This window comes from Muntiacus reevesi, chromosome 10 (assembly GCF_963930625.1).
Source record: "Muntiacus reevesi chromosome 10, mMunRee1.1, whole genome shotgun sequence".
Taxonomy (NCBI): domain Eukaryota; kingdom Metazoa; phylum Chordata; class Mammalia; order Artiodactyla; family Cervidae; genus Muntiacus; species Muntiacus reevesi.
This window is the reverse complement of record NC_089258.1, coordinates 50,167,692-50,311,870: the sequence shown is the minus strand read 5'-3', so window position 1 is coordinate 50,311,870 and position 144,179 is coordinate 50,167,692. Positions and strand designations below refer to the sequence as shown.

Sequence of the window (144,179 nt, the reverse complement as noted above, 5' to 3'; positions counted from 1 at the left end):
TGGAGGAATAAGTAGATTTTTTTTCTTGTGGGATTTATTTGGTAAGAAATAATAGAACTATAAATGAGTTCTTAAAGCCATATTTTTTCTTATATTTCACAATGTATAAATGTATTACTGATTCCAAAGCTCATCTTATTTTTTTGGTCTCTTAAATTTCACACACATTGTACTATCACTAGAAGAATATCAATACCTAGCCTTAAAACTTAAATCCTGCTTCATAAAAGCACATTTCTGGTTAACTCAGCCTCCAGTGTATGTCCTCTATAATATTATGTTCTGCCCATTTACTTTGATTTCAAGGCAGGTACCAAAACCATAACTTGAAATTTAATTTGTCATTTAAATTTTTATACTATTGTTACTACTGTTGTTCACTTCTTCATTATATTGCAAATTTCTGAATTCAGGGACTTTATGGTAGAGTTTTTCACTTCCCAAACCAAAACTGCATTTAGTTCATAGTAGATATTCAATCAATGACATGAGAGAAAAGGATCTACCTTTACTGAGGACCAACCTTGCATGTGGCACTGCCAGGCACCTGAGCACATACCATTTGATTTAAAAAGTCCCTGGCCTCACACAGGTTGGTAGGTGCCAAATATGCTACCAGAGACCAGTGGAGAAATAACTCCAGAAAGAATGAAGGGATGGAGCCAAAGCAACGACAATACCCAGTTGTGGATGTGACTGGTGATGGAAGTAAAGTCTGATGCCGTAAAGATTAATATTGCATAGGAACCTGGAATGTGAAGTCCATGAATCAAGGCGAATTGGAAGTGGACAAACAAGAGATGGCAAAAGAGAACATCGACATTTTAGGGATCAGCGAACTCAAATGGACTGGAATGGGTGATTTAAATCAGATGGCCATTATATTCATTATTGTGGGCAAGAATCCCTTAGAAGAAATGGGAGTAGCCATCATAGTCAACAAATGAGTCTGAAATGCAGTACTTGGATGCAATCTCGAAAATGACAGAATGATCTCTGTTCATTTCCAAGGCAAACCATTCAATATCACAGTAATCAAGTTTTTGCCAGACCAGTAATGCTGAAGAAGCTGAAATTGAATGGTTCTATGAAGACCTACAAGACCTTCTAGAACTAACATCAAAAAAGAATGTCAAAATGACATTCTCTTTTGATGTTAGTTCTAGAAGGTCTTTGTGAAGTAATTAGCCTCCAACTAATAAAAAAAAATAAAAAAAAGAAAAGCAAAAAAAAAAAAAAGAATGTCATTTTCATTATAGTGGACTGGAATGCAGAAGTAGGAAGTCAAGAAACACCCGGAGTAACAGGCAAATTTGGCCTTGAGTACAGAATGAAGCAGGGCAAAGGCTAATAGAGTTCTGCCAGGAGAACGCACTGGTCATAGTAAACACCCTTTTCCAACAATACAAGAGAAGACTCTACACAGGGACATCATCAGATGGTCAATAGCGAAATCAGATTGATTATATTCTTGGCAGCCAAAGATGGAGAAGCTCTATACAGTCAGCAAAAACAAGACCAGGGCAGACTGTGGCTCAGATCATGAACTCCTTCTTGCCAAATTCAGACTTAAATTGAAGAGTGTGGGGAAAGCCACTAGACCATTCAGGTATGACCTAAATCAAATCCCTTACAATTATAAAATGGAAGTGAGAAATAGATTCAAGGGATTAGATCTGAGAGAGTGCCTGAAGAACTATGCATGGAGGCTCATGATATTGTACAGGATGCTGGGATCAAGACCATCCCCAAGAAAAACAAATGCAAAAAGGCAAAATGGTTGTCTGAGAATGCCTTAAAAATAACTCAGAAAAAAAGAGAAGTGAAAGGCAAAGGAGAAAAGGAAAGATATGCCCTTTTAAATGCAGAGTTCCAAAGAATAGCAAGGAGAGATAAGAAAGCCTTCCTCAGGGATCAGTGCAAAGAGAGGAAAACAATAGAATGGGAAAGACGAGATCTCTTCAAGAAAATGAGAGATACCAAGGGAACATTTCATGGAAAGATGGGCTCAATAAAGGACAGAAATGGTATGACCTAACAGAAGCAGAAAATATTGAGAAGAGGTGGCAAGAAAACACGGAAGAACTGTACAAAAAAGATTTTCATGACCCGGATTGCCACCATGGTGTGATCACTCACCTAGAGCCAGACATCCTGGAGGCTCAAGTCAAGTGGGCCTTAGGAAGCATGACTAGGAACAAAGCTAGTGGAGGTGATAGAATTCCAAATGAGCTATTTCAAATCCTAAAATATGATGCTGTGAAAGTGCTGCACTCAATATGCCAGCAAATTTGGAAAACTCAGTGGTGGCCATAGGACTGGTCAGTTTTAATTCGAATCCCAAAGAAAGGCAATGCCAAAGAATGTTCAAACTACTGTACAATTGCACTCATCTCACAGGCTAGCAAAGTAATGCTCAAAATTCTCCAAGCCAGGCTTCAACAGTACATGAACCACGAACTTCCAGATGTTCAAACTGGATTTAGAAAAGGCAGAGGAACCAGAGATCAAGTTGCCAACATCAAGATCATGGAAAAAGCAAGAGAGTTCCAGAAAAACATCTACTCCTGCTTCATTGACTATGCCAAAGTCTTTGACTGTATGGATCACAACAAACTGGAAAATTCTTAAAGAGATTGGAATACCAGACCACCTGACCTGCCTCCTGAGAAATCTATATGCAGGTTAAGAAGCAACAGTTAGAACCAAACATGGAACAACAGACTGGTTCCAAATCAGGAAAGGAGTACGTCAAGGCTGTATATTGTCACCCTGCTTGTTTAACTTATATGCAGAGTACATCATGAGAAACGCTGGGCTGGATGAAGCACAAGCTGGAATCAAGATTGCTGGGAAAAACATCAATAACCTCAGATATGCAGATGATACCACCCTTATGGCAGAAAGCGAAGAAGAACTAAAGAGCCTCTTAATGAAAATGAAAGAAGAGAGTGAAAAAGTTGGCTTAAAACTCAGCATTCAGAAAACTAAGATCATGGCATCTGGTCCCATCACTTCATGGCAAATAGATGGGGAAGCAATAGAAACAGTGAGAGACTTTATTTTGGGGGGCTCCAAAATCACTGCAGATGCTGACTGCAGCCATGAATATAAAAGATGCTTAGTCTTTGGAAGAAAATTTATGATTAACCTAGATAGCATATTAAAAAGCAGAGACATTACCTTGTCAACAAAGGTCCATCTAGTCAAAGCTATGGTTTTTCCAGTAGTCATGTATGCATGTGAGAATTGGACTATAAAGAAAGCTGAGCGCTGAAGAATTGATGCTTTTGAACTGTGGTGTTGGAGAAGACTCTTGAGAGTCGCTTCAACTGCAAGGAGATCCAGCCAGTCCATCCTAAAGGAAATCGGTCCTGAATATTCATTGGAAGGACTGATGCTGAAGCTGAAACTCCAATATTTGGCTACCTGATGTGAAGAATTGACTCATTTGAAAAGACCCTAATGCTGGGAAAGATTGAAGGCGGGAGGACAAGGGGACAACAGAGGATGAGATAGTTGAATGACATCACCAACTCAATGGACATGAGTTTGAGTAAACTCTAGAAGTTGGTGATGGACAGGGAGGCCTGGTGTGCTGCAGTCCATGGGGTCGCAGAGTCAGACACAATTGAGTGACTGAACTGAACTGAACTGAGCCCTCACACAGGCTTTCCCGGTGGCTCAGCAGTAGAGAAGTCACCTGCAAGGCAGGAGATGTGGATTCGATACCTGGGTTGGGAAGATCCCCTGGAGGAGGGCATGGCAACCCACTCCAGTATTCTTGCCTGGAGAATCCCATGGACAGAGGAGCCTGGTGGCCACAGTCCATAGGCTCACAAAAGGCTGGACATGACTGAGTGACTGAGTATGCAGGTTCTCACAGAGCTTACATCTTGCATCTCACACAGCTTACATCTTGCCTACATCTTACACCTTGCCACAGCCTACATAGTGGCAAGGGACAGTTAGTGATCTTTGTGTTAACCCTATAGTTGAAACTGAATTTCTACTAGACAGTGCGGGTGGTGTTGCCATGGAGATCCAGGTTGTTTTAGCTGTCGCTGTGGCCCTAGAAGGGCACCAGAAGGACTTGAGAAGTAGAAGACAGAAAGCAGCAGACACACAGGAAGCCTACAATGGGAGCTCCTCAAACAGGCAAGGCGGCATGGGCCTCGTTTAGCTGCCAAGTGGCGGAAAGAGGTCAGAAATCCAGGGCCTGATCCCTGAGAGGGAGAGGGATGGACAAGGAGTCTAGATGGTACTGAGTCAGATCAGAGGGCTCTGGGGATCTGGAAAGGCTTTTAACTATTTTCTAAGTGTGACGGGGTATTTTAAACAAGCCAATACCAATCTCATTTTCCTTATAAATGCACCTTGGGTGCAATGTGTCAAAAATCTTGCATGTGGTTTTCTTAGACCTGTTGCGCTACTATCACAAAATGCCACTTCCTGAATGAGTGGCTTATAAATAAGTTCTACAGACTGGAAAGTCCAGGGTGCACAGTATCTGGTGAAGGACATCTTCCTATTTCACAGGGGGCTTCTCCTCTCTGTGCCCTCATATGGAGGAAGAAGCCAGATCTCTGTGGGGTCTCTTTTCTAAGAACACTCATCCCGCTCACAAGGGCTTCACCCTCATGACCTAATCACCTCCCCAACATCACCCTGAAGAACACAACCCCAGCACACAATCTTTGAGGGCAGACATTCAGTCCACACCAGTGCTCATTTAAACTGGCCTCAAAGTGTAGTATTTTCCTTCTGTTTTCTCAAGAAAAGAAACAAATAACACTCTTAAGTTCACAGAACCAGTGATAGGCAGAGCTCTGATTCAAGTTCAGGGATGTATAATCCAAAGCATCTGATCTTTGATGAAAGAGGTCTCAATACTCTCTTAAACTGATCACTTACATCCATGTTATCAGTCAACTTTAAGGGAAGATGGAGTTTATTTTAAAAATGCTCTTAATCCACACTGTGTAGACAGACACAGGGCTCAGAGGAGAAAACGTAGCTTGGTAAAGTGTGAGCTCCAGGCTGGGCTAAGTGACCATTCAGAAGCCTCCTGGCAGGTACCTGGCAGCTCAGAAACAAAAGCCCCCAATCTATGACCCCCAGTCAGCAATGAGGTGCTTACCCCTAGATCATATACTTAACTACAAGCAAAAGTGAGCCAAACCTAAATTTCAATGGAGCATCTCTAATGCTCCTAAAAGAAAAGACTACATTTCCTATTTTATTCTTGGTATATCTTATCGTATTTCCATTTAACATGGCTGTTTTGTGATAGTTCCTATAGATAAAATATCAGTGAGTTTGTCACTAAAATTATGTGCCTTAGGCCACTTGGGGGAAAGGCATTCAGTGCATGCTGTGTAGTGTTGAACTTATCTCAACTTCTGAACACAATTACTGTGACACTGATGTATTCGAGGCTACTGTGTCTGTATCACTGAAGAGTCATTTTAAAATACAGTTTTCTCTTTAAGAGACTCTCAGACAAAATGGGAAGTAAAGATACTCAGGAAAATGAGAGCTAAGTGTCTAGAAAATAAGATTAGCCTTCCTCACGTAATCTCCAGTGAAGAGAACTGAGCTGTTATGGTGCTGACAGGTTTAGGGAATTCCTTTTTCTTTGCCTTTACAAACTCGAGGATCATAGTCCACCAGGATTTCTGCTCCTTCCTTGTCTTATGGTTCCACTGTATTTCTACTTCTGTGAGAAGTGACCTAATGTGACTGTAACTGGTAAACGCAGCATCACTAATCTTGATCCAGGTTCAGGGGGAAAGGTCCTATATTCTTTGTGTAGCCATTAGATAAAATTCATCCTTATGATTAACCTCAGGTAACATTTTATCCAATTCTTCAGTGTACATAAGCATGAAAAGTAAAATATAATAGTCATTTAGAAGGCAAGTACATCACATTGACATATTTTGTTGTTTGAATTATCCTATGGCATGGGTACTAATGGCTGGTGCAATGTGTCCAAACAGTTACAGGAAGATTTAAGGGCCAACAGTAAAACTATTACTGCTTTAGCAGTCCTATGGTTACTTTGAAAGGCAAGGTATAGTCAATGCTTTTGTTAGGATTCATTTTCTGTAAGATAAGACCTCATTTCTTATTTTAGAATATTTATTTAAAAATAAAATATGAAAAATATGAAAATATGAAAAATATGAAAAACCAGAAGTGAAAGTATTATTCTCTCAGTCATGTCAGACTCTTTGCGAACCCATGGACTATAGTCCACCAGGCTCCTCTGTCCATGGAATTCTCTAGGCCAAAATACTGGAATGGGTAGCCATTCCCATCACCAGGGGCTCTTCCTGACCCAGTGATTGAACATGGGTCTCCTGCATTGCAGCCTGATTGTTTACCTTCTGAGACACCAGAGAAGCCCAAGAAAAACCAAATGTTTTTCTTTTTTTTAACTTTTTTTTAACAGAAAAGCACTGCCCACCTACAGACTAAAAAGTATATACTATATAGTACATAGTCTCCAAGCATGGTGTGTCAATAAATTATTTTAATCAATTGCAGTTAAAAGAACATTGTTAGATAAATAATTTTCTGAATTTCCTATATCATTCCCTAATCATTAATAAAATTTATCCTTAAACATGATATAGACAATTATTAATCATATTTGTCAACTCAAGTTTGTATTTGTCTATGTAAATGAAAAAAGTACATCTGGTCTTTTTAGCACGTCCAACTGGGTCAAGCATGTTCGCTCTTCTTGGATAAATTCATAACACACACCATGGTCTCACACAGGGATAAAGCCCATATTATAAGAACACATGCATAAACCTTTATGTTCAGCTTCATCACATGGAAGGCCAAAAAGATCATAATTCTTTCACTAATGAAAATAATGTGATTGCACTTTCCAGGATAATCCCACTAACTTGGGCATATTCATCATATAATTCAGACAACGTTGCTCCTGAATTCCAAGCGTTAGAATTCAGGAACACCACGTTGATGCTGGAGGACATTATGGAACTATCAGATGCTTGTTGGTTACCTTGGATCAGACACTGCCAAACTAGACACCCGAAGATGATTGTTGCCAAGTCCAGCTTTAGGTACCACTTACTCATAGAGCAAGGAAGCCGTAGGGAGCTCCCGATATTGCCATAGAAACCTGATGCACAAGGCAGTACTGGTTACACAGTCCTCAGGAGAAAGATCTGGAGAAAGAGTCACTGTTGCATGTACCAAGTATTGCATGTGGATACCCGGCAATGCTGTGCAGTTACGGTCATCTCCCTGCTGGTCTAGAAAGACCTCTGAAAGGTAACCCTGGGAGAAGAGAGAGGTAAGTGGATCTCCTTGCTCTGCCCCCTTAGTGATGATCATGCTATACCTTTATATTTAATAAAAATAACAACTTGTTCATGGCTGTTAAACACAAAGCAAACCCTTAACCTCAGGCAGGTAGATTAAGACTGGAACCAGAGAGATTTCTGGCTTCAGGACTACTGATTCCACAATCTGCCCTTCCCCACGACAATCTAGGTCTTGACTCTGTGCCAGCTTGCCAAGTTCAATCCCCTCTCTATCAGGCTGGAATCGCCAACAAGAAAACTCAAAGCTCTCTTTCCTGTCTACTAGTCTCTGTGGCTATTTCCTTAAAAGCAAGAAGAAATAGGATCTTGATTGCTGTTTCCAAAGGTAGTTCCTTGCCCTTTTGCAAAGTTTCCCAGTTCTTTCCAGGTAAATCTTGAGTTGCTGTATTCCAAGGAATGGGACAGTCAGTAACCTCTGCCAACACCCGAAACTTGCTTCTTTGGGTTGACTGATTATAGCTATTGCAACAACAATAAAATAACTTTTAAATAAAGTGACATTATTTTAATTTTTTTCAATTAAATACCAGGAGAAAAGCAAGTATTTCTTTCAGAAAATCTACTCCTATTCTTTTATCACCTGTGTTTTGCCAAGAATTTTTCACAAGAAACTCTTCCCTAAATAATTCTACATTCATACTCTTTGGTTTTCTTTAAATAAACACACTGTCCATAACTGAAACTGTCAGGGAGAATCAATGAACTCAATTTAAAAATTAGCATGAGTTTCCAAAATAAATGCCAACATTTCAAATATGAAAATGTCTATAACTTGGCCCCACATTTGTAATCTTATACAGAAAAACAGTTTCTTTAAATTCTATTTTAGAGTATGTCTAATATTGTCTACCTTCACCATCACTGAGGACATTTTGATAGTTCAGTCAATGAAAACAAAATCAAACCATTCAGGCAAAAAAAATTGAAAAATGGTACTAACAGATAAAATCATATTAAAATTTTAAGACTATGACTTTTCTTCTCCATGTAAGTTTAGAATAGATGTTTCTCAAAATCTTTTCAAAGAATAAACAAACCTGAAATACTCTTAGACTGAGGAGATAAAATAATTTCAATATTTACTAAAAACATGTATGAATTATTTTTTTAAAAGCTTATCATTACACATATTTCACCAATCCTTTCCTAGGATAGGAGGATGGCCTCCTGAGGGTGGGGTCATAATTCCTTCAGGATCTGCTTCTTATAGGGTAAGCTTTCATAGCCCTCTGAGCTCCCGGCAGTTCATTTAGGAGAGTCACATTTTCCTTTAAAAGCAAAAAATTACAGAAGATCTAAAATTACATGTTATTTCCAGGAAAAGTAGGCTCAATTGTCCTGCATTCATCCCTCTGAGTGAAATTTCCTTCATTGATTCTAGGGTCCCTGTATTTCCCTCTTTCCAAAGCATCAGTGGAAGTTTTCAGGGAATCACAGTCATTTTCAGGAACAATCCTTCTGAAAAGAAATGGGGCAAGGCTAGATTCTCATACATTCAGTCTCTCATGAGGCTCCTTGATAAATTTATTTTCCTTTGTATATTGAGAATAAGTGCTAATTTTATGTCTAAAAATGTTTCTAAAAGTTGTTCTACTTTAAAATAATGCCTGTGAAAATTTTATATAGGCAATGGAGAGCTAATAAACTGCTTCCAGCATGAAGATAACAGAATCAGTTTTATAATTTTCAAAGCGGTGTGATCACAGCCACCTGGCAAATGGTCTGCCACCTGGACCCATAACAACCAGTACTGATGTCATTTGTAATAGTCTACATGTCAGGACCTGAACCAAGACACTGACTATGAATGGAGAGAACAGAGGAGAAATTCAAGAGAGATTTCTGATGTAGAAGTATCAGAACTTGGTGACTGATAGGTCACTTTATTTAAGAGTTATCTTATTGTTGTCATAGCTGTAATCTGCCCACAGGAGCAAACTGCGGGTGTTGACAGAGGTTGCTGGCTGCCCACTCTTTGGTATCCTGAACAAGTTGACATTTTCTGGGAAAGAACTGGGACACTCTACAAAAGAGCGAGGAGCTGTCTGTGAAAGAAACAATCAAGATTCTATTTCCTCTTCCTTTAGAGGAAATCCCCAGAGATTAGTAGGCAGGACCAATCACTAAGATTTCCTCTTGGGAGATCCCAGACTGAAAGTCAAAGAGTTGAAACTAGCAAGGAGGTATAAGATCAAGGGTGAAGGGACACAGTTGTGAAAGGATAACTCCCAGTTTTCTATTTGGGGAGCCTGATAGGAAAGACATTAAGCCAGAGGGAAAATGCAAGACAAGGAACAGAGAGAAGGCAATAATAACTGGAAAAATCAAGGAGGACACAAAAGTATGTGGGCTAAAGAGATAACACAGGATTGGAAACAATGACACTGAGGCTAGCAGAAAGTGTGATATTTAAAGCCTTGGGGCTGATGAAATTACCTGGAAAGGGTTATGGAGGCATGTGGCAGCTTGAAAGGAAGCTGAGCTAATCCAAGCATGTGGAGCTATCTGAGCACCTTTGAAGTAAAACAGTGTGGACAGGTCTATTAAAGGTCTGTCAGTAAAGAGGAAACGAGAACACAGGCAAAGCTCACATTCTGAGGGAATGCCACACTAGGAGAGGCAAGTCAGTCCTGCGAGATGTCTGTTCCTTAGACCATCCTCAGACCTGGCTCTTTGAACTTGGACCACCCAGGCTCAGTAAATAAATGTGATGAGGCAGAAGAGAGGGACTAAAAGGAGGAACTGGAGGGTTTGAGGGGCTGTATTCTTCACGTGGTCAAAGAGCAAAGACAAGGCACCGGCCAAGTGGAAAAGATGGGCCCGAGAAGAGCACAGCCAAGCGTGGCCTCAGAGGAGTGAAGTCTCAGTGGATGCAGTCCACCGTGCGGCCCTCAGGGACAACGGTAAAAGCTGAGGAGAGATGAAATGAGTGCATTTGAAGAAACCAAGGAACTGAAAGTTGGAATGTGAGTTGCTCAAGAACAGAAACACTGAAATCTTCTAGCTACTTCAGAGTTAAAGTGAGGGATGAAAAACGTGAATTGGGTTATGGGAGCCACGTGGCTACTGAATACTTGAAATGTAGCCAGTCCAAATTGAGATGTGTTGTAACTGTAAAATACACACCAGATGCTGAGGATTTAGTATTATACAAAGGCTCTAAAATAAGCATCCGATTAATAATTTTCTACAGATTTCAGGTCGAAATGAGAATATTTTAGATGTGTTGAGTGAAGTAAAATATACTATTAAGATTAATTTCATATACTTTTTCTTTTTTAATAAGATGGCTATGAGAAAAATCTAAAATTATCCTTGTGGCTTACATTATATTTCCAAGGACAAGCGTTGATATAGAATTTTAACGACTTCAGGTAATCATTTTATTCTTTATTCTCACTGACTGCTGATATGTGAAAAAGTCAGGGTTAGTTTATTTACATAGTTTTGATATATAGCCTTATAATTTATTAAGAAAATAAGAAGTTATTAAAAGTAGATGAGGGTTGGCTAGGACAGCATGTTGGGGATAAATTTTAGGCCCACTCTGTCCCAGATTCGGGGTTTGGATTGGGGTAGTACTATAAAATCAGAGAGTGAAACTACAATTAACATTACTGTACCAATTCCTGTTCCTGTTTCTCCATCCCCAAATAAGTTCCTACTTCGATTATTTCTTACCTAGGAAGAGGATGTCAACCTGGGTCATACAACACGTTACAAATAATTTTAATATTGAGATATCCATTTTAAAAAACTAAACTGTTAAGTACTATATACTCCTAAGTATACAGCCCCTAATTAATCTGATGCAATAGAATTCCCATGTATCTGATTTGTGATATGAGCTGATTTTTTAAGTTTGCTATCTCTAATACAACCAGTGTTTTAAAACAACTCCTACAATTACTGTGCTGTGCTTAGTCACTCAGTTGTGTCTGAATCTTTGCAACCCCATGGACTGCAGCCCGCCAGGCTCCTCTGTCCATGAGGATTCTCCAGGCAAGAATACTGGAGTGGGTTGCCATGCCCTCCTCCAAGGGATCTTCCCAACCCAGGGGCTGAACCCTGGGATCAAATCCACATTGCAGATGGATTCTTTACTGTCTGAGCCACCCAAGTAACAAAGGATAGAAATTGTTCCTTTTTTTAACCGCACAAACTTTTTTTGTTGCGTGTCTTTTTCCATTTTAGAAACAAAAGTATAGTTTGTAAAAACAATACTTTCACAGAATATTTTCTTAGAAGCAGTCACCTTTTTTTAAAAAAAACCTTTAGACATAATTACTCTTTAGAGACAAATAGTGATAAAAATAAGACAGGGTAAAAATCTAAAGTAACATATAGCATGACTTTGAGAGCAGGTCAAGAAGGACCAGTGGCCACAGAGCAAACAACAATAATGAAATAATATGCAGTTAAGGAAAAGCTGGGTCAATACTACTTAATTTACTTCATCACTGCGGGAGGTAGGCCAAACTTTTAGAATGAGCTTTATGGCAGACAGAGAAAAGGGAGAAAGATAATCCGATGAACTATTCATAGTGACCAAAAGATAAGAATGAGCCAGTTACTTTGGCAAACTGTGTGTTAATAAGAGTGAGCCTGAAGAAAACTTCTGGCTGTGGTTCTCTAAATGGAACGTACTATGTGACATTGAGTCCAAGAGGAAATTTAGTTTTAAAAATATCTGTAATGGAATCTCTGTATTTATGTGTACACACAGACACACACACGTCTCCCTTAACCTTTTCCTTATCCTTACCTGGCCCCATAGATAATTCTCTGATGGTTCAGGTTTCTCTACCACATATCAGAGTTGGGCCAGTCTTATCATGATTTTTCCTATTGAAAACTAACTTTCTAAACTAATTTTTCAGCAACCTGATCTCTCTGAGAGGTGAATCTGAAAAACTGAATATTTCCTGGAAGCAATAAGGGATAATAGGTCAATATGCTACCTCTCCTGAGAACTATATGTAATTTAACAGCTTTTGGTTACTTGCCACACTGCTGCTGCTGCTGCTAAGTCACTTCAGTCGTGTCCAACTCTGTGCGACCCCATAGACGGCAGCCCACCAGGCTCCCCCATCCCTGAGATTCTCCAGGCAAGAACACTGGAGTGGGTTGCCATTTCCTTCTCCAATGCATGAAAGTGAAAAGTGAAAGGGAAGCCACTCAGTATTGTCTGACTCTTAGAGACCCCATGGACTGCAGCCTACCAGGCTCCTTCATCCATGGGAGTCCTGGAGTGGGGTGCCATTGCCTTCCCCGACTTGCCACACTAGAGATTTTTAACTTTTATCCTTTATTTAGCAGAAACTGGTATTTTCCCCCCAAAAAAAGCATAAGTGGAACTCTAATATATCAGATGGGCACAGGAGGAGCTACTCAGGGTTAAGCAGGGAGCCACCTGCCTTGGCTGTGTCTGTGACCCTCAGTAGGACACCAGCACCTACAGAGCACGGTTTCAACACCACTGCTTAAATCAAAGGGATGCCAAACTCCTATAATGGTAGTGGGGACATATGGGGCATATTAACCCATCAATCCCCTCCACTTGGAGAGCTGCTACTCTGCCTCTGACTAGAAGCACCCCTAATTCCCATGCTGTATAAAGTGTCTCAGACATATGAAGTCAATGACATTACTGGGAGGTATCATGTTGGTGAGGATACATAAAAATGATGAAGAGGAGAGAGGGGAGCCTCTTCACAGGGGAGCCAGGCAACTCATCAAGAACTCTCATGATTCTCTAGGGGGCTGTTAAGAAACAGTTAACATGGTATGAATCTCCTGAGGAATCTGGTTAAAGTGCAGATTTAGACTGAGTGAGTCTGCGATTGAGCACTGGACCCCAAAATTCTAATAAGTTTCTCAGTGATGCTCAGGTTATTGGTTGGAAGACCACCCTTTGACTAGCAAGGCACCTACTGATAACGCCTTATCTAGTGGTAAGAACTTCACTGAAACATACTCTTATAAAATAATCTATAATCACACTTCTTGATATTTACCCAAAGGAGCTGAAAAATTATGGGTACACAATATTTGCACACAGATCATCACAGTACCTTTATTCATAATTTCCAAACCTGGGAGGCAACTAAGATGCCCTTCAGTTCAGTTCAATTTAGTCGCTCAGTCGTATCCAAACCTTTGCGACCCCATGAACCGCAGCACACAGGCTTCCCTGTCCATCACCAACTCCCAGAGTCCACCCAAACCCATGTCCATTGAGTCGGTGATGCCATCTAACCATCTCATCTTCTGTCACCCCATTCTCCTCCTGCCCTCAATCTTTCCGAGCATTAGGGTCTTTTCAAATGAGTCACCTTCTGATGTGGTGGCCAAAGTATTGGTGTTTCAGCTTCAGCATCAGTCCTTCCAATGAACACCCAGGGCTGATCTCCTTTAGGATGGACTGGTTGGATCTCTTTGCAGTCCAAGGGACTCTCGAGTCTTCTCCAACACCACAGTTCAAAAGCATCAATTCTTCAGAGTTCAGCTTTCTTCACAATCCAACTCTCACATTCACCATAGCCTTGACTAGACGGACCTTTGTTAACAAAGAAATGTCTCTGCTTTTTAATATGCTGTCTAGGTTGGTCATAACTTTCCTTCCAAGGAGTACGTGTCTTTTAATTTCATGGCTGCAATCACGATCTGAAGTAATTTTGGAGCCCAGAAAAATAAAGACAGCTACTGTTTCCACTGTTTCCCCATCTATTTACCATGAAGTGATGGGACGGGATGCCATGATCTTAGTTTCCTGAATGTTAACCTTTAACCCAACTTTTTCACTCTCCTCTTTCACTTTCATCAAGAACTTCTTTAGTTCCTCTTCACTTTCTGCCATAAGGGTGTTGTCATCTGCATATCTGAGGTTATTGATATTTCTCCCAGCAATCTTGATTCCAGCTTCTGCTTCCTCCAGCCCAGTGTTTCTCATGATGTACTCTGCATATAAGTTAAATAAGCAGGGTGACAATATACGGCCTTGACCTACTCCTTCTATTTGGAACCATTCTGTTGTTCCATGTCAAGTTCTAACTGTTGCTTCCTGACCTGTATACAGGTTTCTCAAGAGGCAGGTCTGGTATTCCCATCTCTTTCAAAATTTTCCACAGTTTATTGTGATCCACAGTCAAAGGCTTTGGCATAGTCAACAAAGCAGAAATAGATGCTTTTCTGGAACTCTGTTTGTTCGATGATCCAGTGGATGTTGGCAATTTGCTCTCTGGTTCCTCTGCCTTTTCTAAACCCAGGTTGACACCTGGAAGTTCATGGTTCACGTATTGCTGAAGCCTGGCTTGGAGGATTTTAAGCATTATTTTACTAGCGAGTGAGATGACTGCAATTGTGTGATAGTTTCAGCATTCTTTGGCATTGCCTTTCTTTGGGATTGGAATGAAAACTGACCTTTTCCAGTCCTGTGGCCACCACTGAGTTTTCCAAATTTGCTGGCATATTGAGTGCAGCACTTTCACAGCATCATCTTTTAGGATTTGAAATAGCTCAGCTGGAATTCCATTACCTCCACTAGCTTTGTTCATAGTCATGATTCCTAAGGCCCACTTGACTTCCCATTCCAGGATGTCTGGCTCTAGGTGAGTGATCACATCATGATTATCTGGGTCGTGAAGATCGTTTTTGTACAGTTCTTCTGTGTATTTTGCCACCTCTTCTTAATGTCTTCTGCTTCTGTTAGGTCCATACCATTTCCGTCCTTTATTGAGCCCATCTTTGCATGAAATGTTCCCTTGGTACCTCTAATTTTCTTCAAGAGATCTCTAGTCTTTCCCATTCTATTGTTTTCCTCTATTTCTTTGCATTGATTGCTGAGGAAGGCTTTCTTACCTCTCCTAGCTATTCTTTGGAACTCTGCATTCAAATGGGAATATCTTTCCTTTTCTCCTTTGCTTTTTGCTTCCCTTATTTTCACAGCTATTTGTAAGGCCTCCTCAGACAGTCATTTTGCTTTTTTGCATTTATTTTTCTTGGGGATGGTCTTGATTCCTGTCTCCTGTACAATGTCAAGAAACTCCATCCATAGTTCATCAGGCTCTCTGTCTATTAGATACCACGTCCAAGCTAAGTGAAACCCAAGTAAAACGGTAGGCACTGAGAGAGGGGATCAGAGGGCAGACAGACTGAAACTACAATCACAGACAACTAGCCAATCTGATCACATGGACCATAGCTTGTCTAACTCAATGAAACTAAGCCATGCCATATGGTTCCACCCAAGACGGATGGGTCATGGTGGAGAGGTCTGACAGGATGTGGTCCACTGGAGAAGGGAATGGCAAACCACTTCAGTATTCTTGCCTTGAGAACCCCATGAACAGTATGAAAAGGCAAAAAGATAGGACACTGAAAGATGAACTCCCCAGGTCGGTTGGTGCCCAATACGCTACTGGAGATCAGTGGAGAAATAGCTCCAGAAAGAATGAAGGGAGGGAGCCAAAGCAAAAACAACACCCAGTTGTGAATGGGACTGGTGATAAAGCAAGGTCCATTGATGTAAAGAGCAATATTGCATAGGAACCTGGAATGTTAGGTCCATGAATCAAGGCAAATTGGAAGTGGTCAAACAGGAGATGGCAAGAGTAAACATCGACATTCTAGGAATCAGTGAACTAAGATGGACTGGAATGTGTGAATTTAACTCAGATGACCATTATATCTCTACTATGGACAGGAATCCCTTAGAAGAAATGGAGTAGCCATCATAGTCAACAAAAGAGTCTGAAATGCTGTACTTGGATGCAATCTCAAAAACGACAGAAAGATCTCTGTTCATTTCCAAGGCAAACCATTCAATATCACGATAATCCAAGTCCATGCCCTGACCAGTAATGCTGAAGAAACTGAACAGTTCTATGAAGATCTACAAGACCTTCTAGAACTAACACCCCCCAAAAGATGTCCTTTTCATTATAGGAGACTGTAATGCAAAAGGAGGAAGTCAAGAAACACCTGGAGTAAATGGCAAATCTGGCCTTGGAGTACAGAATGAAGCAGGGCAAAGGCTAATAGAGTTCTGCCAAGAGAATGCACTGGTCATAGCAAACACCCTCTTCCAACAACACAAGAGAAGACTCTATACATGGACATCACCAGATGGTCAACACTGAAATCAGATTGATTATATTCTTTGCAGCCAAAGATGGAAAAGCTCTACACAGTCAGCAAAAACAATACTGGGAGCTGACTGTGGCTCATATCATGAACTCCTTATTGCCAAATTCAGACTTAAATTTAAGAAATTGGAGATAACCACTAGACCATTCAGGTATGACCTAAATCAAATCCCTTATGACTATACAGTGGAAGTGAGAAATAGATTTAAGGGACTAGATCTGATAGAATAAGTGCCCTTCAGTAGGCGAATGAATAAATAAACTGTAGTCCATCCAGTGGAATATTATTCAGTGTGAAAAACAATTGGGCTATCAAGCTAAGAAGTTGTGGAGGCATTTTAAACACATGACATTAAATGAAAGAAGCCAATCTGAGAAGGCAACATATTGTATGATTCCAGCTATATGACACTCTGGGAAAATGCAAAGCTAAAGAGACAGTAAAAAATTCAGTGGTTGTCAGAAGGGAGAGGATACGGATAAACAGGCAGAGCACAAAGGGTTTTTAAGTCAGTGAAAATACTCTGTATGGTATCACAATGATGGACATATGCTATTATAAATTTTGCCTAAACCCATAAAGTGTACAACACCAAAAGTGAACCCTAAAGTAAACTATGGACTTTGGGTGACTATGATGTGTCAATTGGGCTCATTCATCCTTAGTAAAAAAAAAAAAAAAAAAAAATACCACTCTGATGAATGAGGTTAACAATGAGAGATACTCTACATGCGTGGGGGCAGGATGTATATGGGGAATATATCTATCTACTTCCTCTCAATTTTACTACATGCCCCAAAATGCTCTTTTAAAAAATAAAGTACTTTTTCAAAAAGAAAAAGTTTATTAAAGGCTATTGCAACTCACAAAGGCAGAACCAAAAAGGGCTCAGATTTGCGGGAATAAAAGTTTAGGTTATAAAGATTGAAAGCAGGAGGAAAAGGGGATGTCAGAGCATGAAATGGTTAAATGGCATCACCAACTCAATGGACATGAGTTTGAGTAAACTCCAGGAGTTGGTGATGGACAGGGAGGCCTGGTGCGCTGCAGTCCATGGGGTCACAAAGAGTCAGACATGATTGAGAGACTGAACTGAACTGATCAAATTCTGACTAGTTGGCATGCTACCTGAGGGCAAAAGAAATACAAAGTGCAGAGAAAGGGGGAAAGTGACAAATAATGATCATGACTCATCGTGTCATGAAATGAGGACCCATTGGTCTTTCCTGGTACTATTTCATGCCAATTTATTTTTTTATTCCATCCTGTGCCTAAGGTGGGTCATTGACAGATAACTTTACAATTCAGTCCCTGAGTTATAAGGAATCAAATAGTGATTGTGGCTAAAACACTGGAAATCAAAAACCATAAAACATACTCTCAAATTTTGCAAACAGAAATTATAGATTCAATTTTACATGATCTTTAATAGAATTATATACTGGGCAGCAATCATTATAAATTGTGAGGAACAACAAAGTCAGTGTAATCTAATTCACTTTTATAATAGAATGAAGCCCCCAGAGGGGCTTGACTGATGGATATAAATTTAGTAATTCTTACATAACCATTCACAATGGTTACGTTTCTGTATCATATACTAGTCTCCACAAAAATGGGGAAAAATGTAATAAAAAGTTTACTCCAGAATATTCCCAAGGGTCAGATTAACTTTATAAAATTTTGAGTGAAGCAAAGATGGATCTATATATAATATGTATGTGGTCTATTCTGGACTATATCAACATAGTAATTATGGATAACTAATCCTTAGGTTATTAATTTTATTTTTTATTGTTACCACTGAGAATTTTACTTCAAATCCCTAGCAACAAACAGCTTCCTGAAACAAAACAGAAAAATATTCACAGAAGAAATTTAGAGGAAAAGGACCATTAATGTTTCCTCATGTTGATTTTGAGAATACCTTCCTCATGATCTAATTACTGAATGGTGTTCAAAATGTCTGAGATGATCACTACTTACGTTTTCTCTTACTTTTAATTACAGAAAATATCATATGCATACAAAAAAAATGCAGTGAATTTCCATCTTCCATTACTCAGCTTCAATAATTATAGAACTGTCTTTCTTACATCTATACCTTGATTGATTTCCTACTTTCCACTCATAGTATCAACAATAATAATGATAATGACAATCACTTTATGGATATGAATAAGGACTATTCCTATTCATATTATTATTATAGGTCTAATTTGGGTATAAGATACACAAAAAGGCACTGTAATCTTAGCAGTAAGACTTGACAAATGAATACAGCTATGCAACTCAGACCCAACATGATTCCCAACAGAACATTCCATTTGCCAAAAAAATGTTATTTCCTTGCCCTCACCATCAAGGACATTTTTCTAAAATTTTTCTGCTTAAAATAGTTTTACTTATTCTAGAATTTAATATAAATGAAACATAATTTTTTTCAAAATTATCTCACACTAGCTTCTTTCATTCAAAGAGTGCTCAAGATAATGACGCATTCAGTTCAGTTGCTCAGTGGTGTCTGACTCTTTGCGACCCCATGAATCACAGCACGCCAGGCCTCCCAGTCCATCACCAACTCCCAGAGTCCACCCAAACCCATGTCCATTGAGTCGGTGGTGCCATCCAACCATCTCATCCTCTGTCATCCCCTTCTCTTCCTGCCCTCAATCTTTCCCAGTATCAGGGTCTTTTCAAATGAGTCAGCTCTTCTCATCAGGTGGCCAAAGTATTGGAGTTTCAGCTTTAGAATCAGTCCTTCCAATGAACACCCAGGACTGATCTCCTTTAGGATGGAGTGGTTGGATCTCCTTGCAGTACAAGGGACTCTCAAGAGTCTTCTCATTGGAGAAGTGCTGTTGACCACAGTTCAAAAGCATCAATCCTTCAGTGCTCAGCTTTCTTCACAGTCCAACTCTCACATCCACACATGACCACTGGAAAAACCATAGCCTTGACTAGACAGACCTTTGTTGACAAAGAAATGTCTCTGCTTTTTAATATGCTGTCTAGGTTGGTTATAACTTTCCTTCCAAGGAGTAAGCACCTTTTAATTTCATGGCTGCAGTCACCATCTGCAGTGATTTTGGAGCCCAGAAAAATAAAGTCAGCCACTGTTTCCACTGCTTCCCCATCTATTTCCCATGAAGTGATGTGACCAGATGCCATGATCTTACTTTTCTGAATGTTGAGCTTTAAGCCAACTTTTTCACTCTCCTCTTTCACTTTCATCAAGGCAGGTGGTCCAGTATTCCCATCTCTTTCAGATTTTCCACAGTAATGACTCACACTGTTCCATTTATCAGTTATTCATTTTTAATAAGTAGAATCTTACAGAAACATACTAAAAAATTTTATCCATTCTCCTAACAACAAATAATTTTCTAATTACTCCTTCAATTTCCTCTTTGACTCATGAGTTATTCTGAAATGTATTCCTTTTAAAATAACCAAATAGTTTGGCTTTTTTTAGTTTAAGATATCAGACTGTTAATGATTTCTAATCTAATTATACCACAGCCAAAGAATTTACCCTGGAAGGTTTCAATTTCTGAAAATTAACTGAAATGTATTAAGGCAATTTTTAGGGCTCAGCATTTATATATATATATACACATACACACACACACATATATGATTAATAAACATGATTAGGAGCATCAATTAGGCCAATATGAGTAATGGTGTCATTCACATCCTATATATCATTATGGAATTTTTTTGTCTTCTTGCTCTACTGAAAATGTGGTTTTGGAGTTCCCAACAATAGCTGTGGATTTATCTATTTGTATTTCATCTTGCTAGTTTTTCCTTCATGTATTTTGAATCTCTGTTAATAGTATCACACATATGTATAACTTATATGTTTTCCTGATACATCAATAATTTTATCAATATCACTCTTTACCTTTGGCAAAACTTATTGTTTAGAAGTGTACTTTCTCCCACATTTAATACAATCACTCTGGATTTCTTATTACTAGATTCTGCACAGCATTTTTTCTTTTAAATTCTAATTTTAACCTATTTGTGTTTTTATAATTAAAGTATGTCTCATAGACAACGTATAGTTGGGTCTTGCTTCTTTAATCAGTCTGAAAATTATTGCCTTTTAACTGGAATATTTGATCATTTACTATAATTTTGATCATTTAATTATATATATATTATATATATTATATAAATATAAATTATAATATATAAATATATATAAATTATAGTTATATTTTATAATTTAATATAATTACATATAAAAATATAATTATATATAATTATATAATATAATTATAATTTAATTATAATCAAATGAATATTTGATCACTTAATATAATTATTACTGTGATTTGATTTAGATCTGCCATTTTACTATTTGTTTTCTTTTGATCTTTGATTTGTGCTCCTTAGTTCCTCATTTTCTGGCTTCTTTTGTGATAATTAAATTATTTTTTAGTATTTCATTTGATTTCTACATTGGCATTTCAGTGCACCTTTGCATTTTTAAAAGTAGCTGCTCTAGAGTTTATATTACGCATCTTTAAATGGACACAATCTACCTAGTGTTAATATTGTACTACTTCATATAAAATAAAGGAAGCTTGCTATAATACAGTTGTATTTACATTTGCTCTTTGTGTTCTCCTTCTTAAATACACTACAACTATCCACATTACAAATGGCTCAAATTGTTACAATTATTGCTTTGTCTAAGAATATAAAATATGGGTGAGCATTTACAGATTTTTAATTTTTAAAAAATACTTAATTACATATTTATAGTTCTGGTGATTGCCATTCATTCCTAGAGCCAAGTTCTATCTGTTGTTTAATTTCCTTCTAGCCTAACAAGCTTCTATTAGCATTTCTTATAGTGTAGGTTTGTTTCATTTTGTCTTTGGAAAGTAGATACTCCTCCAGTTTCCGCTTGATTTTGGCAGCATGCTCAGTGACTTCAAATAGTTGGAGGTTTTGAGGGAGTAAGGGAATGAGACAGATTGTATAATTGTTATCTGCAGCTGGCTTAGCCCATAGTTACCAGAAGCTAAAACCCCCAATGTTTATATTGTATCACACTAAATGGTGGCCTTATTCATTCATTAAAGAAATACCTATTAGAAATAAAAAATGTGCTATACATTATCAAAGGCAAAGCTCATTCAAAGAATTCCAAGTGATTTAATATCGTTAGAAGATCGGCCATCCTGGAGAGCAATCTACGGAAAAACAGCTACACAGATACACATGCATTTTTATCTCCGATGAAGAGCTGCTGGCGGGATTTAAGCAAAACAGAAACATAAGCCGATATGATTTTTTAAAGACTAATAGTATGGATAAAGGAATTTATACAGTAAAACCTTCGGATAAAAAGATAAGCAGGAATAGAATTCATATGGGTTTGGAAAGGAGAAGAGGAAATTAGAGAAGTAGGAGGTAGAATCTGGGGACTGATTTGGGTATCAAAAGCAAAAGTGATCTGATGACAGGTACTAATCCCAAAGTGATCATTAAAATTAACAGGTTCTGAGTATTTGTTCCTTCTAAGCTTTACTGTTTCAACTGTCTGAACATGCTAGTACATTTCCTTGACTATGTAACAAGAGCTCCTGTCATCTGCTGGGTACAGAGGATATTGGGCAAATAGGAACACAGATATGATCAAAAAGCACAGTATCTCAGACTTAGGGAATTACCTCCCAGAGTAGTGGTTCTTAATCAAAGTTGTACATAAAGGACAAGGGAGTATTTTAAGGAACACTGATATTCAATCCCCACCCCTAGAGTTTCTGATGTAACTGGTCTGGGGTTCATCTTGAATGTTGGGATTTTTAAATCAGTGGTTCTCAAACTTCACTGTCCATCAGATTCACCTCTGAGATTTGTTCACGACTGCTGGGCCACACTCCAGGAGTTTCTGATTTAGCATACTTCTGGAGCTGGGCTGAGAGCATCTACTTCTAAGAAGAAATCTTTTCTAAGAAGATTTCAGGTGATGCTGTTGCTGCTGGTCTGGGGACTCTACTTTGAAATCCACTGTCCTAGAGAGACTTAAAAGTCTCAACAGAGTTAAAATTAAATAATGTTGTAGTTACTGTCCTATCAGAAATAAAAATTGTTTTGGTCAATATGAACATAGTAGGATCAATTTTGAATTATTTGTAAAAGTTTAAGTGATACAAGCCACAAATACAAAAAATAAAAAATAAAGATCCAATAAAGATATAGAAGGATCAACTTAAATAATACATTCAAGAGAGTATAGTTGACAAGAAGCTGAATATAAGCTATCCTGGCAATTAAAAGTAAGTTGAGTAAACTTTCTTTAAAGGAGTGTCTATGGGTGAGGATTCAAGGTGAAATTTACTTTGAGATGTTTATGAACTATTTTAGACAAATGTAAGAAACAATTCTTCTCAAAGATGGTGATGAAAAAAAGCTTATCAAGGTTGTTTCTGAGGCAAAGTATTTATTTATCTTAATTTCAAAATGATTTGAATATAGGCTTTCCCAGACTCTGTGCCTGTGACATCTGTAGTTTCCACCTGTACTTCTGTCCACAACGTGTTCTTCTGTTCTATCTAGGTGAATTTAGGAGCTCAGATTATACATGCAGAAGAAGTGAAAAGGCACAAGCTTAAAAGATTAATTCAAAATTAAGAAACTCATGCCATATTTTCTGCCAATCAACCTCAAAGGGATTTTCATTTGCCAGCATGACTTTTGCTTAAACTAGTTTATAGATATTCAGAATTCAGCATTGTTAATGTCTTCTTAGATACGATCATTTTTAAACATGACAATGTTATGTGAATTTCTCTCAAAATAAATGCTATTTTACTAAACAATAGATTACTGTAGGAAAAATAAAGTACACTGTAATTGTTCATGTCAACTCTAAAGGACCTATTCAACGCAAATGGCAAGTGATGTTATCTGTAGTATTTTATAGTGTTCATTCAGAAAAGAGGCATTTCCTGTTATTTCTTGTGCAGCTTATCTGTATCCTAAAATATAACAACTATGGATGAAATCATTCTAATTCTAAAACAACTATATATTTGTGTGCATGCCATTTTGTTATATTGAAATTCCTAAAATATCTTGTTTTCTTTAAAACAAAACCTCAAAACTAACCTGTGAAAAAAATGAATGGTTAAATATATTCTGTCATGAATTTAAGGTTGTATTTAAACATAAACAGCCACTTGACTATTTGACTGACTACAAATAATGATCACTGACAAAGTAACTCAGCTATATGTGACACTTATTCACATATTTTTATTCTTTACTCTTTAGTAAAGAATATATTATATCTTCCTAAGCTTATTATCCTGTTAATTGACCTCAACTTATATACTGTTGCAATACTACAAACTGACATAAATTCTGTAGCAAAAAAGTGAGAAGTTTAAATTTTTTTTATATTGGAGTAGAGTTGATCAACAATGTTGTTTTAGTTTCAGGTTTACAGCAAGTGATTCACTTATACATATAAATGTTTCCTTCCTTTTTAAAATTTCTTTCCCATACAGGTTATTACAGAATACAGAGCAGAGTTCCCTGTATTATATAGTAGGTCCTTGTTGATTATCTATTTTCAATACTGTATATTACTATGCACATATCAATTCCAAACTCCCAATCTATCCCCTACCCTTTCCCCTGGGAGAAAAACAGATAACAGATGGATAGATGAATGTGTATCTAAATGTGTGGCATACAGAGACAGATAAGAGACAAGTAATAGAAGAAAGAAGATAAGAAGGCGGGAGGGAGAGAAAAGGAAAGATGAAAAGAAAGAAGGAATTTTCATTAATAATTTTGGGTAATATAATCTTGGGACTGGATTCACGAAATGCTGTTTAAAAATTACAGTCAACCCTGAGTATGTGAAGGAGATTGGTTTCAGGAAGCCGAAGGTTACCAAAATCTGTGGATACTTCAGACCCTTATATATTAAATAAAGGAACTTGTTGAAGTTAAGGAACACACAGCCTACACACACCTTCCCATATACTCTAAGTCATCTCCACATTACTCACACAGGCCTCACCCTTGAACGATGTGGCAGTTGGGATGCCTGCCCTCAGAGCAGCCCTATAACTTTACGGTCGGCCCTTCCTGTCTGAAGTTCCTCCACATGTGAGGTCCTGCCTCTTTAGACTCAACAAACTTTTGATCATGTGGTAATTGACTGTATATATGAGAGTTTTCTTATTTTATATTTTATCCTGAAAATTTGTCCATGAAAATTCCAGATTCATTGACAACATGATTCTAACACATACACAATATTTAATTAAAGATTAATACAGCAAAAATTGACCTTAGTTCCCACTCTGGTTACCTCTGAATTCTCTCTTATCCTTCCTCTGCACAATTTTCAAACATTTCCTACACTCATTGTATCTATCTCCTTGTTTCCTTTTGTCTTCTCAACCTATTGGAACAAGCCCTGTACTTCCAACTGGAAAACCAAAATGTAAACCAAAACCAACTTCCAACCAGAACGTTCCCATCAGTCAGCAGAGCGTTCCAGTGCACGCTGCTCAGAGCCCACCCCACTTACTCTCCTGCCAGCCTTTGACTGCCAGTGGATACCTGTACCTTAACATACTCTCTTCTCTTGACCTCTGTGGCAACCCCATCTCCTAGCTCTCTGTCTAACTCAAAGGCCATTCTCTGTGCTCCTGTGTAGGCTCATCCTCCTCTTCTTGACTTTGTACGATAGCGTCCACCTGCACTTGGTCGTAGACTTTTCCATTCACACATAATACTTTCTCTGGAGGTGGTCACTTTCATCTCCTAGTGTTCTAATGATCACACACTGATGACTCACAAATGTCTATTTTCAGTCCAGGCTTCTCTTCTGGGATCTCATCTAGTATTCTCACCAATATTCAGCATTTCCACATGGATGAATCACTGTAACCAAAATCCCATGGATCCAACATGGAACTTGTAATCTTACTTCATATACCAGGCCCTATTCAGCTTTCATATTTTGCTGTATGTACCATCATCAATCCAAGGGCAAAAGCCCAAACCTGAGATTTAACTCTAAAACTTCCTTGTTGCTCATTCTTATGTCCAAGAAAACACAAAGTTCTATAAACTTTTACTTTTTGAATGAATCCAGCTATTTCCATTTCTGTTTCTACCATCACGGTTTGACTTACGTCCTATCTTGACTGAACTCTCATTATCGTATCCTGACTCTTATTTGCTCATGAACACTTCCATTCCATTTTCAGCACTGTAGTAGGGCACTGATTTCAAAGCAGAAATCTAATGCTGTTATTGCATCACTGTGAATTCCTACAGGACATTACGGGATCTGGCTGAGAATTAAGTTAAAGCTGTCAGCTGGAAAGGTAATGAATTCATGTAGTTCAGGCAAACTTCAGGTGTAACACCTGCTTCGGTACAAGGGATTTGCTCTGCACATCGGCCAAGCTCAGAGAATACTGCAGGTAGGCTATCAGGGTAGTGAAAGTCAAGAGCTGATTTTCTTCCTTCGCTCCCCATACTCCTCTTCTCTTTTCTTTTTCCTTTCCCTATCTTGACTTCAAAGTATCAAAAACTGCAGCTAGCAAGACAGGGGCTGAGGAGCAGAAACATAGAGCAACTCCATCCACCCCTTTCCTGCCACTGGTAGCGAGACTGTAGGAGGACCAGTAGTGGAGAAAGGCTGCAATTTTAACAAAGACAGGAACTCTTTTTCAGATATGATTATGAAACTGAATTAGAGTAATAAATTACAAAATTCAGACTGTGTCTATGTCTAGAAGAAACTAGAAGACTATTGTCTAACAGGATCAGAAAACTCATTGAGACTGGCTTAATTTTCATGCAACTGCCAGCAATAAGTTTAAGCAGGTACTAGTGAAAAAAATAATAGGGATCCCTAATTATATGCTGTGAATCTTTCTTGTTCAGTGCACTAGTTTGGGTAAAGAAAATATGCAGAACTTTGTAATTTAATGACCAGTGAGAATGAGAAATCTAGGGCTTTGAGCATGAAATTCAAGCTCTTATCTTAAGAGCAATAGGACAACCTTGAGATAGGAGGCTTGAGACAGACAGCAAAGCAGAGAGACAGAGTGGCTCTGACCTTGGAGGAAGAGCAGCCACCACACTGAGGCCAGTACTTCTCACCTACAGACTCATATTACACCAGAAAAAAACAGATCCCTGCCACTTTTTAAGTAGACTGAATAAATGTACCAGTATTCCCAGGACAATTGAGATTTATGTCTACTGTTACAGTGTAATTATTATCAGAGCCCCTTTTCACTCTCAAAAAGATCTTTTTTTGAATGAAATATAACATAAACAAGAGAGATTTAAAATATATGAAAAAAATTGATGCAACTGCAAAGGAGAAATGGACAAACCCATCTGGAAGTACTAGAGCTCCTCTCTCAATAACTGATAGAACATGTAGACCAAAAATCAGAAGTGATATAGAACAACTGAACAACACTATCAATCAACTTAACTGAATTGACATTTATAGAAAATTCCACCCTACCACAAAAAATTATATATGTATTCTTTTCAAGGGTATATGGAACATTTACCTAAGTATATCACATTCTGAGCCAGAGAAACAAGGCTTAATAAATTAAAAAAGATTCAAGTCATAGTATGTTCTCTGTTCATAATGTAAACTAGATATAATAGAAGGAACTCTAAAACATTGGAAAATATTTGGAACTTATAAAACACAATTATAAATAACATGTGTCAAAGAAGAAATCAAAAGACAAATTAGAAAGTAACTTTTACTGTATGAAAATTAAAGCACTACCTACTAAAATTTGTGGTAGATGGTTAACATAGTATTTAGAAAATTATAGTACTAAAATTTTATATTATGAAAGACAAAATATCTCAAATCAAGGACATCTTTTACCTTAGGAAATTTTTTTTTAAATGCATTAAACCCAACCTATATGGAAGAAAATAATGAAGAGTAGTTATCTATAGAATAGAATACAAAAAAATTGAGAGAAATCAATGAAATAATAGGTTGGTTCTTGGAAATAATCAATGAAATTGATTAGCCTCTAGCCAGCCTGATCATGAAAAAGAAAAGCATAAGCTATTAATATCAGGAATGAGTCCATCATAATAGACCATACATATTTAAAAAGGAAAAATATGACATGAAAAATGTTATGTCAGTGAATGTGTGACAACTTAAGTAAAATGAAAGAAATCCTTGAATGGTAAAAACTACCAAAACTCATTCAGAAAGAAATCAATAATCTGAACAGACCTACATCTACTAAAGAAATTGAATTTATAGTTAAAAATCTTACCACAAAGAACACTCAAAGTCCAGATGCTTCAACTTTGAATTCTACCAAATATTAAAGAAAGAAAAAAAAATAGCAATTCTATACAAACTCTTGGAATTATTCCAGCAGCAAAAATGAGTTTAACACCTAAAAACTAATGAGTGTTACTCACCATATTAAGCAGCTAAAAAAGAAAAACCATATTGATCATCTCATGAGAGCTTTGTCCTCTTGTCATACTAAGATCCAAATATGAATGTTTGTAAAAACTTAGCTTTTAACAGCCAAAAACTGGAACACAAATGTTCATCAGCAGGTGAAGGGACAAAGGAGTGCTGTCTCTGTCTACACCACAGAATACTAATCAGCAATGGAAGGAGTGAACTTTACATGTATTCAACAACATGGATGAATCTCAAAATAACCATGCTGAGGAGATCAGACCCCAAAGAGTACATACTGCATGGTTTCCATTACGTGCATAGTTTAGATGTGCCATTTATAGTATGTTACTTATATTTCAAAAAATCTGTCAAAATAATTAATGAATCAATCAATCGATAGATGAATAGATAAATAAGTTTTTGTTTCAAATTACTTGCTCACTTTTAATTACATTCAACACACTACTGCACTAATGCTACAAGGAAGAAAATGATGAGTGAGATTCAGTTCCTACATTCAAACTGGTTACAGTTAAACACAAGGACTAAGTAAGACAGGGGAAAATATAATTTTTATCAGGTTATGATTTGGAGAAGAAAGTGGAGAATAATGATGGGAAGGAGGAGGAGGAGCAAAGAAGAAAGACAATGAGAAGAAACAACTGTGCTTTTGTTAATCAGAGAAATAAAAGACATACTCATTGTTCAAGCATTTATGAAATGTTTATAATAGCCCAGGCCATATGCTAATCAGTGAGAAAATACCCCTACAAAGTAAGCACACAAAGAGATAAACATGCATGTAGGTGATGAGATACAAAAGCTAAGATTTATATTTGAGTGCTCAGATACAAAAGGAGAAAAGAATTTATTGACAGATTAAAAAGGAACATTTGACCATGACCTTAGCAAAAGTATTTCAATGAACATCAAGATTGGAAAGAATTGTTCCTACCATAGAAATAGCATTAAAAAAATTCCCAGATATGAGATAGTTTATCTATTGTGATTGACGAATAAAAATTCTTAAAGCAGTGTTGGAAAATAGGACACATAAAAGGAAATTAACTGGAAATAAACTTTGAAAGGTGGGGCAGTGACAATATTGTGAAAGAAACTGCCTCCCACAGGAAGCAGTTTAAAACCAATTATATAAGAACATGGATATTTTAAAACAGTAGCAGACCAACAATTGTTCTAATCAGTTATGAGATAGGTCCCAATAATTTGCTAATTATAATGATTACATAACTCATGCTTATAAACTATATGTTTTTAAAAAGTTGATCAAAATGTTCTCTATCATAACATCATACTCAATAACTGATTTTCCAATATTCACTTGTGAGTGTGAAAGTAGGATATATACAATCACAATTGACGAGAGATGGAATTTCAAAAATCCTTTAATAAGCATAGAAAACTGTCAAAAAAGTGAATTATAAAACATGTATATTATGGCAGAAAAATTATATATGTATATATACATAGAAACAGAAGAATCATTGATATAAACAATAGGAGGTGTTTCAAATCATATGAAAAGTTCTAGAATGCATGAAGACAGGATGAATAGATGGAATGAATACAAGAAAAGTTAACACATATGAAAATAAAGGTAAAATGTCAATATCTATAGGCAATAAGTTCTAGAAAAATATAAGGAGACAATATATCAGTTTGCATAAGGTATTTGAAGACATGTGACCCATAATTTCATAGATATATCACACACAATACTTTGGCCATCTGATACAAAGAGCCAACTCATTGAAAAAGACCCTGATGCTGCTTAAGACTGAAGGCAGGAGGAGAAGGGGACAACAGAGGATGAGATGGTTGGATGGCATCACCGACTCAAAAGACGTGAATTGGGGCAAGCTCCAGGAGATGGTGAAGGACAAGGAAACCTGGCGTGTTGCAGTCCATGGGGTCGAAAAGAGTTGGACACGATTAAGTGACTGAATAACAACAACAATCACACACAAACACACATAAGCAAACATGAACTCAGACTGAAAGATCCCAAAGTGTGCAAAGAAGTGATAAATAAATCACAATGGACATATTATTACAAAATTCCAGTCACGTCAACCCCATGAACAGTATGAAAAGGCAAAAAGATATGACACTAAAAGATGAACTCCCCAGGTCGGTAGGTGCCCACTCTGCTACTGAAGAGTGGAGAAATAGCTCCAGAAAGAATGAAGGGATGGACACAAAGCTAAAACAATGCCTATTGTGGATGTGACCGGTAATGGAAATAAAGTTCAATACTGTGAAGAACAATACTGCATAGGAACCTGGAATGTTAGGTCCATTAATCAACGTAAACTGGAAATAGTCAAACAGGAGATGGCAAGAGTGAACATCCACATTTTAGGAATCAGTGAACAAAAATGAACCAGAATGGGTGAATTTAATTCAGATGACCATTGTATCTACTACTGTGGGCAAGACTCCCTTAGAAGAAATGGAGTAGGCCTCATAGTCAACAAGAGAGTCTGAAATGCAGTACTTGGGTGCAATCTCAAAAATGACAGAATGATCTCTGTTCATTTCCAAGGCAAACCATTCAATATCACGGTAATTCAAGTCTACGCCCAATGTCTACACATGGACATCACTAGATGGTCACTACTGAAATCAGATTGATTATATTCTTTGCAGCCAAAGATGGAGAAGCTCCATATAGACAGCAAAAAGAAAACTGGGGGCTGACTATGGCTCAGATCATGAACTCCTTCTTGCCAAATTCAGACTTATAGAAACTTGTTTTATTTGGGTAACATTTCCCAAAACAGGTCAGTTAGTAAAATAGATTCTAGAGAATATGGCCCTATGCATAGCCCTCCCCCCAAAAAAATAACCCTGAGGGTGAGCCTTCCCCTTCCCCCTTGGGATCCTCTGGTATATAAAAAAATTTTGGCAGCTCAGTGTTTATCATCTAGGCTTGGGGCACCATGTGCATGTTCAGTACTCCTAGGGTGCAGCACAGTAGTGGGGGATGGTAACTCTGCCAACATGCCCCCAACCCCAGCTCAGCAAACATTTCTACCACAGCTCACTATCTGGGACCAAAAGAAGGAGCAAGCAGACCCCTTCCACTGATGTGCTGGCCAGGGCTCAGCACCTTCACTTGTGCTTTGAGAAAGAGGGACGGGATTTATTTGGCACTTTAAAAATAGAGTAGTGAGCAGGACTGGAGAAGCCAGAGGAGGTACCAAAACTGGCAGGAAGAGGCCATTTGGCACTAGTTCCCTGGGAGAAGGGAAGAGGAAGATAGATATCAAAGTAGGAGCTAAGAAAAGTAGGAGGAGACCACTCCAAGTGAAAGACGGCTGAAATGGGCTAGAACCAATAGGACTGCCAACTCAGCCTATACCTTCTCTATGCCTCTATTCCCACAGCAGTTGGGTGCTCACCGCCAGCCTCACAAGTATCCCCTTGTCCCTATGTGTAGTGTCTGACCCCTGATACTGGCACTCACTGCCTTCCCCAATACTAATGTCCCTTGATCATATCTCTAGTGACTTGACCATCTTTTGTCCCTTGGGCCTGGGGGTCAGGCTCTTGTCTGCCCAATTTCCTCTCATTGGACAAAGAGTCTCAAAGGCCCCAAGCCTATCTCCCAGAGAACTTTTTGGCCCTCAATACCTCCCTTCCCCACTCCTTCCTTTTCCCCACACACTGGGAGAGGGGGAGGAAGGTCAAGGGCACGTGATACCCAACCTTCCCTGCCTGTCTTGGAGCTTTCTAGATTTGGATAAAGAGCAAGCCAGTGAGCAGGGCAAAGCCTGCTAGAAGCAGAATGACCTTGAGGATTCTCTGCTCAGAAGTGGCCAACTCCTGGGGCAGGATTTCCAGGAAGGTGATATAGAGAAAGGTGCCAGCCGCCATGCCCTCCAGCACAGACTGGGCGAGTTGGTGCAGTGGCCCAGCTGACTCTGCCAGAGCTGTACCCAGTCCAATGCCCAGGGGTGTCATGCATGAGAAGAGGATCCCACAGCCAGCCACCACCTGTGCTTGCAGGTGGCTCTGCAGCAGCCGCAGGGACAAGCTGACTGCTAGGATACCCTTATGGAGCAGCAAAGCCAGGCATAACTCCATGGCCCGAGTCTGGTCTCGCTGCAGCCCCACTGCCAGCCCTTCAAACACTGAATGCAGGGCCAACGAGAAGACCAACACACAGGCACGCAGGGCTGAGGGAGCTGATGAGGCTCCGCCTGGCTGTGGGACCCCCAGTCCATCATGCCAGTGCTGTGGCCCACCATTCACTGTTCCCAGCAGAGCCCTCGTCTCCTCTCGAGGTGGTGGTCCCGACTGTTCCTTGTAAGCCAGCGTGATCTGCTCCATCACCAGGACCAGGAAGAAGCCCATGGCCAGGATGAACTCTTGGAGAGGGAACTGGAGCGTCACGTGCAGGGCCGCCAGGGCCTCATCTATAGCACCCAGGTAGTCAGGCAGCAGGTCCAAGAGACATGTGGCCAGAAAGACACTGCCCGCAAAGCAGCTTACAAGGCTCAGGGCTTTTTGGCGGGAGGCTGAGGCTTCAGGGTTAGCTCCTGGCCGCCGCAGCACACAGACGGGCACTAGACTGCAGATGAGAGTGAGGACCAGCAACAGCACCAGGGCCCCCAACTTCACCTCCAGTCCCATGGGCACTGGGGCCTCTGAGGCCGCTGCCTCAGGGCGCCACACCAGGAGCTCTGGCTCTCCCCAGGGCCCCATGGTGGCTGTGGTAGCTCCAATGACTCTCAGACCTCTGGAGGGTCTCACTACAAGGCATCCGCTCGGTTCCGGCCTCGAGTCGGGAATTCCAAATTCAGACTTAAATTGAAGAAAACCACTAGACCATTCAGGTATGACCAAATCAAATCCCTTATGATTATACAGTGGAAGTGAGAAATAGATTCAAGGGAATAGATCTGATAGACAGAGTACCTGAAGAACTATGGACAGAGGTTTGTGACACTGTACAGGAGGCAGTGATCAAGACCATCCCCAAGAAAAAGAAATGTAAAAAGGCAAAATGGTTGTCTGAGGAGGCTTTAGAAATAGCTGATAAGAGAAGAGAAGGTAAAGGCAAAGAAGAAAAGGAAAGATATATCCATCTGAATGCAGAGTTCCAAAGAATAGCAAGAGGAGATAAGAAAGCCTTCCTCAGTGATCAACGCAAAGAAATAGAGGAAAACAACAGAATGGGAAAGACTAGAGATCTCTTCAAGGAAATTAGAGATGCCAAGGGAACATTTCATGCAAAGATGGGCTTAATAAAGGACAGAAATGGTATGGACCTAACAGAAGCAGAAGATATTAAGAAGAGGTGGCAAGAATACATGGAAGAACTGTACAAAAAAGATCCTCATGACCCAGATAACCACCATGGTGTGATCACTCACCTAGAGCCAGACATCCTGAAATGGGAAGTCAAGTGGGCCTTAGGAAGCATGACGAAGAACAAAGCTAGTGGAGGTGATGGAATTCCAGCTGAGCTATTTCAAATGCTAAAAGATGATGCTGTGAAAGTGCTGCACTCAATATGCCAGCAAATTTGGAAAACTCAGCAGTGGCCACAGGACTGGAAAAGGTCAGTTTTCATTTCAATCCCAAAGAAACACAATGCCAAAGAATACGCAAACTACTGCACAACTGCACTCATCTCACATGCTAGCAAAGTAATGCTCAAAATTTTCCAAGCCAGGCTTCAACAGTATGTGAACTGAGAACTTCCAGATGTTCAAGTTGGATTTAGAGAAGGCAGAGGAACCAGAGATCATATTGCCAGCAACTATTGGAAAAATAGAAAAAGCAAGAGAGCTCCAGAAAAAACATCTACTTCTGCTTTATTGACTATGCTAAAGCCTTTGATTATGTGGATCACAACAAACTGTGGAAAATTCTGAAAGAGATGCCAGACCACCTGACCTGCCTCCTGAGAAATTTGTATGCAGGTCAAGAAGCAACAGTTAGAACCAAACATGGGAGAACAGAATGGTTTCAAATTGGGAAAGGAGTATGTCAAGGCTATATACTGTCACCCTGCTTATTTAACTTATATGCAGAGTACATTATATGAAATGCTGGGCTGGATGAAGCATAAGCTGGAATCAAGATTGCTGGGAGAAATATCAATAACCTTAGATATGCAGATGACACGACCCTTATGGCAGAAAGTGAAGAAGAACTAAAGAACCTCTTGTTGAATGTTAAAGAGGAGAGTGAAAAAGCTGGCTTAAAACTCAACATTCAAAAAGCAAAGATCATGGCATCCAGTCCCATCACTTCATGGCAAACAGATGAGGAAACAATGGAAACAATGACAGACTTTATTTTCTTGGGCTCCAAAATCACTGCAGATTGTGGCTGCAGCCATGAAATTAAAAGATGCTTGCCCCTTGGAAGAAAAGCTATGACCAATCTAGAGAGCACATTAAAAAGCAGAGACATTACTTTGCTGACAAGGGTCTATTTAGTCAAAGGTATGGTTTTTCCAGTAGTCATGTATGGATGTGAGAGTTGGACTATATGTAAAGAAAGCTGAGCACCGAAGAAATGATGTTTTTGAACTGTGGTGTTAGAGAAGACTCTTGAGAGTCTCCCTTGGACTGCAAGGTGATCAAACCAGTCCATCCTAAAGGAAATCAGTCCTGAATATTCATTGGAAGGACTGATACTGAAGCTGAAGCTTCAATACTTTGGCCACCTGACTCGAAGAATTTAGACTCATTGGATAAGACCCTGATGATGGGAAAGATTGAAGATAGGAAGAGAAAGGGATGACAGAGGATGAGATAGTTGGATGGCATCACCAACTCGATCGACATGAGTTTGAGTAAGTTCCAGGAACTGACGACGGACAGGGAAGCCTGGTGTGCTCAGCCCATGGACTTGCAGAGTCAGACTCAACTGAGCAACGAACTGAACTGAACTAAGTCACATCAAAGACAAAGGAAGCATTTTAAAAGTTCACAACAATAAATGGCAGATCATGTTACCAGTCAAAACATCATAACAACATTATTTAGGAGGCAGTAGGATGTAGTGCTGGATATCCTAGATGCTAGAGCCACAGGTCTTTGAATCCAGGGTCTGGCCAACATTAGCTCTAGCTCTAAAAGTAGACAAGATATATAACTTCTCCAGTTTCCTCATTTATATAAATATCATAATAATAATTTCTATGTAATAAGATTATTAGAAGTGCTAAATATACTAAAATATGTGAAACACATAAAAATACAGTCAGGCATGTTAGTAGGCATTTTATAGCTATTAAAAAATTATTATTCTAAGACTTCTTGGTAGCAATATTTGATGGAGGAATACCACAGAAGAACATTTTCAAATTGCTTAAGAAACAATGGTCCTTGTTAGAATTTTATATCTATTTTAACAATCATTTAAATGTAAAAAGAAATCAAGATAAATATATCAGACATGACACTAATAATTTATACATTAATTTGTAACTGTTATTCATGCTCCATCCAAAATTTAGTGAGGGATTATTAAATGCCAACTATTATTAACTTCTTTATGCATACATGCATGCTAAGTTGCTTCAGTCGTGTCCGACTCATCTCATGTCTACTGCATTGCTCGGTGGGGTCCTTACCATTAGTGCCACCTGGGAAGCCCCTCTTTATCTAAGTATTAACTAATATACTCTTCATATTAGCCCCACGTGGAAAAGAGATTCACCAAGGGTCACTCAGGGTAGACTGACAGGCAGTCAAGGGTCACCTCCACAGTAAGCCTTCTGTGTAAGATCTGTAAACGTGAGGCAGGTCTTAAATATAAACCATCTGTTCCTGGTTCCCTTTCTGAGTCTGTCTTCCATGAGAGTTTGTTTATAGACGTTATCTCTGAGAAACGGTCCCTGGGTGTGCTTTCAATGTAGGCAGAAACCTCTCTTTCTAAGGAGTTTTTAAATTTGGTTACCTTGTGCTATAGTGTTCTCTTTCACACAAAAAGCCAATTTGTGGTTGAGTACAATTATGGATAAAACCAAATACTTCCTAACAAAAGACTGTCACTAGCTGGCTAGCCTTCACAGGGAAATGTGTGCAAAGCACAGGGCTTTAATAACTAATAAGGACCTAATGTATAGCACCAGGAACTCTACTCAATACTCTGTAATGGCCTAAATGCGAAAAGAAAGTTCAAAAGAGTAAATATATGTATAACTGATTCCCTTGCCATGCAGCAGAAACTAACACAACATTGTAAATCAACTATGTTGTTGCTTAGTCGCTTAGTCATGTCCAACTCTTTGCAACCCCATGGACTGTAGCCTGCCAGGCTTCTCTGTTCATGGGATTTCCTAGGAAAGAATACTGGAACGGGTTGCCATTTCCTTCTCCAGGGAATCTTCCTGACCTAGGGATCAAACTCAGGTCTCCTGCATTACAAGTAAATTCTTTACTGTTGAGCCACCAGAAAAAAAATTTTAAAAGCATAGAATTTTATTGTTTTATTTGGGACAAAACCTGCACACACATTCTCCAGTATGTGAGTCATAGCAAGGAAGGACTAAAGAGAGAGGAAATAATATTAAAGTTAGAGACTCTGATATTCCACTGATCATCCACATTGCAGGCAGATTCTTTATCATCTGAGCCACCAGGGAAACCCTAAGAAATAACAATGGCTGGTTAACTATGCAGAACCTTAAGGCTACAATCATGTAAGAAAATAGCTAAAGAAAAACAGGTTAAGAAAGAAAGCAAGCAGAGCCACAGTTATCTAAGATTTCTAATTCTGTAGGTCTTGGGTGGAAGCTGGTTGTGTCTTGCAAACTTCACCTTGACACAAAGCTCGATGGTGAAAGTTCTTTCCATCCAAAGACCATCTGTCTCTAAAAAATTCTTAAGAATTTCTCATTTTAAACGCCCTAAAGGTATGTCAATTCTGTTGTCAGTGGGTTAAACCCCGTGTCTTTTTTAGCTGGGACACACGAATCTAGGTTTTCACTTTCTCAAGTTTATCTACTATTCTAGCAGTCAAAATTACCTGAGAGTTCCCTTCCATTGTGGGTCCTAGGCCTTTTTTTTTTTTCTCCCCATGGTGTCTTTTCCAGATGACAAAGTCTCTGTTTCTTAGGGCATGCAGAAGCTACTTCAAGAATACAAAGGAAATGCAACTCATACCTAATGGTGATAAAACTCGTTTTACTGCAGGAACTCCTTACAGAGTTTTGTCACATCTGCAAGGTAGAGCCCCAAAACTGGGAGAGAAATACACAATCGTAAAGAAAAATCTGTGATGTGCTTTTATGATGAGAGTCAATGAGTCCTCATTTGAGCTTAAAAACACAACTGACTTTCTCTGCTTTTCATGAGGGTTGGAACTGACAAAGACGATGTGACTTCTGAGTAAACATCAAGGATGCACAGAGTCCTCCAGGAACTATCCCAAGACAATGAGCGCCTCTGTTCATGGAGAGGGCGGTTGAAATTCTCCAGGATGGAAACACAAAGACATGCAACTTTTTCCTACCATCAGAACCAGACTGTCCTGCTGCTCACTCCTAACTACACCAACTGTCTGGCTGTATTTCACTGTGCACATTGTTCGCTGAACCCAGGACAGACAAGCAAGCAAATTGGAATGAGATGCAGAGAGCAGTAAGAAAACAAACATTCTTTATTTGCAACAGCAAAGCAGACATGCTTTACTGTCTAATGGCTGACACAGCAGCAATGATGACTATGCAACTCAACCCATCTCGACTGGGCTGGACTCAACCCCCTCCGCCCCACTCCGCCCCCCTCCGCCCCCCTCCGCCCCCCTCTAAGAACTTTTCAGGTGATGCTTATATAGGGGATTGTGTGTGTGCAGTGCTATAAATGATCTCAGGTGTTACATAACCATTATTTACAAAATGTGAGGCAAGAGTGAGAGGCCGTGGGGTGAGAGAGCCTGACCATCGCCACCTTGGCTAATTTGCTCTTTGCCTCAATCTACCTTTGCAGCAAACAAAAATTTTGTTCCACCTTGAAAATGAGCATGTATTGAGTAGGACACTCAAACCCCATAACTAATTGTACTTGCAGAACCTATATGTAGATGTTTGAATGTATTCTGAGACTTAAGTTCCTGTCCCCGGCCACATCTTTACAGTTTTCCCACAGTTAATCTGGTGTGGGTGAGACAAGCAAAGCAGTACCAGTCTCAGCAACCTCAGGGCAGTTTTCTCAACAATGCTGATAAAGCATAGTGTTCCATCTGTCCTCCTTGGGGTGGAGCACAGGGTCTGAACATGCACTTCCTGCTATCAACCAACAACGGGAAGTAATGAAGAGTAGTGACAAAAGCAATGCTGCTAGTAACAGGCAGCTTTCCCCCAGGGATACACTGTTTTCAAATTTGATCAAAGAATCAAAGCATTCCTGAAAAGGGATCTTAAGGGATACAATACACTTAGCATCTGGAAGCCTAATGAAGAGAAATTGGAACTGAGATTCACTGTGAGACTTACCCCATCACCAAAGGCCTCGATTGTTTTCCCTGTTTCTGAATTAAAGGTCCTGGGCTTCAGCAGCAAGGGAAGTATCAATAGGATCTTGGTAGGACATCCAGGTTGTTGAACTTCTCAAAATAACATCAGCAAACCTTTAAACAAACAAAAGTTACATTTCATTTAGTAGAACTTACAGCAGTAGGAGAGAATACTGACAGAGCCTAAAAGGGTGTCTCAAGAGAGTTAAGTCAGAAACAGAATAATTGTAGGATTGGGGGACTCAAGTAGGATAAAGTAGGTCTGCAAAAGCGGAGAACTAAGTAGGGCTGGGCAAAGTCCACGAGGCAGGAGTTTAGGGTTGGCTGACATAGGGGAGTGAGGGTCTTGATAAGCAAACTGTTGTTGATAAGCAGGCTGTTTGGCAGCGTGAGATTACTGTCTTCAATATATAGATCTGTGGGCATTTCCTGAAGCAAGAGTGGACTTAATTATTAGTTTACAATCTTATCTTTTCCAGGCTAAAGCTTTAAAGCTTTCTAGAAGGAACAATTAAATTATACTAAGTCCATCATTTTATCTGAGTCATAATCACAGATGGTCTCAATTCTCAAAGACTAAGATCTTAATATTAGAGCAGAATTCCAAATAAAATCATTATAAGTTACAAAACTAGACATTATACACTAGTTAAAGGAAAATTAGATAAATAAATATGTCATCATGAACATCTCAGACTAGCAATACAGCATCAAATTATATAAAGAAATAACTGAAAGAATTACAGTTAGAAACAGAAAATAAAGTCAATAATTGTAACAAGATTTTAACAACTCACTTCCAGCCAAGATTTGAATACTAAAATTAATAAGCTCAAACTTGATACTCAAGAAAAGAGTGCACATGAAGAATTATCTCCAGTAATCAACCATGTACAAAGTCACAAAGAAAGCTTAAGTGAGTTTCTAAAATCAATATCATTTATAGTACAATTAAATAAAATTAAAATTAATAACAAAAATTCCATAAGCCTAGAAATTACAAAAATGAAATAATTTTTCAGGTAAAGAAAAAGGGTCATAGGGAAATTAAGATACATTTACAATGGCTCAACAAAGAAAGCCCAACAAAAGTGGCAAAATTTAGATGGAAATGTTTTTTAAATAAGTTCATCAGAAAATAGACAAAAGACAAACTTTAAGCATTCAGCTAAAGACGTTTGAAATAGATCAACAAAGTAAAATTTAAGAAGCAAAAATGAAGAAAAACTGTCATCAGAAATAAACTAAAGATGGTCAGAATGGATATTGGAGAACACAGAATGAAGATCCTATAACCATTATATGCCTTCAAACAAAACAGAAACCCAACACTTAAATCAGACAAGCGGTGTCACTCCAGCTGGGGTCGGGGGAGAGGGCAACAGGAACACTGCTCCCTAACTCCCCTTCTCAATTTCTTCCCCCTGGGGGGCACTTTTTGAAAAATCATTGTTTAGAAGCCTTGTTATTAAACAGGTGCTGTCTGAAGCTAATAAAGGACTCATAAACCAGGAAAAATGCACTTCTTACACTTCAAAGTGGACTGGTGGAAGAAAGTACTTTCCATAGGGTAAGCAAGCAAAACCAAAAACATACAAACAGGGAAACAGATAAGCCCTGAAACAACTAAAGCAGGATTGTTTTCTGAGATCATCAATTTTTTTTTCCCACTCAAGTATACATTTTGCCAGCATTTCCTGTACTTAATAACCATAGCAGGAGGGGGGTAAAAAAACCCGGTGATTATTGCTTTATTTCAAATAAAACAAATAATATACTTACTATGATATATTTCAATTCTGTTGATTTCACAGTAGTCAGGAGTAAGCCAGGCTCCAGTTGGAGATGCCAGAGATTCTCAACTTGGTCTAACAGGATCCTGAGGCCCACATCTTAAGAGTAGAGTCTCATGATGGTGCACACAGGTGCAAACACACTCAGGTGTGGTTTTGAAATGTTTCGGTATTCCAGGTGCAGTCAAAGCTGAGAATCACTAGAATGGTTAAAAGGAAGCTCTGGTATCTACTTAAATCCCACCCAGGTCTGTCCTTAGCTCTTCCCTTTAAGATATTTTATCTGAAGACAAATATAGCAAATTAATCAAAAAGGCAAAGAGCAGAAAGATAACCAAAGAACTACTATCCCGGCCGCCTCAGCTTTCCCAAACATTCAACAAGCTACAATGATGGACTAACTCTGAGAGGGCAGCGTCTAATAAGACAAACAACACAGCTCAAATCTTGGGCACCGTCTACCGACTTCACAAATGTAGAGAACCCTGATCATGACTAAACAGCAGTACATGGGTAAAAAAAATTTGAGAAATTTAGTTAATTTTCAGTGTAACGTGAGTCAACATTGATTTGACTGCCAGAAAATAAACTGGCAATCCGAGGCGGCATCAACACATGTATGATATCTGGGTAAGGAAGGCCATTTTCTCAAGCTTGCTGGAACACTTTTAAGTTCTGAGTCACGTTCTGGGGAATATACTAGCTGAAGAACATGCAAAATAAGGTTGCGGTTGAAGAGGGAACTTTGAGGTGTCTTTAAAAAAAAAAAAGGCTCGCGTGGTAGGGGTGGGGGTGGGGCGCGGTTACTATGACAGACATTTATAAATGGTTTGAAGAGCTCACAGAAGGAAGTTAGGTTTGATTTATGGAGTCAAGTCCAGAAGTCAAAGCAATAGATGGGTGGAAGAAAACACTTTTCCGTGACGCTGACCATCAAAAATGTTAACGACGACGAGCGGCCACGCAGGGTGGGGTGGGTCGCTCCTGGTCACTGAGGAGATTTGAGGCGTCAGGTAAATCAGAGATTTACTGGAGCGGAGTTTCAGAACTTATGGGTGGACTCAAAGCCTCATCACCTGAGAGTTTATGATCAGTGTATTGAAAAGTCGCCCCAGGTAAAAGTGGGGCTTTCCCACTTTCGGGGAGCTAAGGAAACCTGAGCGGAGGGGCGTCTGCACCGAGGCCACCGAGCCAAGGAGAGCGCCGGCCAGCAGGGCGCTCTGCCCCCTGCTGACTTTTCCGACCCGGAGCAGCCCCAGGCTGCCGCGGACTTCACCTCAGACAACGTGCTTCACACGTGGCTCCCGGGTCCTGCTTCCTCCTTCAAACCCACTCCCTACAGGCGCTGCTCCTGAGGCGCCCCGGCGGCCCCACCGGCCACAGACCCGGGCTTCCGGTCGCTCCGGAACCTTCACCCCACGTCCGCCCGCACTCCCATCCCCCGGGGGGCCCCGAGTCGCCCGTCGAGGGGAGAAAGGGGACCCGGCGGGCTCTCCACCCCGGGCCGACTTTCTCGCACCTTCTAGAATCTGGAGCTCCCCCGACCCTCGAGCGGGTGGCCGGGGGCCAGTCTGCGGGGGACTGGGGCCGGAGTCGGTGCGCCCGCGCCCCCGGAGCCGGGCGCCTCGGAGCCCGCGCGCCGGCCGGGCCCCCCCAACCCCGCGGGGGGACTCGCGCCGCGGGGGGCGGAGGAGGGGCCGCGCGGGCGCCGGGAGACGCCGCCAAGGCCGGCGCGCGGGGAGGGCGGCCGGGCTCGGCACGCGCCCTCCCTCGGCCGCTTTCTCTCACATAAGCGCAGGCAGAGGGCGCGTCAGCCATGCCCTGCCCCTGCGCCCGCCGCCGCCGCCGCCGCGCAGCCCCGCGCTCCCCGGCCTTGCCGCCCGGCGCCGCCGCCGCCGCCGCTCTCGCCGCCCGGCCACCCGGCTCGCCCCGCCGCGGGGAGGGGGAGGCGGGGGCTCGCGGGCCCCGGGGGCGCCGCAGGGCGCGAGCCTCGCGGGGCGTCTGGGCTCGGCCACCCCTCGCTCCCCGAGCCGCCGAGCGGGGCGCCGTCCTCCCGCGCCCTCGCCTCACCTCGCGGGCCGCGGTCGCGGGCGCTCGGATGTCCGGTTTCCTGTGAGGCGCTGCCCTGACCCCTCGGCTCGCGGGCGCCGGCGGTAGAGCGGCTCGCAGCGTCGCGAGCACCGAGCCCGGACCCGCTGCCGCCGCCCCGGCTCCGCGGGGTCCCGGGCGGCCCTCGGGGACAGGGCCGAGCCGCGAGGCAGCCTCGCCGGGGCGCCCGGCCCCCGCGCCCGCGGCCCGGCCACCATGCACTTGCTGGGCTTCTGCTCTCTGGCGTGTTCCCTGCTGGCCGCTGCGCTGCTCCCGGGTCCGCGCCGGGCGCCCGCCGCCGCCGCCGCTTTCGAGTCGGGACTGGGCTTCTCGGACACGGAGCCGGACGCGGGCGAGGCCAAGGTGGGTGCGCGCTGAGGGGACCGTGGGGACCCCGGGGAGGGGGAGGTTCGGGTCGCAGAGGACCCAGAACCCGTGCAAAGGATGGGCTTGTGTTTCACCTTGTGTGCGTTGGATCCAAAGTTGCTGAGCTACGTGTAGAGTTTCTGAGAGCAAAGTTTTCTCCTTTTTTTCATAGAAAGTTGTTACTAAATAGGAAAGCAATTTACGCCGAGTGCAGGACTCGAAGGTGGCTGGTGACAGCGCTCCTATAACCAACTGGCTGGAGAGCGGTCCCCGCCGGGGAGCAGAGCTGTGCTGGAGCCCCGGTTAACCCACGGGGAGGGTTCTTTCCTTTCCTAACAAGTGAGTTGGGACCCCAGCAGCTCCCAGGGCTTGGATGAGCAGTCATCCGAGGCTGCTTTTTCTGGAGTGTACCTCTTCTGTGGAATTAGTAACTGAGCTTGAGGGCATCAGACTTCAGATTCACTTGGAGAAGTTGGTCAAACTTGAGATGCAACAGGATCTCGAATCACCATCAAGCATGGCTTTTCGACTTAGTAAACGCTGCATTTCTGAAATGTGGTCAAGAACTGAAAAGTAAGGTGGATTTTCTTGTTTGTTTTTCAATGAGATGTTTAACTCTTTGCCTGAAAAATGTTGCCAAGATGCTTTGGAGACATTCTGATTACCAAATGTCATATATTATTTGTGTTTGCTCTTCTAAAAAAAAAAAAATGTATGTTTACCTTAAAAGCCATAAGAATGGAGAATATGCTTAATAAAGTTCTTGAATTCATGAAAAAGTTTCATATTCCACAGAAGATGGGAAGTCGCACTTCACACACTTGCAGTACCCCCTGGCTGGAATTACATTGCAGCACTTTATTTCATCTGATGGCAGGAGTAGTGCTGGGGGTGTGTAACTGCTAACCTTGAGTTTACTTTACTGATTAGCGTGTATTGAATGTGTACAAATTAAATTGACTTCCCAGTTTTATTTTGAAATACACTTTTAAGATTGAGAAGACTGATTTTTTTAAAAGTACCTTTGTACTTAAATTTGGGGGAAAAATCAAATGTTGGAATTTGGCATTCAGTGGGGTCAAGGAAAAAAAACTATGGAGTAAAAACATACACTAAAGTGCAGAAAAGAGTGTTTTATGTGACTTGTAAAAAAAACTTCAACACAGATATTTACATTGGTAAAATTACTGCCTTAAGAATGTCTTCCTGTCTTCAAATGCCACAAAAAAAAATGTAGTCTTAGACCCACTAATGCTTCCTGCAGCTTAAATGCCTTGGATTTCATGATATTGATTCACTTTCTGTTTTCTCAGAGCTAAACTATTTCTTAAAAGTATGATTTAGGAAGAGAATTCCTCTCTACTGCCTAGGATAACTTACTTTGGTTTACAGTTAAGAGACTGTGAAATAGCAGGTACAGTTAGAAGCCTGTCCTGATAAGCCAAGAGCCTGTAAAGGAGTCCCTCACTCTGTTGGATGGATCCTGAATGAAGGGGACTATATATGTGCATGTGCCTGTGTTTATATACTTCTCTGTGTGGTTGGAGTTAATTTATTCTTAATTTTCAAAACTGTCTTCTTTGGTGATTTAATTAAATTTTCACTTTGCTGTGAAAACCTGTATGAATTTTGTTGGCTTTTCATGGTTGACCATCCATAAAGCAGAGTGTTATTCCCTCACTGAAGTGTTCCCCAGCGGTTGAGTAGAAACTCCAGAGGGCGTGTCATAATTGCCCTCAGCGAAGCTGAGGTGTCTTTCCCTTGAAAATGCCAAGAGTCATGGTCCAAAGACTCCATGTCTCTCCCTAGTGGACAAAACAAGTGCCTTAATTGGATGTAAGCCCTGTTAACAATCAGGAGCTAATTGTTAATTTTCTGTGCTCTACATAAACCTTAAGAGATTTCAGAAGGTTAATAGAAGACACTATATATACATAATCCCCAAGAAATGCAGATTTTTGTTAATTTACACTTCAGAATTATTTTTTTAATATTAAAATAGAAGACAACTCACAAGATGTGAATCATGGTTAACTATCCCATTCTTCACCCCACCCTCAAAGCCCCAAAGTGAAAGTTACTCAGTCATGTCCAACTCTTTGCGACCCCATGGCCTAAATAGTCCATGCAATTCTCCAGGCCAGAATACTGGAGTGGGTAGCCTTTCCATTCTCCAGGGGATCTTCCCAACCCAGGGATCGGAACCCAGGTCTCCCACATTGCAGGCATATTCTTTACCAGCTGAGCCACAAGGGAAACCAATTTATGGGCTTTAGTATGATTTACTAAAAACTTCTAAATTGTTTTTCCCAAGGATGTGAGTACAAGCAAGTCAATGTCAGAAAAGTAAGGCAGGTAGTTTTACCTAATTATGTAATTTAAATTAACTAGACATGTTGGGATAAAAAGAGGAAATATTTAAAATTATGAGCAAACTAAAACAAACTGGAAAACCTAAAAAAAGCACTGGATTACTAACTACAATTATTTGCCAACATGAGATTAGATAAGAGTTCACTGTGGTTGAAGTTGAGTTTGTTTTTAAAATTTGATTTATGATTAACAAAAGGAAGAATTACTTCATATCATGAAATACACTTTCATTCCAAAAAATTGAAGTATTTTATTGAGTTAGAGTTTAAATACCTAGATCCTTATATATTTTTTGAATTCAATAAATGCAGGTGTGAGGGAATGAGGACTTGCTGTGTCTCAGTACTGCTGTCATTTTTGGTGACCACAAGGGTCTTTACAAGTTCAGATCACCGCCTGGATACCATGCATACCTACACTGAGAGTAGGTGTTTAAATAACACGTGTTTCGGTTATATCTGTAATGTTGTGATTACCTATACATTAATTTAATTTTGTTTTCCACTACATCTTCATGAGATGGGTGTTATATTTTTTATTAAAGATGATAAATCTAAGACTCAAATGATTTAACCAGGAGCAAGAATAGAGCTTTTTCCTTTTAGAAACAAACAAACAAACAAAAACAAATCTTTTGCAGCATATAGTTTAGAAAAGCATGGTAATGGGTTAGAGCCTTCAGGGTTGCTAAAGGCCTGTTACGCTCTTCCTCTTGTAAGTGGACCAGTATGCAAGGACGCAGAGGAGGTATTGCTCTGCAGTCAGGATCCCCTCTTACATTCCCCTCAATGGAACAATCTGAAAGAAACGGGGACTTTCTTCCAGGGTTCACCCCAAGATGCTCTCTGATTAAAGGTGGATCATAACTGGCCTAATCCATAGTACTGTTATAAGAATGGCTGCAGAGATAGAGGCCTAACAACAATTTCTGACAATTACTATTTCTAAGTTGCACTAACTGTACAATTTAGAAATAATTCCTGTTTCTAAGTTCCACTAACATAAATTCAGTGGAATACAGTGATCTTATCTATGTCATATGGCCTTTCAGGAATAATTGGGTTTGAAAGAACAGACTAGTTGGAGAGGAATGATATCTCCTCCAACTTCTAGACATTACATTGTAGCCTCTTTCACCTGTTACATTGTTCCTGCTTCATTCTCTAAATACTTCAAAGGTCTACTTATTGTTGCAAAACACCAATTTGTCACCTCAGATTTGTAGTAGTTGTGAATTAAGGTATCACTGATTTTTCACATTGTAAATATTAACATAGTAGAGACCTTTAAACAATAAGAGATAATGAGTGATTTATATTATAATGCTAAAATTTACTGTAAATATTTTAGATTTGTCAGTGCCATCCTTTCTTCTGAAATTTACTCATGCAAATTATTCAGGAGGCTCCTATCCACAATTAATTTACTTAATTTGTAGTTTAACTATTAGAGAAAAATTGCATTCATTTAGTTTGCTTTATTGGGCATCCATCACAGAATCAAATAGGTACCTGAAAATATCTTTTGCTGGTGGGGTCTCACCCTTTCCTGGTACTGATAGCACTCCAGTAGCTGTCAAGTGTTAGAGGGATCCCTGATGATTCCTTTTCTCCTTTTCTGAAACCCCAGAGCTCATTTTCATACATTTATTTGGTTCTATAACCTTGACCTGATCTGACATAAAGCTATGTATAGTCTTTACTTACCCTCTAAGTTTGAATATATCTAAGCTTCACTGAAGAAACAGTAATATATTTATTTATGAGATGCTGCCACAGACCCTGCTGGGTGTGGAGGGAGAATTAAAATGCATATGTACTAGGTTTCTTGAAAAAATTTGGAATCTGCGTTTATGCAATCCACAGGGCTTTTGGTAAGGGATTGGAAGGGAGAACTATTCTCTTCCAAAGGGCTTTCTTCCTCAGTCACCTGTTGCCTCATAACAGCCTGGAAGGAAAATTGAAAGACTCAGAAAGAAGGCCCTGTGGACACCCGTACCTTTTACTTTACCCATTAGAACCAGGATTATATACTTTTTACTCCAAATTCTCATATTTAAATCTACTTCAATTCAGGGATGTTTTAATTAATCCCTCACTAGTGGCAGCTTCAGTTCTAAACAGGAAATTACTATGCAGTGAGTGATGCAAAAAACATAGAGTGAGTGATTCCTGTCTATAACAAGTATATCATCGTTTTGAAGAAACAAGAAACTTACTCATTAAAAATACCAGAAATGAGTTAATCTACAAATGCAGACAATTATAAGACATTTTGTAAGAGTCTCTTGCTTTACCAGAAGTCATCGGCTAGGCTTCTGGGGGATGCATTGGCAGTCACAGGAAAGGTGGGGTGATGTTGAGTCAGCTGTGAAAAATGGTTAAATGCTGGTTACAGAAAGGAGGGTGGGAGGGATATTTGGGATATTGAAGTGTGAGAGCGGAGGACAGAGACCAGTAATGCCAGTGCAGTTAGTGGGTGTTTGGGCAACTGGGAGCAGACCCATTTGGCTGGAGAGTGCAGAACTTCATGAGAAACAGAGAAATATTGTAGAAACTTCAGACTTCCTCAAACTGCCTGGCAGTGCCTGCTCTCCTCACTTGTTGACCACCCATATATGTTGTCTGACCTCCTCTATATGCTCTGGACTTATGATGATGATAGTGATGACCACTTAACTTATGTAAGCACCCATCACTGTTCTACTCAGAAGCATTTATAAAATACACTAATAACAGTTATCTTGGCTCTTCTGGCTTGAATTCCAAACAGAGCAAGCAATGTAAACAGTGGTCTTGCTTAGATACACATACACACAGAGAGACACACACAGACGTACACATTTACCTCTTAATGGTTCTTCAAGCTGCCATCAATGGCTTACATGTTCTTTCTTACCAAGTTAAATATTTTTAGACAATCTGTTAAAATAACATATAAAAAACTTATATAAAATTGTATTTTCCATTGTTTATACACTTATTCTCAAATAAGCTAGCAATTAGAGAGAGAGAGAGATAATCCTGAAGTGTCCTAGCAATTCCTTCATTTCAAATCTGCTTACAAGTATTCCTATTAAAAGTAAGACCAGAATGGGGCAGAAATGAACTATCAAGTAAATAACACAATTACTTTGTACTTGCTATTTTAATTTTTTAATGCAGCAGAAAATTTACTCAAATGCAAAAGTCAATTGTTATAAAATGGATGTAATGAAAGAGGGAGTATTCAGATGCATACCCTGTGTAAATAGCAATGCTTCAGAGTTTAAAAGTTAGACTTCTCAGCAAGGTCAACTTCAGTACTGTCCTGGTTTGGACAGAGTGGGAGGAGATAAGTATTTTAGAGTAAACCATGAAGACGTAATTTACCATTTCTGTACTTGTAAAGATTGTAATTAGCCGTTTATTTTATAATTTATTTCACCTTAAAACTTGGTCCTCAAAATATCTCGGCATATGAAGAAACAGTGATATTCTTCAGCATGATTCTTCGGCTCTTTCCCACCTAATGTATTACATGTTTTCTTTTTATAAGTTTACCAGCAATTGTCCTGATTTCTGTAGTGTGGAACAGGATGTTATATGGATGCTTGATTTTGAGACAGTTGGGGGAAATCCAAGGTATTTGATCATTCAGAATAGGAAGACTATGTATTGTAGGTCTGCTTATAATACACTTCCACCTGTACTGTGTGCCAAGTTTGTGTCTGTCCCTGGAGGGGACATATCTAGCCGTAGACCACCAAGGCATGATGATCATTCCCTAAACGCCATACCTAAGTCACTGGGTAAAAAGGACTTTGGTACACAGGGCATTAAATGCCATATAATATCACATGAACTCATCCTGAATACTTTCAAAGCTCAAATACTTTGTTGTTTAAATCTTTATTAAAGAAACAGGCTATTGTTGCTACTTTAATGTGCAAATATCTGGTCTTTATGTTATTAATTTGCACAAGATAGAAATGTGCATTCTACATGTTAGTGAAATCATCCCAGAATAGCTAAAAGATGAAAATATACTTTCACCAAATTAATGAAAAGACAATGGTAGAAGCTTATATGCAAGAGTTAAGGGACTTCCCTGGTGGTCCAGTGGTTAAGACTTCACCTTCCAATGTATGGGATGCAGGTTTGATCCCTGGTCGAGGAGCTAAGAACCTTCATAGGTCACAGCTAAAACAAGCAAAAAACACCCCGCAGGAACAACATTGCAACAAATTAAATAAAGACTTTTAAAATGGTACACATAAAAAGGTATTAAAAAGAGTTAAATTTGTATAAATTTCTTCACAAAGTATGACTGCCTTGCCTCTTTGGGGGTGCTTTTCTGAAATGACAACCACAAAGCATCCAATCTGTGCTGTCACTGAGATGAATCTTGGAGTAAATACCTTCCTTCTCCTAGGGTAAGGCTAGGTTATCTCAGTTCCCTGATTGGCTCAAGAGAGTGGATTTTGTCTGATGGTTCTGTCTGCCAGTTTGCCAGACTCTGAGGAAACAGAATGAATTTCTTGGCACTGAACACTTGATGGTGAAGTGGTAAGCAGACGGAAAGAGGAAATTCAGAGTAAGTGGTGGATACAGCTCCCAGCTCTTCAAGACATAGTAACATGTTTTTATTTAATAACATCTTGAAAGTATCCACTTCCTTAGGATTCCAGTACAGATGTTAGTTGGAATATTTTAGGAACTTTTGATCAGATACCATATTTCTAAGCAGAGGAAGTTCCACTGACTAAATCTGGTCGGAAGGATTTAACACTAAATAGACACTCAGCCAATATATATATGAATAAAGAATTAGAGAATACATTATCTAAATACACCTACACATATCCAAGTGCATTATCCATACAAATCTACATGCAGGTCTGAGATGATCTATTTTTAAAGTGATTTTCATATTTCTATCTCAGACTTGAAAAACTGTAATTATAGAAAATGAAGCTTTATATTTAACTGCTAATGTATTTCTTCAGTTATAGGATGCAATTCTAAATTTTAATGTAATTTTCTTCACAGCAGTTTTCCATTCTCATTCTAATTTATTTTTCTAGTAAAAGTGCTATGCTTTTTTAGGGGGTCAGAAACAAGATTAAAATAACATTACTTTTTAGATACTCTTTTATAAGGAGAGGCAATGTTCATGAAATTAATAATATTTTTGCTCCCAATCTGCTTGGGGAACACATGTACACCCATGACAGATTCATGTCAGTGTATGGCAAAACCACTACAATATTATAAAGTAATTAGCCTCCAATTAAAATAAATTATATTTAAAAAAACACTTGAGTGAAAAATTTCTTAAAAAAACAAAAACAGACACCAATGTGGTGTTTTGGAAAGCTTCTTCAATATGAGTTGGTGCCACTTGGAGACAGGCAATGCTTACTCCCTCCTGGGACTGACTCGGAGAAGGACAAGTAGGCCATTTATCACCTCTTCAGCCAACTGGTACTCAGAGGTTTAATACCTTCTTCAGAGATGATGAAAATAATTACCTTATTTAAAAAGAAGTGCTGGTGATAGCCCTGTAACCTTTCCTCAAGAAAATAGTGCACTTTTTCTCTTCCTTGTTTATGTAGTCTTTACTTCCCCCCAATATCAAACCATCCCCTCCTCAAGTCCAAGCAAAAATGGGTAAGATTGGCAAATTACATTAGACCAAAATAGTAAAGAAAAGGATCTTGATTTTCTTTTAATTGGAGTGACCACCCAGGTGCCATGAATTCTATGATTAAATTCCTATAATCTGTAAAAGAGAGTATTTCCTCTTACTCAAAGTTCCTTGGAAATAGTTAATATCAAATACCAAATGTGAAGCTGTTTCAAACCACTGTGGTTTACTTTACTACAATAGCATTGCCCACATGGAATATTTTTAATTCCTTCTTTTTTGTTTGTGTCTGTTGTGTGTATTTAGTTAGTTTATCCTTTTGAAAGTCTTCTTCCCAGTTTATGTTTGGAGAAATGGAGCACTTATTTAGATGCATGTTTGCTTATGGGTCATGACATTTATGACTTCCCTAAAAAACAAACTAATTCTTGTGTCTCAGAGCCAAAATTTTAGTTTTGGGCTGATAGTGATTCACTGTTTGCTCTTTTTGAATCCTAAGTCTTTTAATTTTGATGTCCATCCATTAGGTCAAGATTATTCATGAGTCATAACCACTACACCTAAAGTGGGGTAATTGGAAGCTGCTTTAGATACACAGATTAAGCAAATAATGATGTCATAAATTAGTGCAAATGACTTTTCCCCCTAAACATTGGTAGCAGTGAGGCATACTTGTTGGAGACCTATTCAGTGTTGCTTTAGGAAAACAGCCTCTTGGGTCACAGCGACGTGAGCATAGCATACAGTTAGACCCCTGCACCTGACCCCGGGCGTCTGAATCTCCATTGGAAGATTCAGTCCCACCAGGTGGTCAGATACAGGAGGGCCGACTGTTCTATGCCATTTATAGAATAAGGACTTGCACACCCATGGATTTTGGTATTTGTGGGGGTGCTGGAAGCACGCCCCTGGATACCAGGGGACGGCTATGGGTAGTTGTGCTTCTGTCATGTGGCATACCATGGCGCGTAACTTACTGAATTCAGGATGAAGGCATTTGGAATCGGGTTACCTTTTTGTGTCATGCTTCTTGACAGTGCAGGCTCTTCTGTAATCCGTGGGGATGGTCACACTAGGGACCCTCAAGCTTCCTCTAGCAGAAAACACCTGAGATTTTAATTTTGCCTTCATATGTCAGTTTTTTTAAAATTCCAGTTCCCCTTAGTGTTGATTTTCACTTTCTGACACCTTTGTAGTGACAAGAGGGAGGAGACCACATGTCCCTGATTTGCTGTATTCCTCTTAGGGCTGGATGTAGGTTTCCTCCTCCCAGAACTGAAACTCAGACTGGTATAAATTTAATTTTCTCTTCAATATTGAAATGGTAACTCATAAACTAAGAGATGTGCTAGTGAAGTGAAAGGCGCTCAGTCGTGTCCGACTCTTTGCAACCCCATGGACTCTATAGTCCGTGGAATTCACCAGGTCAGAATACTGGAGTGGGTAACCTTTATTTTCTCCAGGGGATCTTCCCAACCCAGGGACTGGACCCAGGTCTCCCGCATTGCAGGCAGATTCTTTACCCTCTGAGCCACAAGGGAAACCCAGGAGTACTGGAGTGGGGTAGCCTATCCCTTCTCCAGCGGATCTTCCCAACCCAAGAATCGAACACAGGTCTCCTTCATTGCAGGCAGATTCTTTACCAACTGCATTATCAGGGAAGCCAAGGGATGTGCTAACGTGATATTAAGTCAGACATTAAATCTGTGATACTCAGATGAGCCGTATGCCCACCGTGTGCAGTGTGTGGCATGTGCTTAGTGAGCGGGTTATAACTGAGTTTTAACAGGTAGCTCTGAAAACCGCCAGCCTGCCAGGTGCCATTAGTCTGCACATCAAGGGTTCCCATTAAATATACGTATATTTAAAACTTTTCAGTTTTTAATAAATGATCACCAAGACAGCATAAATATGTATTTCAGTGTGTGCTACTATGAGTTTCATGGGGACCTAATGGTATATAAATCTCTGAAACTGTATGATTTTACCATAGTTCACTGGAACATTGCAATCTAATCATATTTAGGTTCAGCCTTTTTTCAGAACAGTTTGTATTTTGCCAAGACTATTATCACTTTTGTTCATTAAATCCATTTTTTAAAACCATCTAGGTGCTTTGCTTTCCCAAGGATGTGATCTCGTGTGTCCTATGGGCAGTAGAAAAAAATGTACAGTAACTCCAGGATAGTAATCTTGAAGGTCAAAAAGACTCCTGATTTAGAAATCAGTATTCACTCCAAAGCATCCAGGTTGATGACATGCCCTTGGTTGCTGTTAGATATAACACTGAAGTTTCAGACTTGTGTTACATACCCTTCAATGTAAATTACACTTTTTTTCTTTCCATTTCTTCCATATTTTTACTCGTACGATATTTTTCAGGTAAGTATTTTTGAACACACTATAAACAACTATTGCTCATTACAAAAATAAACGCCCGCCACTTCCAGGAGTTATTCATTGTTTATGCCCCTCTGTGGGGTGGTGGTAGCGTCGTTCAGTCACCAAGTCGTGTCTGACTCTTTGCGATCCCGTGGACTGCAGCTTGCCATGCTCCCCTGTCCCTCACCATCTCCCAGAGTTTGCCCAAGTTCATGCCGTTGAATCAGCGATGCCATCCAACCATCCCATCCTCTGTGATATATCCATCTTGTGGTACAGTATATAAATTTCATGCTACGAAGAACAGTGACATCAGATTTTCTTAGAGTAGACTTAAAAATTTTTTTTTCAAAATCAGATTCCACAGTCTCTGTTGTCATTTTACCTCAATATATCTTCCCACTATTTTGATGCATAAATTATGCTTTTATATTATGGTGACTTCAATTTTAATATAATATTGCTAGCGTATGGCTTGATAAACATATTGCATCCATAAACTGTGTGTGTGTGTGTGTGTGTGTGTGTGTATACCTATGGCATTTAGTGTGAAGAGTCAGAATTTTTTCCATGCTCATCAGTTTTGTTGTTTATGTTTCTGGTGGTAGGGAAGGAAGTCAGTCTTTGGCAACAAGTAAAATGTATAATAATTTTGTCAAGCTAACTCATTTCATTGCTACAATTTGAAATCAGAAAGTTGTGGAGGATCTATCTAGAGTTTATGAGGAGAAAATATATTTGAAAATGAGGCACTCTCAGGGAATTGATAAGGTAAGTTACTATGTGTGTAGAGAAGAGGGTGTTTTGGATCAGAGAAAAATTTTGCAGCAGGGAGTTGAAGCATGGTTAAAATACATCTGGGCTGTGTTTAGTTATCAAAACCTGACTTCAATGAGACTGATAATTAAAAGATGGACATAGTTTATAATAGCCCTTGTAAATCTTTAGATGTTCAACAAAATAACTTGCTCTTGAGGCCAGATGATTTAATCAAAATTATTTAATTAGGTAATTCCTACTCAATCAACATTTGATTGTAATAGATATCATAGGACTAAATAATTTGAGATTGCAGGCTCTTATTGTTGGAGAAAGAATACATTTTTTCTTTTATTAGGGCATCTTAAGGAACAGTTTTCCCTCCAGTAACATTTTTGTCTGTTGAATAATAGAATAACAGAAGAGGGTCTTATTATTTTATTTTTTTCCTAAATATGTTTTTTCTTTACTTTTGGCATTGTCTTTATTTCTTCCAATTATGATTGTGAGCAAATAGCAGTAGAAATGCTTTGTAACTTCTAGCTTGGTTTAGTCATCAAAGCTTACCAGCAAATGCACGTACTGTGAGAAAACTGAGTTAGCCACAACTAGACTATCAACATGTGAAGTCACACTGTCTTCTGTTCCCCAGTTGCCATTTTGTGCCTATTCGTGCGTTTATTCTAGTTAAAGTTCAATATTTTGCTGATTATAATTGTAGGCAAAGTGAAAATCTATTTCATTTTGAATTACGAATAGAAAAGACATCAAGTTCTTAGATCTAAAGACTTATTTAGACTATGATTATAACTTAAAGCAAGATGAGCTAAAGAGCTAGTTTTCTGGGCTCATTTGGACTATATATATACGTTGTGTATACAAAGAGTAGCTTTTATATCTGTGTCTGTCACTTTCTAAGATTCATAAATTTGTTCATCAAGCAGTTATTGCTTTCTGTGTACCAATGTTTAAGGTATTAAATAAAGTCTAAGGAAAACAATTCTGTAAAATTCTAAAGTATAAACTATTTCATATCATTACAAGTTTTATGTGTATATAATATAATAGTGACTTGTTTTTTGACAAATACAGAAAAGAACTTAGACTTATGTGAAAAGTGACAACTAGTTATCTATTACAATGCCCATACATTGCCTTTTAAAATTCAGTGAATTTAAAACACCTCCTGTCCAGTAATGCCAAATAATAAGTAGCAAAGTATGGCGTATTTTTTAATGAAATGAACAATATTGTGTTGTCCATAGTTAAAGAGACTGATTAAAGTACATAATCTGATAATTCCAAGTAGTAATACTTTATGAAACTTTTATAACTTAACAAATCCAAATTGTTCATTTTGATATATAACAAAAAGACAAAGTCAAACAAAAGATAATAAAACCCAGATAAAAACAACCTAATGTCAGTACTAATCACTGCATCATAGCATCGAGTTTTACTTACTGCCAGCGCTTTAGCCAGGGCTTGGTCCAGGGGACCAGGATCAGGCAGGGGTGATCTTCTCTGTCTTGCTTCTTTCCTTTCCCTCTTGCTGCAGCTCTTGGAAGCCTGGTCTGTACGTGGCCTCCACAATATCTATGAAATATGGCAGGGGGCAGAAGTACAACTCTTTTCTCCTCTCAGACTTGATCATTTATGCCTAGGTCCTGCTGCTGCTTATTCATTTTCTTCGTGTCATTCAAATGCTTAATTGGAAATTTTAAATGTAGTTGTGACCCAACTGCATTTGAGGTCTCCTGTATCCAGTTTAAAAAAGTTTATTTCCCAGCTCTCTTTGCAGCTCACACACCCTAGCCAATCGGCCAATGAAATCCAGAAGACAAAAGCTAGTGAGGATTTAAGGGAAAACTTTTGCTTTTGTGATAAGGTACTGCCTGTCTTCCTGTTTTATTTTCTCCCCTGGAAATCAGAAAATCCCTTATAATTAAAAAATTACTTTATCAAAAGAAAACTTTCAAGTGGATTGAAAGTTTTATAATTATTAATATGACCTTGTGACTATGGAGGGACTTTATAAATTTCTTGTTGTTTAGTTGCTGTTATCAACTTGTGTTCTTAATCTGTTGAGTTTTAGATTCAAAATAATCTGTATTTTGTATCTAACAATCATTGCCTTGCTGATGGATTCTTTTAAAATGTTATGCTTATATTTTGTAAATAGTTTAAGAAGCCATATTCATTAACCACATTCCAAATTTTAAAATGTTCTGTTAAGAAGGCTTTATCTTTTGTTCCTTCTTGCTGTTTAAAGTGTATTACATTGAGAATGACCACAGACCAACACTAAGTGTTTGGATAGTGGTAACTGGAGGGAACACAGAGAGAGAGAGGATCCTCAAAGGATGTAGAGAGAGAGGAAGTTAGAGCTGAGAAGTCTCAGAACTGACAGGAAAAAATGTGCAAACAATAATATGGTTTCCTGTCTTCAGATTAATGAATAAACATCTAGACTATTTAAAAGTTGTATTTAATTCTAGGTTTTTACAAGCCTGAATTTGTCATCATAGCATCAAGATGGGAAATTAGGAAAGAATGCTAATTTAAATTTAAAACAGCTGGAAATACAACAATGGTATATATGATAATCTTCTCATCTATCAACAAGTGCTTACAGATGCCACATGAGCTATTTTAACTGCAATTATAAATCTCAGTGGAATGTGTAGAGGTGATTGGCTAGCAGGGTACTGGTTCTTAAATACTCTGTCCAACACAAACTTTAAGTATTGCAGCCCCTTTAATACTAATGAAGAGTTTCATGTTAACCTTTGAGGGAAAAAATTCACCATCAAATAATAAATAAGGGATATATAACCTTACTTTAAGTTGCTTAATAGTCTATTTATAAACACACTTTTCTTTCTGTTAGATAAATCTTTTTTTCTCAGCTGCAAGATTTTGAAGCTGTAGTAATCTGGAATGATTAAAGATTTTATACTTGACGAGTCTTCTCCCTGAGGGTTACTTGCTTCCCCTCAGAGCTGTGGATTTATCATACTCAACTCCAGGATAAATGTCTTAAATTCCCTTCTGCCACATTATTTTCCATCTGGTGGATTGTTACACTGTCCGTTGGTGAACAGTATTCCTACAGTACACTCCCTCTGCCCAAGGCTCTTTGACCATCAGTCAGTCAGTCAGTCAGTTCAGTCGCTCAGTTGTGTCCAACTCTTTGCCCCATGGACTGCAGCACACCAGGCTTCCCTGTCCGTCGCCAACTCCCAGATTTTACTGAAACTCATGTTCATTGAGTCGGTGATGCCATCCAACCATCTCATTCTCTGTTATCCCCTTCTCCTCCTGCCTTCAATCTTTCCCAGCATCAGGGTCTTCTCCAGTGAGTCAGCTCTTCGCATGAGGTGGCCAAAGTATTGGAGTTTCAGCTTCAGCATCAGTCCTTCCAATGAACACCCAGGGCTGATCTCCTTTAAGATGGACTGGTTGAATCTCCTTGCAGTCCAAGGGACTCTCAAGAGTCTTCTCCAACACCACAGCTCAAAAGCATCAATTCTTCAGCACTCAGCTTTCTATATAGTCCAACTCTCACATTCATACATGACCACTGGGAAAACCATAGCTTTGACTAGACGGACCTTTGTTGGAAAAGTAATGTCTCTGCTTTTTAATATGCTGTCTAGGTTGGTCATAACTTTTCTTTCAAAGAGCAGATATTTTTTAATTTCATGGCCGCAGTCACCATCTGCAATGATTTTGGAGCCCAAAAAAATAAAGTCTGTCACTGTTTCCATTGTTTCCCCATCTATTTGCCATGAAGTGATGAGACCAGATGCCATGATCTTAGTTTTCTGAATGTTGAGTTTTAAGTCATCTTTTTCACTCTCCTCTTTCACTTTTATCAAGGGGCTCTTTAGTTCTTCGCTTTCTGCCATAAGGATGGTGTTATCTGCATATCTGAGGTTATCTTTGACCATATCGCTTATTGAAACCTGATCAATCATGGTTTGGTACTGAGGCTGGACCAGTTGATTTGTAGGATATTCTCACTGAGCAATCTGGAGAATACAAATCAAGACCTATCATGTGCAAGAAGCAATGTTAAGTAAAGCATGTGTTCTAATGTATTCCTTCAAGACATAATCTGGACCATGATTTATATATATTTTTATATACAACATTTATGTGAGATCATTTTGATTTCTAGAATTGGTCATATTTTTTTCAATTTTAGACACTTTGATATTTAAATTTTCTGTTTCATATTGTGTTTTTTACATGCTGTAGCCATTTTGTATAAGCAAAGATAATTTTTTGCAATGAAAGTAAGTGTTCCATAAACTCTTCACATGTAGACTACTCAGTTCAGTTCAGTTCAGTTCAGTCACTTAGTCGTGTCCAACTCTTTGCAACCCCATAAATTGCAGCACACCAGGCCTCCCTGTCCATCACCAACTCCTGGAGTCCACCCAAACCCATGTCCATCGAGTTGGTGATGCCATCCAGCCATTTCATCCTCTGCCGTCCCCTTCTCCTCCTGCCCCCAATCCCTCCCAGCATCAGGGTCTTTTCCAATGAGTCAGCTCTTCGCATGAGGTGGCCAAAGTACTGGAGTTTCAGCTTCAGCATCAGTCCTTCCAGTGAACACCCAGGACTGAATGTAGACTACTGGGTATAACCAGATACAGCTAAGTCACAAGCAGTCTTCTGAAATAAAAATTCTTTGACTTCAGATTCTGAAGTTATTTGTACTTGTGTATAATTTTCTATCATATTTAAAAATCTAACAGACACACATAGATATACAATGAAATATTATTCAGCGATAAAAAGAATGACATAATGCCATTTGCAGCAACATGGATGTACCTAGAGATTATGAAATGAAGTAAGCCGGAGAAAGACCAATAGCATGATATAACTTGTATGTGGAATCTAAAAAGATGATATAAATTGACTGATTTACAAAACAGAAACAGACTCACAGACCTTGAAAAGACACTTACAGTTACCAAATGGAAAAGGTGGTGGAGGGGAAGAATAAATTAGGAATCTGGGATTAGCATATACACACTCCTAGATATAAAACAGATAAACAACAAGGTCCTGCTGTTTAGCAAAGGGAACTCTACTCAATATTCTGTAATAACCTATTTGGGAAAAGAATCTGAAAAAGTAATGGATATATATGTGTGTGTATAAGTGAACCACTTTGTTGTACGTCTGAAACTAACACAGCATTGTAAATCAACTATACCTGAATATAAAATTTAAAAATTAAAAAATAAAATCTAACATGCATTGAGCTAATTTTTCACAATTATTGCTGTTTGACAATTCAAAATATCAGAATTGTTACTTAACATGCAGTTTCATTCTATTCACACTTATATGCTAAATTATCCAAGAATTGCAAGTAATGGCATGTCTTAAATCATCTGTATATAATATGTATTGTCAATTTTATTTTAAAAGGCACTTGACATTTATTCAGTAGTCCAAATAAATAATGTCTTCTTAAATGAATTTTCTGGACTCCTGAAAGTTAGCATTTATAAGTATAGTAAGTCAAGTTTATTGTGTTGGGTAAAATTATACATAAATAATTCATCTTAATGACTCATTTATAATCAAACGAAATTTATTGCATGTTGCCTCTTCTCTTCCTGCCACCATTGTTCACCACCTCTGCTGTATGCAATTGCTTCTGCACTTTTTAAAAATTTTCATTTATTCTTCTCTCTTTGTCCCCCTTCCTCGAGGCTTCTTCTATACTTCTGTCCTTTGATGCTAGAGAAATGTTTTTGTTTTTTATAGCTATGGCCTAACCATAAAAGAATTTCATTTCAACCTTGGTGATCTCACCAATTACTTAGAGTATATCATTTAAAATGGGATTTAACTGTATGAAACAAGAATCTAACCTCAGTGTTTAAGCAAATTTGAGTTTATTTTTCATGCCAGTGGGCAGTTAAGGGCTGGTGCCACGTGGAACTCTGTTAGGTTATTAGTGACCCAGGCTCTCCCACATTTGCGACAAGACTGATTCCTCTACCACATTATGTCAGATCTTGAGGAAGAAGGAAGGAGGAGATAGAGAAGTCTGGTGCCTTAATAGGGAAGCTTTCTTGAAATCTAGAAGATTTGCACTTACTCTTACTGGACAAAACTGCCTTTTGGGCATCCCTAGCTGCAAGAGAAACCGAGAAGTAAAACATAGGCAACTTCAAACAAGATTGAAATCCCATTTTATGGAAGAAAAGGAAAATGGATTTTGAGTAGCAGTGTTTGGTTTGTAACATTGTATCAGTGTGATTTCTAATTTTGACTTCTTTTTCCCATAATATCTCACTTTTTCACTTGCAAACTCGGTGGCTACCTTGTATATACTCATGTGAATGATTACTGTTATTGAAGGATTGAATTTTACATTATATGAGTGTTATCATATAAGACCTTTTGACTGTGCAAAAGATTTATAGTTTAATTTGGAGAGAGAGTTCTTACAGGAAACATTTATAGAAAATGAGAATTTAAACTTGCTAATTTTCTTGTATCAAAAGTAGATGTAGTAACAGAAGGGAAAAACTTGAGAAAATTAGCAAGTTTAAAATTTCTTCACATTATCAACAAACACCAGGTACAGATTCAGCTGTGTTGTCCTCACAAAGGAGCAGCAGGGGTCACTTCTCACCGGTGGAGTGTCCACGGTGTTACGACCAAGATACAAGAATCTTCGTGTGTGCTCTAGTTTCTGCCTGCCCTTCTTCATGTGTCTTCCATGTTTACTGAGAAGGAGAACAGGAAACATAAGCTCATAAGCACGTATTTAGTGCATTTCTGATGCTAATGGAAACCTTGGGCACATTTCTCTGTTTTTTTTCTCTTTACCTTTAATAGTTCACCCCACTGATTTTGTTATTCAAATTTGTAATTCTTTAAGTGTTAAACACACTTTTTTTTTCAGTAAGCAGACCATGTATCAAATGTAATGGGAATTTGACATGAAAAGACATTTCAAACAGAGAAGAAAACAACTATTATGAGAATATTTGAAGTTTGAGTATTTACCTTGTTTAATTTCCATAGATCATCATCTGATACACTAATAAGATTGGACCAGTTTATATTATTTTAAACTTTTCCCCCTGCAACTGGATTATTTATCCTTAATGTTTTGAGTTATTCTTCTTAGTCTGCCTTAGGGGCAATCATCATATATGATGATGTTTCAAAGTAGTCCACATTAGAATTTAATTATTTCATTCCAAGCACTGATTCTTGTTTGTTTTTTTTTAAATAAATTTCCGTGAGAGAAGTAAGTTTTGCAGGTTCATTGGTTATTTGCACTTTCATTTGGATGAAAAATGAGAGTGTGTTGCACTAGGGCAGAGCGGACAAAGGAATGGGTATCCTCATGGGTGCCTCACAGGCCCGTCCCCCTCAGCCACTCTGAGGATGGAGGAGGGGCGTGGAGAAGATGCTCACCTTTTGAAAAAGCCAGACCTTCATGTGTGCCAGCTGCCAGGGCATGCGCATAGCTTTTATTGAACTCTGTATTCTGATTGCTTTAAACCAACTCAGGGAGCGTCTGTTGCTAAAAGAGGAGCTGTTATTTTTCAGGGGTCCAGGACCAGAGAGCACGATAATAGAAATAGATAATGTCAACGTTGACTATTTATTAGATACTGTTTTATTCTCTTTTTGGAAAATCTGCATTGAGACTTTATTCCATTCTGCTTCCTCAGGGAAATAGCCTGTTCAGGTCACTGGAAATAACATGTCAGATTTGAAAAGAGACTTCATCTGTAGCCAAAAAACTGCTAAATATATTTAGAAAATCGAGTGACTAATATTTTAAACTGTTTCCACAATAACAGTGTTGGTCATGTTAGGATTTACCATTTTGCACTGGAAATGACTTGTCAAGCCTGAAAAGAGACTTTATGGTCAGCCAAATGTACTTGCTAAGTGTGTTTAGAAAAGATTTTTATTAATATCAAGCTTTTTTTTTAAACATAGCATATTAATTTTAAGCAACACTACTGATCGAAATCATTACGTAGCTTCAGTAGCTGTAAGAGAAGTTAATTTGGTGTTGTTCATTTTAACATTTCTAACTATTTCCAGTTTAATGGGAGAAGAGGAATAAGATTCATCTACAAATATTGGAACTTTCAATATTTAGGGTTATCATGAAGCAGTATTTCCAGGGAGTGTAGGGCCCATATTTTTTTTCCCAGATGGTGTGCCTGCTTTGATTATCCTATTTTATTTTCTCTTTAGAGAGAGCATAGGGTAGTTGAAACAGCATGGACTTTGGGGTTAGTATAGGATTTGAATTAGCACTGCACTAGGAGACGATGATCCTCACACTTCTGAATCAGTTTCTCACCTATCAGCTGGGGGAAAGAGCAATACCATCTAGCTTTGTAAACTCACATGAAACACTGCCTCATGTTAGCTACTGGTAGAGTACTAGTTCTCTATCCGGGGGACTGTCAGAATTATTAAATCCATCGGTGTGATCCCCACTCTTACCTTCAGGGTCTTTAACTGAGGTTTGGTGAATCAGGTCTGCAGATAGAATAAAGTTCATCTGAATATCCATTTATTAATGTACTATCTGCTAGCTCAATACGTATTTAATTACATATGAATAACACATTGTTCTTTTCAACGTAGCGCTGACCTCCCCATTGCCAAAGCCAGCGTACAGTGATCAGAACTCCACATTCCATGATCATTTACACAGTGGTCCATCAGGTGTGGGGCCACAAGAGGAGTCACATGAGAGGCAGAGGAAAACAAAGTCTGTCCTACCGGTAGGAAGGGGTCCTGGGGAGGTTCTGGTGAAGAGGCAGAAAGGAGGGGTGAGGGGAAAGCTGAGAACGCAGCATTTACTGGGACAGAAATACCATTATTTCTTCAAATATTTCTTCTGCCCTCCAGTCTCTGCCCTCCACCTGGATGTACATTAGTCCTCTCCGCTGTCCCCTCTGTGCCCTGTTGTGTGTGGTCTGTGTCTGTTCTGCTTTTTCTCTGGTTTTCTCAGGATGTTGTCCTCTGATCTACATTCCAGGTCACTGATCCTCTCTTTTCCCGTAATACTATCAATCCAGCCTGTTGAGATCTACTTTCAGCTATTACACCTTACAGTTTTCAAATTTCAGTCTTTTCAGTAAATTTGGTTTCTTCGATAACATTTTTCATCTTGTCTTCCAGTTTCTTAAGCTTACTAGTCACCATGTTTTAAACTACCTGTCTCAGTGTCTGGCTTATCTCTGTTTTGATCTGTACTGTCTTTTTTTCCCTAGGTTTCTTTCCTCTTGGTCTCATTTGTAGTATGGTTGATTTTCACTGAGTGTCTCACATTGTGCGGGAGAAGTTGTAACTGTCATGAAGTAGTGCTGGTTTTCCCACAGAGGGTTTACTGCATGCTCTGATCATCAGGTGGGCTTTCCTGGGGCTCAGCGGGTAGACAACCTGACTACAATGCAGGAGACCTGGGTTTGATCCCTGGGTTGGGAAGATCCCCTGGAGAAGGGAACGGCTACCCACACCAGTATTCTGGCCTGGAGAATCCCATAGACTGTAGAGTCCGTGGGGTCGCCAAGAGTCGGACACAACTGGGCGACTTTCACTTGACTTCACTGATCATCAATCAGGTAAGTCAGGGACAGATGACTCCAGTCAGAGTGTGACGTGGCCGGAGGCTCGCCTCTAGTCTTTGCAGGCGTCATTTTGCTCCCGTTTCCCCACGTCCTGGGGAGCTGGCATGCAGGAGAACCATGCGAGAGCTTATGCACTCACTCCCTCTTCCTGGCCAGGGCCTAAGCTTCCATTTTGGTTTCCTCAGCACAGTGATACTGATGAAAACATTCTTGTTCTTTTCAGATTTTTACATGGCTACTTTGCTGCTTTCCCTGGGCAGTTCGAAAATTAAGCCAGTACTCAAGAGCAAAACCATAAGTTTCAGCCTTACGTCTCTTATCTCACCTTCTCTCCAGGATCTGAGCCGCTCAAGTCCTGACTACCTCTGCGGCCTCAAATGTTACTGTTCTGTCTCTCTAGTCAGAGTAGATAGCGTGCCAGATGGACAGAATGCCACAAGTCTCACTTTTTTTTTTTTTTTTAATAACATCTTTGTTCTTTGCCTGGATTCTCAAACTTTTTCCCATTCATGGACTACATGTTACCTGAGGGAGAAAGTAGCCCTTAAAATGTCAATTCATCTCTCTCAGCTATTTTTTCCCCTGTGAAGATCTTGGCCACTGAAGCCCAAGTGCCTTCACAGTTTTATCTTCAAGAAGGCATATGTAGTTTTTAATTTTATCTCACATCTTCTAGTTTTCAACAGGTGCGTCGTTTTGTCACAAGCTGTTACACCATGGTTAGAAGTGGAATTCACTCAGTAAGCCATCTTAATAATTATCGTGAGGTTAGAATGGCTTAATGACTAAGGGAACAAGGTTTTTGATAGGTTCATGGTTTAAATTCCTCTTACTGTGTTTGAGATGTTTACCCATTGAAAGTTCAATTTTATCATCTGTAATTTTAAAAATCCGACCTTTTTAGTAAGATTTTTGTGAGACTAAATTGGAAAAAAATGGACATAATTTGTTGCCCAAGGTGAGTACAACTTGCGTGCTTATGTCGTCTCTGACTTCCCTCTTTAATTTCAATTTTTGCTTCCTAAAAACACTCACTTTCTTACTAGATCTTTGCTATTTAAGGAGACACATACATACACACATACATGTGTATGTATATGTATGTGAAGCTAGGTAGATAGAAAAATGGATGGATGGATCTACTTTTTCAGAAAGAATCTGTTCTACCAAACTGTCAGAAACATAAGTAACCAACTTACAAGAGGTTTTAGGATTGTTCCTATGATCTGCTGACTTTAAGACTCAGAGTTTGCCTCTGACATCAGCTATAATGTGCAGACGCCAACTGGACAGCTTTGAACATCTTTAATCATAGACACAGTGTGAAACAGAACATTATCACTTCCTCTCTGAGCTTGGCTGGCCCAAATGCACGGGAAATATGGAAGATTGCTTAGTTGTGGTGAATAAATTTATTCTCAATAAGACTAATAAACAGGTGAGAGACAGCTGAGTCTACTCCCTATCACTTTCTCAACTTTATCTTCCTCTGACCAGATTTTCTTCCCAGGCAATGATTTCTTGCAATTTGGACTGAATTCTAGTGCCCACGGTCATCTCATGTTATACTCCATGCCCTTCTGCTTCGATCTTTTCATCTGTCCGAGAGGAGCCTGCAAGTTCTTCCTTTGTGTCCTATACTATATAAGTAACATTGGTGCTAAGCATATGTTTATTTTTCTACTGATACATAGGCTGTGTATAATCCTGGAGGAGCTGACTGACCAAGGCGCACACACAGCAATTTTCATTATTGTCCTTGATGCAGTATTCAACATTACAAATCCTGAAATCTTCATAAATCTATGAGAGTTTTGGAGGTTGCTTTTTCATTTTTTAGTTAACACTTGTAGAAACTGTACAGTTGTTTCCCAGAAAACTAACATAGGCATATGTTACTAAAGAGTTTATATGATATCATCATATTCACTGACAGTAGATTAAAGATACTTATATTAGAAGGTCCACTGATATTTGAGGGAAAAGGTATAACAAGAAGAGATAAATATGTTTGCTTATCAATTGCATTAATTTTCTTTTTTTTTTTTTTTTTTTTTTGATTTTCTTTTCTTTTTTTTTTAAATATTATTTTATTAGTTGGAGGCCAATCACTTTACAACATTTCAGTGGGTTTTGTCATACATTGGCATGAATCAGCCATATAGTTACACGTATTCCCCATCCCGATCCCCCCTCCCACCTCCCTCCCCACCCGACTCCTCAGGGTCCTCCCAGTGCACCAGGCCCGAGCACCTGACTCATGTATCCCACCTGGGCTGGTGGTCCGTTTCACCATAGATAGTATACATGCTGTTCTTTCAAAACATCCCACCCTCACGTTCTCCCCCAGAGTTCAAAAGTCTGTTCTGTACTTCTGTGTCTCTTTTTCTGTTTTGCATATAGGGTTATCGCCACCATCTATCTAAATTCCGTATATATGTGTTAGTATACTGTAATGTTCTTTATCTTTCTGGCTTACTTCACTCTGTATAATGGGCTCCAGTTTCATCCATCTCATTAGAACTGATTCAAATGAATTCTTTTTAACGGCTGAGTAATATTCCATGGTGTATATGTACCACAGCTTCCTTATCCATTCATCTGTTGATGGGCATCTGGGTTGCTTCCATGTCCTGGCTATTATAAACAGTGCTGCGATGAACATTGGGGTGCACGTGTCTCTTTCAGATCTGGATTCCTCAGTGTGTATGCCTAGAAGTGGTATTGCTGGGTCATATGGCAGTTCTATTTCCAGTTTTTTAAGAAATCTCCACACTGTTTTCCATAGTGGCTGTACTAGTTTGCATTCCCACCAACAGTGTAAGAGGGTTCCCTTTTCTCCACACCCTCTCCAGCATTTATTGCTTGTAGACTTTTGGATAGCAGCCATCCTGACTGGCGTGTAATGGTACCTCATTGTGGTTTTGATTTGCATTTCTCTGATGATGAGTGATGTTGAGCATCTTTTCATGTGTTTGTTAGCCATCTGTATGTCTTCTTTGGAGAAATGTCTGTTTAGTTCTTTGGCCCATTTTTTGATTGGGTCGTTTATTTTTCTGGAATTGAGCTTCAGGAGTTGCTTGTATATTTTTGAGATTAATCCTTTGTCTGTTTCCTCATTTGTTATTATTTTCTCCCAATCTGAGGGCTGTCTTTTCACCTTATAGTTTCCTTTGTTGTGCAAAAGCTTTTAAGTTTCATTAGGTCCCATTTGTTTATTTTTGCTTTTATTTCCAATATTCTGGGAGGTGGGTCATAGAAGATCTTGCTGTGATTTATGGAATTGTCCTATAATTGAATTGCATTAATTTTCAAGCAATTATAGGACAATTCCATAGGTCAGTAATTGTAACACTTCTTTCTTTATTGTTTTTAATTGTCATCTGCTTTTGTTAGATCAATAGCAGGATACTTTCCCTTTAGGGAACAAATCATCCTGAATTCCTAGGATCCCTGACCTTGCTCATTGGGCTGGACCTATAGGATTCCAACCTTGTTTATACTGACCTTGAGTGATTTTTGCCATATGCAAACCACTAGTACTGGTACTGGTCCTGTGAGTAATACTAAGCTTAGATGACATCTCAACCAAGGTGTATGCTGCTTGCAGCTGCCTCAATGTGCATTTATTTACTGCTTTGAAATATAATTCTTTATTTTGGAATCAGCAAATTATCAATGAATGGCATGTTTCTGGGTAATAAATAGGATTTTTTGAAAGCTCATGCATGGGAAAAATGTTGTCCAGAGAAAGGACTGTTTCTTTCATTCCATGTTCATCCAGAAGCTTTAGGTTATATGAAAAATCTGCTGGAGTAGACTTGTTTTCAAGTGCTGGATAAGAAAAGGACACAGTAAAACTTGCTATAGAGTGGCATTCTTGTTACAACTCCTCTAACCCACTACTCTGAATACCCTTTTAAAGTGTGTTGGCTTATAAATGTTTATTAAAAATGTATAGACAGTGTAGCCTAAAATTATCACGACAGTTTAGCTAGTTTTAGTCAGATTAATCCTACCAAGCATTAAAAGATGGTTTTGTCTGGAGAAACTTTTTATTCTTTAGAAGTAGCTATTGGAGAAAAACCCAGTACTTAGTAACCTAGTTGAAATGTCAGCATACAATTCAATTAAAAATAGCCTTCACCTTAAATTGTTTTCTTAAATATAGAAAATATATAAGGTCTTTGTAGGTAATTTTTTAAAAACAGAAATATATTAAAATAATTACCTATAACACTACCATTAGAGCCTACATTTTCTCAAGCTATGTTCAGAGAAAATGAACTCAGGCTTAAAATATTATTTCATAGCCCACTTTTAAAATATAATCACTATTGTTCATATCCTGAACTATTCCTTAAGAATAAAAATTTTACTGACTGCATTCAGTTCAGTTCAGTCGCTCAGTCATGTCCGACTATTTGTGACCCCATGAATCACAGCACGCCAGGCCTCCCTGTCCATCACCAACTCCCGGAGTTTACTCAAACTCATGTCCATTGAGTCGGTGATGCCATCCAACCATCTCATCCTCTGTCGTCCCCTTCCCCTCCTGCCCCCAATCCCTCCCAGCATCAGGGTCTTTTCCAATGAGTCAGCTCTTCGCATGAGGTGGCCAAAGTATTGGAGCTTCAACTTCATCATCAGTCCTTCCAATGAACACCCAAGACTGATCTCCTTTAGGATGGACTGGTTGGATCTCCTTGCAGTCCAAGGAACTCTCAAGAGTCCTCTCCAACACCACAGTTCAAAAGCATCAATTCTTTGGCACTCAGCTTTCTTCACAGTCCAACTCTCACATCCATACGTGACCACTGGAAAAACCATAGTCTTGACTGCATTACCTCATTTCTACTTAAATTTTTTGTTTATGCTATTATTATTACCTTTAATATTAGTTCCTCAAATGATGCATCGTCTCCAGCTCCTCTTTTTCTATGGAATTCCCAATTCTCCTAGAATTGTTTATAATATTTCTATTTTTTTCCTTATTTTTATAATCTTACCATTTTCCTCTGAATTCTGAAAGACTTTGCAAGGATTATTTTTACTTCACTGTTTTTTTCTTTTTTCACAGAATGCCTCTTTAGTGATTTTGAATGAAGCAGTTCAATAATTATCTTAATTTCAGCTTTCCTCTTATGCAGGAATTTTTGGGACATTTTTTGTGGAGATAGTGTGATATTTTGAAATAATCTGTGTTGTATAGCTTTATAAAAAAAGTCATTTATTCTATTTTTCAAAGTGAATTTTTTGAAGATGTTTTGTAATTTCACAGCTGATCATTTTCTCTGATCTCCAGCCTATAAGTGAATGAAAATTAACCCATAATGGAAGTTGAGGTGGGTTTTGTTAGAGGTTACATGAGTTCCTGTTAAACAGAACATTTTAGGCCCAAGAACATAGCTGTAAGGGCTTTAAATTCTTTCAGCTTCTGTCCCTTGTTTTATGCAGTTAAAACTCCCTCTCTCTGTATTTGCATTCAGTGAGAATCTTAGAGGAATGGATTTAAAAATATGTACTCAAGTCACCATCTATATATGTCATATATAAGATTATAACATGAAAATAAAGAAAACGTATCTATGTGTATGAACTGTTTCAAATGCTTCACTCATTTTAAAATAAAATATCCTATTGGTTAGATTTTTCCACAAATATCTTTTATTGCCTTACTCTACTAAGTGAATTGGCTCAACCCCCAAAATACCAGATGTAATAAATCTTTCCAAAAATAAGCCTGTTAAATTTAATATCTAAATATAAATTGAGAAATAGTTATCCTGACAATTCTAAAATTCAAGAAACATTATAGTTATCGAGTTTTTACTTTGATGAGACATTATTTTAGTTTTCTGTATTTATAAATTTTTGCAGTTCAATTTTAAACTATGAACTGGTTTTCTCTTTCAGAAAGGGGGATAATTTTCATAACATTGAAAATTGTCCTTTAAGAGGGAGTTTCTTAGCATTTCAGAAAGCATCTTAATCATTTCAATAGGAAATTCTTCTAGTGAATTTAAAATATAACTCAGTAACAATGAGTTTGAACATGAGTTATCTTGGCTCTCCCATCACTGGGTTTGGACAACTGTGGGATGAGCTTACAAAGGTTGGGGCAGCACCCAGAAAATGCCAGTCCAGACTAGTACATGGAAGACCCAGGGTCTCTTCTAGCAATGTCCATGAGTTAGTGGCAAGACATAGAATACATAATTTCAGATTTATGAAATACAATGTCCAGGGAAACTAAGCTTTCACTTTTATGGATTTTTCATAGTTACATGACTATGAATATGTGTGTATCCATGGAATCACGTTATTTCTAACTTTCTGAGTTTGGGCTTCTGGAGAAGTAGACTTTGAGATGGGGATTTGAGACAAGGGGTTTATTTGGGAGATCATCCCAGGGCACACTGATAAGGAAATGATAAGAAGAGACAGGATAGTAGAGGGTCCAGTAAATGGCCCTTTATCAAGGAAGCTACCGCTATGAGCATCAGGGGGTTAACTCCATTGGGGAACTCTGGGAACAGTGTAGAACATGCACTAAAACGAGCGTGGTTTACTCCAGCAGCAATGAGAGAATCGTATGCTACCTAATCTAACACATGGCTGCTTGCGTAAAGAGAATTTGACCTGCGTTTCAAAAATCAGATAAATTTCCAAATGTATCTGTGGTGGTAAATACTGTGTTTTGAACATTAGAAAGAATTTGGATTTTAAGAAAGCAGAACTGGTTTGGGATTCTGCCTAATTGCTCTCTTATTTGATCTCCGTTAATGTATAATATCTCTTTGCTTTAAGTTCATCATCTGGAAACTGGTGACAGTAACATTCTTACTTCTCTCAGGAGTCTGTTTTAAGAATCACTTTAGACAATTAACATGAAAGTGGGTACTAGACCACAAAATAGTACATGCAGTCTTGTCTTTACTCCAAATGGTAGTGCCAGAGAATCTCAGAAATCAAAAATGCAAAAGATATGTTAAGATACATGATTTTAGTGTTTCTGAACAAATATGGCAAGTACATGTTATATTTACATTGAATAAGCAATAACTATGTTAAAAGATTGGCTGTTGGCGGAGAGTGAAAAATCTCATTGTATTTTTCCATCATACATTTTAAAATTGCATTTTTTCTCTTCCTTCATTAGCAATGTTTCAGACCAGCTCACTAACGTAGGAATAAAAGCATCTCAGACACTGAGCTGTGCATCATCTACTTTGTGAGGGTTATTGGACTGGGTTCTGATTTGTAGCTTTTCTAAAACTTTAGCAAAATCAGACTCTTGAGTCTTCCTTGACATCTGTCTTAATATTAGCAGAGATTCTTTGGGGTCACAGAAAGAACAAACTGTCTTTGCTGAAAGGGTCATCCTCGCTGCCAGACCAACAGAGCTGCCTGCTGAGCGGCTGTGCACAGACTCCAGACAGACGGACTCGGGTGAGGAGTGCACACCGACGGACAGCAGAAGGGGCGGCTGCTGGCTCCTCTCTGCTTAAGTCCTGGACAAACAGCACTGACGCTCAGGTCTTCTCGTCCTGTAGGCCACACAGCATTATTCTTCGACATATCTTGCCTTTTCCCACCCCTACCAAAAGTACGCCCGAAACAAAACAGTAATAAACAACTGGTCGTTTGATTTTTAGACAGCAGGACCATCACACAGCCCTTAATGACGCCACAGCTTCAAGCCTGTCACTTGTTTGAGCAGGATCGGCTGGAGGCAGCAGCAAGAGGTAGAGAAGGCCCGAGTATGTAAAAAATGTTCCTTCTTACGGATTTGAGTTCATTGCAGTCAGTATCAGTGAGCTGTGTTGGACCTGTTTCCGTGTGTTTAGTCCCTGCCCTTCATCAATAAATTGTAACTAACCTAATCACTGAACTGGAGAAGGAAATGGCACCCCACTCCAGTACTCTTGCCTGGAAAGTCCCATGGACGGAGGAGCCCAGTAGGCTGCAGTCATTAGGGTCACAAAGAGTTGGACATGACTGAGCAACTTCACTTCACTTCACTTCACTTCATTCACTGAACAGGCTGGCAGAAAGCTTTTGAAGGAAGACTGAGTTATGATATTTCTTTAAAAAATGATGGATTTGTTTTTACCTAATTTATCTCTCCTTTTATTTTTGCTGTAATTATTGAAAATAGGACTGGTTTCATCATTCCTGCGTACATCACTCTAATCAGTCTGTTTTAGTGCATTGCCCTCATGAAGATCCTATTCGATTCAAAACTTCAGTGTGTATCCATCTTGATTAGTGTTAAAAAAGTGCATCACACATCCCTATGCTTCCACTTTCAAAGCATACACAACCATGCTGTTAAATTTCACACATGCTGTCACAGGATACAGTCCCATGATGCATTTTCATGATGCCAAAGCCTTGAATTATGAACCGGGAACCGTGAAGCAGAAGCATATGCCTTACTCCGCATGCAGTGCTATGTAGCATGCTGCTCAGGGAAGGGATGCCGTGTCCCCCATCTACATGTTCTGAGAGTGCACATCTCCCTGGAAGCTAAGCTCCCAAGCAGAGAGTAAATGTCTGCGTCTGGTTCATAAACTAAGCAAACAGGAGCTTGTCAGCATCTGGTGTCTGCCTTCCTTTAGTGAGTTTATATGAATAACTGATGCCTGTGACCTTTGATAATTGAGGGGTTGCTCAAAATTTCAGTAGGGGATTCATAGTGTTGGTGTGCTGTTGTGGATTTTTATACTGTAATCAGCATCCTCTTGGCACTTTATTCATGCTGGAAATTACAGCATCTTCCAGTCAGAGTTTGTGAAGCCTTCAGTTTTAACACAGATATTCCACCTTGCACAACTTTCCAAAATATTAGCACCGAGAGGGAAAACAAGTCGATGAAATAGAAGAATGATAATGAGGAGAGAGAGCTTTTCAAGAGGATATCATTCAACAAGTAACAGAAACTGAATCTTACTAACTGCTAACTTAAACTTCGTTAAGAGGAATTTCCCCCCCCCCCCCCCCTTAAAAAACCCATTACTGGTGTACTGCAGAGAACCAAGTAAAAACTGCACAGTCAAGATTCTGGAAGGTTCTTGCCTGCTTTTGGGTCTCAGCAGTAGAATGTCATGTCTTTCTCCGACATATTTACATTCTAGTTGTTCAGTTCCAAAGACTGTTATCCTCCTCCATATTTTCTTTATAAATTTGGAATTCCTAGAATGGTGAACTTACAGGTGGATCATGGGCTAGCTGACCTCAGTCGCTCTGATGTCAGTATCACTGCTGTCTCAAATTAGGAGACACTCACCACCTGCCATTTCTAGCACCTGGCCCCATTCTTGCCAAATAAATATTTATTGGAACAAATTTTAGTGTTTGACCCTTCACATCTTTATAGGCAAAACTTATGCTACCCATCATGGAAGAATTTGAATTGAACTTCCTAAAAGTAGAGTTGTTTTTATAATTTTACAACAGTAGTGCCAAGAAAATGCACAAATGCATGAGGATGATGACACACAGTTATGGAACACACGGAGCATTTAATCTTCAGAACAGCCCAGACAATAGTTATTATTTAGACAATAAAACTGTAAGACTCAGGATGGTTATTAATAGTGATTTGGAGATAAATCAGAAAGTAAGTAGGAAAACTGGGATTTGAACTGAGATATATCTGATCCCAAACTCATGATCTTCCCCTAAATCATGTACTTAAGGAAGAAAGATAAGAAAATAGAAGGAACACTTCACTAAATAAGAGAATCGGTTTAATCCTACATCATGTATAGCTTTTCTTCCTAAACATGGTGGTTTTATGTCAAGAAAAAACATAATGATCACTCTGGCTCACCTTTTTTTTCCATTATGGAGTTCTTCAATACAGTTCATAATTTTTTTCCTCTAATGAACAGTATGATCACTAACAGTTGCACCAAACATTTCAGTTTAAAATACACATGAACAAGTTTTCAAGTAAAGGTTATACTTTATCTTTCTTATTCTTCACAGCATAGTGTGTTTTAAGATGTCTGGGACAGTGCACATACTTATTAGTTTAAAATTAGGAGCTAGAAGTCTAAGTCATCACACGCACAGCATAATTCAGTAGCAATTTGGCAGTTTCCCAATTGCTGTGATACTAAAGATAACCATGCCAGATAAATCAAGCCCCAGAGTAGATAGCCTGGATTTCTCACATTTTAATGTGCCTGCAGAGTGTCCCAGTACAATCTTCATCAACACTGATTGTTCAGCTGGTGCAGTCCTGGGCACTAAAGTGATTTACATAAACTAAGTCATTATTCCAACAATTAAAACAGCTGGAATTAGTATAAGAATGTTTTTCTGTTTCTTATATTAAGAATGCTTTCATGCCACAGATTTAGGATTGAAGTCAAATGAATACATCCTTCCCTATGTTCTATAACTTTCCAATTTAATGTAAGGTGATGATTTGACATAGATAATACAACAAATGGAGATTCTGATCTAAAAATGAATACTTAAGACTTTTCCATGTGCCAAAAGCAAGATCCAAATTATGAAAGATATTGGATAGTGACACTGAGAAATTAAAAATGTAAAACAAAATATTTATTAGCTCTTTGTATGTTTTTGGTTTATCTGCCAAATTCAGGGAGTCCTGATTGAGATTAATTAATGGATTAATAACTTTATACAGCAAACATTTGTTGAACACTTGCTGTTCACTTATCAGTCATTGAGTTATTCATTTAAATAAGTAAGTCCTATTTAACTGAGGTCCTACTATATATAAAGAACTATTTAAGGCACAGTGAAAAAAATTACCTGAAACTGGAACAAATGAGATGTTTTCTTTTGCTTAAGGCATTTTTGGAGCATTTACTTTTGAAAATGTCTCCAATAGCTATAGCAGTTTATTTCTTTTCAATAATCTAAATGATGCCAAATACAATAACAGCCAGGTTATTTGGAGCCAAGGGTGTTAAATACTGTGTGAGTATGCCAATTACTACTGGTTTGATCAATCTCTGTAACTATAAAATGGTGAGATAATTTTTTCATTTGTGTTCTGAAAACACTCAAATTGATGGTTGTGGCTTCTTCCTAGCCCTTTTCAGACTCTGAGGGCAAATCTCCCAAACAAATTAAAAGAGTAGGAACATGGTTCAGTTCAGTCGCTATTTATGTATGACTCTTTGCAACCCCGTGGACTGCAGCACGCCAGGCTTCCCTGTCCATCACCACCTCCCACAGTTTGCTCACACTCATGTCCATTGAGTTGATGAAGCCAACAAACTATCTCATGCTCTGTCGTCCCCTTTTCCTCCAGCCTTCAATCTTTCCCAACATCAGGGTCTTTTCCAGTGAGTCAGTTCTTCGCATCAGGTGGCCAAAGTATTGGAGTTTCAGCTTCAACATCAGTCCTTCCAGTTTTTAGGATGGACTGGTTGGATCTCCTTGCAGTCCAAGGGACTCTCAAGAGTCTTCTCCAACACCATAGCTGAGAAACATCATTCTTTGGTGCTCAGCTTTCTTTATGGTTCAACTCTCACATCCATACATGACTACTGAAAAACCATATAGCGTTGACTAGATGACACTTTGTCAGCAAAGTAATGTCTCTGCTTTTTAACATGCTGTCTAGGTTGGTCATAGCTTTCCTTCTAAGGAGCAAATGTCTTTTAATTTCATGGTTGCAGGCACCATCTGCAGTGATTTTGGAGCCCGAGAAATTGTGTCACTGTTTCCATTGTTTCCTCATCTATTTGCCATGAAGTGATGGACCAGATGCCATGATCTTTGTTTTTTTAATGTTGAGTTTTAAGCCAGCTTTTTCACTCACCTCTATCACTTTCATCAGGCTCTTTAGTTCTTCTTCACTTTCTGCCGTAAAGGTGGTGTCATCTGCATACCTGAGATTATTGATATTTCTCCCTGCAATCTTGATTCCAGCTTGCGCTTCATCCAGTCTGGCATTTCATGTGATGTACTCTGCATATAAGTTAAATTAGCAGGGTGACAATATACAGCCACAATGTACTCCTTTCTCAATTTGGAACCAGTTCATTGTTCCATGTCTGGTTCTAACTGTTTCTTCTTGACCTTCATACAGATTTCTCAAGAGGCAGGTCAGATGGTCTGATATTCCCATCTCTTTAAGAATTTTCCACAGTTTATTGTGATCCACACAGTCAAAGGCTTTAGAGTAGTCAATGAAGCAAAAGTAGATGTTTTTCTGGAACTCTCTTGCTTTTTCTGTGATCTAGTGGATGTTGGCAATTTGATCTCTCGTTCCTCTGCCTTTTCTGAATCCAACTTGAACATCTGGAAATTCTTGGTTCACGTACTGTTGAAGCCTAACTTGGAGAATTTTGAGCATTACTTTGCATGCATGTGAGATGAGTGCAAATGTGCAATAGTTTGAACATTCTTTGGCATTGCCTTTCTTTGGGATTCGAATGAAAACTGAGCTTTTCCAGTCCTGTGACCACTGCTGAGTTTTCCAAATTTGCTGGCATATTGAGTACAACACCTTCACAGCATCATCTTTTGGGAGTTGAAATAGCTCAGCTGGAATTCCATCACCTCCACTAGCTTTGTTCTTAGTGATGCTGTCTAAGACCCACTTAACTTTGGCTCTAGGTGAGTGATCACACCATCATGGTTATCTGGGTCATGAAGATCTTTTTTGCACAGTTCTTCTGTGTATTCTTGCCACCTCTTCTTAATATCTTCTGCTTCTGTTAGGTCCATACCATTTCTGTCCTTTATTGAGCCCATCTTTGCATGAAATGTTCCCTTGGTATCTCTAATTTTCTTGAGGGGGAACACTAATCCTAGCCTAAAGCTTTCTTACATTTTCTTTCACAAGATTAAGGGACCGTGGGGTTAATTTTTTGAGGACCTGACTCATCATCATCAAGCTATAAACAAATGATTAGTGTTATAAATTGGTGTGGAAACTACCAAGTCACCATGTAGTTAATTGTGCTATTTATGAAAACTCCTGTGAAGCTAGGATCTTATTCTGTCAAGTGGACACTAGACTTTTGTTCATTTTGATATTATCCTTATAACCAATAAAGTTACTCAGCAACAACAAAATATGGAACAGTTTCAAAGTTGCAAAATGTTCTGCTAATTTTCTGCTTTATGCACTGCAGCTTATAAAGATACAAAAATGTATTTTGAACTAAATTTGGTAATAGGCTTTAATTTCATATCATGGGAAATATGGGTTATTTTTATATAAATATAGTCAATAAGAAATAAAATGTGAAAAAATAAATTATGAGGAAATGGTATGATTTTCTAGAGAGTGTTTTATTGGGAAAAAAAAGTGAAGTTATCCAGCAAAAGTTTTATAACCAAATTATCTTTATGATTATTCTGTTTAGAACACTAATTTATATTGCTATTTGTGGTCTTTTTTAATGAGGTAAAAAAAGGCATTACTGCTTTTCAAATAATTTTTAATTATTAGGATTACATGAATAGTAAAAGATTTTTAATTCAAATAAATCCTGAATTAATCTATATCTTAGTGATCTGAAAAACATTTGAAATTTAACATTTTTATTTTACACTAACAATCACAGGGTATTTTCAAACACACTTCTTTTATAATAATTCCCACCACTTTAGTGCTTTTTTAGGTTCATTTACATTTGTTTTACAATATTAATTACATTTTATGTTAGGATGTTTACTAGTTAATGTGACAAAGTGGGTGGTCTTTTGATTAATACTACTACATTTGTAAATAGTGCATGTTTTGTCTAACTAGAATTTGTATACTGATACATTAGATATTTTAAAAATAGTTTTTTTAAGAAACAATTATCATTTGTTGAACTAGGAGAATCATTTTAAAATGCATTTTTAAAAATAAAATGAGTTATCCTTCATTATGTAGTTCCTTGATAAATATTTAGTCTATAGTTTTCTTCTATCTCTATGTGTTTAGCTAAGAATTGTTTTTAACTTGGTGAACATTACCCTATTTAGGAATATGAAAAATGCTGACGCAATTTCAAAATACTTTGAGGCACATAAAGACTAAATAATGTAGATGCAACTAAGTTTTTAATTTTTGAGGCTAGATCTAAAACTCTAGGCTATTATATATTGAGTGAATAGACAGACTAATGGTTATTAGCAGTTGCAATTCAAGGAAAAACACCAGAAAATCTAACTATTGGCTCATTAAACAAAATATGGTCACTTTATTTGAAAAGTTTGCTTGAAATATGGGTGAACTTTAACAAATAATAAAATTCAAAGCTATCCATTGTCCAAACGCATGCAACCTTTTATTTTTGTATTAGCAATTTAAGTACAAATTATTCCAATAGTTTTCTTCTTATTCAAGAAATGATTTTCAGAGCTGGACCCCTTACAGAATTCTCTGCTTACAAAAATAAAGGTGTAAATCTCCTCAGGGAAGATGAAGCTTGGGGTAGAGCTAGTGCCTCTTCTCTAGCAGAAAATTAGTAAAGTAAATTCATTTTTGAATAAACAAGTACACCTTTTTCAAATAAGGCCAATTAGTTTCCAAAGCCTTTGCTATTTTAGATATTACAGAAAGCTATTTAAATGTGCCAGTTTATATAAGATAGATTTCAAAATATTATGAGAAAGAATTTTACATACCTCACAGAAACAATTTTATAGTCCTTTCAAACAGTAATTTTGAAACTGAGCCAAATGGCAAGCAGCGCCTAAAGAGTAAGTGTGATGAGAGTTGACCCAAGGTCCCTTCACACTTGCAAGTCAGTACTAGATCCTACAAGATTAAACCTCACAGTATTCTATTCAAACCATCAGCAGTTGTAAGAAAGCATTTACAAGCTCTTATATGTTTCAGTCTCTTGCTGCATTTGAGTTCCTATGCACCGAATAGGCAAAGATAAGAATTTAGTTTCAGTGAAGATTTCCTCTAAGTGCCTCTGTCCAACGCATCCAGTGCTGACAAAAAGAAAAGGTGGTGGTGGTTCAGTTCAGTTCAGTCGCTCAGTCATGTCCAGCTCCTTGCAACCCCATGGATGGAGCACGCCAGGCCTCCCTGTCCATCACCAATGCCCACAGCTTGCTCATACTCATGTCCATTGCGTCAATGAAGCCAACAAACTATCTGATGCTCTGTCGTCCCCTTTTCCTCCAGCCTTCAATCTTTCCCAGCATCAAGGTCTTTTCCAATGAGTCAGTTCTTCACATCAAGTGGCCAAAGTATTGGAGCTTCAGCACCAGTCTTTCCAGTGAATATTCAGGACTGGTCTCCTTTAGGATGGACTAGTTGGATCTCCTTGCAGTCCAAGAGACTCTCAAGAGTCTTCTCCAACACCGGTAGCTGAAAAGCATCATTCTTTGGTGCTCAGCTTTCTTTATGATCCAACTCTCACATCCATACACAGTTACTGAAAAACCATATAGCATTGACTAGATGAAACTTTGTCAGCAAAGTAACGTCTCTGTTTTTTAATATGTCGTCTAGGTTGGTTATAGCTTTTCTTTCAAGGAGCAAGTGTCTTTTAATTTCATGGCTGCAGTCACCATCTGCAGTGATGTTGGAGCCCAAGAAAACAAAGTCTGTCACTGTTTCTGTTGTTTCCCCATCTATTTGCCTTGAAGTGATAGACTAGATGCCATGATCTTCATTTTTTGAATATTGAACTTTTTGTTTTGTTTTTGAATGTTGAGTTTTAAGCCAGCTTTTTCACTCTCTTTCACTTTCATCAACAGGCTCTTTAGTTCCCCTTCACTTTCTGCCATAAGGGCAGTGTCATCTGCATACCTGAGATTATTGATATTTCTCCCAGCAATCTTGATTCCAGCTTGCGCTTCATCCAGTCTGGCATTTCACGTGATGTACTCTGCATATAAGTTAAATTAGCAGGGTGACAATATACAACCACAATGTACTCCTTTCTCAATTTGGAACCAGTTCATTGTTCCATGTCTGGTTCTAACTATTGCTTCTTGACCTTCATACAGATTTCTCAGGAGGCAGGTCAGGTGATCTGATATTCCCATCTCTTTAAGAATTTTCCACAGTTTGTTGTGATCCACACAGTCAAAGGCTTTAGAGTAGTCAATGAAGCAAAAGTAGATGTTTTTCTGGAACTCTCTTGCTTTTTCTGTGATCTAGTGGATGTTGGCAATTTGATCTCTCATTCCTCTGCCTTTTCTGAATCCAACTTGAACATCTGGAAATTCTTGGTTCACGTACTGTTGAAGCCTAACTTGGAGAATTTTGAGCATTACTTTGCTAGCATGTGAGATGAGTACAATGGTGCGCTAGTTTGAACATTCCTTGGCATTGCCTTTCTTTGGGATTCGAATGAAAACTGAGCTTTTCCAGTCCTGTGACCACTGCTGAGTTTTCCAAATTTGCTGGCATATTGAGTACAGCACCTTCACAACATCTTCTTTTGGGATTTGAAATAGCTCAGCTGGAATTCCATCACCTCCACTAGCTTTGTTCATAGTGATGCTGTCTAAGACCCACTTGACTTCCCATTCCAGAATGTCTGGATCTAGGTGAGTGATCACACCATCATGATTATCTGGGTCATGAAGATCTTTTTTGCACAGTTCTCTATATTCTTGCCACCTCTTCTTAATATCTTCTGCTTCTGTTAGGTCCATACCATTTCTGTCCTTTATTGAGCCCATCTTTGCATGAAATGTTCTCTTGGTATCTCTAATTTTCTTGAAGAGATCTCTAGTCTTTCCCATTCTATTGTTTTCCTCTATTTCTTTGCATTGATCACTGAGGAAGGCTTTCTTATCTCTCTGTGCTATTCTTTGGTACTCTGTATTCAAATGGGTATAATGTTCCTTTTCTCCTTTGGCTTTAGCTTCTCTTTTCAGCTATTTGTAAGGCCTCCTCAGACAACCATTTTGCCTTTCTGCATTTCTTTTTCTTGGGGATGATCTTGATCACTGCCTCCTGTACTGTCATGAACCTCTGTCTATAGTTCTTCAGGCACTGTATCAGATCTAGTCCTTTGAATCTATTTGTCACTTCTACTGTATAATCATAAGGGATTTTATTTAGGTCTTACATATATCAATGAATATCTTTTTCTTTTCCTTTCTGTACTATATTATGTAAAAAATAGAACTGGGTAGAATACCTATGAGTCAGTGTTCTCTTTTTATCCCCCAAATGTGGACAGATTTATACTGTTCTGAATAATGTAAGTTATTTTATAATGTTTAAATTTAAATTGTTAAAATAAAACATGCAATCACCTATTTTACCAAGGTTCCTTTATATTTTGGAAGCAAGTCTTACCAGATATGTTTTATGTTAGCTGTTCTTGCCTTTTTTCATCCACTTTCATGGATTCCACTAAAAGGCAAGATGGTTTTGAAATCTATTCTCAATAACTGGAGAGTCTTAGATCTTGTATTTTGTCATTGTTATTAGTCATCAGCTCGCTTGAAAACCTCCTGCTGCTGTATATTTAATAGTCTCTTTCTAGTCAGGATTCCTCAAGCCTATGTCTTTGAGAACCCCAGACCCAAGTTCATTCTTCTGGAAAATTAGCAAGAACTGGTTAGGAAATCCTCGTTCTCTTGGGCAGGTCACCCGCCGTGTCTCCACCTTTTCGTTACCTGCACTGCACCGCCTGGGTCAGTCACTGCCCTTGCTCAAGTGACCAGTGACCAGACTTTCCGGTGTCATTTTACAGGGTGTGCAGAAGAATTAGACTTCGAACCACTCCTTCCTTTCAGAAACACTCTGTTACCTGTAGGTTTCATGATAACACCTCTTTCTGCCTCTCCCTTGGCTGTCTCGCTGGCTCATCCCCTGAACTCTGAGCATCAGGTTTTAGAGTTCGCCAGCCTCGGTTCCGAGCTGCCGTCTGCTCTCTCTGTCCCTTCTTGACTGCACACATAGCTTCATTTTCCAGCCAGACACACAGAAGCTGTCAGGTAGGTTTTTCCTGATCAGTAGAACCACATATCCTACTTCCTCACTTCCACACGAATGCCTTAAATGCCCTCAACTCACATGTCTAAAATAGATCATTTCCCCCTAGTCAAAACGCGTCCCCCTCCAGTGCTCTCTAGAGGCATCCTTTCTCACGCACACCAGAAACTGGTATTCACAGGGACATTCATCCCTCTTCCGCACTGTGCAAATGTAAACCAAATACTCTAGGTTTTAGTACCCAGTAGCCCTCAAACTTTTTTGAGGTTTACCACAGTTTACCAGACTCCCATGTCCACAGAGAGAACAGTCTCTCACATACAAGGAGACATTAAGTACTCGTTGAATGATGATGGCTACAATTTGATCCCTTGTTAAAAGTGAATAAGCCAGAGCCAAGTGATGAATTTTAAAATACTGCTTAAATAGCTAGAGAAAACAGCAATGTCTATAAGAAATTGCTTGTATGTGTTTATCTCACTTTGGTATCTTTAATAATGGCCTCATCGAATAAGGTGGGTCATGTATTTTTCCTACTATATTTTTTAAAAATTAAAAAAAAACTATTTCTTCAAAGTGTTTGTGTAAGTTTGGTATTACTTCTTCTGATGTTAATGTTTCATAAATGTAGTGTCTTCTCTAATAATATCTGAAAATTATTGTAGAGTTTTTCTCTAAGAGTTTTACTTCCTACATTTCCTGTTTTTGTTAGATTCTATTTGTTTGATTTCTCTCTCTCTTTTTCACTTTAGAGATTTTCCTCAAATTTCTTATCATTCTTTGTTGTTGTTTTTCTTTATACTTAAGGTTGACTTACTGAAAAAAATCAATAGAAGTTCTTTCTGGGTTGTAGAACTAGTCAATAGATAGGATTTAATACAAAGTGAGTGGATAGAAATCTGGTGTTTTTTGGTCTTTTTTTCCCCACTGGGGGAAACATCTCTGAATGCAGCTATATATCTTTTCCCTGTGGCCACAAAGACTCTTCAGAGAAAAAGCGTCCTCTGACGGGGAGGGAAATAGGTGTGCCTGAGCAGTGGTGGAGGGCTGTTAAGGCCCCACTCACATGGTACCAAGGCAAGGAAGAAACTTGAACATTTAGTCTTTTCAGGGCAGGCTTTTTCTTCGTCCCCTCGTGCTTTCAGTAAGTCTTGTCCTGCTCTTCACCGTAATTGGTGACCCTGGACTGAGACTCTGGATTAGGCTAGGGCTTCAAAGGTTTAGTTGCTTGACTGGATAGAGATGTTAAGTAGAGAATCTGAGGGTTAAATTTGGTCTTTATGTTTACTTCAACCTGTCTGTCCATTTTATCTGTTTCTTCACCTCCATTTTGCAGAGTACCCGTGAGTAACTATATTGGAGGATCTGAGGCATAAAATGATGTGCTTCTTCTAGCCATTCCCAGCTATTCCCAGCGTGGTTTCAGCTCTGTCTCCTCTGATAACACCTCTATGTATTTCTTAAAAAAAAAAAAAAAAAAAAACACAGTATCTTTCTTTCATCTCTCATTCTCTCCTATCCTGTTCTTTTTACCTCTGCAGCAATCATACATTACCCCTATTTTAGCGAAGTTCTGGGAGGAAGCAGAGCTATACACTTGATTTAAATCTGCCAAATTTAACTGAAGTTGAGAGATTAATTTTTCATTCATGATTGACTTGGTTTTAGCTCTGTTTCCAATGAATATTCTTTATAAACTGAAAAAATACATGTGGAAGCATCTTTTCTATAGGAAAAAGCAAAACCAACTAGACACCTCGTTTTTATGTTCTTAGTACCTCATCGTATATTTGTCATGACCCATGATTGCTTTTGCTCATCAACTGATCTAAAAATTGACAAAATAGAAATGTTATTTCAGTTTTGATGCTGTATCATCACAAGGGGAAGGATGATAAATTAAATATTTAATTCTCACTGATACGGAACTCATGATTGTTACCCCCAAATTATTCTCTGTAAACTCTGTGGTTGTTGATTTTGCTTTCTCGTTTGGTACCATTTTGCTTTGAGTCTTTTGTAGCCACCTCTATCTTTATGTCCCTTTCACTTTTATTTTGTGGTGTGGCAAGACTTCCATTCTGATGAAATGGGGATAGTTACTTTTTCTAGCTGATAAGAGGTTGGGGCTGGACAGGAAATGTGACAGTCCAGTCAGACTCTGGGTACTAGAGACACCGAGGCAGTGAAAGGAGATGATTCTCCAAGATCCTGGACTTTTAATTTCTGAGTTTCAGGAAAATGCAATAAATCAATGGTAGTCTTACAGAGTCTGCAATGCATTTGATAACCTTTATGATGTGGGGAAAAAAGGAGCTAAAGGTATAATGTTTCAGTTACAACATAATTCTGTCTTTCCTATTCATGCCCCAAGCTACTGACTTCAGAATGTATTTTTGAGGCTATGTGGTTTAATACACCTTACATTACCTCAAGGGATAAATGCAATTAAGTGCTAAAAAACTTTCCATTTAAAATATAAAATGAATGGGATCTTCATTAATCCAATTTTCATTTATTAATCTTTGAATGAATAATCACTTCTTTTGTAACTTTTTATGAGATCTGTGTGGATCAGACTTTCTTTTTTCCTTCTTTCTGTCTTTCTTTTTTATTTCTGGATTTTTAAATTTTTTCCTAAGCACTGATTGTCCGTATTTGATTTTTGAATGTGAAAATAAAATAGAGGAAAATAATTAAGATTAAATGGATATGGATTTCTTATGTTTACTGTCTACCATTGACTTAACCTTGTCAGCATATTTAAATAGTTAAAATTAAAATGTACTGTTTTTCACATGTAAATCCATGGCTGATTCATGTCAATGTATGGCAAAAACCACTACAATATTGTAAAGTAATTAGCCTCCAACTAATAAAAATAAATGAAAAAAATTAAAAAAATTTTTTAAGACAAAAAAAGAAAATAGCAAAAAAAATACTGTTTTTCAATATTATTTTTAAAAAGAAAATTGTTTTTTTCTTATTCCTTGATTTAGACTAAATAGGAACATTTTCCTAAATGATACCTTAGTCACTTAAGAAAAAAAATACGTCATTGTCAATAGTTACTTTGGGACTATTTTAATAAGATTTGAATTGAATTACCTTTAAATATTTTTCCAATGCTTCTCTTTGGTTTTAGGAAAGCCTTATTTATAGAGTTCTTCCATGACATGAAAAATGATAGGAAACTGCTTTTATTCCATCCTCCTCTTTCATTTATTCTTTGACTAAATATGCCAGATATTCTTCAAAAGGTAAATATGCCAGATATTCTGCAAAAGATAGGCAATAAAATAGGCATGATAGGGAGTGAATAAGAGTAAATAGGCTAGTGTTTACAATGTCTGAAATATATATGAAGGAAACAAAAAGGTGCTGAAATAGCTTATGTTAACCAGGTTATTTAACTACGGTGGATAGAAAGCTGCAGTGACTATATGATGCCTTTCAGCTGATGCCTTAATAAAGAGAAAGCACCAGCTGTGTATAGTGCCGGGACATACAATTCTAGGAATGCAATAAAATTTTCTAAGGTTTTAAACTTGAAAACTTCGTGACATTGTGGAGATACCAATGTTCTATGACTTAAGGTGGCAATGGTATAAGATTGGAGCATTGATGGGAGTCAGATCACTCATCACCTTAGACTGAATTTTATCTAAGGAGAGTTGGATGTTATTTGAAGTCTAAGCCACTGAAACACAGGTGAGTGGATCATTCAATCAATAGGTGTTCATCGAGGATTCTTGTGATTTGTGGGTGAAGAGTCCATTGGAAGGGTAAACAGAACAGCTGAAAGGATCAGTTATAAAGGTAATGCAATAAATCAGGTGAGAGATATTGGCAGCTTAAATTTGGAGGTCAGCAGTGAACATGGAGAAAAACTGTTGTATTTTAGAGGAAAGATTATTAGTACTCGCTGATAGATCATACTTAATATGATCTAAATAAGGGAAGGAATGAAAATAAGGGTTAATTCCCAGACTCCTAAATAAGCAACAGGTCAGTAAGTTTTAATGAACTGGGAAAAGCCCAAGAGGAAATGCATTTGGAGAGGAAATGCATCAGTTCCGTTTTGCGTGTGTGCTCAGTCACTCAGTCCTGTCCAACTCTTTGTGACTCCATGGACTGTAGCCCGCCAGGCTCCTCTGTCCATTGGATTTTCCCAGCAAGAATACTGGAGTGGTTTGCCATTTCCTCCTCCAGGGGATCTTCCCAATTCAGGGATCAAGCCCACGCCTCCTGCCTTTGCAGGCAAATTCTTTATCACTGAGCGACCAGAGAAGCCCAGTTACAATTTACTTATGTTAAGAAGGAGACCTTGAGAAATCTGATCATCTTTTTCAGGGTTGGGAAGAGATGAGGATACTTGGAAAGAAGTATGAGGAGAATGTTAGGAAAACTATTTCTGAGCCCTGAGAATTCAGACATCCAGGATGATGTACAAGAAAAGTCAGCAAAGGTCACCGGTAATAACCACCACTAAGGGAGAAGGAACAGCAGAAGAGCATGGCTCAGGGAAGAAAAGAGCACATGTGACTGAATAAGAGTAGGGTGATCCCCAGGACAGAAGTCAAGTATGGCAGGTCACGAGAGCGTGCACAGAAGTTGTGGGGCCTCAGTTCCAGTGGAGTGACTGTGGGAGCCTTGACAGGTAAGAAACACTAGGCTGGAAGAAGCACAAGCTGGAATCAAGACTGCCAGGATAAATATCAATTGCCTCAGATATCCAGATGACACCACCATTATGGCACAAAGTTAAGAGGAACTAAAGAGCCTCTTGATGAAAGTGAAAGAGGAGAGTGGAAAATTTGACTTAAAAGTCAACATTCAGAAAACTAACATCATGGCATCTGGTCCCATCTCTTCATGGCAAATAGATGGGTAAACTGGAATAGTGGCTGACTTTATCTTTCTGGGCTCCAAAATCATTGCTGATGGTGACTGCAGCCATGAAATTAAAAGATGCTTACTCTTCAGAAGGAAAGTTTTGACAAAACTAGACAGCATATTAAAAAGCAGAGACATTACTTTGCCAACAAAGGTCCGTCTAGTCAAGGCTATGGTTTTCCAGTGGTCATGTATGAATGTGAGATTTGGACCATAAAGAAAACTGAGCACCAAAGAATTGATGCTTTTGAACTGTGATGTTGGAGAAGACTCTTGAGAGTCCCTTGGTCTGCAAGAAGATCCAACCAGTCCATCCTAAAGGAGATCAGTCCTGGGTGTTCACTGGAAGGACTGATGTTGAAGCTGAAACTCCAATACTTTGGCCACTTGATGCAAAGAGCTGACTCATTTAAAAAGACCCTGATGTTGAGAAAGATTGAAGGTGGGAGGAGAAGGGGACGACAGAGGATGAGATGATTGAATGGCATCGCTGACTCCATGGACATGAGTTCGGGTAAACTCTGGGAGTTGGTGATGGACAGGGAGGCCTGGTGTGCTATGGTCCATGGGGTCGCAAAGAGTCAGACATGACTGAGCAACTGAACTGAACTGAACTGACAGGTGAAATGAAGAATAGCACAGATATAGACGGTGCTCTCCAACGTGGAAGCCGTGAGGGAGAGCAGAAAAATGACAGCAGCTAGGCAGGGATGTGGGCCTAAAAAGCATTTTCTTCTACTTTTGATAGTTTTCTTTGTACACAGTTGCCTAAGCTTATAGGAACACTACAGGAGAGAGAGACAGAGGAAGACTTAACAAGAGGAATCACGTTGCTAGACAAAGATGAACCCAAGACCCTGCAGAGTTACTGGCTCTGCAGAGGATGAGGAGAAGCGCTTTATTCATTTTGTATATGAACTGCTGTTTGTCCACTGGATGTGAGACTGAGAAAACGGTTTGAAACGAGCATGGAAATAAGTTGGCATGTGATAAATGGACCAGTGGTGAGCACTGATAAAGGAAAAATTATTCTCACACTTGTTAAAATGCATAGGATGGAAGATTATTCTTCAGGACTTGATCAGGGTCGAGCCAAGTTGTTCCTAAACTAAGCAGTGAGGGATCTGTACTTCTTGATAAGGAAGTGGCTGTGGTTTCCCCAAAGCTCAGAGATACTGCCCCCAGAAAAACGTTCCAAATCCTACTGTTGCATTAGATTTGGCAACAAACTGTCATCATTCCTCTCAGTTCAGTTCAGTCGCTCAGTCGTGTCCGACTCTTTGCGCCCCCATGAATCGCAGCACACCAGGCCTCCCTGTCCATCATTTCTCTAGCTTGGTTATTTACTGAGTGTATATCCTTAGCATACTCTAACCACCCACATATACACATACCCCCTTCCAGAGCCATAATTCAATTGTGGTCCAAAATCAGTACCAAAGGAGATAAGTAGTTGAGTTAATGAATGGATAAATAAAAGAATGCATAGAATTTATGCTTTTGCTATTTAAAAAAAAAATCCTTGAATAGGTTTTAATTATAAAGAGGAATTTAGCAGCTCAAAGGTTTGTGAAAATGCAAAATGAAATTTTTGTGTTTTCAGACACAGTACTTCTGATTAAATAATTCAACTTTACTTTACTCAACATTGTTTCATAGCAACAAATTCCCCTCCCTGACACTTTAGTAAATAATCTGGAATCTTTTAGACACAGAAGTACATAAGGAACAAGAAATTCATCTGGAATTAATTGCAAGTACAAAATAGGTATGCCTTAACATTAGCAAATTCTTTGGGAAAAAAACAAATTTGAGGATCTTACAATTAATATGTTCGTCTCTTAAAAGTTATATATAATCTCTAGCATGTAGACTCAAAAAAAAGGAGAAATCTTGGTTATAAATAGCATGCCTGGAATAGTTCTCTGGCACGTAGGAGTCATTCAAATAAAGTTTTAAAAATCATAAAAAATTTTCCCTTCTTTTGCTATTTATTTGAAATATCTTATTAGGGACAAGCAACTGCTTAGTATACCAGCCTTCTTCCTGTGTGCCTCACCTTTCTAAGTACTGTCGTCTTAACAAGGAGAAGCTTTGCACAACACATTTTATTATCTACATTTATAAATGGGAAACCACAAGCTTGGGATATTATTAATATCATTTTCTTCTCTTATTAAAAAGTTACTATAAAGAAACACTGGCCTATTTACCAAAACCCAAAGAAATCTTCAGGCTTTGCCAAATAATGCTGGGGTAAGAGAGATCATTCCTGGCTGAAAGCTACTCTCTGTAGAATGTATATAGGAATGTTTGAATAGGGTGTGTGCTCGGTCACTTCAGTCATGACCAACTCTTTGTGATCCACTGGATGGTAACCTGCCAGGCTCCTCTGTCCAGGGGAATCTCCAGGCAAGAATACTGGAGGGGGTTGCCATGCCTTCTCCAGGGGATTTCCCAACCCAGGGATTGAACTCATGTCTCCTGTGTCTCCTGCATTGCAGGCAGATTCTTTACCATTGAGCCACTGGGGAAGCCCTATTTGAATAGTAAATTTTAGTTTTTTGGAATTTCTTTAGTAGTCAGTAAATGCATTCACTACATATGGCTTCATGTGAACTACCTGTTGCTATTTTTGCAATCATATCTGGAAAAGGGTTGGAATTAATATTTTTGCAATCTTTTCACCATCCTAAGGGGGGAAAAGTCAATTTCATTCGAGAACAAAAGACAAGCAAGAGGTTTTCAGTGTTCAGTGCAAGGCTTCTGTGTACAGAGTATCATGTCCATTATGCTGATAAGGCAGACATGTCAGATGGTCTACACTGTCATGAGAAATTTGTCTCAAAAATAACATGATTAAAAATGAATGTTTAAAATATTTTCTGAGTCTAACTTAGCTTTTAATGAAACAAATATTTGACTTTTTGTTTAATTCATATATTTGGTAAACCAGAAAAGTAATTTTTATTTTTGAAAAAAGCTTATGCTACTGTAATGGATTTTAAAGAATCCATTCTTTATTATTGGAGAAGGAAATGGCAACCCACTCCAGTATTCTTGCCTGGAAAACTCCATGAACAGAGGAACCTGGCAGGCTACCGTCCATGGAGTTTCTAAAGAGTCGAACATGACTGAGCAGGCACGCATGCATTCTTTTTATGGCACTATTTTTCAGCACTTACAATAAGAAGGTCAGAGGATTAGGCAAAAGTTAAAACTCCCAATTAGCAACTTCCAATATTAAACTCAAATTTAAATACCTGGTTCCAGGGTTAGCTACCCCACCTCAGGTTGGTATAGATATAGATGATGGGTGACCTGTGGGTGAGAGAATCCCTACCCTGACACCTTCACTGAGACATCAGGTAACATGATTTGCTAAGGTCATATAAAACATTTGCAAGCTTTTATTCCTTAGAAGGATGCCATTTGATTTTCCAGAATTATTTGTGACTTTTACCAAAGAATGATTTTTACAGTGAGTTATATAACTATGTATTGGACAATTTCTCAAATCTACACCCTCTCCAGGATGCCACTTAGCCCAAATGTTGTTTTTAAAGCCTTTAAATAACTAGAACATACTTTTACAATTTATAAATTTTGCCAGAAAGGGTGGTTACCTAAAGGAAACAGAATGATCCACAGGTTCATCTGTCCTAATAAATGCCATAATTAGATAAGAAAGAGTGCATAAGCACGTTCCTTTGCTATTTTAGGGGCAGAATAAATAACTTCAGCAACCGATTATTCTAGAGCTTCCCAGGGTTGCCATTGCAGGGTGGCCGGTTCAACCCATGGGTCGGGAAGACCCCCTAGAGGAAGGCATGGCAACCCCCTCTAGTACTCTTGCCTGGAGAATCCCATGGACAGAGAAGCCTGGCGGGCTACAGTCCATGGGCTCACAAAGAGTCAGACACGACTGAAACAACTTCGCATGCACCATGCAAGTACTTATTCAACTGATTCGATTATACCTTGTTTTCAAAGAAAGGAAGAAAGTTGAATAATAGTGTAAAGCTCTTGATCTTGATAATCTTTTTATGTTAGTTTGCTATTTTGACTTCATAGGACAAAGAGATGATGTACATGATTACTAGTATGACAAATAATTCCTTTCCAAACTTTTTAGTTGGTTTCTTATTAAACTGATAATTTAATCACATCATCTTCCCTTTGCTTTATCTTATGAATTTGTCCATGAAAATATACACTTATTTCAAATATAAAATTTTACTTGAGCCAGACTTTTAAAAATGACATATGGACAGTTTAAGAAAAAATATGTGTCCCTTATTTTCTAGTTTGAACATTAAGTAATTTTTCTCCCTCTCTTCCCAATATAGATATATTAAACAACTAATCAGATTTGCCTATGATCCTTCTTTTGTCACTTAATGAAAATCCAATAGTATGGTCAAACCTTTCTTTAATGGACTCTTGCCATTTTTTTTATTCTGATTGTGAATATTTGATAAGAGTATATGCTTTTAGGTGAAAGGAAATTTTCCATAATTTAATTATGTGCATTTCCCCATGAATTTTTAACTTCATAAAATGATTAAATAAATACCTACTTTACATACAGCCTAGTAATTAAGATTGCTGTTCAAAGGGACTGTAGTTTTATTAACAGCTAATTTCCACTCACTGGCAAATCTAGGACCACTGCCAACAATCCTAGATGAATGGTATGGCTTTCACCTCTCATTGACTCTCTGGAATCACTCAGGTCTTGGAGGAAGGACAACCTACATGCACTTTTGTCTTCTTCCTACCTCTGAACAACTCCTAGTGAGCACAGAGCAACAAGAGGAAAACTAGTTTTTACCAACTATGTGTATATAGTTGATCAGAGCCTCCTTTCACTATCATCTCAGGTGTTCACTTCATGTTATGATTCTTATGTTACAGAGAATTGTAGAGTCTGGGTAAAATCCCAAAGCTCTTCCTCATCATGTAACTTCTAGAATCAGAGACCTTGCTTCATCTGGCTCTTGGCAAAGTAAGAAGGAGATGTGTTTTAGCTGTAGGAATCACCAAAGGAGTTTATGCTTGGTTGTAGCTCTGCTTTCAACACTGCACTCTCAGCGTTTATTGCCACAGCATCTCAAAATCTTCCAGTGACCATCACATGGGTTATTGTTTGCAAATGTAGACTTGCTGACAATACATAGGAATAATTACAGTAATCTCCTAATTGATCCCTCCAAGACAGAATGCAAAATTGGATTCATTCTTAGATTCTGTTGGGCTTTCCATTACAGTTGAATATCCATTTGTAAGACACTATTTTAAGACACACCAAATCTCTTTGGAAAATAAAAGGAATATATTAATATTCAAGAAAATGATCTCAGCTTTCTGGAAAACATTGGTGAACATAAAGACTCAAGAAAGCATTGACAAAGGACCAGCTTTTCATAGGATAGAACTTCTGCTTGAAGGAGTTTGGTGTTTCCTTGGTTCAGAACTCATTCTAGGTTGCTAGGGCCTCTTTTACTTCTTGAAAATAAACTATCAATGTGAATGTGCCATGGTTAGCAGGTAATATCTATTATCAAGATTTTGTTCTTCCTGGATTCACATAAAGCACTATATTGCTTAACAACTCAGTATCTAGGTCGCTGCTCATTTAGAACAAAATTGCAGAAGGCAGATCTAAAGAAGCTCTGCCCTAGAGCTGGCACAGCACTCAGAGTTACAGTTTGAGACTCAGTTTATCTAAAACCATAGTCTCTGTACTGTGCTTCTGCTCCCCAAAGATGGTAAAATGACAAGTAATCCCACTCCCAAATACCAAATGTATAATATACATTCATATTAAAGGTCTATTTAAATCATCACAAAAACTCCATGAGGAATATATCATTATTGGCATTTATGGAGTAAAATGAGGTTCAGAGGAATGAAATCTGATGTTACTCAATTAAAATAAAGTCTGTAGACTATACTACAAAGCTACAATCATCAAGACAATATGGTACTGGAACAAAAGCAGAAGTATAGACCAATGGAAAAAGATAGAAAGCCCAGAGATAAACCCACACACCTATGGGCACCTTATCTGTGACAAAGGAGGCAAGAATATACAATGGGTAAAAGATAGAGTCTTCAATGAGTGGTGCTGGAAGAACTGGACAACTACATGTAAAAGAATGAAATTAGAACACTTCCTAACACCATACACAAAGATAAACCCAAAATGGACTAAAGACCTAAATGTAAGACCAGAAAATATAAAACTCTTTCAGAAGAAAACATAGGCAGAACACTGTATGACATAAATCATAGCAAGATCCTTTATGACCTACCTCCTAGAATAATGTAAATAAAAACAAAAGTAAGTGGGACCTAATTAAACTTAAAAGCTTTTGCAAAGCAAAGGAAAATATAAACAAGGTGAAAAGACTACCTTCAGAATGGGAGAAAAGAATAGTAAGTGAAACAACTGACAATTAATTTCCAAAATATACAAGCAGCTCATACAACTCAATAGTGAAAAACAAGCAACTCAATCAAAAAGTGGTCAAAAGACCTAAACAGACATTTCTCCAAAGAAAACATATAAATGGCTAATAAACACATGAAGAGATGATCAACATCACTCATTATTAGAGAAATGCAAATCAAAACTAAAGTGAGATATCACTTCACACTGCTCAGAATGGCCATCATCAAAAAATCCACAAACAATAAATGCTGGAGAGGATGTGGAGAAAAGGGAACACTCTTGCACTGTTGGTGGGAAACTATGGAAAACAGTCACTATGGAAAACAGTATGGAGATTCTTAAAAAAAAAACAAAAACTAGGAATAAAACCACCATATGACCCAGCAATACCACTTCTAGGCATATACCCTGAAGAAACCAAAACTGAAAAAGACACATGTACCCCAATATTCATTGCAGCACTATTTATAATAGCTAGGACATGGAAGCAACCTAGATGTCCATTGACAGATGACTGCATAAAGAAGCTGAGGTACATATACACAGCGGAATACTACTCAGCCAAAAAAATGAACACATTTGAGGCAGTTCTAATGAGGTGGATGAACCTAGAACCTACTATACAGAATGAAGTAAGTCAGAAAGAGAAAAACAAATGCCATATATTAATGCATATATATGAAATCTAGACAGATGGTACTGATGAACCTGTTTGCAGAACAGCAGTGGAGATGCAGACATAGGGAACTGACTGATGGACAATGGTTGGGGTGAGGAGGGAGAGGGTAAGATGAATGGAGAGAGCCGCATGGAACCATATACACTAACATATCTAAAGAGGTAGCCAATGGAAATTTACCGTATGACTCAGGGAACTCAAACTGGGGCTCTGTGATAACCCAGAGAGGTGGGAAATGGCAGGAGGTGGGAGGGAGATTCAAGAAGGAGGGGACATATGTACACCTGTGGTTAATTTTTGTTGATGTATGACAGAAAGCAAAGCAACATTGTAAAGCAGTCATCAATCAAATAACTATATATATATATTTAAACTTACAATAAAAAAAAGGTCTGCAGCCAACATGAATATCTGGATCTTTTGATGCTATAGCTTATTTTTCTTCCATGCAAATACGGTAACTAAAATCTAGTGGGAATAAGTAAGTAAATTACTCAGTATCAAACTTTTTTTATAACATCTGTCTGTGATAGCTTCTGCTTTTGCCAATGGTGTTTTGGTCTTATAAAGTTATACTATGTATTGAGGGGCTCTAGTCCCAAAAGTGGATTTGTTTTAAATCAAACAGTATATCAAAGGCATGGTCTGTGCAGATATAAGAAGAGTGAAGTAAATGAAAGGCTGAAATGAGAGCAAATACTATAGCCTTCCAACATGCTTAGAGATGATTACTGTTACATTTTTATTCAGATAATAAAGCTTTGCATTTAAAATTTAAATTTTAAAATATAGAAATATTTTTGTTGTTGTTTAGTCCCTAAATCATATCTGACTCTTTGTGACCCCACAGACTCTAGCCCCCAGACTCCTCTCTCCATGAGATTTCCCAGTCAAGAATACTGGAGTGGATTGCCATTTCCTACTTCAGGGATCTTCCCGACCCAGGGATTGAACTCATGTCTCTTGAGTTGCAGGCATATTCTTTACCACTGAGCCACCTGGGAAGCCATAGAAATATATAAAGAACATAATAATTAACTTAATCTTACAACTTGAAGAAGATAACTTTTTTGCCACATATATTTTACTCTTGAGAACACATACACACATGCATGCAATCTGTCTAGATATATTGTTTTCTGAAATAAAAATTGTACATATATGAACAATGTGTATAGGGGTATATTATATATAAGCTGTGTTTTCTCCATTTTCATAGACTGTATTATGAGCCTCTGTTCACATCTAGATTACATATCCATATCATCACTTTACAGTGACTTTCTGCACTAGTTTCTGTTGGTATTGTACATTATTCAATCAATTCCTATTTATTGTATGTAAAGCTGTTTTTTATATTCGCTATCATAGACAGCCTCATGATAAATGTGTGCATATTTCTGGCATAATTATATTATCACCCCTGTTAGTCAGGGAATTTAATTCCAAAGTGCATTCGCTGTCTAAAATGGAGCTTGTTTTTAAGGCCTTTCAAGTTGAAATAGCATATTTTCCTTGAATAGCTATACAAATTTATACCCTCGCCAGGACTGAAAGGGACGCTAGTTTCCTTCACTTCTGCTGCCACCAAGTACACATTAATTGTATTTATTCTCTGAATATGCAGTTCAAGTACTTTGTCCATTTTTCTATTGAAGTGTCTGCTTATATTTTCTTAATAACATGTTCATATAATATTTTAATAATATTAGCCCTTTTCTATCTGTCATGTGTATTGCCAATGATTTTTCTACTTTATTGTCTGTCTTTTGTTTACAGTGTTTTCTACCATAAAAATAGTTTACATTTTATTTTCCTATTCACTTCTAGAAAGGCCTTTTTTCAATCTAAGAGTATAAATAGGGTAAATAGGGTAACTTTTATTTTCTAGTATCTTTTTCATTTTTTATACTGCCTTTTCTCTATTGTGAGTTATATGCTTATGTTTTTCTTCTGTTTCTCTATTGGGTAATCAATTGTATTCTCTTACAAATGTAATTATTGTTAGAGTTATTTTCCTTTTTAAATTTTGAAGTACAAAAGTGATTCGCCATGAAACTTCACATAATACTTAGTTGAAAGCCCTCTTCAGCATCCTTCTCAAGCAGGAGTTTGGTGTGTACCTTTCACCGGGTCACACAATGTCGGTATTGTTTCGCAGCTCCTTTTGGTAAAGAGAACATTCCTGCCTGTTTCTTGTGAGACTCATGTGACCAGGTTAGGTCACAGCCTGGCTTTGATTCCAGCTGAGTCATGGGGGAAAGTCCCCCAGGGCCCTGGGACCCACCAGTTACCCAGCCTCACGTTACTCTGGGTGTTGCAGGGCTAGTCAGGCAAACAGGCAAACAGAACCCCACCCGGGACGTGGCCTCCAGGCGGCAGTGACCACAGATATACCCATGTATTTTATCATCTTTCTCTTCCGTAGTAATCCTTTAAGATTCTGAGATGTTGACGATTCTTGAATCTTGTGTCTCATGTGACATTTTCCTGAGAAAGATATTTCATGCACATTTAATTGGGAGACTGTGCAAGGATATTTTGTCACTTTTGTGTAAGCTAAGGTCTCCTGTCCCCCTGACTCTTGATCTATTCAGTAGAGGTGTATTTTGTATAACTGTCTGGTGTATCATCCTATAATCTTCTAGAAAGCCATGGATTACTATCAATACTCTTGTAACACAGGCTTAAAGAGATTAATTAATATGCTCAGTTCACACAACAGTGAGGAAAGGGGAAGTGCTGAACTGCACGGCCAGTTTTATTATCTAATAGGAAGGAACCCGTTTCATAAGCTACGACCTACAAGGCTCTGTGATAATGTAAGAAATCCATCTTAGATCATGTTTCTCAAAATGTAGTACAAAAACCACCTACATCAGAATGATTTAGAGTATGAAAAATGGTGGTGGAAAGACTTTCAGTTTAGCTGTATTTTGATTTTTAAAGCAAATAAATTAATTTTGTACTTCAGAAATTAGAAAAGAAAATCTGTAACTTGTTGGAACGTAGATTCCTGGTGTCATACAAGATACCTGGCAGGGGAGGTGGGGGGCAAGTACCTCTATTTTTAACACCTCTCAGATTGATTCCAGTGGAGCTTAACTTTGAGGCTTAATGTCCAAAGTATTTAATTATATGTTTAGACTTAAGATGGGATAATCATGGCAATATAAAAATAAACATTTGATGATGTATTTCACTTTGCATATAAAGTTAAACAATGTCCCATTTTCCATAGTTGCAAGGTAATAATTTAGGGAAAAAAAAGAAAAAGGAATTTTTTTTGATATGGTAACTACTTGAATATATCTTGGAATGTTCTACTTAATTGAATACACCAATATAGACAGTTAACTAATTAGCCGAATTCATGTTCTCTAAGCTATCATGTCATGTCTTTTTACTGGCAGAATAAATCTTGATGATCAGAGTTTTTGGAAATATTGGAAGGTTCCACCAAAATGTAAACCTTATTGTGATTATGTTATTGAAATCTCATTCTTCATGGGATCTTTTGTTCTAAAATAGTTTTCATAAACTAAAATTCCTAATTTCAAACCTCGTGCTTAATTATATTTTGTTGATGTTAATAACTAAAAGTGAAACAAAGAATTATCATAGACTGGATTTTGATCTCATTTATGTTGGAAGGTAATAGAAGCTTAGATAACTTTTAAACTTGCACATTCATCAACTTTGTAAAACAGTGATAAAATAAGCTACTTTAGAAATTATTTTAAAAATTGTGTCTCAAAATTTTCTATCCTAATGACCAAATGTGTATTTTATATTTTAATTGTGATATTGAAATTCATTTAAATTGTGTTATTGATTCAAATTAAAAGATGAATGTAATTTTACCAAGAAAAGTTAAGCAATTTGGGGAAAATAAATAATATTTTAATAGAAATTTAGCATGTATTTTATATATACATATATATATATATATATATATACACACACACACACACATATACATATATACATGTCAAGCAAGCCTGAGAGTTTTCTAGCGCATCTGTTTCCTTAATCTGAGAAGTACTATGTTGCGTTCTTCTTCCACAGGCTTATGCAGGCAAAGAAATGGAGGAGCAGCTGCGGGCAGTGTCCAGCGTGGATGAACTCATGACTGTGCTCTACCCCGAATACTGGAAAATGTACAAGTGTCAGCTAAGGAAAGGAGGCTGGGAACACAGTAAAGAACAGGCTAACACCAACACAAGGACAGGAGAGACTCTAAAATTTGCTGCGGCACATTATAATACAGAGATCTTAAGAAGTAAGTATGGGAAAAGAAAGTATATAATAAGCTTCACATGTCAGCCCAGTGCAAATTGCCATTCTGATCCTTTAATTTCAGCATTTGTAATACCACTGAATACCTTTAAGGCCAAAAGTAAAACAGAAAATGAAGAGTTATTTTCCAAATACAGAATTTTAAGATTTCACTGTGAGTGGTTAAAGTGGCTTCTTGAAAAATAAAGACTGGTGCATGCATATCAACACACTGTAATTTTTTTAAAAATTGAGATGATACCCTGTCAGAAAAATTTTAAAACATACAAATGAGTTTTTTACACTATAACACTTCAATCACTTAAACATTCTAGATCACAAAAATTAATTGCACATAACTTTTCTTTTGCTTTGGATATAGAGATGTTTACTTTCTACATCATTCAAAATCATCTTGTCAACTGCTATTTGTTTCTTATTGCTTTAGATGGAACTTAACTTGAGAGCTGGGCTTTGGTAAAGTTAGTGAGTGAGCTCTAAGCAGCAGTCACAAAAAATTATGGTGTTGCACAAAGTGGCGTAGACCCCCTGGGGGTCTCTTGTTAGACTACTTAAAAAATAACTCCTTTCAGTTGTTAGATATTAACTGCTAAAAGGCTTGAGATTGCAAATTATTTTGAGAGCAAAAGCAAACAAAAATGGTTTCATGATTGAATAACCCATAGTTTACATCTTTTTTTCTAGACACTTTATTTTAGGGGAAATAGGAGAAAAATAAAGTAGAACATTTAAGAAGTACATCATCTATAATGCGGTCTTTAAAGAGTCAACAGTGCCATAGGTAAAGCGCCAACTCACTGGAAACAGAATTCCAAGAGAAAGCATGAAAGGACTAGGAAGCTTTGACTTTTCCTGAAAAAAAAAAAAAAAAAACTTTGTTCAGGACACATGTCCCTGTTACCAGAAAATACCTTCTCATTTCAAGTAGCTATCCCCAAGACATGGTCACCAGTCTAAAAATGAGTTTCCAAAACCAAAGCCATCATCTCATTCATAACTCAGTTTAAAAAGAGAAATTAAACACATTGTTTATATTTGCTTTGCAACACTGAAAATATTACATGTAATAGCAAATGAGTATGATTCTATTTCCATGGGTTTTATAAACATCTATATGTTAAATTTTCAGGGATCTCCCAGGTGACTCAGTGGTAAACAATCTGCCTGCCAGTTCTGGAGCCAAGAGACAAGGGTTCGATCCCTGAGTTGGGAGGATCCCTGGAGGAGGAAATGGCAACCCACTCCAGTATTCTTGCCTGAAAAAATCCCATAGACAGAGGAGCCTGGAGGCTAACTCCATGGATTCACAAAGAGTCAGACATGAATGAGCACACATGGACAAGTAAAGTACTGTAGAATCCATTCTAATTGTAAGGAAGCATAACACTAACGTAGCTTGTTACATGGTACTAGATATTAGTTTTTTGTTTTTTGGGTTTTTTTAATAGAAAATACCTTTAGCTGCTCTGTGCTCCAGTTCACAGGGCATTGTAGGATCCTGTCAACTTTCTTTAAAGTATTATATCTAAATCTTAACTCTGCAATCCATTGTGAGTGACTTCCAACTGCTGTGGGTTTTTCCACCTTGGCATCTGTGTAACTTACGGCCTTCCCTGTGACCCGACAGGTATTGATAATGAGTGGAGAAAGACTCAATGCATGCCACGGGAGGTGTGTATAGATGTGGGGAAGGAGTTTGGAGCAGCAACAAACACCTTCTTTAAACCTCCATGTGTGTCCGTCTACAGATGTGGGGGCTGCTGCAACAGCGAGGGGCAACAGTGCATGAACACCAGCACAAGTTACCTCAGCAAGACGGTAGGTGTGCGGCTCCGGCAGGGCCCCCCGGGCCTGGCTTCCCCTCTGCTCCCTCCCAAGGAACTTAGTTCAGCGACTTCCCGGGGGTCCAGTGGCTGGGACTCCGCCCTCCAACACAGGGGGCCCGGGTTCTATCCCTGGTCCGGGAGCTAAGACCCTACATGCCTTGCAGCCAAAAAACTAAAACATGAAAAAAAAAGAAGCAATATTTAACAAACTCAATAAAGACTTTAAAAATGGTCCCCAGAAAAAGAAAAAGATTTTAAAAATAAATTAGCTCAATTCAGAGCTGCTTCTATTGTCTGTGAGGAATGAAGTTAATTTTTCAATAGTTGTGTTTTTGATGAGAGGCTATCACCTCTCATAAAGTATCTCATGATACTTTATGAACTCTGTTTATATAGTGGCATCAAAGCCACTTTTTACAAATCCAATGGAAAAAACTAATGACAGTAGCATATTCTCCAAAAGATAGTATTGATTTTTAAAAGATATTAAGATCAATGCTGTTTTTATATTCAGGTTAAACTCTTATTTAAAAGGAATTTTGGTCTTTTGAGTCTGATGAAAAACACATGTTGACTTTTTTTTAAGTTACAGAAAATAAACATGAGGGATTTAGGAATTATTGTAAAATAACATTTTTTAATACATTTAGTTGTGTATATTTTAAAATACTTCAGTCAAGTGGTATGATATGCATCCTAGACAATATCGTTTATTACTATGGTGCTTGGTTTAAGTGAAATATCAACTTGTGTTGATTTTTTTTAAAAGGCCTTGATATACCAGTTGAGTTTTCCAAAGAACAAAGGGCTGTGTCTCTTTTAAAATTGGGATGATATGCAATACACTCAAACAATAGATTTTTTAAGAATTATGTTACCAAGTAAAACAAAATATATATATTAAGAACACATAATTTATCATTTTAGAACTGCCTTATTGGATTTAGTTGGTGAAATTTATTTTTTAAGTGCTTGTATCATATAGATTTGAATGACAGCCATTGTAGTATTGGAATTTTTTGTTCATTTCTGGAAATTCCTGTTTTTTGAATAGTTCATTTATTTATTTGGTGAAAATAAGTTAACAGTTGACAACATCCAAGGCTATTTTTCATTACTCAGTTCAGTTCAGTCGCTCAGTCGTGTCCGACTCTTTGCGACCCCATGGACTGCAGCACTCCAGTCCTCCCTGTCCATCACCAACTCCTAGAGCTTGCTCACACTCATGTCCATTGAGTCAATGAAGCCAACAAACTATCTCATGCTCTGTCATCCCCTTCTCCTCTCACTTTCAATCTTTCCCAGCATCAGAGTCTTTTCCAGTGAGTCAGTTTTTCACATCAGGTGGCCAAAGTATTGGCGTTTCAGCTTCAACATCAGTCCTTCCAATGAATATTCAGGACTGATTTCCTTTAAGATGGATTGGTTGGATCTTCTTGCAGTCCAAGGGACTCTCAAGATTCTTCTCCAACACCACAGTTCAAAAGCATCAATACTTTGGCACTCAGCTTTCTTTATAGTCCAACTCTCACATCCATACATGACTACTAGAAAAATCATATAGCTTTGACTAGACAGACCTTTGCTGGCAAAGAAATGTCTCTGCTTTTTAATATGTGGTCTAGGTTGGTCATAGCTTTTCTTCCAAGGAGTAAGCATCTTTTAATTTCATGGCTGCAGTCACCATCTGCAGTGACTTAGGAGCCCAAGAAAATAGAACCTCTCACTGTTTCCATTGTTTCCTCATCTATTTGCCATGAAGTGATGCTTCCCTGGTGGCTCAGATGGTAAAAGCGTCTGCCTACAATGCGGGAGACTCGGATTCGATCCCTGGGTCGGGAAGATCCCCTGGAGAAGGAAATGGCAACCCACTCCAGTACTGTTGCCTGGAAAATACCATGGGCGGAGAGCCTGGTGGACTGCAGTCCATGGGATCGCAAAGAGTCGGACATGACTGAGTGACTTCACTTTACTTTGATGGGACCAGATGCCATTATCTTAGTTTTCTGAATGTTGAGTTTTAAGGCAACTTTTTCACTTTCCTCTTTCACTTTCATCAAGAGGTTCTTTAGTTCCTCTTCACTTTCTGCCATAAGGGTGGTATCATCTGCATATCTGAGATTATTGATATTTCTGCCGCCAATCTTGATTCCAGCTTGTATTTCATCCAGCCTGGCATTTCTCATGATGTACTCCACATGTAAGTTAAATAAGCAGGGTGACAATATACAATCTTGACATACTCCTTTCCCGATTTGGAACTAGTCTGTTGTTCCATGTTGTTTCATTACTAATCCCCCACAGATTCTTCTACTATGTGTTAGAGACAGTGTTTTAAATGAATCTGGTTTTACAATGTCTCAAGCTTTATAGAGTAACATTAATGATTACTTTAATATTTACATTAAATAGTTCAAAATATATCTTCTGTAGATACCAGTGCGCAATGTTTTGTGTAAAGTTCCTCAGTCAGGCTTTTTCTCTGTGACACCAAACTAGCCCCAAACAACAACAGCACCATAAAAAGCACCTGGTCTTCTGGTTTTCCTTCTCATTGCATGACGTCCTCTCTAGTCAGAAAGAAGGAAGTTGTCCCTGACGGGACTGTCACCAAATCAGACGTTAAGTCTCGAGTCCCCATGCCCAGCAGCATGTCTGTCATCCAAGATACTTCTGATGCTCTTTCCAGCTTAGGAAACACCATCCTCCTTGCTCTCCCTGCTTCCCCATCCCTGCTTCCTATCCATCCTCTACACCGCCCCAAGGATATTTTCAGACACACAAGACTGATGCTATTGGTTTCCAGAGTAAGAGGCCTTCAGCGATTCCCAGTTGCTCCTAGAATGAGACCAAATTCTCTATCACTGCCTCTGCCTTCCTCCACGGCATGCTCTAACACGACTCTTCCTTGACCTCCCTCTCTGTAGTCCACGTGATGTCAGCTTCCTTCAGTTCCTGAGACCCCATCGCCCCCCGCCCCAGACCTTTGCACACAGCTCTGGGCCACCCTGGCCTTCTAGTCTCCTCCCACTAAGACACCAGCTCCTCAGACCTCAACTCAAGTATCGCGTGGCTCCAGGAAGCCCTGGGGGAGATTTCTCTGACTTGGTTACACTCAGTATTCTTGAAAATTCTTTGTGGTTTCTAATACTTTTCTTTCAAAGCAACAACTATAGCTTATAATCATATAGTTTATAATATAGGATCACTATTATTTGGTTAATGTCTGTCACCTCCACAGAGGGAAGAACAGGTCTATTTCATGCATTGATCATCTGGGTGCCCACCACAGAGGGAGTGCACACCCCCTTATAGGAGCCCCCAAAACCATGGACCCTCTCACCAGAAAAGAAATGAAAACACAGACACATCCACAGCATTTGCCCTACGGTTTCAGGGAGTTGGTTCTCTGACCCCTAATCCTTAAGTGTTCAATCAGACTTTAAAACAATTTCTTAATGATTAAGAATATTAAAACAGTTGATTAACTCACTTGTGTAATTTTCAAATGATTCTTTTACCAACCAAAAGTGTGTACTATAAATTGCAGCTCTATCTTTTAAAATGATCTATTTCTTTAACAAATAGGAGAGAAAATTCTCCTTTTTTCCCCATTTATATTTAATACAAGCAAAAGTCAACATCCTACGTCTCTTACTATCCGCTTACTAAATATGTGTTTACATGTGTGCCCAGTTGGAGTCCCTTAGGTAAAAGTCTGAATTTGGGAAACAGAAAATCAATTCCTTGTTAGTAAGCAAAACAAATATATTTAGTCTTCAACAAACCATTAGTAGTTTTCTGTGACCAGTGCATATTTATTCTCTAATTAGGTCACTGGTCTATTTAGGTCACATATTCACCTAATTGGTATCAGAGTGAAGGTATTTATGTCCGGACAAGTATGTATATACACAGCATACAAACTTCTCTGCCACATTGGAGGCCTTAAAGGGGTTCAGGCTTCAGAAATTCTAAGTCTCCAGGGCTAAGAGCATTTAGTGCTAAGTTTAAGTGCTATGTGTAAATAAAACAGAATTTGATCCAGTAGCCTCAGTACTTAAACATCAAACATGGTATCTTTTTCCTGGAAGAAAATTAAGTCTACTTTATATCATATGGAAATAGTTCTGGCTGTATTTCACCTTCTTTGACCTCCAGACTTCACAGAATTTAAGAGTATTTTATAATACATTTATGATGTCGCTACTATTCATTGTACCGGTTTCCTCCCTGTTATCTGCTCACAGGAAAAACAATCAGAATTCGCTATACCATTTTTGAAGTCTGTCTGGTTTATTGTTGTTGGTTTATGTTGTTTTCCCATTTTGTTTGGATCCTTTTCAATAGACTTGATACTTACAATAATCACTTTTCACAATTCTTATAAATTCTGATCTGCAAAGCAGCAATTTTTAACTATGTAACTGTAAATAGTGGGGTAATTTGCACTTTAGTACTTCAATTTTTAAAAGATTTGCAGAATTTTGGAATTAAAAATTTGAAGTCAGTTGGGAAAGAGGCACTCAGTCTTCTTGGTCCTGCCCTGGGCACCCTCCTCTGACTGCACATGCTCTCTTTCCTCACCTTCTCTCTCTGCTCTTCTGGGGATCCCTCCCCCAAACCTCCATCTCTACCTCAGACTTCTCTCGTGGTTTCCTCACAACCTACTCAACCTCGTGACTGGGCTTCCCCCAGACAGAGTCAGTCTGTCTCACACCAGATCCCATCCCTCACACACCAGATCCCATCCTATCCCTGCCCTCAATCGCATCCTCACAAATAAACACGTCAATAAATCTTTTTCTTTCTTCAGTATTCTGTCTTAGTAAATGATGCCATTCTTTTATTAGTCGATTGACCCGATTTTTCTTCGTTTCACTAAAAGCCCAATCAGCGTTTCCTATACCTTTCCAAGCTCTCTGGGACCCGTCAGTGCCTTTAATTGCTGACCTCACTCTGGTCTGGACCACATCCATCCGTTACCTGGACCATTACGCGTGGACCAGCTGCAAACTGATGTCAAAGCCCGCTTCCTACTTCCCTTCAATCCCCTTGCCACATTGTAGCAGTGGCATTTACCAAATGATAAATCTGACACTGCTCAAAACTCTCCAGTAACATTGCTTATTCACGCTGAGCCAGCATACAGCAAATGTATAGGTAAACTGGTCTTTGTGTTTGAAACATCTCCTTACACACCACTCCATATCCCCACTTATCTAGCTAATTTCTACTCAACCTCAGCCTGGACATAAATGTCACCTTCACAGCATCCTGTCCTATGCTTCAGTAGCAGCCTTTATCACTCATCCAACATAGAATCATCACCTTATCAGTCAGATCATCTTACTTCCCATTCTCTAAACCCTAAGAAAGCAAAGATTGTGTTTGGTTATCACTATGGGGCATTACAGTGCAGAAGCTGGTATGCGGTAAACACCGGGCACTCAATAGAATAAATCCTTAGATAAAAGGGAACAGATTTGAGGTCAAAGGTGGAGTTTTAAATAGGCTTATTTTGAAGCATCTGAGTGGTAAGTAGGTGGAGATACCAGAGGGAGATGGGGCATGTAATTTTAGAATCCTACAGCAGTGATTGGATCTTCAGCTATAGATCTGGGAAGAAACCTCACATTGATGAAGGTTTCTTGGAGCCTTGATGTTGTTGTTACCGCTTAGAGAATTCTTATATCAGGAGGGAAGATTGAAAGCCAATGCCGGGGGATAGCCAATATTCAATTGTTGATAGTCCCGTCTATTTCTCTCTTTGGTTTTGTGACTTCATGCTCTTCTCCAACCTGAAGAATCCACTCAGATTTTTTTTATACTAAAAGGGAGGATTTGAATTTTAATTCAATTAAGCAAGTGTGGTGAAGCACCTACTATGCCTATCATAAAGGTTCACAAGCCGAGGAGAGCAAGACGTGAGGCTGCTGAAGGCACTGTTTCTGTCTTTGACATTTTTGCTAATATAATTATGTTTTTTGGTATTTTCAGAGTAGAACAAATGGGAGCATGTGATGGTTGTTTTCAAACATAAAAGGGAGTTTATTACTGGTATTTTCTGAAGGAAAAATAGAAGTTTTTGTTTCATTACAGGAATTCCAGACATCTTTTGGCACCAAATCACCAACTAGAATCATATAAACTGTACCTTAAGTAATGTACAACCCAAGTTTTTAGTAGAAACTTTATAGAGCATTTTTACGGTGCTTCATGAAGGGCAGGTTATCAGCGTGTGTGAGGAAGCCAGCCGTGAGCCGAAAAGTAAAACCACATGCACTAGGCATTCCAGAGTGAGCTAATCGATAACAACTGCTTCACAGTCCTTCCCAAATAATATCTAAGCAAGTTTGAAAAGTTACACAGATCGGATGTCCTCCTGACCTCGCTCCTAAGCATATGCTTCAAGTGTATTTTCTCATGAGAAGTTGTATGTTTAAGACACGTAACCAAAAAGTAGAAAGCAGATTTTGCGGAATGTAAATTATTTGATGGCAAAAGCAGAAGCAAAAGGCATCTGCTTTCGAGCCAACATTTGGATAAAAAGTTATTTAAATGTTGGTATTGTCATTAAGCAGCTTCACTGAAGATAGGAATGAAAAAAGAATTGCTAAATCCATGGGTTTCCTGCTAAATCCATGGGTTTCCCGTGGACATCTTGGAGTTAGAACCAAAGAAACAACGCATGTTCATTCGTGCTTACAGAAGCTCAGTCTGGGCGCTAAACTTCCTTCCCTCATTCTTATGTACAAGAGCCACATTATTTAAAATTCCATATTGCCATCTTAAAAAGAAGCAGTCATTCTAATTTTTTTGTTTTTATAAAGAAATTAAGCATATAGATTAGCAAAGCTGCTACAGATATGTTGGAGTTAAAGTAATGTTTCTTAAAATTGTCTTTCACTGCAAAAGGCACTTAATCCTAAGTAAACTGCAGCAGTGGAGTGAAACTTAGAAGGATTATTTTGCATTGCTGACAGGGATAGTTCTTCCATTAATTAAACAGAACACTAGCAGTCTGAAGGATTATTTATTACATTCGTATGTATTTAACAAGTGGAACGCAATTTGTTTTGAATCTTTAGCTAAGTAGTATTTGGCAAGAACAGTTGTTGGAAGTCAGGTTTTATCCAGATGTGGGAAAAGAACTCTAGACCAATAATACCAGTTATCAGAAGTTTCTTTAAGAATACCATTTGCCTTCAGAAGAAATTTAATGCATCTGTTAGACATAACACTTTTTTCCAACTTGAGGTACTGATCATGTCCACAAGTTTTATTCAGTAATTCTAAAACTCCTGAATTGGCATTTTTATTTTAACTGCATTACTGTATGTACATTTTATGTATAAAAACATGTAAAATGAATTCAGTGTCAGATGTCCTAATAAGACCCTGCTGTTTTCCCAGACCTAGCTTAAGTTCCATAACCTCTTAATACCTGGCCATATGGTTAATATACTCAGTTAAAAGGTTAAAAATAATCCCTCAGTTTTCCTCTTTCCCATTTGGAGGATGATTTGTTTAAATGTTGTGTAGTTTTTCTATTGGATTTTGCAGTTATTAGTCTTTAAGCCATATTGGTGGCTCAGGCGGTAAAGCGTCTGCCTACAATGCAGGAGACCTGGGTTCAATCCCTGGGTCAGGAAGATCCCCTGGAGAAGGAAATGGCAACCCACTCCAGTACTCTTGCCCGGAAAATCCCATGGATGGACGAGCCTGGTGGCCTACAGTTCATGAAGTCACAAAGAGTCGGACGTGACTGAGTGATTTCACTTTCTTTCTCTGCAGTTATTAGCCATGCTTTCTGGGACTACACATTGTATCTGCACTTTATTAACAGGCTCAAATTTGGAATATTTAAATTAAATACGGTAGTGAACTACTAGTCTCCAAAGAGAAACTGGTCATATTTTGAGGTAAAAGAATGTTGTAAAGGAAGGCATTTAGTGTTTGTGTCATATTTGTAGCCAAATATTCAAACATTCTTTAGAATTTGGTACTAACCTGTAATCCAGGATCTTCTCAAGAAAGGAAATCCTATACCTTTTTCTTACATACCCTGCAAGAGAATTAGAAATAGGAATTGTTGCTTTACAACTGTTGCTACCCTGGGGTAAACAACCTATTGTTTCAAGCTTTATTTGAAGTTCATTCTTGTTGGTGGGAATTGACCATTAAATATTCTTATTAAAGAATTCCAGTTGATAGCAAATGAGGACCTCTCAGTTGGAAATGTTTGTCATTTCCTCTTGTTTATTACAGTTTTACTGAATACACAATCAAAAAATTTGTTTAATTTCCATCCATGTTTAAATACCATCTTTATGTAAATTCTTTTGATCTTCTCAAACCAGTGACTCTTTTTTTTTTTTCATTTATTTTTATTAGTTGGAGGCTAATTACTTTACAATATTGTAGTGGTTTTTGTCATACATTGACATGAATCAGACATGGATTTACATGTATTCCCCATCCCGATCCCCCCTCCCACCTCCCTCTCCACCCGATTCCTCTGGGTCTTCCCAGTGCACCAGGCCCGAGCACTAGTCTCATGCATCCAGCCTGGGCTGGCGATATGTTTCACCCTAGATAATATACATGTTTCCATGCCGTTCTCTCGAAACATCCCACCCTCGCCTTCTCCCACAGAGTCCAAAATTCTGTTCTGTACATCTGTGTCTCTTTTTCTGTTTTGCATATAGGGTTATCGTTACCATCTTTCTAAATTCCATATATATGCGTTGGTATACTGTATTGGTCTTTATCTTTCTGGCTTACTTCACTCTGTATAATGGGCTCCAGTTTCATCCATCTCATTAGAACTGATTCAAATGAATTCTTTTTAACGGCTGAGTAATATTCCATGGTGTATATGTACCACAGCTTCATTATCCATTCGTCTGCTGATGGGCATCTAGGTTGCTTCCATGTCCTGGCTATTATAAACAGTGCTGCGATGAACATTGGGGTGCACGTGTCTCTTTCAGATCTGGTTTCCTCAGTGTGTATACCCAGAAGTGGTATTGCTGGGTCATATGGCAGTTCTATTTCCAGTTTTTTAAGGAATCTCCACACTGTTCTTCATAGCGGCTGTACTAGTTTGCATTCCCGCCAACAGTGTAAGAGGGTTCCCTTTTCTCCACACCCTCTCCAGCATTTATTGCTTGTAGACTTTTGGATAGCAGCCATCCTGACTGGCGTGTAATGGTACCTCATTGTGGTTTTGATTTGCATTTCTCTGATAATGAGTGATGTTGAGCATCTTTTCATGTGTTTGTTAGCCATCTGTATGTCTTCTTTGGAGAAATGTCTGTTTAGTTCTTTGGCCCAGTTTTTGATTGGGTCACTTATTTTTCTGGAATTGAGCTGCAGGAGTTGCTTGTATATTTTTGAGATTAATCCTTTGTCTGTTTCTTCATTTGCTATTATTTTCTCCCAATCTGAGGGCTGTCTCTTCACCTTGCTTATAGTTTCCTTTGTTGTGCAAAAGCTTTTAAGTTTAATTAGGTCCATTTGTTTATTTTTGCTTTTGTTTCCAATATTCTGGGAGGTGGGTCATAGAGGTTTCAAACCAGTGACTCTTAATGAAAGGCATATGCTGATAGTATAGCATCAGTCCCCATGGTGAGTTTTATTTTTATTTAGATTCTGAATTATATACAAGCTAAACATCCATCGTCCAAGAACAATTCACTATATGACATCAAACTATTTTGGGAAACTCATATTCAAAATACCAAGTAATAATTATCATCATCAATTAGTATTTACTAGGTACATGTATATTCATAGAATTATTAGCTAAAACTGAACATAGTGCATAAACTTTGCACTCTGAGTTTAAATTTAAAATAGAAAGTACTGTTGTGCACACATTAAAGCACAAAACAATCTGACGATAGTACAAAGTTTTTATTGTATTAAAGTATAAAGAATCTATTGTTTCAAACACTAATGTATTTGCTACACCTTAACTCTTTTGAAAGAAAATGATAGTCAGTGTTGGTTTCAGCCGTTATATAAATAGCAGGCAGAGATTCCATAAAGGGATGAAACTGCAGGTTCTTGTTTACCAAGAGCATTTGCGGTAAATTATTTGGTATGTTCATAATTCTAACCTAATCTCATTATACATACACAGAGATTTATTTTCCAAATTCGCTCTTATTGTTAGCTTTGCTTAACTGTGATCTTCAATCATGGATTGATGAAACTGTTACCTTCAGCTGGCATAGGTACAAGTACTCCTTAATGCCCACACCTACAGGACATCTCAGTGAATGTTTCTGGTTTATCTAAAGTTGTCAGATGCATAAAACTACTTGTCAAAAATCTTTCTCCTTTTTATATTGGTCAAAGCCATCCTTCTCCAGGCCCTTAAATTTTTTCCACACTGGCACAGTCAAGTAGAGAATTAAGGAAACCACCTGAAAACTCTCTGGTCAACATTTGGAGGTGAAAAATGTGTTTCAAGAGAAGAAAAGGTGTTTTACTTTAATTTTCAGACTATTTCTTCCTTTTGATAAAATTAACTTAATTCAACTGGCCAATTACCTACATAGACCCAAACAAGAAACATTCCTATAACATCAATAATTAAATTTTATTTTCCTTAATTATAAATAATTTCTTCTCCTAAACTCCTCCACAGTTCTAATGCTTATGAAAAATTTTAATTTATAGGAAATACACAGTTCTTTGTAGTGACTTTTTTTTTTAGTGCCCCTTCACCTGTCCTTTTATCCTTATAGCTAGTTTATTCATCAACCAGAATCCCTTCCACCCTTTGAAAGTATAGGGCCAGAAAAAAAAAAAAAAAGAAAAGAAAGTATAGGGCCAGGCTTACTTCACTGGGAAGATGCTTCTCAATGTGCATTTTACTGATCTCTGTCTCACTAGAACAGTCTTATGTTCCCTGGTACACACCTGGTGCTTTGGGGTGGGTCCTGATTGTGGATATTATCCACCCAGGAATGGCTGAAGTTTGTATGTGATCACTCATAATGCTCTCTCACCTTTGGAGGTCATGCCAGGGTGGAACCTGGTTTTGCAACAATCATTGAATGGAGGAAGGATGCAGCTGAGGTCTGGGGTTGGGAAACCATCATTCACTCTTCTGCAATAGCTGTTATCTCAAATGGTGCCTTATCCTTCACTATCAGGCCTGTTCTGCCTTGTGTCACTTGAGATAATGCCAGATTTTGCAGTGTTTTTTATATGCATTTTCTAAGCAGAAATGCCCTTGTGGTCTGAAATGTCTGATCCCTCCCTCCCCAGTCATATGAGGCAACCTTTATTGTTTCTCCATCCCCACCTGCTCCTGCCCTTTGACCCCTGCCCACTAAAGCCTGCAGAGCTGCCTTGGTACCCAGTTATTTCCGCTCAGTCCTTATCACACTTGAGGACATTTAACCCTCACACACACAGTCCTCTTTCTTTTACTTCCCTCCACTCAACAGTACCCCCTTCTGGTTCTCCACGTCAGGTCATAATTTTTCCCAGGCATGTTGACTAGTTCATGTATCTTTATTCATCTTTTACATGTTCCCTGTTGCCCAGGTTTCTATTATTAAACATGTTCTGTTTTCATTCAGAATGATCTCACCAAGTAATGTCATCAGTGTCCAAGACTTTAATTCCAGTCTTAATACCAATGGCCTTTAAGTGGCTCTCCTAAGCTCTGGTACATATATCTGAGTACAGAAAAATTAGACATAAATTCTTAGGTTTTTGTGAGCTGACCTATACATCTTCCTATCATTTCCACTATGACAGGGTTTAATTAATTTGTAAATATAAAAATTAAGTAAAATTAAATGAGTTTAGAAAATGCTTATTTTCTAAACCACTTTATATTTTTTCTATAATGCTGGTTCCTAATATAGGGTCCAGAGATGTTATAAGAAGTAGAAAAACTATAGTATATATAGATAGTACAGAATTATCTTCTCTTAAAATAATTAAGCATAGTGCAAAAGATTTCTGCCAATGTGGTATTTTACCTAAAAAAAGGTTTCCTCCAGACTGCATAAACAAATGTCTTTTTAGAGAGGAAACTGGTCAAAATTATAATACTGGGATATGTTGAGATTATCTGTGCAGAGTAGAAAGTACTCTGGAAAATATCTAAATTCTTGAGAATGTTTGCAAATAACTCACATCTACAGAGCAATCAAAATACGTATCACAATCTTATACATGAGTTTGTATAATTTTATAACAGTCCCATGAATTAATGGGTGAAATGTTGTCCAGAATTGACTGATTTTAAAAGAAATATTCAGCTTCAAGAAGCGTAAATGACTTTTCCAAGATCACACAACTTATAAGTGTGGTTGCTGATAAAGGGCCCTCTCTGGATGTGAGCCTGTGCCAAAACTTCGTCCAAGGCGCTGATGCTAAGAAAGTAGCTGAAGTTTTACATGAATATATAATAAGTACATTTCAAGTGAAGGAAGTGTACATTTATTATTTAGGTATTTCCGTATTTCATTCTTCAAACTTCATTTCAATAAGTCTCCCTCTAGGCATGAACAAAATGGACAACTAACTCTATTCCCTAAATATTTGCCATGATTGTTAATGGTTGCCATGAAATTACAGCAGAAGATGATGGATTCACAAGCCTCTAGAGTGTGTTGTCTTTTTTAGCACTACTCAAACGTCCATAAAGATACCAAATAACGTGGTGTAACTGTAGTTAAATTACTATGAACTGATATTTTCAAGAAGGTAATGCCCAGGATTTTGCTTTTACCATTATTAGTGATCATAATTTAGATTTTAAGAAACTTTGGGATTTAAATCCTTAGTTTTACTTAATCACTAATTTACTTGTATATTCAACTTAAAACATTGTTTTTGTGGAAGGAAGAAAAAAAACTGAACTTCTCCATTAATAAGGCATTCAGAATAAGATTTTAAACAAAATTTGATACTCTAATCCACCCTCATGTATGATGTCCTACTCTATTCTATGCTTATATTTTCATAATGCTTTTGTCAAAAAAGCAGAAATGATGCTTTATCTATTAATGAATGTACCTTTCTTTTAAACATAATAAACTCATAAGATATATCAGAAAATGTAAAGCTACTTTGAAGTTGGATTTTCATTTGGAATGAAAATCAATTTTACATCTAGGTATTTTATTTGTATATACTCAGGTTATAGAAAATAAGACTTAACCAAACAATTTCAGGTTTTGTGGCCAATAGCTTTGCTCTTACGTCACAAAGATATTTATATCTGTGCCATTTCTTAACCCCCTGGAATAATAGAAGACTGAGACAATCCTTTCTTCCTTGAACACATTGGTCTGTCTGTCACATCTCTGTAATCATTAGTTGGTTATCAAAATTCTAATATGCTTAATAATAGTGGCATGAGATAAGCACATGGACTGTTTACTGTTCTGATAAAGGATATTGATTCGACACAAAACAGTTTTTACTTGTAACCATAAAAAACTTTAGCATCCTGCATACATTAGGTGGCACTCCCTAATCACAAAGAGTTAAGCTCACTCTTTTTGGGCTCCAGCTTTTACCATAGAAATGCTTTATAGTATCTATATAATTTTTCTTCTTTTTGTCCCTTCTTTGTAGTTGTTTGAAATTACAGTGCCTCTCTCTCAAGGCCCCAAACCAGTAACAATCAGTTTTGCCAATCACACCTCCTGCCGATGCATGTCTAAGCTGGATGTTTACAGACAAGTCCATTCAATTATTAGACGCTCCCTGCCAGCAACACTACCACAGTGAGTATGACTTTGATCTGCTTTTTTCTGCATCCTCTACTAACATAAAATTATTTCCAAGTAAACACAGTTGATTAAAATAATTTTTGTGAAATGTGCTATATTTCTCTATCAAATAAAACAGAAGACAAATTTGGAAATGCACCGTGAACATAAAATTAAACTGAAACAGAAAAACCTATGTTATATGCAAAATAGGTTACCATATAAAGTAAGTTTTTCTGTGGAAGGACACACATGCCACCAACATTTAACACTCATAAAATCAGGTGTGCAAATTCATAGATGGATGTTAAAACTAAAAACATTTGAGTCTTAAGATTTTTGGCCCAAATCAAAAAGTAATCATGAATATATTATTTTATATCTTTTATGGCATTCAGTTGCCTTTCTCCCCTCTCGATTAGTTTTCTCAACGTATCAATTCATAATTTTTATTTCAGCAAGGATTGAATATTGAAATATTAATACTTTTAATAATTTTTCTTAATATTATTTCATATTCACTCTCAAAGAATCATTTGTTATTCAACATTATTTCCCATCCTATTTTTTAGTTGGTTTTATGGTTTAACATATACAGCACCATATGCTTCATTAGATCTCATAAAGATCCTGGATAGAGCATAACGGATTGACTCTGTGAACAGTTTACAATGAATTGTTAAGCATTGCCACTGGGGACTTGGCCATAAGCATGGTGTGCTAATGGCAGTTTCCCCTGTTGCTTCTCTCTGCGCCGCTTTACTTAGCGTGAGAGGTGGGAGTCCTTACCTTCCCAGAGACACTTTAGGTAAAACTCTTGGGTAGCCTACTTTGACTGACAGAAAGGAAAAGGTCTTACAGGCATCTGTGAATAAATTCACGCTGATGCAAGTGCAGACAGTGGCTCCCTGAAGTTGTAGAGAGATTTCATTCATGCAGTCCTGGGAATTCTGGTCACTTGTATCCCTTGGCAAGTCATCTAATCTAAGCACTTCAGTCATTATCTCTGTGCTGATGGTTTCCAGAATTACATGCAAGATCTGAGCATTTTGCTGACTTATAATTAATATTTTATCAAAATCCCTTTTATATGCATGCATGCATGCTAAGTCACTTTAGTCCTGTCTGACTCTGCAACCCCATAGACTGTAGCCCACCAGACCCCTCTGTCCATGTGATTCTCCAGGCAAGACTACTAGAGTGGGTTGCCATTTCCTCCTCAGGGGCTCTTCCCCACCCAAGGATTGAACCCACATCTCTTATATCTCCTGCACTGGCAGGCGTGTTCTTTACTACTGGTGCCACCCTTTTATATAACTGTGTTTATTTATAATCATATTAGATGTAACAGGTATAGAATCAAAGATTTATTAAGTCTGTTTATTTACCTCTACATTATTCATAGTAATGATCTTTCACCTCCTTTGAGGCCTTGAAATCACACAGTTGTCACTAATTACTTCCTTTCCTTGTATCATACCCAAATGCTCTTGATTATTTTGGGGGAGAGGGGAGACAGCTACTCCAACCTAAACTGATCATTTCATTTCCATCATTGCCATCCCCCATCCACGTCATTCTGCGTGGATTTCTGATTTAATGCAGTGGTTTTAATACTGTCTTTCTTGTACCAACTATGTCTCCAGTTCCTATATAATGTCACAAGTAAGCTTTAAAAGGCATCATTTCATTCACCTGACCAGAAACCTTCAGTGACTTTCAACTTCTCAAAGAACTGGACACCGATTTTCCACCTCTGTCATCTGGCATCAGCTTTCCTTTCTTGTTTTGCTTCCCATTCTTCTCCAAGCCTGTGTTTCACAAATTCTGATTCCCTAAAGACCAAGCTCATTTCCTGCTCTGTATCTTGTTTCTATTCTTGCCTGGCTTAAAATAAATTTCCTTTCTTTTCTGCCTTTCCAAAGTCCTCAGAGTTCAGGTGGAGGTCTTTCTCCTGCCCTTGTCTTGTCCAAGCATCACAGGCACCTTTGCTTCTTGAATACCCACAGCAGTGACTATATTTACTCTGTCCTTGCACAGATTTTTAGGACTCTGTAAAAGTTGCATGTGAAACTGGATTGTGACAGTATTTTAGGCAGGTTTATCTGTTCTATAATATCCAGCTCATAACACTTAAGAATCATTGAGCCATTCCTACTTCAGGTCCAGGCAGACATTGTCTCGCTTAATACTCACAAAAACATCTATGAAGCTGGTGGTAGGGTTAGCCTTATTTTACTGATGAAGCAGACAATCACACTCCAAACTTGGGAACTGTAAACACATATACTACACTCATCAACAAATGCTTACTAAATAACTTACTCATCTGTATGTATCTCATAGCATTTGTGTGTTTTACTCATGTTTTCATCATTACTTCCACACTGCATGCTGTTCGAGGCCAAGAAGAGACAAAAAGAGCAAAAAGATCTTGGGTCCTGGGGTAAGCCAGAGATGAATGAGGTCTCCCACTAATTAGCATTTTAAGATTGGGCATTTCATGTCTCTGAACCTCAGTTTGCTTATAGAAAAATGTAAAGATATAAAAAGGGTTGAAGGAAATACAGCATACTTCTACTGTGCTGAGAATGGTGTCCAGCATCTGAGAGATAGTCATTAAAGGGCAGATTTATTATCATCATGAAGATTCATGTTGAATCATTTCTTTCTCTCTGTGTTTTTCAGTGTGTTTCACTGCATACAACTAAGAATTGTATTTTATATTCCAAGCCAGTACACACATAACTATGTGTATAGTGATAGCTAACTATGTATATGGCATCACCGACTAGATGGACATGAGTTTGAGCAAGCTCCGGGAGCTGGTGATAGACGGGGAGGCCTGGCATGCTGCAGGCCATGGGGTCGCAAAGAGTCAGACATGACTGAGACTGAACTGAACTGAACTATGTATATACATTTGTGATATTCATTATATATGTATATATATATATATATATATATATAAATTTAAAGTAGATATCTATATTACTTTACATATAGTTACGCAACCATATAAAACTATAAAAATGAAACAAAGTATTGTTTCAAATTATTTCCTTTATTATTCAACCCTTTTTTTTTTTATTATCATCCCTTAAGGGTACTTTAATAGATGTTTTTTCCTAATCACCTACCCCCGTGAAATTTTAATGCCACAGACATATTTACATCTCTTTATATATCTTAAATATGTCTGGGCTTTATACATTAAAGAGGAAATATAAAGCTTTATTTTTTATTCAGTATAGGATCAAAAAGGACAAAATAAAACTTTTATTGTGAAAAGTTAAATAACAATGTAAAATCTGTTAATACTGAATATAAATTTATAACTACATGCTGGGAAACATAAAATGTATTTACTTATAAATGGTAATATATCAAATTACATATGGAAAATAGCAACTGATATATATGTATACCAATACAAATAAAAATCTTCAAACATTTAAAATAATCATTTTCCAGCAAAAGTAAAATATTTTTAAAAGTAATTTCTAAAAAAGTTTTAGAGAAATTAACTCTCTTGAACTTCTGCTTTCTATGAGAAAACAATAATTAACCTGTATAGTTACTAGATACTCATGTAGAGGGTGTCAACAATTTTTCTTCTACGCATCTGACATGCTAATGTTTCTATTAACTTTTGTAGATTAACTGATAAATGTAAACTCTTTAATTCTCAAGGCTCAGGTTTCACACAAAAGGGATCAAGCGGAAGCAGAAGCCACAGGGCGGCCCACAGGCATCAGTGTGGACTCTGAGATGAGGCAGTTGGTCAAGAGGAATTCTTTCAGTTACAGCCATTTACTCACTGCACTTTTATAGCCTTATTTTGTATACACTTTAGATATTTTTCCCATGCCAAGGCTTGTGTGGTAGCCAATAAAACCTAATTGAAATTAAATAATAAGAAATCAGACTTCATTGGTTTTGGAGAGCCGGGAACCATCCTCAGATCCAAGCTTCCTCCTCCTCAATACCTAATTGTTACCCTCTTACAGATGATATTTTTCTCATTATGAATGCATGCCTTATTACATGTGGTGCACTTAAATACTTTTTTCCTATTCTCTTTTTTTTAAATGTTGGTCTCAACCTATTATGAGTTGTGACCCACAGTTTACTTGGAAAACTATGACAGTGATCATGGATATATGATGAATACATAACTATATTTTGAAATCATTACCTTCGTCAACAAGTGTTAAGAGAAACCACCACCACTATGGCTAAAATAAAAAGGCAGAGAAAACCAAGTGTTTGAGTTGATATAGTACAATGGGAGTCACAGATGAGAATGTAAAATTGTGCAACTGCTTTGTAAAATATATTGGCTGATGCTTATGAGCTTAAATACACACTTACAATATGATTGGTAACTTCCCCTTCTAGGTATTTACCCAAGTGAAATATAAACATATTTCCACATCATAACATGTAGACAAATGTTCATATGAGCTCTGTAACCAATAACTGGGGACAAACCAACATCAATGAAAGGTGAATGCACAAACAAATTGCATTATATCCATATAGTAGAATATTACTGAGCAGTCTAAAATGAATGACCTGTGGATGCACTTAACAACATAAATGGATCTCAAAAGCATTCAGCTGAGTGAAAGAAGCTAGACTAAAAAGAATGCATACTGTATGATTCATTTTACATGAAACACTAGAAAAAATGAATATAATCTAGACTCAGAGGAAGGAATATCATTGCTTAGTCGCTAAGTCATGTCCAACTCTTTGCAACCCTACGGAATGCAGCCTGCCAGGCTCCTCTGTCCATGGGATTTCCCAGGCAAGAATACTGGAGCGGGTTGCCATTTCTTTCTCCAGGGGATCTTTCTAGGGATCAAACCCATGTCTCCTATGTCTCCTGCATTGGCAGGCAGATTCTTTGCCACTGAGCCACCAGGGAAACCTTAGTGAGAATTACACAGGTGTATAAATTTGGGAAAAGGCAATGAATTTAAAATAGGAGCATTTTATTGTAGGCAAATTATTCCTCAGTAAAATTGAGTCTTTCTAATGCCAAGTGAAAAAGACCCTTTCATTAACTATAATTTTGAAATTAGTGGTAGATGTCTTCAAACCTTTCTGGTTACACTTTAAGTCAAGATTATATGATTTCTTCCAGGGAGGGCTTCCCAGCACTCCTTTCTACAGAGACTGAAATTTCGCTCAGATGCAACAATGTCCCATTTCTGCTCCATCCTTGCTCCCATCCACCATTGCCAGCATGATGACAAGTCTTGTCTTTCCTAAATGCTTGGTGTTACATTTACATTATTATGATGTTAACTAAGTAGCAGATCATTTGTTTTACATTATTTATGAACAAGTATAACTAATTAAAAGAATCTTTTGCAAAATGAGTCATTCATAACATAATTATGGAGTCTCTGGAATGGACACAGAATGTTTCTTCTGGATACTGTGAGAGGAGGACAAAGATGAGCTTGACTGCCTCTAACCTCTGAACATTCAAAGGACAATGCATGCTACACTGATATTTTTTTAATTTTACTAAATGTTACCATGCGCCATGTATCTGGCACCCATGGCCCATGCTCGTAACTCCTGACGCCAGGCAGCTGCCGTGATGCAACACCAAAGAAGAGGGTGCTTCCTGCAGGTGGCTTCCTGGTTTGAAAATTCATTCTCTGCTCACTAGCTCTCTGAGTTTTGCTAAGTTCTGTAAACTTTTGTGACAGATTTTCCTCACTTTTAAAATTAAATATAAATTAAAATGTTCATATAGCATAACATTTATGATCAAATCCTCACAATCTATTCAGTAACATGATACTATACTGCATGTTAATCTAAGATTATAATAGTATAGCATACTAGAATAACAATGATAATAATGATGACAGATCTACCTCACAGACGTGTAGTGATGTTTATAATCAGTATTTGTTTTAAATATTAGCCCAGTGCCTGACATATAGTAAGCATTCAATAAACACTGACTTCTGTTTTTACTAACATTTTACAAGTAGAAAAATCAAGTCTTGAAAATGTTAATTAGCATATACAAAGCTAAACAGCTTAATAAAAAAGTGCCAGAGAGAGATAAAAAGCCAAGTGTCTCTTTCTCTTAACTCCATGCTTTCCTCAATAGTGTGCAGCATTTCTAGTATTTACAAAAAGATTTCAAGTCTCAATATCAGCAGCACCAAAAAATATCATAAATTCCACAGGTAGAAGAGATTATGTCTAACAGGAATGGTTAAATATCAATATTTATATTGATGTCTTCATAGATTATTCCTTTTTCCAATTTTTCCTCTTATATTTTCCTTCAGGTTGAATTCCATGAATTTCTAGGGTCCCTTTTATGATAGACACTCTGTTTTAATGGAGGGAGCCGTTTATGATTAAAAAGTGATACCCTAGCAGATTTTTCTACTCAGTGTTTATTCATTCATGAGTATCTATGTTTGAGTCTTCTGTGTACATAGCATTGTGCTAAAAAATGTAGGATATTTTTAATGGATTATATAATTTCTCAACTAAAGCAACCCATTTACCAGAGTACAAATAAAGACATATATATCTAGTATAAGAAGCATATAATACACTATGCTCTGCTTCATTCAGTCATTTAATGAAAAGTTATTGTGTGCCTTCCAGGTATCACTGTAGTGCTAGGTTATGGAGATAGAAAGAACAGCCTGGTGGCGATATAGTAAGTGGATCAGAGAAGCAAAACAGCAGTGGGAAAAGTGGAGAGGGAGCTTCTGAAAAAATCCAAGAGATAAATCATGAGTGAGAACCAAGACAGTAGAAATGGGTGTGGATATTTTAAGATATTTTAAGAATTATAAGAAAGCATGAGCCTTGGGGACTGTGTGGGGGATGACAAAGAGAAGAGAAGTTGAGGATGAAACTGCATGGATGAAATTCAAAAAGGGAATACCTGTTTACAGGTAACAGTAAAAACCATGATCTTTGATTCCTTTCAGGGGAGTGTAGAATGGGAACTCTGTGTTAATGGACCCTTTACAGTTATGGGCATTTGTGCTTCAGAAATAAGTCAGTAAAGTGCATGTATAAGGATGTTTCCTGTAGGATTGTTAGGAACCCCAAAATCTGGAAGAAACTCCAGTGGCTACCAATAGGAGATCAATAAGTAATAGTATACACACTTGTGGACTATTATGCAGCCAATAAAGATAATGGAGCAAATTTTATGAGATGACATATAAAGATGTCCATAATAGATTGTTTAATGGAAAAAGGAAATTTTAGAATGGTATGAAAGGCTTTATCCCATTTTCGCATCAACTAAAACTGTATGTGATCATACAAATAAATGTATTTGCCTTAAAAAGAGGAATCTGAAACGATATAAGATCATTAGGATTGGACAGCACCTGTGGGTGGGAGTAGTTTGAGAGGGAATGTTTGCATTTCATTTTATATATTCTTATATCATCTTAATGCTTTTTCAAAAGCATCAATGATTCTGTAATACACAGGTAAGAAAAGAGATGACCCCTTCCACATGCCACTTATTCTTTGGTTTAACCTGTCTCTCCACAGGTGCCAGGCTGCAAACAAGACTTGCCCCGCAGATTACATTTGGAATAACCACGTCTGCAGATGCCTGGCTCAGCAGGATTTTATTTTCTCCCCCAGTGCTGGAGATGGTAAGCCAAATGATGTTTTAAGACTAAACACCAAGGGTCTCTATGTTGATTAACAAATACCTAATATTAAAATCGCATGTACGATATTCATCCTCAAACTTTGAAATCAGTCACTACAAAATAGGACACGTTCTGCTTCACTTTCTGCTTCTGGTATTGTTTTGAACCTCTCTGTAAAGGAACCTAGCTGTGCAAAGGAAGACACTTCTAAGTGCTCTTCATTGTTTCACTCCACACCCAGAACCGAATAAGGGATAGTAAAGCTGTCCTGACTGTGTTTGTCTAGACTCTGCAGACGGATTCCATGACATCTGCGGGCCCAACAAGGAGCTGGACGAAGAGACCTGTCAATGCGTCTGCAGAGGGGGGCTTCGGGCTTCCAGCTGTGGACCCCACAAGGAACTAGACAGAGACTCATGCCAGTGTGTCTGTAAAAACAAACTTTTCCCCAACTCATGTGGGGCCAACAGAGAATTTGATGAAAACACATGCCAGTGCATATGTAAAAGAACCTGCCCAAGAAATCAACCCTTAAACCCTGGAAAATGTGCCTGTGAATGTACAGAAAATCCACAGAAATGCTTCTTAAAAGGAAAGAAGTTTCAGCATCAAACATGCAGGTAAGAAACCTTCATAAAGAATATTAATTTCTCTTATATTGGAAATAGTTTTCTCAATCCAAAGCAATTTTCTCAGCCAAAATACTGGTTTGTTAGAATGGGGCCATTTAAGTTCTGTAAGATGAATTTTGTAAACAATGCTAAATTTTTGGGAGACTGTTTGCTCCTGAAAAAGCAAGATGAGATCCTTGGAAACCAAAACGAGATCCAAGCTCAGACTGCACTAAGTCCTTGTCCCAGAGGCTAAGAGAGCAACTCGCAACATGAGTGAAGCTAAGTATTTAATGAGAATTAGAGAAATATATTAACACATTGTTAAAGGTTACTCAAGGCATTCCGTTAACCTAATTTGGCTTCCTTCATCACAGAAAAAAAATAATAGTCTCCTGGACACGAGCTTTCAGTGTTAATCCCTGATCTTTTTCCTCTGATCCGAGAATAAGCCTGCTCTGAGAGTTTGACACGGTCTCCCACTTTGCTTCAGCATCGCTCCACCAATCACGCCCCTTCTCTTCCACACCTTTAATGTCCTCAACTCTGTTGTTCTCTCCCTCCAATTTAAAAAAGTCCCTGCATTTCTGTATTGGCATCTTACTGCAATGTTGAACTTTCTATGGCAACAAGCTCTGTCCTTGTCTTCTGAGTCGCTCCGTGATAGGTCATTGTGCATTAACTGTTCACCTCTTTCATCTCTCTTTTATTCACCCAGCTGTAATCCTGTTTTGCCCTGAGGACGCCATGGTTAAGCTGCGCATAAGGCTTCAGTAGCCCTTTTCACTGGGATTCACAAACAGTCCGGTCTTTCTGCAGTTTCTGTTTGGGCCGAGAGAACACTGCTTCCCTGATTGTCCTTTTAGTCTGCTCTCCGCCTGCTCTCCTTCACCATCACTGGGTTCTCTTTACAGATGGTGATAACACTTACTTACAATATAGTATCTATATGAATGTTAATGGTTACTTTTGTCTTCAGTAAATAGTGTCCTTCTTTTGATTCTCAAGAGCTTGTGTTAACCATTTCAGTTCATCTTTCTGATGATCCATCCACACTAACATGTTAGCTACTGCATGAAGAGACTTCCATGAATCTAGGGATCTCTTTTTCCATTACCATTTCAGAAAACCTTATAGGAATCCTCATGTTTCCTCTTTAGAATACATTTTAGCAATGATATTGCAATTTTACTTACATATCCTATTCTAATTACCAAAAGGATATACCAAAACTATAGAAAAATATAGATACTAAATCTTTTTAAAGATCATTAAACCATTTTGCACATTGAATCCAAGTGAACCCAGTTTACAGTGAAAAGCCTGAAATTTTTGTTTACATAAAACTCACCAGTTATTATATTTTTCTACACAATTCTTACATTAACTTAGAGAAAAGGATTCTATCATTGTATTTCTCCTCACAGCATACATTGTTTCTTAATGGCTTTCTGTTCACTGAATTTCTCTCCATGTTCATTTTTCTAAGCATATAATTCCATTTTTTATGCATATACTGAAACAAAAAAAAAAGATAGTTTGATATTTTGAAAAAATACATACTCCTCACTTTGTCATCATATTTATTCTAAAAGTCTAGTGGGCAGAGTATCTATTCTGTGATTTATTACCTTAGCAACTCTCATTGATTATTGAAAACCATATCTTTTTAGTAAAGGATTACCAGTATCCCTATACTAATGCATTTATATCTAGAAATGAAAGTAAATAAATAAAATTTTAACTAGATATGCTTTCAAGAGCAAAATAAATGATATTTCCAAATCCTAGTTGTAGTTTTTCTCTGGTACATTTCTGATTTCCAGGAGGTGGCCTTGCGTTTTTCTCCATGGCCACATTATGTATACTCCATGGCCACATTATGTATACTCATCCCTCAGAAAGTCCTTCAAAGACGTTCTGTTCACTGGCCACAGGGCTGTGGATGTTATTGACTGCTGAGTCATTTGTCCTTTCACCACCGCTAGAAACTGGACATGGAGGGTGGGGGAGGAAGCTGCCCCACAGCGAATACTGTCCCTGCCCCCCCTTCTCCCGGCCCGCACTGTTTTCACGTGGAGTCCAGGTGGACGAGGGAGGCTGGCCACCCTTGTGCAGCAACCAGCTGCCAGCCCAAGTCAAGAGCAAGGGTGGGGCCCTCCTGTGGACCACAGCCCTGGCAGAATGGCTGGGTTTAATCACCCTGAAGTCTGGGTTCCAACCGAGTCCCAGAATTCTGGGACTGAGAATTCTGAGAATTCTGCCACGCTTATGTGATCATGCTAAATCGGCAGACAGTAAATAGTCACTTTCAAAATTTCTGTTTTATGTTACTTTCATCTACGAAGCACAGAGCACTTCAAAAGAATGAATGTTAACAACACCTCATTCTTCCATCTGTTATTTCTGCAAGAAAGACTTTCTTTTTTTTTAAAGTTTTTTCCATCCCTCTTAAATTTGGAAATTCCAGGCACAAGCGTTAGCAATTTATAAACTGGACAACCGTTTTATGATAAAGTGAGTAACTTTGTTCCAGTCTGAAACTTAGAAAAACACGACAGTGCATTTGTAGCATAACAAATTCATCTCTTGGTCTTTAACAGAAGTCTGTCCTTCTTTGTTCCTCTAGTTGTTACAGACGACCATGTACAAATCGAGTGAAGCATTGTGAGCAGGGACTTTCATTTAGTGAAGAAGTATGTCGCTGTGTCCCTTCCTATTGGAAAAGACCACATGTGAACTGAGATTGTATCTTTTCTAGTTCGTCATTGTTCTATCATGGGAAACCATGTTAGAGCTATGAACACAGAGACTCTGTGGACCGGGTAACAAAGACAAAAGTCAGTTTCCTGAGCCACGTGGAGGATGTTACAGAAATGGACTGAAGCTCATCTGCAAAAGACCTCTTTAAAAGACTGGTTTTTCTGCCAATGACCAAACAGCTGAGGTTTTTCTCTTGTGATTGTTTTTTAAAAAGAATAATGACTATATAATTTATTTCCACTAAAAATATTGTTTCTGCATTCATTTTTATAGCAATAACAACTGGTAAAGCTCACTGTGATCAATATTTTTATATCATGCAAAATATGTTTAAAATAAAATGAAAACTGTATTATAAGCTGATAAGTTGAATCCGTTACCATCTTATGCTGTCAGCAAAACCTGGTATCATGAAAAGTCATCTCCCCCTGCCCTCCCTGTTTTTTTGCCTCTGGGTATCAGATTATTGCTGAGAAAAAGTATGCTCCTATAAAAGAAAGTTTCAGATGGATAGCAGTTGCTATTACATTTTATTTTTAATCTCAATATATTTAATGAGTATAAATGTTTTAGCACATGGTACTTTTGAATTTATAGCCAAATGAATCAATAGAAAACATACCATCTTATCAGATAGTCAGTTTAGCATGGTTATATCACTGAAAGTTATTCAGTGCCCCAGGAGCATTCAGACTCAACCTGACATAATAGTTCTCAGTATGTATTAATATTAAAATGGCTTTAAAATATTTTACTCAAAAATAATCTTTTCCAAATATTTAATTTCTTCTGACTAGCTAAATACTTTTTATAAGCTGAAGTGCTTCTATCCAACACGTATAAATTGGAAGTGACATTTAAATGCTCATATGTCAAAAAGCACCAGTCACACACAGTACTTGTTTCATTTTTTTTAAAGGCAACCACTAAGATATTTTTTTCTGAGAACAAATATTTGCCTACATAAATACAACCACATAAGTGGTTTGCTTGTTGACATAGAATTATTTGCTTGTATGACATGTTTGCTAGCAAAAGTAAAAAACCACATAGCTATTAGCAAATACATAAAAATAAGTAGTCCTGAAAGGAGAAAAAAGAATCTATAGAGTTATGTAAATATAAAAATAAGTCTCTTAAAACTTGCAAATATAATATAACAAAAACATTTTAAATGGTATGTGACTACTCAGTACAATAAAAATATTAGTATCTATATTTTTTGCTATAAAATAATTTATTTTTTTAACACTTTATTAGAAGGTTGATGTCCTAAATATATTGAAACACTATTTTCAATACTGACTTTTAAAACACTATTATATGCAAAGTTTATTGAATTACAGGTACATATTCTGGACAACTTTAACATCTTGTTCATAAAGTCAAGTCTTTTTTTATCTATTAGGAAGAAGAAGCAGTCTTCTGAAATTCTCTTATTATATACTTATGGATCATCTTTATATTTTTTAAGTAAAGATGGATCTGAAGACTGTAGGCAGAGAATATGTGCTCTGTATGTCTATGAAGCAGCTAAAATCTAGGTAATTTTCAAAGTTGAGAACAGCAACAAAACTAATAATAATAGTAAAACAAAAGTAAAATATAAGTAAATTTGACAACAGCTATAGCTTTATCAAAACTTCCCCAAGAGAACAAATTCAGGGGTCATTACCAAAAGGAAATATGGAATCACAATAAATAACATCCTTCCACCTGATAGGGAGCCACCATCCCTTGGTGCATAAGGTCACTGTCTATACAACTCAGCTGAGATTCAGTTTCAGTAATTTTTCATCACATTTCAGCCAAGAATATAAGCAAACGAACATGATATATTCTGTAATGTTGATGTGATATTCATCATTTTTAGTCCTGATACATTTAAATATGTTAATTTATTTAGCTAATTAAAAAAAAAGAAAACCTAAGTTTCCAATGAATCCCTTGAAGCCATGGAGAGAATCTTAGAATCTGATATATCAGATTAAAAAAATCTAAACTATGTGTTGACAATTAGTTTCTCAGAATATATGAGTATGCCAAAAAAAAAAAATCACTAGACCAAAATATAAAGCATAAGGCATGCCAGAAAAAATAACATTTAATTTGTCCCTGGAGATGTAATAATTTTGATGAAAAGCAAAAACAACATCAACAATACTTTGCCAGAGATTCTTGCAAACAATTTTATGTAGACCATAAAAATCTCACTTCATTACAGTATAATAATTGAGATTTTGTGGTGATGGTTAAGTGGACTAAAGATCAAGCTAAACAGTCATTTAAAATATTAATATTAGCAAACAGGATTCAGTAAGAAGCTAAAATATACAGTGAAGATATTCATAAATTGTACAAGAGTCTCCCACAACCAATCAGTCAACTCTTAAGAATAAAGATGAGTGAACACTGGAAGCTTGCAGCAACAATTACTATATCCAAATCTTGGAAAATTTATAAACAGAATTTCATGTCTAGAAACCTAACACTGTATATACTCTGTTTAAAAGACTCACGGAACAAAGTATTTTGGTGAACAGTTATAAGATTTAGCTTCCAGATATTTTTTTTTTAGAAGGAGGTTTGACCTTTTGACATTTGCTAACTTCTTGAGGGAAACAGATTCCATTATTAGGATTTCTAAAAACCAACTGTGTCCTCCATTTCCATACTGCTTCATTTCCATGAAGCAGAAGTGAGCATTAGTGGTGCACGCTGTGTGCGTTTCTTTCAGAGAAAGGAGAAAATCACTCACTGACCACACGGTCCAGGCTTTCTCCAGGGGTACCCTGCTCAGCAGGAATTTTACTCAGTGAGGGATAGAGAAAAAGCAGATTCAAGGATGAGGGAAGTCATGTTGCAGCACTTGTTTTGGTATTTTGTTAAAGTTTACGCATCTCCTTAAGTGATCGAATGTCTACATTCATCTTCCCAGGAAGTGCTGGGGCAAAGAACTGATCCAAGCTCCCTTGACCCCACTTCATCTACATTTCTATGCTATCCGCCAAGGTTTGAGCTCCCAATAGCAGATTGTTCAAAGGATGCTTTTTAGGAATTTTACCTTTTGAACTGAAAATGAGAAAAACATAAAAATAGTATTTCCCTCCACTGCAGAAGAGTGTGTTGATGTGTCTGATTTTTTAGATGAACTGTAGAAAGTTGTGAATAAATGCAATGTTTGTATCCTAAAGAAGCGTAGAGTCTACCCAGAGAACTACTTCAGGAAGTCCATGGCACATAAGTTATAAAGTACTGCTTTATCTGTTTGTATTTGAATTTTTAAGATATTGGCTATTTTTTACGCAGAGAATAGCTATCTGTTAACTTTTGGACATGTACTAATAAGTGGGGTTTGATGGTTTGAAACAAAAAAACAAAGTTTCACATGCTCTTTTTGCTTCATTCTATAGCCAACAACTCATTGCTTTAAAAAAAAAAAATGTCATACTATAACAGAAAAAGCACTGAACTGGGAATGGTGAGCCAGGTTTTTAATCCTGATTTTCTGCTTTGTCCTTAAGCAAATCACCAAAGTTTGAGTCTCAGCTTCTTAATCTGTGAAAGTAGTAAGTTGAATGAAATTGTGCATGATGTCCAACTTTAGAGTTACAAACACTGAACTAAACTACCTTCAGAGGGGAGGTAAAAAGAACATTTTTAAGAACTTCAGGGAAGCACCACCCCTGTGACTAGTGAGACAATCACATCTATCAACTCAAAACATTCACGGTTGCCTCTGTAGACAGTCCACGGGCAGCACCAAGTGTTTTGACTTCTGGATTTACGAACATGTAGATGCCAGATCCTGATGCTACAGACCCAGTTCCTAATCAAATCATATCATTGGAATCCCAGACAGAAACACTGTCAAAAGTCAGTTTCGCTTCAACAGACTTGCCTGGATGAAATACAGTGTATGTACCTCTGATTGAGGTTTGGAAACAGTGCATAGGAAATTGAGAAATTTTTGCTTTCTTGTGAAGTTGCTTGGTTTTGTTTTGGTTTTTTGTTTTTGTTTTTGTTTTTTTAGATATTTACTTTTCCAATAGTTGAAAGAAAATTTTGAGTCTCCATGTGTGACCCCCTTTGATATAAAGAAATCAGGAAATATGATGCTTTAAGTTGTCTAAAGTAGTTGTAGTTTAAGAATTAGAATTATAGTATAAAAGACAGATTTTCATTTACAATTTCTGACATGAAACATTTCAAACAATCACATGAGAATTTTGTTGTGGTTTTCTCTTAATGAGGTCACTAATCAGAGGAATGGGGCTTCCCTGAAGTTTTTTAATTAAAAAAAAAAAAAACTTAAAATACATTTGGTTGGAAATAACTTCCATCTCTGTTTATGGACATGGATGCTGAAAGTCACATCATTCACCAGCGATCATATCGTGATGAATTTGCTTTCAAGAAGACAGTGAAAAAACAGAATCTCTTCATCTCTGGATTTAAAGCAGATGGTTTTGCGCATACTGTTCTATCACATGAGAATTCCATTGTGATTTTTTCATAACAAGTTACATGCCAGGTTTGTGCTGTGTGAGGAAATGACAAGCTCTGTGACCCCTGTCGCAGGAGAGTAGGCAGTGACAGGGCTGGCAGGAAAGAGAATTTTACTTCATCCGTACCGCGTGATAAGGACCCACATCTCCTGTGGGGGACCCGGAGCTTCAAGGAGCTGAGGAGGTCCTAGAGGTTGCAGAGTTCTCTTGAGTCCATATGAAAACACAGGGCAAGTGTTAGTGTAACATTTTTCTCACTTCTATGGTGGCAACCAATGTGTGTTCCACAAAGTCGTAGGCTGGACACCAGACCCCCAGGCCTCATTGCACAGAGCAGCCCAGCTTCTATCTGTTTTGTCAAGACATTTGGGAATTTTAATTTTAATAAAAGTCCTTGCAAATTCTTTCTTCACATTACTGCTCTGAAATATGACATTTACCTTATTGAATTACTTTAACAACTTCTTGCTCTCTGCAAAAGATATCACCTTCCAGAGGAGCAGCTGTGGCCAAAGTTTTGGTCAAAACCCTGTAGCTCTGAAAACCCTCTTCCTGATCAGAGAACCAACGGATTGCTGACACCAAGCAAGGTCACTGTGCTCTTATCAGGAGAGGAAGAGTTCATAACCCCCGTGCAAAGTGCCCCAGCTTGGATAAAGCTTAAAAGAGCGAATTTAAGAGAAAAACTAGGTAGGCTTTCATTCAGGCTTTTAAAATAATTACACCTATTGGACAGCCTTTGACCAAAGCATGAATCAATGTGAGCTAGGCTGGAGCATCCCCAGGTTGGATTTATAATCGGTGCCCCCCCACACACACCTCCAACCATGAGGCATTATTCTATGACCAGATACACATGCCTGATTCTCTCTGACCTTACGAAGAGTTGTTGCACCAATGACTTTGAATCTGTAAACAAAAATATGGAGCACCCCTCATCTGACAAGCTCAGTTTTTGTCAGAAGGCTGGTATGATCTCAACTCATTTTTTACACCTTGCCCTCTCTTAATCTGGTCAGCTGCCATAACAGAATACCACAGACTGGGTGACTTAAACAACAGAAAGTTATTTCTCATCATTCTGGAGGCTAGAAGTCCAAGATCAACGGGCCAGCAGAGTTGGTTTCTGGTGAAATCTCTCTCCCTAGCTCCTAACCACCACCATATGTCCTCACTGTATTCCTATGTGGTCTTTCCTCTGGGCACCTGTGGAAAGAATGAACTCTCTGCTCTCTTCATATAAGGACACCAAACCAAGCAGATCAGAACTCCAGCCTTAGGATCTCATTTAACCCTGATTTCCTCCCCAACAGCCCTGTTTTCTGATGTAATCACATTGGGGCTTAGGATTTTGACATAGGAATTTGGAGGGGACACAGTGCAGTCCATAGCAGCCTCTCCTGCAAATTTTAATTGGCAAGAAAAAGTTGGATGTGAACCAAACATTTTGACACCAAAGAAATTTATTTCAAGGCAGATAGAGTGCCTTAATAGTGTTGGGAGCCGGTGTGGGAGCAAAGGAGATTGGCAGAGAAAATAACTAATTCAAGAACACTCAAGCTACATCTAAACCTCAACCTGAGACAGTTTGTGAAAAGTAGCCTACCTAACTGAGGTGTAAGTAAAAATAATGAAATAAGCTGGATTTTGCTCCCAACTTGGGTCTTAAATTGACCTGCCTCTGTAACTGATAACATCAAGATACCTTGTATTGTAATGGGTTTGTTCTGAACAACTGCGTGCTGCTTTCAGGAATCACCATGCATTCTTAATTTGTCAGATGAAATCTGGAGATAACTGTGACAAATCTAGAAAAGGTGTTTCCAAACAAGACACAAGCTGATGATCGTACTCAGCATTGGGATTCAATGGGTGACGAATCAAAGCCACTCTTGTTGATTTCAAAGGGAAATCCTTTCATTTCTTGATTGCAGTTGGTTGCAAAATTGGCAGATATGTTTGTGTTTAGAATAGCACAATAAGCCCTCAATAAGTAATTTATATGGTTTTTGGTAGTTTCCAATGTCAAATTCTCTTTTAACCAGTATTAAAATATCCAAGAGTTCAACCCTATTTTAAAATTGCAGCAAAGTTCTGACGCACAAAAACTTGAGAGAATGTCAGGATTCAGCCACGTATAAAATTTTAGGATCTGAATTTATCACCACTTGTGAATATGACAAAAGAATGTTGTAATAGAGAATTCAATCATTCATTTTGTCAAATTAGGTTATCAAACTTTGTACTTTAAATATATCAATTCCAACCCTTCGCTCTTTAATATGTAAAAGAGTTTACTGGAGGCTAGCTTTGAGAGATCAAGATAAATGTTCTGAGAAATGGTCATTTTTAATTTAAAAATGTGGAAGTTTTTGTAAAACATAGAGATAGAAAAAGGAAACAAATGAGAAGAAATAATTCAAAGTCATCTGAATATTAATGACATTACATTGGAAATAAATTTTATACTCAAATGTCTACTTGATTAAGCATTTCCCGTATCATTGAGATAGGAATTTCCTTCATTTTTAATAAAATGCACTTTAGTGAAAGGAGAATGAAAAAACTGGCTTGAAACTCAACATTAAAAAACTAAGGTCATGACATCTAGTCATATCACTTCATAGCAAATAGAAGGGGAAAAGTGAAAGCAGTTACAGAGATTTTATTTTCTTGGGCTCCAAAGTCACTGCAGACCATGACTGCAGACATGAAATTAAAAGTTGTCTGCTTCTTGGAAGAAAAGCTATGACAAATCTAGACAGCATGTTAAAAAGCAGACATCACTTTGCCAACAAAGGTCCATATAGTCAAAGCTATGGTTCCCTGTTAGTCATGTCCAGATATGAGAATTGGACCATAAGGAAGGCTGAGCACCAAAGAATCAGATGCTTTCGAACTGTGGTGCTGGAGAAGACTCTTGAGAGTCCCTTGGACTGCAAAGAGATCAAACCAGTCAATCCTAAAGGAAATCAACCCTGAATATTCATTGGAAGGACTGCCGCTGAAGCTCCAATTCTTTGGTCACCTGAGGCAGAGTTGACTCACTGGAAAAGACCCTGATGCTGGGACAGATTGAAAGTAAAAGGAGAAGGAGATGAGATGGTTAGACATCATCATCAACACAATGGTCCTGAAACTGAGCAAACTCTGGGCGATAGTGGAGGACAGAGGGACCTGGAGTGCTGCAGTCCATGGGGTCGAAAATAGTTAGATATGGCTTAGTGACTGAACAACAACAACCTTAGTCATAAACCTTAGAAATGCAGTTTAACTCAGCACTTTGCAAATATTAACTAGAGAATTCTTACTGCATTGTTAAAGAGAACATGATCTGGAAAATGTCACTGAGAAATGCATAATATTTCTATCCTTTAAACTGAACAAAGGAGGCAAAACTGTGTTCTTAATATATAACTTGCTTATAAGATTGGATGTAGCTATTAAACAGTTGTTGGAGAAAAAAAACACCATAACTCAGAAATAGCTATATTGGGAATTCTCATCCATTTCTAGCAGATTGGAATTTTTTTTAACTTCTCCTTCCTCAAAAGAAAATAAATTTATAGATATCTATGGAAATCCCAAGTACCTTTTCTAAAAGATGAACAGCAGAAGTCTCAATCAAGGTTGTTGAAAGCATAGTTTGCTGAAAAGGGTGAAAGGTTAAAGTGTAGAATTATGAGAGCTTGGAGGAAGGGAGGTAATAATTTAAAAATAAAACTATAAAAATCACCAGAGCAAAAAGAGTGTGATATATAATTTTTAAATACTAATAGGCAAATTAAAAGGTAAAATAGGACTCTACTATAATGTTAATAAAAAGTAGAGATCATCCTCCATGTATTCAATACTGCAAATATTCAGAAAACCTAAATGTTATCAATAAGATTCAACTTTTGGATGATACTTTTATTTTACTGCAGCCATATAAAACTATTCTATAATGCCTCGGTCTGCACACATCAGGGAACAAAGCTGATCTTGAAATAAAACACTCAGCTAAGGCCAACGCCCGGCCGGCGAGCCAGCCCAGGACGTCCGCCACCGGCTTTCCGCGAGCCTCCGTGCCCCGGGGGCCGCCCCGGGTAACTTAAAAAAAAAAAAAAAAAAAAAACACTCAGCTAAAAATTTTAATTAGACAACCACAAAAACTTGCAGATAATATTTCAAAGTTTGAAGGTGGCTGGGTAATGACGAGGTGGAATATACTTTCCTATGTTAACAAATAATTTCTCTGTGACAATCCTCTTCAGTCTTCATCAGTTTTCATCAGGTTGCTCTACTTATCAAATTATGAACTTGCAAAGAGTAATACTATTTAAATTTTGATGTTTCTACTTGTTCACATGTATCTCTCCTTGTTTGCAGTTGGCCTGGTCATGAAGTTTATGTTGTCTCTCTGTACAAAAATATTATGGAGTCAAACCATTTTTTCTATCTGCTCTTTTCATTTCATTTATGTTAAGCCTCCTTCCCTTTACAGTAGCCAGAAGATATTTCAGGATTATGAAGATGATGGAGAAAATGGTATCACTAAGGAACATCTACAAACAATGAACCTGGGACATGAACTAAGTCAGTACTTCTTCTCAGAGAGGGGAAACTCGCTACAAGCAAGTCTAACTTTAAGTCTCTTTTCCTTCCATGGTTTTACAAGAAAGTCATTTGACTATTCTGGACAAGCAATCAGATGCTTCTTTGAATTGTAATCCCAATGATAATTTCATTGGACCTCCTTTGTTCCTAAGATATAAAATCCCTAGAGTCGTAGAATATCTGTATAGGGAAATAAAACAATTCAAAGGAGAAAACCAACTTACAAATAAATTTGCCAGAGAATCTGTGACATAAAATGTTAATTATTTCATCTTAGAAAAAAGAATGTCCTATAAAAAACTAAATGGTTCCTTAATGGTAGTATTTGCAAAATTTAACTTTTTAAATCATCAAAAATTTATTTTACTATATAGCTTAATTTAACTTTTCCCCCAATTATTTAGTCAATTGCCCTACCGATATTCACTCAGGTGGAGTGAATGAGTGTGTGTGTGTGTGTGTGTGTGTTCTTATTCTATGTATCTGTTATGTTCTTTTTTTTTTTTTTTTTGACTGTCTTATGCAGCATGTGGGGTCCTAGTTCCCCGACCAAGGATGGAACCCAACCGCCTGCACTGGAAGCACAGTGTCTTAACCACTGGATTGCCAGGGGAAGTCCTTGTATTATTTTCTTATGTACTCTTGGTTGCTTCCAAGACTGTCTACTTTTTTAACCACTTGTTTTTGATTCTTTCATCAGTGCTGTGAAATTTTAGCCTGAAACATTTTTAATCTCTGTAAGGTACAACGAATGTTCCTTCTTTCTCTTCTTTGCCTAATAATGCTAACTCCTGAAAATCACAGGGATTCTGTCTCCTAAGACAAGCTATCAGTCATCCCACAACCTCCCTGACTGGCATTGCTTGAAAATTATAATCTCAAAAGGATGTACAAAGATGGAGCAAGGGAGAATATTGGCCTAGTCACTTCAAAATTAGCATCAAGACGGAAGAGGAGAGCTACCTGGTACCTTGGCGAACTCTCAAAATAACTGTCAATCTATAGAGGAATTACAGCATGACTTCTATTTTATTTAGGTCCACCTGCCTGTGTCATCTCAAAAGGTGAAAGACTGGGCCCATCACAATCTTTTTTTTGTTTTTTTTTGTTTGCTTGTTTTTTTTAAAGCTATCGATATTTTTTTTTTAATTTTTTTTATTAGTTGGAGGCTAATTACTTCACAACATTTCAGTGGGTTTTGTCATACATTGACATGAATCAGCCATAGAGTTACACATATTCCCCATCCCGATCCCCCCTCCCACCTCCCTCTCCACCCGACTCCTCTGGGTCCTCCCAGTGCACCAGGCCCGAGCACTTGTCTCATGCATCCCACCTGGGCTGGTGATCTGCTTCACCATAGGTAATATACATGCTGTTCTTTTGAAACATCCCACCCTCACCTTCTCCCACAGAGTCCAAAAGTCTGTTCTGTACATCTGTGTCTCTTTTTCTGTTTTGCATATAGGGTTATCATTACCATCTTTCTAAATTCCATATATATGTGTTAGTATGCTGTAATGTTCTTTATCTTTCTGGCTCACTTCACTCTGTATAATGGGCTCCAGTTTCATCCATCTCATTAGAACTGATTCAAATGAATTCTTTTTAATGGCTGAGTAATATTCCATGGTGTATATGTACCACAGCTTCCTTATCCATTTGTCTGCTGGTGGGCATCTAGGTTGCTTCCATGTCCTGGCTATTATAAACAGTGCTGCGATGAACATTGGGGTGCACGTGTCTCTTTCAGATCTGGATTCCTCAGTGTGTATGCCCAGAAGTGGTATTGCTGGGTCATATGGCAGTTCTATTTCCAGTTTTTAAAGAAATCTCCACACTGTTTTCCATAGTGGCTGTACTAGTTTGCATTCCCACCAACAGTGTAAGAGGGTTCCCTTTTCTCCACACCCTCTCCAGCATTTATTGCTTGTAGACTTTTGGATAGCAGCCATCCTGACTGGCGTGTAATGGTACCTCATTGTGGTTTTGATTTGCATTTCTCTAATAATGAGTGATGTTGAGCATCTTTTCATGTGTTTGTTAGCCATCTGTATGTCTTCTTTGGAGAAATGTCTGTTTAGTTCTTTGGTCCATTTTTTGATTGGGTCATTTATTTTTCTGGAATTGAGCTTCAGGAGTTGCTTGTATATTTTTGAGATTAATCCTTTGTCTGTTTCCTCATTTGCTATTATTTTCTCCCAATCTGAGGGCTGTCTTTTCACCTTACTTATAGTTTCCTTTGTTGTGCAGAAGCTTTTAAGTTTCATTAGGTCCCATTTGTTTAGTTTTGCTTTTATTTCCAATATTCTGGGAGGTGGGTCATAGAAGATCTTGCTGAGATTTATGTCGGAGAGTGTTTTGCCTATGTTCTCCTCTCGGAGTTTTATAGTTTCTGGTCTTACATTTAGATCTTTAATCCATTTTGAGTTTGTTTTTGTGTATGGTGTTAGAAAGTGTTCTAGTTTCATTCTTTTACAAGTGGTTGACCAGTTTTCCCAGCACCACTTGTTAAAGAGGTTGTGTTTTTTCCATTGTATATCCTTGCCTCCTTTGTCAAAGATAAGGTGTCCATAGGTTCATGGATTTATCTCTGGGCTTTCTATTCTGTTCCATTGATCTATATTTCTGTCTTTGTGCCAGTACCATACTGTCTTGATGACTGTGGCTTTGTAGTAGAGTCTGAAGTCAGGCAGGTTGATTCCTCCAGTTCCATTCTTCTTTCTCAAGATTACTTTGGCTATTTGAGGTTTTCTGTATTCCATACAAATTGTGAAATTATTTGTTCTAGTTCTGTGAAAAATACCGTTGGTAGCTTGATAGGGATTGCATTGAATCTATAGATTGCTTTGGGTAGAATAGCCATTTTGACAATTGATTCTTCCAATCCATGAACACGGTATGTTTCTCCATCTGTTTGTGTCCTCTTTGATTTCTTTCATCAGTGTTTTATAGTTTTCTATGTATAGGTCTTTTGTTTCTTTAGGTAGATATACTCCTAAGTATTTTATTCTTTTTGTTGCAATGGTGAATGGTATTGTTTCCTTAATTTCTCTTTCTGTTTTATCATTGTTAGTATATAGGAATGCAAGGGATTTCTGTGTGTTAATTTTATATCCTGCAACTTTACTATATTCATTGATTAGCTCTAGTAATTTTCTGGAAGCGTCTTTAGGGTTTTCTATGTAGAGGATCATGTCATCTGCAAACAGCGAGAGTTTCACTTCTTCTTTTCCTATCTGGATTCCTTTTACTTCTTTTTCTGCTCTGATTGCTGTGGCCAAAACTTCCAAGACTGTGTTGAATAGTAGTGGTGAGAGTGGGCACCCTTGTCTTTTTCCTGATTTCGGGGGAAATGCTTTCAATTTTTCACCATTGAGGGTGATGCTTGCTGTGGGTTTGTTATATATAGCTTTTATTATGTTGAGGTATGTTCCTTCTATTCCTGCTTTCTGGAGAGTTTTAATCATAAATGAGTGTTGAATTTTGTCAAAGGCTTTCTCTGCATCTATTGAGATAATCATATGGTTTTTATCATTCAATTTGTTAATGTGGTGTATTACATTGATTGATTTGTGGATATTAAAGAATCCTTGCATTCCTGGGATAAAGCCCACTTGGTCATGGTGTATGATTTTTTTAATATGTTGTTGGATTCTGTTTGCTAGAATTTTGTTAAGGATTTTTGCATCTATGTTCATCAGTGATATTGGCCTGTAGTTTTCTCTTTTTGTGGCATCTTTGTCTGGTTTTGGAATTAGGGCCATCACCATCTTTTAAAAAATCTAACTATTCAACCCTCTAGTTGGGGTAACTTCTTCCCAGACACTACCTATCATGTGTCATCCATTAGTGGTCTTCATAGGAACTTGATTACAAAGTTGAGAGGAGTCATGGGCTCTGAGATGACAGGTGACACTTAAACCTCAAGTCCCACTGCCTCTTCAGACCCTGTTTACAGAACATAATTATTGGAGGAAGTCACATCTTACAATCTGTCCTCTTGTCATGCTGAGGATGAGCACACTTGAACTTGGAGATGGCCTTGCAACATCTGAATGCGAAGGACGCTCAGAGATGGTTTACAGGACTGGAACCAGCATTTATCATCACCAGCCAGGTAATAGTCAAGGAATCCATGTGCACACATGTTCTCCTAAGAAATGTGTAAGATTACTTCCTCTCTAATGGCATTTTGGGTTGTTGATCTTTAGATAAACATATAAAACCTCTATGCTAAAACAAAAAACAATTTGGGTGGGAGGAGAATTAGAGTGAGAAAAATGGCACCCTCTGGATGAATAGGGCTTCCCTTGTGGCTCAGCTGGTAAAGAATCCACCTGCAATGCAGGAGACCTGGGCTCAATCTCTGGATTGAGGAGATCCCCTGGAGAAGGGAAAGGCTATGACTCTAGTATTCTGGCCTGGAGAATTCCATGGACTGTATAGTCTATGGGGTCACAAAGAATCAGACATGACTGAGCTAATTGCACTTCACTGGATGAAAATGTTAAAAGAATCTCAATGGAGACTTTTTGTCAAATTACACACCCTCCCTGGCATTAACTTTAGCAATAGGTATGGAATGCGTGAGGTGCTTAATTTTTATGGTACAAATTAAAGACATTAAAATAGGAAAGTTTTTAAGATTGCTTGTGGTGTAATTTGTGCCTCAAGGTTGAAATCTATTGGAAGGAAGGATCTGACCACAGTTAATCATAACTCACAGTTGGTGGTTGGCTAACCTACAAAGTTAAAATGAGGATAATTTAAGTATAATATAATCGTGCCTTAAATATAATTTTATTTTTTATATGCATGTACATGGATTCACTAGACTTTGGGTGTAGAAACAAGACCTTGTCTTTGGAGTTGGATATCAATTTTATATACAAACCCTTAAATGCTTTGTATGTTTTGCAGTTTTTATTTCATTGCAATATTGTGAAGTAATTAGCCTCCAACTAATAAAAATAAATGAAAAAAAAAAAAAAAAGGAGTTGAGAAAGTCACTTGCAAACCAATCTGAAAAAAAATTCTTCTGTTACATTTGCCCTAAACATTGACAGTTGTTGGCACCAGACCTAAATGGACACATTGGTTTTTTACTGACTCTTCTTGGCTGAGCCTTTCAAAAGCATTCAGTTTTTTTTCTAATTCATAACAATTTTTCCCTATATTATGATTTTTAATTGGAAACATTGAATAAACAAACATTCATTCATTTCATGGAGTAATTCACCATGAGGAGATGACCAAGTTTAGATCATATAATTCCATAAACTTGAGAAAAGCCATTCCCTTCATAACTAAAAGAGACACTTGTATGATTAAAAGATTTCGAACTATGGACTGTGAAGCTTCAAATAACTACTCTTTCAGTCTTCAAAAAGATTGCCCCTAGGGAAATACAAACAAAAACATCAAGTCAAGCATCTGTAAACAGAGAACATAAAACTAACGTTCTAAATTTGAAAGTGTAGAGGTCTTCCCGTATTTTCTCATTTTACATCTTCCTGGTGACTTGCTAGTGCCGGAGCATGCTCTGGATTAACATGTTTACTTTCTCTGAAACCTCTAGCTCCCAAACCTTTTGCTTATGTCCTACACCCCTACTCTCTCACCTCAACTCCTAAGTGGCAGCTCTGAGCTTATCAAACCTAGGAGACTTCAGAATAAGTGCCTGCTTAAAAACTGAGTGATATCTGCTAAAAGCTAATGCTACTCAGGATAAAAAATAATAAAGGAACAGGAATGTAACCTCTGACCTCTCTGAACCATGAAATGGTTTTTCCAGTAACAATGAATATATCTTTTCCAAACAGAGGTCAAATAAGTTGTAGGTAACAGAGTAAATTTAAAACATTATACCTGTTAGACTGACATGTGTTTTTCTTCACATAATGTTATGAACAATGGTCATATTTGAAAGGAAGAAACTTAGCACAAATCATCTCAGATTTTAATTTTCTCTCTTGCCCTGCTGTCTTCCTCTTTTTTTATTTTCACCTTCTGAGAAAACTTCAGAAGCAGCCACCTCAGAGTGCATCCATTTGCTGGGGTGCCATTGCTTAAAGTAGGCTTAAAATTGATTTCAAAGCTTAATTTCAAAGACAAGCTTGATTTCAGATACAATTTTTAATGAATCTCCAATCATTATTTTATTTTTGTGTTTGTCCTGTAAACTGAACTATTCAAAAGTTAATTTTATCTATTAAATTTTAAAATATTTAATGCACTTTGCCAATTTTTCCTTTACACCAAAGGAATCTGATTATTCATTCTGTCTATAAGTTTATTGCAGATGAAATGTCGTTTCAGTATTTCAGACAGCACCTCTTCCATCTTGTGTCCTGTTAGGCCCGGCAAGGATATTTCCAGATTGTAAATCCTCATATTCTTCTGGCTGACTTTGCTCTTTCCTATGTGCAGTCTGACCAAGCCTGCTTTTCTAGAATAATAACTTTCAGCCCCCATGGCCTCAGGAGCTTCAGTGCCACAAAGGTCTATTTATATTAAACCAGGTATTTCCATGTAACTGCATATTCTCTGCAATGTTTTCTCCATAGCCATGTAAACTCAGTAAGTTAACTTTTGAGATAATATCTAAAAAGAAAATTTCAGCTGTTTAACTAAAGGATGGATTTCATTGAAATGTTTCACAGTTTCAGTACATTGCTTGATAGAACTATTGCATGTAACAGATTCTGATTCAGCTAGAAATGAAATTCTCATAACTGAATATCAGCTCAAGCCACAGGAAAAGAATATAAGAAAGTTCAACTACTGGAAAAAGAGAGTGGATACCATTCTTATTTGGGAGGTATGAATATCTTGCATTGATGTGCAGCATCTTTCATCACTGGAATGACAAGTTAGTTTAGGAATTATAGATAATTTAACACAACATTGTTTACTTATTGTATTTTCACCACTTTACATTTTCTTCTTTCCAATTCCTATTAGTCACATGTTTAGCTTCATAAATTTATCTTTTCAAGTCCTTATCCTTTCCAGCCTGATTTTCAACTTTTTAATATTTTTTTTCTTCTGGGTCTTGAAATATTTTTGCACTTGATCTTCCAATCAAAGAATTCAAGCTTCAAAGGTGATTGTCCTCTCTTGCAGTTTTATCTACTGAATTGTTTAATTGGGAAATCTCGAAATGGAAACAATTATAACTAAAATGTTAGGAATTGGAAGAAAAAATTTATTTTAATTTTGTAAAATACCTATTGTAATGCCTAGGATGTAATATGTTCCTCATTTTTTAAAAAGCTGTAAAGAACTTTATTGAGATGAAAAGGTCTCTGGATTGAGTATTTTCCATATTATGGAATTTACATGAAATAATTGACTTGCCCCTTACATATTAGGTTTTGAAAAGCCAACAAAATTCCAGTTTTAATCTCTTTAATTTGGAATTGCTTTCAGCAGGAATTAGAATGCTATCCTTTATATGGAGATGCTGTGATACCAATAGGTTAGTGCCTTTTGCTGAGCACTATATTGCATATTTTATAACTTTCTATTTACAAGATTAAAGGGTCAGATTCCTTTTTTTTCTCTAAGACCTAGCTGCAAAATTGATGATCTAAAATCACTCTTCTCTGACTGTTTCTAACTCCAAGTTCTTTGCCTCTACTGAACTGAAAACAGTGATCTACATGAAATAGAATGGAATTAAGGCTTTAGCTCTCTGGAGGTTCTGGCAGAGAGAAATGGTGGAGGGGTGGGGTTCTCACTTAGCTACTCACGAAATTGGATAGTAGCATCCTACTTTGGAGACAAATACTGAAAAACAGAGTGTGTTGAGAATAGCCTGGATTTCTGGGCTCTGTGGGGGCCTGTGGGGAAGTCTGTCCAAGTCCAGTATTACTGATCTGACCCAAAGTTTTAAAAAAAAAAAGCAAAAAGCTGAATCTTCCTTGAGTCCAGGAAAGGTAGAATTCCTCCAGGTGTTTTTACAGAAACAGACAACTTCCTGTCTACCAATAATGTGCCATAGAAATGGAAAAAAAAAAAAAAAGAGGCAATTTCTTGAAGCTCAGAAATCTGGATTCCATTTTACATTTCCACACATTTAGCTGCTTTGAGTGCAAGAACACCCTAAAATCAAGATGACAAAGCAGTATTTTGCTCAAAAGGGGCTTTTTTTTCCTTCTCATCATTTAAAACCCAGTTCGAGAATCTGCCAAATCCAAAATAATTATGTGAGATCTAATCTTCCTCCCGTATTGTTATAAATCCTGAAAAACAATCTGCCATTTCAGCTCCATGGCGTTTTGGCCGCAAAGTACACACAGCATTTTGAGGGTCACATACCACCCCGCGGAACTAGGGCCATCAGGATACTCAGACATGTCAACGGAAGGAAACGAACCAAGAGGCTGAGAGAGACTGACTGCACGCATCTGCACCAGCCAAGTGACCCACTGGGAGGGCGATGCAGGCTGAAATTAAGGCGCCGCAAGCGCCACAGGTGAGGCCGGCTTCCTATGAAATGAAAAATTTCATCGAAGTCTTCAGAGAGTGTAAAGCCTTGCACTTGGAAATTCTGAAAATGGCTCTTCCCAATATTTCCCACTCTGCACTTTTTTCTTCAATTCCATTAATATAGTTTTCACAGTATCATAATTTTCACTGTGTTTTTAGAGTGGTTGTAAGCTTTGTTCTAGCTTGATTCCATGATAACAGTATTCCTTCCTATTTGCAAAGAGAAACAACATGCCAAGTGATGGAAGAAGCCCCTCTTCTCTCCACAAGCAACTACTCGCAAGGGAAATAAAGACAGAGGACACTATCCAAACCCTCTCTAAAAGTTGCAACTGAAAAACACCAGGTTGAAATAATTCTACTCATCAAAGTCATTGAAAAGTTGACCCTGAGGAATAAATGATGTGGGAGGAATTCTTCCAGGCATCTTGGGGAGTTGTTTTGGCCTCCCAAACAGTCCAGCTTCCAGAGAATTACTGAGACAAAAAATAAAAAGTACTTATGACTCAGGTATTTTTAAAACATTTCCTTTTTGTTCCTCAGTACTTTTCAAGTCACCCTCTTGTGAATGCTCAGCCCTCACACATTTCTACGTGGCAGCACCCAGCTGTTCCTCAGATCTTTTGTTTCATAAGGAATTGATGAGACAGTGATTCAAGGTTTGCCATACGGTGTGTGTGTCTGTGTGTGCGGGTGTGTGTCTTCTTAGCCATGGAGTAGGTGAGTTTAAAATTGAGTTAATAATATAACCTGTGTATTCAGTACTTGCTATTTCTTATTTCGCCCTGTGTGCCTTTTTCACAGATGGCCGCAGGAATCTCTCTCCTCTCACGCGCTCCATACCTGTTGTGCGATCGCCCCCGTTGAGGGTCCCACCCGCTTCTGCCTGGCTGGGCTGTGACTGTGTTGAATCAGTGGAGTGAGCTGAACAGCTCCCCAGGCTCTCACGCTGGGGGACACCCGAGCCACATGGAGAAGCCCCGCATGTGTGATGCGTCCGCTTCCCCGCTGAGCCCGCCTTCACTGCGTCCAGCCCAGCAGCCGACACACTCCTGATTCCAAATGGCAGCCCTTCCAACCAACCCCAGCAGAGGCCCCAGATACCATGAAGCAGAAATAAGGCATCTACTAGGATTTTTTTTTTTCGGGCGGGGGTGGGGGGTGCAGTGCCAAGTCCTAGGTGCTGTGTTTAGTCAATAATAGTAATTTAAGTTTGAACTGTGGTGTTGGAGAAGACTCTTGAGAGTCCCTTGGACCGCAAGGAGGTCCAACCAGTTCATCGTAAAGGAGATCAGTCCTGGGTGTTCATTGGAAGGACTGATGCTGAAGCTGAAACTCCAATACTTTGGCCACCTCATGCGAAGAGTTGACTCATTGGAAAAGACCCTGATGCTGGGAGGGATTGTGGGCAGGAGGTGAGGATGAGATGGCTCGATGGCATCACCCACTCGATGGACATGTGTTTGAGTAAACTCCAGGAGTTTGTGATGGACAGGGAGGCCTGGCGTGTTGCGATTCATGGGGTCGCAAAGAGTTGGACACGACTGAGCAACTGAACTGAACTGAACTGAAATATAACTGGATGTCATGAAATGAAACACTGTCAAAAATCAACCCTAAAGTGAAAGTGAAGTCTCTCTGTCCTTTCGGACTCTTTGCAACCCCATGGACTCTAGGACCCCATGGCCTACCAGGCTCCTTCGTCCATGGGATTTTCCAAGCAAGCGTACTGGAGTGGGTTGCCATTTCCTTCTCCAAGAAGTCTAAAAAGGAGCACCAAGAGACACCCACATCCTCATTCCTGAGGAGACCCCTGTCAATATAACCTTGTTTAATCTTGCAGAAGAAAAGATGAAAGATCTTGTGATGGGGCATTTACAGCTTATCCAGGACTGTCACAGTGTCCTATTAGAGGAAGACTGGATGCAGAGAGAGAAGGCCATGTGAAGCCAGAGGCAGAGATGCAAGTGAGGCAGGCAGGGCCACAGAAGATAGAGAGGCAAAGAGGAGATTCTCCACGAGAGATTTCGGAGGGAACTAAGCCCTACTGACACCTTGGTTTTGCCAGTAAATCCAATTTTAGATTGGTTCTCCAGAACCATGAGAGAATGGACCTCTGTTGTTTTAATACTCAGCTTGTGATATTTTGTTAGCGCAGTCATAGGAATGCAGGTG

General features: G+C 38.2%; 1 protein-coding gene and 1 pseudogene across 2 annotated transcripts; one reads left to right on the top strand and one right to left on the bottom strand.

Annotated features, from left to right (window-relative positions):
• Positions 1–30,768: 30,768 nt before the first annotated feature.
• On the bottom strand, positions 30,769–32,801 carry LOC136176477 (zinc transporter ZIP1 pseudogene; annotated as a pseudogene).
• A 9,638-nt stretch (positions 32,802–42,439) lies between these two features.
• On the top strand, positions 42,440–124,767 carry VEGFC (vascular endothelial growth factor C). Of its 2 annotated transcripts, none has more exons than XM_065946473.1 (7): positions 42,440–42,734; positions 97,544–97,757; positions 99,402–99,592; positions 113,218–113,369; positions 120,921–121,027; positions 121,314–121,647; positions 124,268–124,767. In XM_065946473.1, the coding sequence occupies exons 1-7, from the start codon at positions 42,588–42,590 to the stop codon at positions 124,380–124,382; spliced, it is 1,260 nt and encodes a 419-aa protein (XP_065802545.1). In that variant the 5' UTR covers positions 42,440–42,587; the 3' UTR covers positions 124,383–124,767. The 2 variants fall into 2 exon arrangements, with proteins under 2 accessions (XP_065802545.1, XP_065802546.1); XM_065946474.1 differs by lacking the exon at positions 42,440–42,734 and adding an exon at positions 43,290–43,310.
• The last annotated feature ends 19,412 nt before the right edge of the window (positions 124,768–144,179 follow it).

What these genes read in the sequence shown, in the direction of transcription:
- VEGFC (XM_065946473.1), top strand. Translation starts at nt 42,588, where the DNA reads ATGCACTTGCTGGGCTTCTGCTCTCTGGCGTGTTCCCTGCTGGCCGCT. An exon ending in CGGACGCGGGCGAGGCCAAG is followed by an intron (nt 42,735 to 97,543) that starts GTGGGTGCGCGC and finishes CTTCTTCCACAG; the next exon opens with GCTTATGCAGGCAAAGAAAT. An exon ending in CTCCCCCAGTGCTGGAGATG is followed by an intron (nt 121,028 to 121,313) that starts GTAAGCCAAATG and finishes GTGTTTGTCTAG; the next exon opens with ACTCTGCAGACGGATTCCAT.